Source organism: Acomys minous (genome assembly GCF_964271855.1).
Source record: "Acomys minous genome assembly, chromosome: 2".
In the NCBI taxonomy this organism is placed as follows: domain Eukaryota; kingdom Metazoa; phylum Chordata; class Mammalia; order Rodentia; family Muridae; genus Acomys; species Acomys minous.
This window is the reverse complement of record NC_140484.1, coordinates 20,724,880-20,869,058: the sequence shown is the minus strand read 5'-3', so window position 1 is coordinate 20,869,058 and position 144,179 is coordinate 20,724,880. Positions and strand designations below refer to the sequence as shown.

Below are 144,179 nucleotides of genomic sequence, written 5' to 3'. Positions count from 1 at the left end.
CAGGTCTTGTGGAGGGAACCACACTTTCTTTGAGTTCATGAGGGTAGTGGTTCTCTCATGTCTAGAACACACTAGAGTAGGAAATAGATTTCAGGTGTTATAACGACCATGTGATTCCTACCCTGAATTTATTTAAGTGATGAATTACATATGTTTCAGTTCCCTTGTATCTCTACAAAAAAACTGACTTAATCCTGGTAGATGATCACATCAAGGTGATCTTAATTCAGGTTGCAAATAGTCTATTCAATGTTTTTGTGACTTGTTAATCATGAATATTAGCCTGCAAACTTCTCTTTTTCCTTGGGTCTTTGTCTGGCTTCTGTTATCAGAGTACTACTCGATTATTAAAAACAACTTAAAAGTGTCCTTCCATCCTGTTTTATGAAGTAAGTTGAGAACTAATGATGCTACCACTTCTCTGCATTTCTGTTAGAATTCTACACAGAATCCATTTGGCACCAGGCTTTCTGTAGTTGGAGGAATTTTGATTCCTGATTCAGTCTCTTGGTTGTCATACATCTATTGATATTATATCTTTCATTTTGAAGTAGTATTCATGACCATTAAATAACTCATATCTCAGTTTAGTGGAATATAATTTTAACAGTATATCCTTATGATTCCATGTATTTCTATAGTTTCTTGTGATACATCCTTTTATTCTATGATTTTATTATTTAGAGCTCTAAATTTTACTTTTGGATATGATAGCTAAAATTTTGTCACTCTTGATTATTGTTTCTTTTATAGTTTAATTTATATTTTTTTGAATTATAATGTATTGCAACATCACTTTCCTCCCTTTCTTCCTAACAAACCTCTCATATACTCCTCCCACTCTTCTTTAGATTTGTAGTAATATTACTAAATAAGCAACTCTTCATATCATTGATTCTTTGTATTGTTTTTGTTTTTTGTACACTCTTATTTTGCTAGGTTGAGTGATGATATTAATTATCTATTCCAATCTACTTTTTGGAGGTGTGGTTTGTTCTTTTTTATTAAGCTCTCAAGTGCCTCATTGAGTTATTAATGGAAGTCATTCAAAACATTTTATGTAGGGACATGCAGCTGTAATCATTCCCTTCATGGCTGCTGTCATGCGTCCCAGAAATTTTGAAATTTTTTTACCTCATACAACTTAAAAATAATTTTCCATTATTTATTTATTTTATGTGAGTGAGTTGTTTGTATGCATGTACGGATGTGCATCACTTCCATGCCTGGTTCCAGGGAGATCAGAAGGGATCTTCAGACCCCCAGAAACTAGAGTTAAACTAATTGTGAACCATCATGCGGGTACTATGAACAAACACAGATTTTTATTAAGAGAAAAAAGGACTTTTAACTGCAAGGGGGACTCTCCTGATGCAGTTCTAAAAATTGATTAATTTCCTTCTTGATTGCTTCTGTGAATCAATTGTCACTCTGTGTGGTAGTACATTATTTAGGTTTTTTAAATGAATGTGTATACTTTCAGTTGCTCTTAATAATCACATTTATTCCATTCTTGCTCTGAGAGAATGCAAAGTTTTTTTTCTCTTCATCTAATTTTCTGAGACTTATACTGTGTCCTGATGTGAGGTTAAATACTGGATACTGAGAAGAATATTTCTTCTTCAGTGCTTGGTGGAATGTTTTTTAGATGTCTCCTAGGACCATTTGACTTACGATGGTTCTTAGCTATAATGTTTCTTTCTTTAGTTTTTGTCCAGTTGACTTTCAGTTGATGAGAATGTGATGTGGAGTTATTCACTATCATTGTGATGGGGCTAATTCATGGCTTTAGATATAATAACATTTTCTTTATGTAACTGAGTACATCTCTGTGTATGTATATTGGCTACCTAAAGGATACTGAAAATATATTTAATAATTCCTGTCATTTTGTCAGGATTTTGTAGTGTTTTCATAGATCTAGTTAGTTACAAGTTCTGGAATTGTTTATTTTTTCTCTGTAATGTTTTGCTTCATTTGATCCTTCTCTTCCAACAAAAGCATTAGTCCAGTATCTTCTGAAGAGCTTGATTGGTTGTTATTAAATCCATATTCTGGTTTTATCATGGGAACATCATATTTCTTCCATTTTAATGGATGATGTTAGTGTGCATACTATTCTGAGTTGAGAATTGTTCAGAAACTGGAACATGTAATTCTGGAACCCTCTAGATTTAAAGTCAAAGCTATGTGACCTGATGCTATTCTGATGGGTCTACCTTTAGGAGTGATTTGGTCTCTCCTATGGCACTTATTGTCATTTCTTTCATCTCTGGTTTTAATATTTTAACTTAACAGATTCTTTTCTGATAGTTCATATGTCAAAGACTGTGGATCTTTTCTACATATGTTGGTATCTCCATTTCTGAATTTCTTCTAAGATATTCTAAAGAACATTCTTTTTGTCTTTGCTAGGATGTCTTTTCCTTCTATGCTCCTATTTTGAAAGTAGAATCTTTAAATGTTGGCCAACTGCTCTTCTAATTTCTGTTTATATTCATTTTAAAATTCATTATTGGATTTTACAGAGTCATCCATCTACTCTACTACATTTTTTACTTGTTTTTGGTCAATTCTCTTGAAAAATATCAATATAAATTTTTTATATTTTATTTAAATGAAATATAATTAAATCACTTCGGGTAAGCCTCTCCTACCAATATTTGACATGGCAAATGTTTGATTTCTTGAAATTCATGATCTCTTATCATTTAATTGTTATGTCTGTGTGTGTGTGTGTGTGTTCGTGTGCACACACACACATGTGTGTGTGTTGTATACATAAATGCACCGAGATGGGTTTACTTAGTGCTTCTGGTATGTATATGTTGTAGGACTTGCCCTTTACGGTGGGATAGCACTTTAGGATGTTCAATTCTGAGAAAGTTATTTTTCCATTTTTTTCTCCTTTATTAATTTATTCTTGTTACATCTCAATGGTTATCCCATGCCTTGTATCCTTCCATTCTTCCCTTCCCTCCTTCCTCTTTTCCCCTTATTCCTCTACCCTATGACTGGGCCTGAGGGGGATTACCTCCCCCTGTATATGTACATAGGGTACCAAGTATTTTCTTGATAACCTGCTGTCCTTCTTCTGAGTGCCCCCAGGTCTCCCCGTCCAGGGGACATGGTCAAAGGTGAGGCACCAGAGTATGTGAGAAAGTAATATCCCACTCTCCACTGTACTGTGGAGAGTGTTCTGTCCATTGTCTAGATCTGGGTAGGGGTTTAATGTTTACCACCTATATTGTCATTGGCTGGTGCCTTAGTTTGTGGAGGACCCCTGGGCCCAAATCTGCCTATCATAATGTTCTACTTGGAGGCTTCTAGGACCCTCTGGATCCTTCTACTTTGCCTTTCTCCCATGATTCTCTCATCTAGAGTCCCACTAGAATGTCCTCCCCTCTGTCTCAGTTTCCTGGTAAGTGAAGGCTTTCGTGAGATATGCCTCTTGGGCTAATATGCAGATATAAGTGAGTATATACCATTTGAGTCTTTCTGCTTCTGGGTTAACTCATTCATTATGATCATTTCTAGCTCAATCCATTTATCCACAAATTTTGGGAATTCCTTGTTTTTAATAGCTGAATAGTATTCCATAGTGTATATGTACCACAGTTTCTTTATCCATTCTTCTATTGAGGAACACTTAGGCTGTTTCCATGTTCTGGCTATTATGAATAAGGCTGCTATGAACATGGTTGAGCAAATTTTCTTGTTGTGTGCTGGAGCATCTTCTGGGTATGTTCCAAGGAGTGGAATAGCTGGGTCTTGAGGAAGTCCTATTCCCATTTTTCTGAGATAGAAACAGATAGATTTCCAAAGTGGTTGTACTAGTTTACATTTCCACCAGCAATGAAGGAGTGTTCCTCTCTCTCCACATCCTCGCCAGCAAGTGGTGTTGCTTGAATTTTTGATCTTAGCCATTCTGATGGGTGTAAGATAGAATCTCAGAGTTGTTTTGATTTGCATTTCCCTGATGATTAAGGAGGTTGATCATTTCTTTAAGTGTTTCTCAGCCATTTGATATTCCTCTGTTGAGAATTCTCTGTTTAGTTCCAAGCCCCATTTCTCAATTGGGTTATTTGGTTTTGTGGTGTTTAGTTTCTGGAGTTCTTTATATATTTTGGATATTAGACCTTTGTCAGATGTAGGGTTGGTGAAGATCTTGTCCCAGTCTGTATGCTGTCGCATTGTTCTCTTGACAGTGTCACCTGCCTTACAGAAGCTTCTCAGCCTCATGAGGTCCCATTTATTAATTGTTGACATTAATGTCTGGGCTGTTGGTGTTCTGTTCAGGAAGTTGTCTCCTGTGCCAATATGTTCCAGGCTCTTCCCCACTTTTTCTTCTAAGTGACTTGGTGTCTCTGGTTTTATGTTGAGGTCTTTAATCCACTTGGATTTGAGTTTTGTACAAGGTGACAAATATGGGTCCAGTTGCATTTTTTTACACATACACTTCCAGTTAGACCAGCACCATTTGTTGAAGATGCTATCCCTTTTCCATAGAATGGATTTGGCTCTTTTGTCGAAAATCAAGTGACCATATGTGTGTGAATTCATATCTGGGTCTTCGATTCGACTCCACTGATCAACCAGCCTGTTGCTGTGCCAGTACCATGCTGTTTTGATTACTATTGCTTTATAGTACTGTTTGAGATCAGGTATGGAGACTCCTCCGGAGCCATTTTATTGTACAAGATTGTTTTAGCTCTTCTGGGATTTTTGTTTTTCCATATGAAGTTCAGAATTGAACTTTCAATGTCTTCAAAAATTGTGTAGGTATTTTGATAGGGATTGCATTGAATCTGTAGATTGCTTTGGTAGGAGGGTCATCTTTACTATGTTAATTCTCCCGATCCATGAGCAAGGAAGATCATTCCATCTTCTCATGTCATCTTCAATGTCTTTCTTTAGAGTTTTAAAATTTTTTTCAAACAAGTCCTTCACTTGCTTAGTTAGAGTAACTCCTAAGTACTTTATATTGCTTGTGGCTAATGTGAAGGGTGTAGTTTTCCTAATTTCTTCCTCTGCAAGCTGTCATTTGTGTATAGGAAGGCTACAGACATTTTTGAGTTAATTTTGTATCCAGCCAATTTGCTGAAGGTGTTTATCAGCTGTAGGAGTTCTCTGGTGGAATTTTGAGGGTCACTTATGTAGACTATCATATCATCTGCAAATAGGGATAATTTGACTTCCTCCTTTCCCATTTGAATACCCTTGATCTCCTTTTGTTGTCTTATTGCTCTGGCTAGAACTTCGAGTACTATATTGAAGAGATATGGAGAGAGTGGACAGCCTTGCCTTGTTCCTGATTTTAGAGGAATTTCCTTGAGTATGTCACCATTTACTTTGATTTTGGCTATTGGCTTCCTATGTGTAGCCTTTCTTATGTGGAGGAAAGTTCCTTGTATTCTCGATCTCTGAAACCATCTGGCCCTGGGCTTTTTTTTGGTTGGGAGACTATCAATGATTACTTCAATTTCTGTAGGGGAAATGGGACTATTTAGCTTGTTTATCTGTTCTTCACTCAACTTTGGCAAGTGAAATTGATCAAGAAAATCATCCATTTCCCTTAGATTTTCGAATTTTGTGGCATATATGCCTTCAAAGTAGGATCTTATGATTCTTTGTATTTCTTCAGTGTCTGTTGTTATGTCTCCCTTTTCATTTCTGATGTTTTTGATTTCAATACTGTCTCTCTGCCTTTTAGTTAGTTTGGCTAATGGTCTGTCTATCTTGTTGACTTTCTCAAAGAACCAACTCTTGGTTTTGTTGATTCTTTGGACTATTTTATTAGTTTCTAATTTGTTAATTTCACCCCTGAGTTTGATTATTTCCAGACGTCTACTCCTTTTGGGTGTTTCTGCTTCTTTTTTTTCTAGGGCTTCCAGTTGTGTCGTTAAGGTGTTTATGTGCGATGCTTCCAATTTCTTTTTCAAGGCACTTAGTGCTATGAATTTTCCTCTTAGCACTGCTTTCAATGTATCCCACAAATTTGGGTGTGTTGTTCCTTCATTTTCATTGAATTTCAGAAACTCCTTGATTTCTTTCTTTATTTCTTCCCTGACCCAGGTGTCATTTAGCAGAGAGTTGTTTAGTTTCCACATATGTGTAGGCTTTTTGTTATTTCTGTTGTTGTTGAATTGCCGCCTAAGCCCATGATGATCTGATAGGATACAAGGTATTATTTCAATCCTCTTGTATCTGTTGAGGCTTTCTTTGTGAACTACGATGTGATCAATTTTGGAGAAGGGTCCATGGGGTGCAGAGAAGAAGGTATATTCTTTCTTGTTTGGGTGAAAGGTTCTATAGATATCTGTTAGATCCATTTGACCCATGGCATTGGTTGATGATGTTATTTCTCGGCTTAGTTTCTGTTTTGATGACTTGTCCTTCAGTGAGAGTGGGGTGTTGAAGTCTCCCACTATTATTGTGTGGGGATTGATGTGTGGTTTAAGCCTTTTTAGCAGATCTTTTACAAATGTGGGTGCCCTTGTATTGGGAGCATAGATGTTCAGAATTGTGATGTCATCTTGGTTGACTTTACCTTTGATGAATATGAAGTGTCCATCCTCATCCCTTTTGAATAATCTTGGTTGAAAGTCTATTTTGTTCAATATTAAAATGGCTACGCCTGCTTGCTTCTTGTGACCATTTGCTTGGAATATTTTTTTCAACCTTTTATCCGAGGTAATGCCTATCCTTATGAGTGAGATGTGTTTCTTGAATGCAGAAGAATGTTGGATCCTGTTTATGCACCCATTCAGTTAGTCTGTGTCTTTTTATTGTAGAATTGAGACTGTTGATGTTGAGAGATATTAATGACCAGTTACTGTTAAGAATCTTAATTTTGATGTTGGTTCCAGTCGAGCGTTTGTGTAGTTGTGTTTTTGCCATGGTATAGTTATCTATTTCCTGAGTAGTTTTGGTTGTAGCTTGACCCTTTGGGATGGAGTTTTCCTTCTAGTATCTTCTGTAAAGCTGGATTTGTGGATAGGTACTATTTCAACTTGGTTTTGTCATGGAATACTTTGTTTTCTCCATCAATGGTTATTGATAGTTTTGCTGGTTAAAGTAGTCTGGCCTGACGTCTGTGGTCTCTAAGGCTTTGCAGGATCTCTGTCCAGGCCCTTCTGGCTTTGATAGTCTCTGCTGAGAAGATGGGTGTAATTCTGATAGGTTTGCCATTCAATGTTATTTGGCCCTTTTCCCTTGCAGCTTTTAATATTTTTTTCTTTGTTCTGTATGTTTTGTGTTTTGATTATTATGTGACGGGCAATTTTTCTTTTCTGGTCAATTCTATTTGTTGTTCTGTATGCCTCCTGTATGTTTATAGGCATCTCTTTCTTTAGATTGGGGAAATTTTCTTCTATAATTTTGTTGAGAATCATTTCTGGGCCTTGGAGTCTGATATCTTCTCTTTCTTCAATGCCTATTATCCTCAGATTTCTTCTTTTCATGGTGTCCTTAATTTCTTGGATGTTTTGTGTCAGGAGTTTTCCAGATTTGGCATTTTCTTTAATGGTTGCTTCAAGATCTGTGATTGTATCTTCTAGACCTGAGATTCGTTCTTCCATCTCTTGGATTCTGTTAGAAAAGCTCACCTCTGTGTCATTCGCCTTCTTCTCTGAGGTCTCACGTTCTCGTTTTTCTTCTGTCTGTGTGTTTATCATTGAATCCGTTTTCATCTTCATAACTTGAACAGATTTTTTTATTTCTTTCATCTGGTTGTTTACATTTTCCTGAAAATTTTGCAGTTCCACTCTATGTGCTTCTTTTATGTCTCACACCTGCTTGGCTGGGTCTTCCTGCATTTGATTTCGAATTTTATTTGTTTCCTCAGTTATCATCCTCATTACCAATGATTTGAGGTCATTTTCTTGTGTTTCCGTTGTATTTGAGTTCTCCTGGTTGTTTTCTTTGGGATAGCTGGGAACTGGAGACGCCATGTTGTTTTGGCGTTTTTGCGTATCCTTTTATGCTGTTCTTTAGACATCTTGCCGTCTGTTTTTGTTGGGTAACTTCCAGAGTTGGGTGGAGGGAGTCTGATGATAGATTCACTTGTTTTCTCATGATTTCCGTAGGCTGTAAGCCCTGATACTTCACTGGTGTGGATGGCAGGAGGTTAGCCCTGTCATTTTGGGCTCTCACCGCCAGTGATCCTCAGCTCCCCTTTGCTTTGGGTCCTGCAATCGTTCTGGGTCTCTCAATGAGCGTTGGATCAGGCCAAGGTATCCACAGCCTTTTGGGTTCCCTGCCAATTCCAGCCAGGGATACTGGGCCTGAACCACGTGTCAAGTTCACCTAGTTTCTCAGGGCCTGAACCGTCTGCCACAGCAGGAGAACTGCGACTGAACTGAGCAACCACCTAGGGTGGAAGTGAGTGCTCCACCCAGCCTGCGTCACAGCAGGGAAACTGTGTCTGCACTGAGCTCGCACCTAGGGTGGACCTGAGTGCTCTGCCCAGCTTGCATCAGAGCAGGAAAACTGTGGCTGCGCTGAGCTGGAGACTAGGGTGGAAGTGAGCACCCGGTCCAGCCTGTGTCACAGCAGGGGAGCTGTGCCTCAAGCAGAATTGCTTGCTGAGCTGAACCAGCCTCTCCATGGCACAGCTCACTGTGCAAACCCAGGACTCTCGGGCTGAACTGTCTGCTGAGTCCAGTTTGGGTCTCAAGGCACGACGCAACCCAAATCCTGTCCAGACTCCCCTCTCCCACAGCAAATCCCACTGTCCACCACACCAATTGCCTCCACTGGAAGGCTCTGAGCTGCAAACCTCAGCCACTGCCACTTATGCCGCTAGAGCTGCTGGTGCCGCTGGTGACACTGCTGTCTCTGCCGCTGCTGCTCTGATCCGAGAAAGTCCGAGCTCCTCCTGTGTGCAGAGGCAAGCAGGTCCTCTGCACGTTGGTCCCTCCGAACCGTGGAGCACTTCTGCAGCCGTGGTGTGGGGACCTTGGTGTTCCTGGCTCAGAAATCTGTGCAATTCCCTGAATTATTCACTGGAGCTTTCAAACACGGTCCACACTTCTCGCCGCCATCTTGGATCTCTCCTGAGAAAGTTTTTAATTGCCTGAATCTTTCCAGCTTGAAATCTTACTCATCAACCTCATCATTTCAACTGATGTTATTGTTGTTCAGGTCTGGTTTCACCAACCATGTTTCTGAGGTTTTGTGGAGGTAACTTTCCTGTCTTATCTACAAGATGCAATCTTGCAGAAGACATTCTCTTCCTATGGCTCTTAAATTATTCTTTCCCTATTTCCAAGATGTACTCTGAGTTTTAATTGTAAGAGTTGTATGTAGATTCTATAAATCAGGTCAAGAGCTCCCATACTCAGTTTACTCTGCAATTTTACTAGGTGATGATTTCTCCTATTGCTCTACAAGGAAGATTTACTGATGAGATAGATGTAAAAGCTACACTATCTCTTGGTATTAGGAAGTTTACTTATAATACAGTTAACAATTTTATGTTTATGAACTATTACCTCACTAGAATAGTTTACTAGGTTTACAGTTATAGCATGACTTCCCTATTGTTAAGCAATCTTTAAAGCCACATAGACACTGGTAGGGTACTGATCAGATATAACTACCATAATTGTGCGATTGTATGTCCATATGTTTCAACATGTGGAAATAAAATTATTAGGTTTTAGTGCAAATTTTAGAGTAATTTGAGGTTAAATTTTATACAAGCTATGCCATGTTTACAGTTAGAAAGTGGCATGAAGCAGTATTACAAAGGGAAATGAGTGTATTTGCCTGGCAGGTATCAGTACAGAGAAGGTTAATGGTTCTAATAGTGTTGGTTATACAATGTTAGGTGCTTTGGAGGCCATCTAGAGATTATGAAAACATAATGAAAGTGATTCCTAGAAATAATCTGATGTTTTATCTATTATCTCCTGTCTGAACATTTGAAGCTATAAGCTTGTTAATAATCCTGTAGAATATCATCTTCTAATCTTCATGCATTTCATTACTCCCTATCTCTCTGTTATCCCCTGATGGCCTTGAGAAGTTCTCACTCTTTGTGTATCACCTGTGTCTCCTCGTCTTATAAAGTTATTTTATCCTTCACTTTTGCACATACCATGTTGCTAGTTGATGTCCATATGGAAAGGGCCCAGGTCACCTTGACTGTGTAGATCTACTCTTAATAGCTATTATTGCTTATCTCTTTTACACACTTTGAACTTTATAGTGAGTCTACAGCACTATGAGTCCATGAATAACTTTAATAAAGTCTTAATACAAAATTTTTCATAAGGGCATGAAACAAATAACATTATTATAATTTTCCTCTTGATATTAATTAAATTATGTTTCATCAAAAATAAATTGAAATCTAGTTATTAATGTTTAAATAAATCAAGAATCACTGGACAGTGGTGGCACAGGCCTTTAATCCCAGTACTCGGGAGGCAGAGGCAAATGGATCACTGTGAGTTCGAGGTCAGCCTGGTCTACAATGTGAGTCAGGACAGCCAAAGCTACACAGAGAGACCCTGTCTCAAAAAACCAAAAGAAGAAGAAGAAGAAGAAGAAGAAGAAGAAGAAGAAGAAGAAGAAGAAGAAGAAGAAGAAAACAGGACTAAAGTGACACTATATACAGAAGAAATGTATACACAAGAATCTATAAAATAGCTGAGTGGTGGTGGTGCATGCCTTTAATCCCAGCCCCCAGGGAGGCAGAGGCACTCTGAGTTCGAGGTCAGCCTGGTCTAAGATGTGAGTCAGGACAGCCAAGGCTACACAGAGAAACCCTGTCTTGTAAAGCCAAAAAAGAATCAAGAATCTATAGAACTCAAGTGCAAAGAGACTTTTGCACCCCAGTGTTGGTATAGCAGAGTAGACTTAGAGCTTTAGATTCAAGTGACTGTCAGTGTTCTTATTCAAAGTAGAATTTCTTTTTATAAAAGAATCTCCATTTGCCCAGATAGGATATAAGATGCATACATCCTTCCTCACATATGTTTTACCAACTTAAAAGACACTGACAAATATTCTCTATGTACTTAAATATCAAGCATTGTACACAGACACACTCACACATGAATAGATAATATGAGGAGTACAATTTTAGATGAACAAGAAATATAGATATAGAAAATAAAATTTAGATCATTACACTACAGTCTTTGAGATATTATATTAGTTTCCACCACGGCTCTGCATTTACAGGTTCTGTGTTATCTATAAAATAAAATTGTCCAGTACTGTAAATTTCTTGTATTTCAGTGCTCCATTAATATACTTATATATTATTGTATCAAATATTCTTAGGAAAATCACAATCAACTGTTGAACAATACACATGAACACCTGGCAACAACAGTGAATGATTTGTTTGGTGCTGGGACAGAGACAACAAGCACAACAATAAGATATACTCTCCTGCTCCTGCTGAAGCACCCACATGTCACAGGTGAGGAGAATACAGGTGATGAACCACGGTGTTCCAATAAGATGCTGAGAAGAGCCCATAAGAGTCCTGTGTGTTGTTATTCAGCATCTCAGTATGCAGCCTTCTGTTCCTCTGGATGTAATGAGGTGGATGACTGAGAAAAATAAATAGACCATGCCTGTAAAAAAAGTCATCAAAGCTGGTCCAGTGTTTGGGTGCCCTGGTAGGGTGATTGATTGTAGGCACCACCAGCACATACTGGAAGGTGGTTGCATATTGTTTTGTTCCCTAGGTTGAGTATTTGGGAGCAAAAAAATAGTTGCTTGAAGCAGGTGATTTACATCGTGAAAGGATAGCTGGAGTAACATTTTATGCTACACATGCACATACATAACGTAAAAATATAGAATTTTGACAAATTTGACAATTTAAAGGTTGATGTCATAAACCTCTGTCATTACAGTTATGTATATCTAAATTCTCTCTTAATTATGGCATACATGCTCTGAGGCACAGTTCATGCCCTGGATAGACTTGCATTAGTACAACAAACATCTCACATTTCCCAGAACACTTTACATGGTGGCACACACTTCTTATCTCATCGCAGGAGAGCTGGAAACAGAACTGAGCTGTACACTTGGTAGAGAGTCTAACCTAATCACTTCATTCTCGTCTCTCTGACCCTGAGAAAATACAAGGGGAATGATTCCTGAATAACAACATCTGAGATTGTCACCCTGCACCTATATATACCTGATTAAATGTATGCAAATGCACATGTACAAATATATACATGCACCACACATAGGCACATTTTTACACACAAGTACAACTATTTAGTAAGAGAATGGTATGAATACAATCTGTGTGTGTGTGTGTGTGTGTGTGTGTGTGTGTGTGTGTGTAGATTCATTAGTGGTCTCTTAATTTTTTTCTATTAATAAATAACACTTTGGGACACCATCATTATGCCCTGGATAGACCTTCATTACTATCAATAACATGTCACTTGGCTCTTTTTACAACATTTCTTACTGTAACAAACTAGCTAAAGTCCAGGAAGAGATTGACCGTGTGATTGGCAGACACCGCAGCCCCTGCATGCAGGACAGGAGCCAAATGCCCTACACGGATGCCATGATTCATGAGGTTCAGAGATTCATTGACTTCATCCCCAACAGCCTGCCCCATGCAGTAACCTGTGATGTTAAATTCAGGAACTACCTCATCCCCAAGGTAAACTTGTCTCTTTGCTGTGTCTCTGTGTTCTTGATGGCCCCAGGATCACAGTGTAGTTCTAGTACGTGAATCACACTTCACTACAGGTGGCTTATAATGCCTCATGATTGGATGGTAGCTCTACAGCAGTCAGACACTTAGTAGTCGCACTTCTTCATTTGTTCTGCCTTTCAAATAGATGAGTAAAGAATATTTTACAACTTTCTGTCAGGTTCTCCAATGATTCCTTTAAAAATATAAGCATTGTTTGAAATTTACCCATTAAATGGAAAAAGCTTATATCCTGAATTCTTCAATTTATCAAACATGTATGCCATTCATTTACTTGGAATTTTTTTCTTTACAGTATTTTCTAATCAATGGTGTAGCTTGGAAATATATCCTTAGACTTTTCCTGGGCAATTAATGCTCTATAGTTATAATTTTCTAATACTTCTGCTTCTTCCTATATGGTTTTTCAAAAAATTGAATTGATCATTTTGTTGTTCTTGCTTTAATTACTGTTGAAATTTTTACTAATTGTTCTTAATGATTTATCTATGGATGCATGTGGCATTGCACGGTGTTTTCTGATTTAACATTTCTATGTGGGTCTTTATATTCTTGTCATCATATCTGCTTATGTTACTGTTGTACCAGTTGGTAAGTTATAGATAGTACTCAATAGATTTTTTTATTTCTACACTCACCAAAATCCAATGATGATAAGATTTAATTAAGCCAGTAGAAACATGGGTTCAAATAGAGAAGAGAATGTAGTACAAAAAGTAAAAGACATTCACTCAGGAAGCACTCCCAAAAAAGAGATGATTTTTAATATAAATGCTATAATATCAAAAAATTGAATGAATAGGATCAACTAATCTAATGGAATCCCATTTCTGATCACCAGGGAGTATAACTTGAATGTTCAAGTTTGAGGTCAATGTTGAAGCTTTAAGAGTAATTTATGTTGTTATCAGAATAAGAAAATGCATTGCAATCTTTTACTTTGACACAAATTTTTCTCTCTAAAGAGTTTACTAAAATTCTGTCCAAGTCTTGTCTCTAAACCTATGGTTATAATAAATATATTGGCTAATCTTTCATCACTGAAAAGGTATTTTAAGCACGTGAATCTATTTTAATTGCTCTGACTCACCTTGTGTTTGAACAATCGACTTTGTTTTGTGAGATTTGGGCCCATTATTGTTCTGCCTCAAACTTGGTAGGTGAGGATCTTGATACTGAAACCAACCTGATTTTAAGAAAGATGACATCCACTATATGGCTGGATCTATTTCCATTCTCTCCCTTTTTATGTATGCTGTGTGCAATATATAAGATTCAGAATAATTTCTGACTGAGTATCCAACAGTACACATAAAAATGCAGAATTTTATATGGTAACATCTAACCCATAAATGGCTCATTGCTTTCCCTTGGGTAGTCAGGAATTATAGCACTGTGGCCCTGAAATTGAATTGGATATATTAGGAAAACATAATATAATTTAAATAATATTTAAATAATAAATGTAAATAAAATATAAATATACACTTTAAATTGATTATTTGATAGTCCACTTAGTCTGGACTACTAATATTTTTTGAACTACTAATCTTATGATTGGAATCTGTCTCCTACTTTAATATCCATACCTCTTTAGCCAGATATTTTAGTTCATAATCTAAAGGCTTTCTAGTCTTGTGTAGCAAAATGTAATTACTATATTAAAAATGCACGGAAAGCTTCTATTTTGTATGGAAACCTTGATATCAATGAGGTTGCAGTTACTAATTTCATTCTGTGGATTCTGCGGCAAAAGTTGAATGAATTTTCAAGGTAGTAAAGGGACTTATCCAATGATCAGACTCATAAGGCACATTGTACTCTGGTCTGGCCAAAGAACACCTGAGATAAAAGTTTGAATTTTAGTCATGAGATCTATGTGTATTATAATGAAACTTGTTTATACCTTTATACCTAACTAAATTCTACATAAGCTAAAGAAGGAGGCAGGATGACCTATGTCCATGATCCCCTCGTTATATATGGTATTGCATCTGCTGAGTTCAAACACCTTCACCCCTTGGCTGGCAGCTCATCATACTGTTTGTTCTCTTGTATTTAGTGAATTAGAGTGTTTTCCTTCAACAATCCCTGGTATAGAAATGCCATCAGTGTGCAACTGCTCTATGCTATTACAAATAAGTGACTTGCTCTGCTGGACTGATGCCAATGACTTCAGCATAGCTAGATAGCTACTTCCAGTCCCAGACCAACAGCTGTGCTAACTAAGCCCAGGCTAACTGCCAAAGCATCCTCTAGTATAAAATATCTGTAAAGCATGGCATTCCAAGACAGCCTTCTATTGCCCCCAACACAGATTGTAAAGAAATATTTCTACAGGAAGCAGTATCTAGCCGGGTGCTGTTATGTCTAGGTGTTAAATTTCTTAAGTGCAGTTTCTGCTTGGGAGCTCACCGACAGAGCAAAAGAATTTCCATTTTCTCAAGCGTTTGGCCAGATACCCTCTTTCAAGACTCTCTGTGGCAAAAAGTTTTCTGTGTGTGAATTTCCTAAGTGCTGAGAAATGAAGAGCAAAACAGTTTTGGGAGAAATAGAAGATTTCTAAACAACATTACACCTGGACCACACATAATACTTTGGGGCAGTGGTGATCAAACAGAGATCTTTGGAAATATGACAAGCAAATCCTCAACAGCTGTTTCAGATGTCCAGATATCATGCTGGACAGTCAGAGGGAGGTCTCTGAAACTCTATGTCTTATCCTCTTGTCTGCAACAAGTATGTCTATTTTGAATAAAGCTGCTAGGAACATAGTTGAGCAAATGATTTTGTATGCTGGAATACCTTGTGAATATAGGTCTAGGAATGGTATGACTGGGTCTTGATGTAGAACTATTCCTAATTTTCTGAGAAAGTTCCAGATTGATTTCCAAAGTGGTTTTAAAAGTTTGAGCTACCACCACAATGAAGGTGTGCTCCACTTTCTCCACATCCTTGCCAGCATATGCTGTAACTTGAGGATTTTATCTTAGCCATTCTGATAGTTATAAGATGAAATCACATAGTCGTTTTGATTTGCATTTCCCTGATTTCTAGAGACAGTGCGCATTTAAGTATTTCTTGGCCATTCAATATTCCTCTTCTGAGAATTCTCTGTTAATTCTATTCCCCATTTCTAACTGGAGTGTTTGGTTTGGTGGTGTTTAGTTTCTTGAGTTCCTTGTATATTTTGGATATTAGTCCTAAGTCAGATGAAGTATTGGTAAAGTTCTTTTCCCCATCCGTAGGATGTTGTTTTGTTCTGTTGACAGTGTCCTTTGCATTGCAGAAGCTCTATAGTTTCAGGAGGTTCCATTTACTAATTTTTTATCTTTGAGACACCTATTGGTCTCTATTAAAGAAGTTGTCTCTTATGCCACTGAGCTTCAGGCTCTTCAACTTGTCTTCTGACAGATTTAATGTGTTTGGCTTTGTGTTCATATCTTTATTCCACTTGTACATTAGTTTTGTGCAGGGTAATATATAAGGGTCTACTTGCATTTTCTTTTTTTGAAATTTTTAAAATTTTTTATTAATTTATTCTTCTTACATCTCAATGGTTATCCCATCACTTGTATCCTCCCCTTCTTCCTTCCCTCCCATTTTCCCTTATTCCCCTCCCCTATGACCCTTCCTGAGGGGGATTACATCCCCCTGTATATGCTCATAGGGTATCAAGTCTCTTCTTGGTAACCTGCTGTCCTTCCTCTGAGTGCCACCAGGTCTTCCCCTCCAGAGGACATGGTCAAATGTGAGGCACCAGAGTATGTGAGAAAGTCATATCCCACTCTCCACTCAACTGTGGAGACTGTTCTGACCATTGTCTAGATCTAGGTAGGGGTTTAAGGTTTACCGCCTGTATTGTTCTTGGTTGGTGACTTAGTTTGAGCAGAACCCCTGAGCCCAAATTTGCCTACCATAATGTTCTACTTGTAGGGTTCTAGGGCCCTCTGGATCCTTCTACTTTTCTATTCTCTCATGTTTCTCTCATCCAGAGTCTCAATGGGATGTCCTCCCCTCTGTCCTAGTTTCCTGGTAAGTGAAGGCTTTCGTGGGATATGCCCCTTGGGCAAGTATGCAGATATAAGTGAGTATATACCATTTGAGTCTTTCTGCTTCTGGGTTAACTCACTCATTATGATCATTTCTAGCTCAATCCATTTATCCACAAATTTTAAGAATTCCTTGTTTTTAATAGCTGAGTAGTATTCCATAGTGTATATGTACCACAGTTTCTTTATCCATTCTTCTACTGAGGGTTCCATTTGGAACCATAACCTATGTACTTGTAGAGACCACGTGATGAACTAGATCAACATGTGGTGAGACATAGATGTTCAAACTTGAGGGTAAGGAAAACAGAATCAGCAACATTAGCAACAAAATTCCAAGTGCTTTCTTTAAATACCATTAAAGGCAAATTGGCCATATCACTGTGAATATTAGAGTTCTTCTTGCTCTTTACCTACTTGTTGTGTGGAAATGTCTTGGTTTGTTGTACTTAAGTTTTTCTATGGAGCTGAATGTGAACTGGGTTATTGTACTTTCATGTTTTAGGTCCCTGATTTGTGTAACTTGGACATCTTGTTTCAGGGAACAACAGTAATAACATCACTGTCATCAGTGCTACGTGACAACAAGGAATTCCCCAACCCAGAGATGTTTGACCCTGGCCACTTTCTAGATGGAAAAGGAAACTTTAAGAAAAGTGACTACTTCATGCCTTTCTCAACAGGTAATACAAACTCGTTTACATGTGTCTGTTTTATTCTTTCAGTTCTTGTGATAAAATACCATGACAAAAACCAATTTTGGGAGGAGGGAGTTTATATTGTCATACAACAAAAAAAGTCTTGGCAAGAATTCAAGTCAGAAACCTGGAGTGTCGAATTGATAAAGAGGAGTAATATTTATCAGCTTCCTCAGCTTGTTTTCTAGTTACACCCAGGACCACTATCCCAGAGGCATAACTGCCCCCAGTGAGCAGGGCTCTCTCACACCAATCATCAATCACAAACTGCACTCAAAATATAGCCTTTAGGGTAATCTGGCCAGGTGCTTTATAACTGGGGTTCTCTGTCCCCAAATGACAATATCTTTGGTGAAGTTGACAAATGACTGGCCAGAATGCATGGTGCAAGGGAAGGACTTGAAAGGACTCTGGGAATATGTTGGGACATACATGGTGGCTCCCATAAGGCTAGTAGACTTTCAACTTGTTCATAATCAGGGGCATTATTCTGAGTGCACATGAACTCTCCTTGTTGAAACATCTTCCTGACAAGATCAAAAAGTGAAACTTTAGTTGTGGCAAACTTTTATAATAAGGTAAGAACACTAGAGTGTGCCATTTACATTCTTCCTTTAGATAAAACACTGAGACACCAAAGAAGTCCTTTTTGCTTACTCTTGGAAAGTGAATTTCATTTAGCCTTTGCTTTCTCACCAATGTAAATTTGTCTCACCATAAATTTGTTTCTTCATTCTCTTTGCTGCTTCTTCATCTCCTGGCTCAGTTAAGATGATACAAATTTCTACAAACACAGAAAAGTTTTAGGCATCAAGCTCAGTCAGAAAAAACAGACCTGTAAACATGATGATACAGTGGGACAAGCACGGTGAGAAAGAGTCGCACACCACTAGCCAAAAGTGCTGGTAGGGACAATTGCTGCACTCATATTTTCAAACCTTCGTATATTAAATATAAAGAGGAATAACATTCTAATTGATGACTTTGTGGCTGCTGCAAAGGACATCAGTGGTAGAGAACAGAAACAAGAAAATGCGAATATTTTTAAAAATTATTTTTGTTTCTAAATTGTGTCCAATGCGTTTCAATCAAGTACACTCCTACCATATCCCTCCAATACTCACATGAGTCACAGCACCATTCTCTCTCCTGACTAAACACACCCACCAAGTCTTCTAAGTGCTGCAACTGTGCATAGAGGTATAGAGCCATCCACTGGTTATTGGGAAACTACCAGAGACCACATCCATGCCTAAACTGGCTCTCTTTCTCTCAGTAGACATCAGCTTCCAATAACTTATCAGTTAGAGTGAGACTTTGTGTGCATATTGCTAGAACTTGTTAGAATTTTGGCTGGGGTACAACAACATTTCTATAGTGGTAAGAATGGGTTTGGAGGTGTTTAATTTCTTGAGTTCTTTATATGTTTTGGATATTAGACATTTGTCAGATGTAGGGTTGGTGAAGATCTTGTCCCAGTCTGTATGCTGTCGCATTGTTCTCTTGACAGTGTCACCTGCCTTACAGAAGCTTCTCAGCCTCATGAGGTCCCATTTATTAATTGTTGACATTAATGCCTGGGCTGTTGGTGTTCTGTTCAGGAAGTTGTCTCCTGTGCCAATATGTTCCAGGCTCTTTCACATTTTTCTTCTACGTGACTTAGTGTCTCTGGTTTTATGTTGAGGTCTTTAATCCACTTGGATTTGGGTTTTGTACGAGGTGACAAATATGGGTCCAGTTGCATTTTTTTACACATAGACATCCAGTTAGACCAGCACCATTTGTTGAAGATGCTATCCCTTTTCCATCGAATGGATTTGGCTTCTTTGTCGAAAATCAAGTGACCATATGTGTGTGGATTCGTATCTGGGTCTTCGATTCGATTCCACTGATCAACCATCCTGTTGCTGTGCCAGTACCATGCTGTTTTTATTACTATTGCTTTATAGTACAGTTTGAGATCAGGTATGAAGACTCCTCCGGAGCACCTTTTATTGTACAAGATTGTTTTAGCTATTCTGGTTTTTTTGTTTTTCCATATGAAGTTCAGAATTGAACTTTCAATGTCTTTAAATATTGTGTAGGTATTTTGATAGGGATTGCATTGAATCTGTAGATTGCTTTCTGTAGGATGGCCATTTTTATTATGTTAATTCTTCTGATTCATGAGCAAGGAAGATCATTCCATCTTCTCAGATATAGCCAATGGACAGAACACTCTCCACAGTAGAGTGGAGAGTGGGATATTACTTTCTCACATACTCTGTTGCCTCACCTTTGACCATGTCCCCTGGAGGGGGAGACCTGGTGGAACTCAGAGGAAGAACAGCAGGTTATCAAGAAGAGACTTGATACCCTATGAACAAATACAGGGGGAGGTAATCCCCCTCAGGAAGAGTCAAAGGGGAGGGGAATAAGGGGAAAATGGGAGGGAGGGAAGAATGGGAGGATACAAGGGATGGGATAACCATTGAGATGTAACAAGAATAAATTAATAAAGGAGAAAAAAAAAGAAAAAAAAGAATGGGTTTGGAGATATGGCTCAGCAGTTAAGATAACTTGTTGCTCTTGCAGAGGACCTGTAAAATGCCCTGCACCTATCTTTCTTAGCTTTGGCTAATTCCATAAGATCTTACGCTTTCTGAGAATTAAATGGGACCAACTTTTGTCAGGTGAGGTCACCATGGATCCTCTCACCTATCCATCCATCTAACCACCCATTTGATTACTCAACAGTTACTCTTAATCTCCAATGATAGTTAACAAAACGTAGTGTCTGGTTTACACTACTACACAACGCATACTGATATTTTTGGTGTTTTTTTTCCACAGGGAAACGCATTTGTGCAGGAGAAGGCCTGGCACGAATGGAGCTGTTTCTATTCATAACCACCATTTTACAGAACTTCAAGCTGAAACCTCTGGTTCACCCAAAGGACATAGATACAACCCCAGTGCTCATTGGACTGGCCTCAGTGCCTCCTCCTTTCAAGCTCTGCTTCATTCATGTATGAAGATCAGATGTCTATCCGCATCTGGGACATCTTCTTTGGTTACTCTGAAACCTTCAATCACCTCTTTCCACACTGGGCCACACTATGCCTCTTCTCCACACCTTTTTTTCTCTCCCTGATTCTCTCAGGTCCTGGGAACACACATTTTCCAATTTCCAGTTTCTGCACAAGCTCTGATGACATGTAACTGAACTCAGGCTAAATTTCATTATATATGACAGATTATCACTGTATTCTAGTTCAGTACTTCTGGATTTCCTTAATAATAAGTTTCTTATATTTTAATTGTCTCTCTTGTCAGACATTTCTTCCCAATTAGGTAAGAAATGAAAGAAAAAGGAGTTTCAACACCTCCTTCTGGGACACACACAGAGAAGTATAGAGGATGTAATAAGAGAGAGAATGGAAGGGAAGGCACCTCAGAAGCCTGCTTGTCATATGAGCCTGAGACCTAAAGTCAATTTGCAGTACACATCTAAAAGGCACGGCATTCAAAGTGTAATTATTTTACCATTCCTGTGGAGACAGGGATGGGAGGATTCATCTTTCCTCCTAGGCTCATTTTTCATCTGGTATACCTCATTGTTCTATGTTGTAAGGCTGGGGTATATTCTGAAGTTATGTTCCTTGGCCTAAGGACCAATTCAGTCATAGCTTTATTTCACTGCCCCAAGTACATCCAAAGGTGGTAATGATGCAAGGTCTGTGTGTGTTCTGTGACTGTGCCAGTTTCCACCCAACACTGTGGCACTCAGAGGAAGAACAGCAGGTTACCAAGAAAAGACTTGATACCCTATGAACATATACAGAGGGAGGTAATCCCCCTCAGGAACAGTCATAGGGGAGGAGAATAAGGGAAAAAAAGAGGGAGGGAAGAATGGGAGGATACAAGGGATGGGATAACCATTGAGATGTAACAAGAATAAATTGATAAAGGAGAAAAAAAGATTTTAAAAACTCAAGGAAAAAAGACCTCAATGTAAAACTAGATACACTGAAACTGAGAGAAGAAAATCGGGAAATAGCCTTAAACACATTGGCAGATGTATAGACCTTATGGAAAGAACACCTATAATGCAGACACTAAGGTCAACATTTAATAATCAATAATAAGGACCTAATGAAACTGAAAAGCTTCTGTAAGGCATAGGAAAACATCTATCGAAAAAGCTGCTACCTACATAATGGAAAAAGATTCTTTTTGCCAACTTCACATCTAATAGAGGACCAATTCAAATGTATATATTTTTAAAACTCTGGAAACTAGATATCAAAAATGCAAAATGATTCAATTGAAAGGCAGTGTACACCTCAGGTGTGGTGGTGCACACTTTTAATCCCAGCATGCAGAGAGGAAGATATAGGCATATTGCTGTGAATTCTAGGCCAGTCTTCTTTCAAAGTAAGTCAAGAAGAGCCAAGGCTATACTCAAAAACCATGGTGTCAAAACAAAACAAAAAGGCGGTATAGATAGATAGATAGATAGATAGATAGATAGATAGATAGATGATAGATAGATAGACAATCCTCATTATACAGATTATAAACATCTGAGAAACACTTTTTAAAATGTTCCACGTCTTTAGGCAACAAGGAAATGAAAAAAATTACTTTGAGCTTCCCTCTTACACCTGTCAAGATAACTAAGAGCCTTAACACAGGTGACAGCTCAAAGAGATAAAGATATAGAGGAAGAAAAACATTCCTCTATGCTGGTGCAAATATACGTAGTCACTATTGGAATCTATATGGTAGCTTCTCAGAAAAAAAAAAGGGAATACATATCCTTCATGACCCAGCTATACTATTCTTCGACATATACCCAAAGGACTCTCCATCCTACAGTCATGACACTTGTTCAACCCTTTACACTGAAACTTTATTCATGATAACAAAAAACTGGAGAGAACCCAGATGGCTCTCAGCAGAAGAGTTCTAAAGAGAATTTAGTACATTTACATGGTGGAATATTACTCAGCTGTTTAAAAAAAGGCTTACTGATAATTTCAGGCAAATTAAAAATTTTTTAAAAGTCACCCTGAGTGAGGTCACCTAGCCCCATGGGACTGAAGTCATGTAAAGCCTATAAAGCTCCTTCAGAAATACAGACCACCAAATCTCAGAAAAGAATCGCTGGTTATTTACTACAGACTACTTCAAGGCCTAAGTGGCCATGGTCACTCCTGAGGAAATCCAGGTACAATGGCTCTTCTGAAATCCCACAACATCTGTTTCTTTGCTTGAGGACTTAACATGTCAATACATGGCTTAAATAATTTCACCTCCAACTCATAAAATGTCTGTGTATGACTCTAATCAGTGGTCACTTTTTCTATTATTGGTACCTATAAACCTATATATACAACCTGCAGAATTCATCTGCTGTTCCTCCTATGGACATTTTAAGTCTGATGACTTGGTCTAAAAGAACCAGCTAAGGGGCTCATCCCTGTGGGAGACTAGTTCTCTTGCCTTCAGCTACTATTAATTGCCTATATCTCTTCATCTAAGCAAACTCTAGATAGATTTACCCACCTACTTTGGTAGGTTGACTTATGTTGCCATTGTGGAAAGAATCTTTAAAGCAACCATACTGTTGAGCTCTCTCAGGCACAGCCTCCCTGCCATACATAGGAGTCACTATCTTATATTATGGTCCTCTGACTCCTACAGTATTTTCACCCATTTCCTCCTCCATGCAACTTAGGTTTCACATTTGTGTATCAGTTGTGGATAGGTACATGCTACTCCTAATCAGAGCATGTCTATTATCTCTTTCTAATAATATCTGCTCTGTATCATGACACTATGCTAAGATTATGTTTTGAAGAAGATTATTCTTTGATCATTTCTTCATGGTTTTCTATCCTAACACCTTGCTGTCTCCTCACTGATTTATATCAGAATTGGATCGTTTGTTGTTCTCTTATAACATTTAGTTACTTCCAAACTCTGAAATGCCCTGGCCTGCGGGGTTTGACTAAAACTTGGAAGGAAGGTCACCTGTTGAAAATGCAAGACACAAAGAGGGAGAACAAGTCTGATTGATCAAATTCTCAAACTTTATTAGTCAGGTAGCAGCTTTTATAAGTCAGAAGGCATGGGACATATTGCTATAGCTACCCAGTTGCAGGCTTTTCTCAAAACACAAGGAATTCCAGGCAGGGTCATAATGTCCTGAGAATCTTATCTCATCATTTTTATAAAATTTTATATTCCCTGAAATTGGGTATAAGCTGTGCAGACATTTCCCTCCTCATCTTTGACCAATCACTACCTTGTTGATGGTCTCTAGTCTAATGACACCTTATGGGTGTTTTTAAGCATCCCTCTATAAGATAGAACTCATATCTGAAACTATTATCAAGGCCAAGAACCTTTAGCTACATAGGTCATAGATACCAGGAGAGGGTGAACTATGATCACTTTAAAAAGACATAGTATTTCACTGACTTCCAAAGAATCCAGTTGTTTTGTGTTGTTTTGTTTTTAATCATTAAGTGACAATTAACACAGGGGCCCACAACTATTCAGGAGGGTAAAACAAAGAGATTGCAGAGTGTTCAGTCCTGAGTCAGAATTTTGTGACATCCTGACATTCCAAGACTCAGGAATCACTGCAGTAACTGGGAGCAAATATATTAAGAGCCAAATGTAGTGGAGCACATCAAGGATAAAGTGGTTTGTTTTTTTTTTTCAGAAAAAAATGTGAAACAGCATTTATGAACTCAAACAGTTGTGACAGCAAACACAAGGCATGTGCAAGTTAAAGCCAGATGAAATTCCAGCAGGTGTGTGTTGCATAGGGGCAATTGCCCTGTCTCACCAATCCCTAATGTGCTCCTTGTAACTGAAAACTGCCAATAATGAGAGACTTGGTTTTCTTTAGATGTATGTCCCATGTTATGTGACACATCACATACCCAAGACAGAACATATGTCCTTGTTGTATGGGAGATCAACTTTTGGGTATATGTCCATGTGTGATACAGCTGGGCCTTCTGACAGAATTGGACTTCCCAATTTCTGAAGATAGTGCGAGATTGATTTCCAATGTGGTTATACAAGGACAATTGCTCAACTATGTTCCTAACAGTTTTATTTGTAAAAGCCAAAATCTAGAAACAAACAAGATATCTCTCAACATAAGAATGGATTAAAAGAAACATGGTACATTTGCACAATGGAATACTCTTCAGCTATTAAAAATATGCATATAATGAAATCTGAGGACAAATGAATGGAACAAGGAAAGATCATCATTATTGAGGCAATCCATAACAAAAAGACACCCATGGCATGTACTCTGAAGTGGATCTTAGCAGTTTAGTCTGGGGTAAAAATACTACAATTCACCAATTTAAAAAATTGCAAAGACCCAAGTGAGCATGTATAAATCTTACTCAAAGGGGGATATATAACTGAGATTGGAAGAGGTTGAAGAGAGGGATCAAGGTAGGAGAAGAAGCACAGCAAAATGGAGGAAGAAGGAGTGAGAGTGGGACAGGGATGAGAGGACAGAGGGGGCTAATATCATGACATCAAGTGAATGAAAATAAATAAATAAATAAGAAAAACCTTAAAATGAATTATACCAGAAACTTTCATAATACTAAGAAGGTAGTCAACGAGTTAATGAACAACCTCAGTTTATGTGGCAGAGAGGGAATGTGGAAAAGAAACAGAAATTTTTGAAAAATAAACTGTATGGCTGGGAGAACTAAACTAGTACACAGCGTTGGTGGGTGTGGACTAAAAGGCCAATTTGTGAGAAGTTAGGGCAGAGGTAGGTGAAATAAAAATGTGATGTATGAAACCCACAGAATTAACCAAAATACATTTTCAAAGAACCTCACTCACTAGGGACTTTAGTTTTTGGACTCTAGAAAAGTAAAAGCCACCAAAAATGGATAAACAAAAGGAACTACTATTTATCCAGCTATAAAATTATGCTGCTGTTAAAAAACATATGAGACTGATTTATCCAAAATAAAGTGTATGAAAGGTGTAGAATGATACAGCATTGTGAGTCAGAAACAAGTTACTGCTTACTGTGCTGAGGTTAGTGGAGAGAGCCAAGAGTTTGGGTCACTAAAGTCCAATGAATTACAAAAGCAAACTTTTCTGAACTCTATGAAATCAAACCAGTGACAACATTGTTGTCTATGCCCTTGTTTGGTTGTTTGTTTTTAGGCATTAATTAAGGTAGATATTGAACCTGAGGGCTAAGTCTGTAATTTTGGTGAATGAATCATAGTGGAATGTTTCTGTGCAGAGAGAGGTGAGGCTCAAGTGGTGCAGGCTCCAGCCCCTCTGTACCAGCTTCATTCTTTGGCTTTGTTAAGGTAATGAATCTACAAAGCCCAGTTTCCAATCTGTAAATGGGAGTAAGTTTTCTGCAGGACAGAAATGAGCAAATGTAAAAAAGTTAAGCAATTAAAACTTGACAGAACTACTTCAGTAATAATGATTACAATGTGATGGATGCAAATATCAAGAACATAGTCCCCATGCTGAACAAGTTTATGAGAAACTGATTAGCCAATCAGAACAAACATAGTGACATTTTTTTTTCAGAGTAATCCTTTGATTGCGCAGTGGCATCACCCACAAATAACAAATGTCATTCTTCTCGTAATCATGTTCTTTTGGTAACTGTCTCAAGATATTCCATTTTTCATATCAGGGTCCTTTTATAGTAATAGTTTTTAATTTTTTATTTCCTTGAAAAATAGTGTTTTTCATACACTATACCCTGATTATTGTTTCCTCTCTCTCCTCCTCTCTCAGTTCTTTCCAGTGTCACCTCCTATCCAGATGAACCCCTTTCTGCCTATCATTGATAAACCACTGGCACATAAGGGAAAATCATTTTAAAAAAGAAAAAAATGGGAAAAAGATGAAACAAAAAAGCCAAATAAAATTCATAAGAAATGATATAGACACAGAGACATGCTGGTTTCCATACTAAGGAATACCATTAAAGTACAAAACCCACATACATAATATATATGCCAAAGACCAACAAATAAATTACCCTAGCAAGCCCACCTCAACATTATTAAGGACATTCTTCTATATTTGTAGTCAGGAGCCTAGCATAACTGTCCTCTGAGAGGTTTTGCTTACTAACTAATGAGAAGAGATACAGAACCCACAGACAAACATTCAGCAGAGTTTGGAAAAATCTCATAGAAGTTACGGAGGATGGATTGAAGGATACAGAGATGTCACCACAAGAAAATCTATGAAATCAGCTAACCTGGGCCCCAAGAAACTTAACCACCAACCAATGAGCATCCACTTGTAGGTACTATACATATATTAAAGAGATGTAGCTTGTTCTTAACATGGTACCCCTAACAGCAGGAGAAAGGGTGGTCTCTGGCTCTGTTACCTACCTTTCGATTTCTTTCCCCTAACTATGCTACCTATTCTACCCTCAATTAGAGAAGATGTGCCTAGTCCTACTCTAATGTGAACTGCAAGGCTGGTGAATAGATATGGGAGAACTCCTCATCTCAGAGAGGAAAAGGAGGGATACATGGAAGAACTGGATTGGAGATTGAGGGACTGGGAGGAAAGGATGGGGAGGAAGTTCTGATTGGGATTTAAAGTAAATTTTAAAAAATAATCAAGAATATGAAATGCCTAAGTGGGACCAAACCTGAAAGAAGTTTAGAGGTGGCCAACAAAGTTTACAACACCAAAGTGAAAATACGAGGCGAGAGAGGCTCCTCTGTATATTAAGATCACAAAGAGAAAATCTGTGAATAACTAACTCCTGAAGTGAAATACTCAAAAACAGATAAAGCACACAAATTTCATGACAAAACAGACCAGAAAGTCTTTACAAAAAAAGAAAGAAAGAAAAAGAAAAAGACTATGGTGCATACTGGTCGATGCCATCTTGAAATCCCCCCAACTCTCCAATAAAAGACACAGACTAATGGAGTGGATGCATAAACACGACCCAACATTCTTCTGCATTCAAGAAACACATCTCAATCACAAGGACAGATATTGCCTCAGAGTAAAAGGTTGGGGGGAAATATTCCAAGCAAATGGTCACAAGAAACAAGCTGGGGTAGCAATTCTAATATCTAATAAAATAGACTTTCAACCAAAATTAATCAAAAAAGATGAGGATGGACACTTCGTACTGATCAAAGATAAAGTCAACCAAAAAGACATCATGATATTGAACATCTATGCTCTGAATACAAGGGCTCCTACATTTGTAAAAGAGTTATTAACAAAGCTTGCCCCACTCATCAATACCCACACATTAATAGTGGGAGACTTCAACACCCCACTTTCACTCAAGGATAGGTCTTTGATTCAAAAACTAAGCCGGGAAATAACCTCATTAACCAATGTCATGAATCAAATGGATCTAACAGATATCTATAGAACTTTCCACCCAAACGTGAAGGAGTATACCTTTCTCCCAGCACCACATGGAACATTCTCTAAAATTGATCACATAGTTGGTCACGAAGCAAACCTCAACAGATACAAGAAGATTGAAATAATACCTTGTATCTTATCACATCACCATGGTCTAAGGCTGGACTTCAACAACAACAGAAATAACAAAAAGCATACTAACACGGGGAAACTAACAACTTTCCACTTAATGACACATGGGTCATGGAAGAAATAAGGGAAGAAATAAAAGACTTCCTGAAACTCAATGAAAATGAAGGAACAATATACCCAAATATGTGGGACACATTGAAAGCAGTGCTAAGAGGAAAATTCATAGAACTAAGTGCCTTTAAAAAGAAAATGGAATCATCCCACATAAACAACTTAAAAACACATCTGGAAGCTCTAGAAAAAAAGAAGCAGAAACACCCAAGAGGAGTAGACACCTGGAAATAATCAAACTCAGGGCTGAAATCAATAAATTAGAAACAAAGAGAACAATCCAAAGAATAAACAAAACCAAGAGCTGGTTCTTGGAGAAAATTAACAAGATAGACAAACCATTAGCCAATCTACCTAAAAGGCAAAGAAACACTATCCAAATAAACAAAATCAGAAACGAAAAGGGAGACATAACAACAGACACTGAAGAAATACAAAGAATCATAAGAACCTACTTTAAAGGCATTTATGCCACAAAATTTGAAAATTGGAGGGAAATGGACAATTTTCTCAACTGATTCCATTTGCCAAAATTGAAACAAGAACAGATAAACAAATTAAATAGCCCTATTTCGCCTATACAAATAAAAGCAACCATTGATAGTCTCCCAGCCAAAAAAAAAAAAAGCCCAGGGCAAGATGGTTTTAGCGCAGAATTCTACCAGGCCTTCAAAGAAGAACTAATACCGATACTATTCAAGCTATTCTGAAAGATAGAAATGGATGGAATATTACCAAATTCATTTTATGAGGCCACAGTCACATTGATACCTAAACCTCACAAAGACCCAACAAAAAAGAGAATTTCAGACCAATTTCTCTTATGAACATTGATGCAAAAATACTCAACAAAATACTCACAAAGCGAATACAACAGCATATCAAAGACATCATTCACCATGACCAGATAGGCTTCATTCCAGGTATACAGGGATGGTTTAACATATGGAAATCCATCAATGTAATCCACCATATAAACAACAAAAAAAAATACTCTGGTTTCTCTTCAGATCGTATAAATCTTTTGCCTTTTACTAATAGAGAAAAACCACATGATCATCTCTTTAGATGCAGAAAAAGCATTTGACAAAATCCAACACCAGTTTATGTTTAAAGTTCTGGAGAGATCGGGAATACAAGGCACTTTTCTAAACATAATAAAGGCTATATACAGCAAACCAATAGCCAACATTAAATTAAATGGAGAGATACTCAAGGAAATCTCTCTAAAATCAGGGACCAGACAAGGCTGCCCACTTTCCCCATATCTCTTCAATATAGTTCTTGAAGTTCTAGCCAGAGCAATAAGACATCAAAAGGAGATCAAGGGGATCCAATGGGAAAGGAAGAAGTCAAATTATCCCTATTTGCAGATGATATGATAGTGTATATAAGTGACCCCTAAAATTCCACCAAAGAACTCCTACAGCTCATAAAAACCTTCAGCAAATTGGCAGGATACAAAATAAACTCAAAAAAGTCAGTAGCTTTCCTATATAAAAATGACAAAGAGGGGGATCCAAGATGGCGGCGAGGAGTGTGGACCGTATTTGAAAGCTCCAGTGAACAATTCAGGGAATTGCACAGATTTCTGAGCCAGGAACACCAAGGTCCCCACACCACGGCAGCAGAAGTGCTCCACAGTTCGGAGGGACCAGGGTGTGGAGGACCTGCCTGCCCCTGCTCATGGGAGGAATGAGGACTTTCTCGGATCAGAGCGGCGGCGGCTGTGGGGACAGCAGTGCTACCAGCTGCTCCGGCAGCCCCAGCCGCTCCAGCAGCCCCAGCGGCTCCAGCAGCAACAGCGGCGACAGCGGCGACAGCGGCGGTGGCTGAGGTTTGCAGCTCAGAGCCTTCCAGTGGAGGCGATTAGTGTGGTGGTCAGTGGGAGTTTCTGCGGGTGAGGGGACTCTGGACAGAATTTGGGTCGCGTGGCCTTGAGACCCAGGCTGGACTCAGCGGACGGTTCGGCCCGGAGTCCTGGGTTTGCTCAGTGAGCTGTGCTGTGGAGAGGCTGGCTCGGCTTGGCGGGCAATTCTGCCCGAGGCGCAGCTCCTCTGCTGTGACGCAGGCTGGGTGGGGTGCCCGCTTCTACCCTGTGCTCCGGCTCAGCGCAGACGCAGTTTTCCTGCTGTGACACGAGCTGGGCGGAGCGCTCAGTTATACTCTGGATGCTTGCTCAGCGCTCCAGCAGTTTTCCTACTGTGACGCGGGCTGGGCGGAGCACTCAGATACACCCTGGGTGCGTGCTCAGTGCAGACTTGGTTTTCCTGCTGAGACGCAAACTGGGCGGGGCGCTCACTTCCACCCTGGGTGCTTGCTCAGTGCAGTTGCAGTTCTCCTGCTGTGGCAGATGGTTCAGGCACTGAGAAACTAGCTGAGCTCCACGTGTGGTTCGGGCCCAGTATCCCTGGCTGGACTTGGCAGGGGACCCAAAAGGATGTGGATACCTTGGCCTGACCCAACGATCATTCAAAGACCCAGAACGATTGCAGGACCCACAGCAAAGGGGAGCTGAGGATCACTGGTGGTGAGAGCCCAAAACGACAGGGCTAAGCTCCTGCCATTCACACAAGAGAAGTATCAGGGCTTCCAGCCTACGGAAATCGTGAGAAAACAAGTGAATCTATCACCAGACTCCCTCCACTCAACTCTGGAAGTTACCCAACAAAAACAGAGACGGCAAGATGTCTAAGGGACAGCGTAAAAGCATACACAAAAAAACCCCAAAACAACATGGCATCTCCAATTCCCAGCTATCCCAAAGAAAACAACCCGGAGAACTCACATACAATGGAAACACAAGAAAATGACCTCAAATCCTTGGTAATGAGGATGGTAATGGAGGAAACAATTAAAATTAGAAATCAGATGCAGGAAGAAGCAGCGAAGCAGGTGCGAGACATAAAAGAAGCACATAGAGTGGAACTGGAAATTTTTCAGGAAAATGTAAACAACCAGATAAAAGAAATAAAAAAACCTGTTCAAGATATGAAGATGAAAATGGATTCAATGATAAACACACAGACTTAAGAAAAATGAGAACGTAAGGAGAAGAAGGAGAATGACACAGTGCTGAGTTTTTCTAACAGAATCCAAGAGATGGAAGAATGAATCTCAAGTCTAGAAGATACAATCACAGATCTTGAAGCAAGCATTAAAGAAAATGCCAAATCTGGAAAACTCCTGACACAAAACATCCAAGAAATTAAGGACACCATGAAAAGAAGAAATCTGAGGATAATAGGCATTGAAGAAAGAGAAGATATCAGACTCCAAGGCCCAGAAACTATTCTCAACAAAATCATAGAAGAGAATTTCCCCAATCTAAAGAAAGAGATGCCTATAAATATACAAGAGGCATACAGAACATCAAATAGACTTCACCAGAAAAGAAAAATTGCCCGTCACATAATAATCAAAACACAAAACATACAGAACAATTTCACTTGCCAAAGTTGAGTGAAGAACAGATAAACAAGCTAAATAGCCCTATTTCCCCTACAGAAATTGAAGTAATCATTGATAGTCTCCCAACCAAAAAAAGCCCAGGGCCAGATGGCTTCAGTGCAGAATTCTACCAGACCTTCAAGGGCGAGCTAATACCGATACTCTTCAAGCTACTCCAAAAGATAGAAAGGGATGGAACATTACCAAACTCATTCTATGAGGCCATAGTCTCATTGATACCTAAACCTCACAAAGACTCAACAAAGAAAGAGAATTTCAGACCAATTTCTCTTATGAACATCGATGCAAAAATACTAAATAAAATACTTGCGAAACGAATACAAGAGCACATCAAAGATATCATTCATCATGACCAAGTAGGCTTCATTCCAGGCATGCAGGGATGGTTTAATATATGGAAATCCATCAATGTAATCCACCACATAAACAAACTGAAAATAAAAAACCACATGATCATCTCTTTGGATGCAGAGAGAGCATTCGAGAAAATCCAACACCCATTCATGTTTAAAGTTTTAGAGAGATCGGGAATACAAGGCACTTTCCTCAACATAAGAAAGGCTATATATAGGAAGCCAATAGCCAAAATCAAAGTAAATGGTGAGATACTCAAGGAAATTCCTCTAAAATCAGAAACAAGGCAAGGCTGCCCACTCTCTCCATATCTCTTCAATATAGTACTCGAAGTTCTAGCCAGAGCAATAAGACAACATAAGGAGTTCAAGGGTATTCAAGTGGGAAAGGAAGAAGTCAAATTATCCCTATTTGCAGATGATATGATAGTCTACATAAGTGACCCTCAAAATTCCACCAGGGAACTCCTACAGCTGATAAACACCTTCAGCAAATTGGCTGGATACAAAATTAACTCAAAAAAGTCTGTAGCCTTCCTATACACAAATGACAAGCTTGCAGAGGAAGAAATTAGGAAAACTACACCCTTCACATTAGCCACAAGCAATATAAAGTACTTAGGAGTTACTCTAACTAAGCAAGTGAAGGACCTGTTTGAAAAAAATTTCAAAACCCTAAAGAAAGAGATTGAAGATGACATGAGAAAATGTAAGGATCTACCTTGCTCATGGATAGGGAGAATTAACAAAATAAAAATGGCCATCCTACCAAAAACAATCTACAGATTCAATGCAATCCCTATCAAAATACCTACACAATTTTTTAAAGACATTGAAAGTTCAATTCTGAACTTCATATGGAAAAACAAAAAAACCAGAATAGCTAAAACAATCTTGTACAATAAAAGGTGCTCTGGAGGAGTCTCCATACCTGATCTCAAACTGTACTATAAAGCAATAGTAATAAAAACAGCATGGTACTGGCACAGCAACAGGATGGTTGATCAGTGGAATCGAATCGAAGACCCAGATATGAATCCACACACATATGGTCATTTGATTTTCAACAAAGAAGCCAAATCCATTCGATGGAAAAGGGATAGCATCTTCACCAAATGGTGCTGGTCTAACTGGATGTCTATGTGTAAAAAAATGCAATTGGACCCATATTTGTCACCTTGTACAAAACTCAAATCCAAGTGGATTAAAGACCTCAACATAAAACCAGAGACACTAAATCAGTTAGAAGAAAATGTGTGGAAGAACCTGGAAAACATTGGCACAGGGGACAACTTCCTGAACAGAACACCAACAGCCCAGAAATGCAATTAGACCCCTATTTGTCACCATGCACAAAACTCAAGACCAAGTGGATTAAAGACCTCAACCTAAAAACAGACACATTAACCCAGCAGGGACATATGCTCAACCATGTTCATAGCTGCCTTATTCATAATAGCCAGAACATGGAAACAACCTATGTGTCCCTCAGTAGAAGAATGAATAAAGAAACTGCGGTAGATCTACACTATGGAATACTACTCAGCTATTAAAAACAAGGAACTTCCAAAATTTGTGGACAAATGGATTCAACTAGAAATTATCATAATGAGTGAGTTCACACAGAAGCAAAAAGAGCTAAATGGTATACACTCACTTATATCGAGACACTAGTCCAAGGTGTACGTCCCCATAAAAAACTGTACCTACCAGGAAAGTGGGTCAGAGGGGAGGACACCCTATTGGGACTTTAGGTGTAAGAAGCCGGGGAGAATGAGGAAATAAAAGGACCCAGTGGGTCCTGGAAAACTACAGGCAGGTCTGGGCCCTGGGATCCTCTGCAAACTATGCAACAGCCAAGGAAAATATAGGCAGTAAACTTCGAATCCCTACCCAGACTAGCCTATGGACAGGACATTCTCAATCGTTAAGTGGAGAAGGAGATCTGACTTTCACACAAACTCTGGACAGGACATTCTCCATCGTTAAGTGGAGAAGGAGATCTGACTTTCACACAAATTCTGGTGCCCCATATTTGAACATGTCCCTTGGATGGAGACGCCTGGTGGCACTCAGAGGAAGGGTAATAGGTCACCAAGGGGAGACTTGATACCCAATGAACACATACAGGGAGAGGAGGTCCCCCTCAGACACAGAAATAGGGGAGGGGAGTAGGGGGGAAGCGGGAGGAAGGGAGGAATGGGAGGATACAAGGGATGGGCTAACAACTGAGATGTAATATGAATAAATTAATTAAAAAATCAAAGAAAAAGAGAAAGAGAAAAAGAAAAAAAAGACCTAAGTACCTGTTGGTCTTACCATTGGAACAAAGTCTACTTGGCCGAGAAATAAAGATTGTGAAGTTAATTGGTCAACAATGTCCTAAAGTACTCCATGCTGATTCTGCAGTTGCATTATAAAAGCTCTGTGATGCCTGTTCACAGCTGTATCAGGAAGAAGGGAGTCCACGGATCCACTCGTGGTCTTGGTCCTCACTCTATCCTGTCTGCTTCTCCTCTCACTCTGGAAACAGAGCTCTGAGAGAAGAAAGCTCCCTCCTGGCTCCACTCCTCTCCCAATTATTGGCAACATCCTCCAGATAGATGTGAAGGATATTTACCAATCCTTCACCAAGGTAAGTATACTTTAGATGTCTCTAGACTTTTGCAAATGGAGATATAAGTCACAGTGCTTTCAACAAAATTCTATCACTGGAGAAAATACTGTTTATAGAAGTTCATAAAGTAAAAAACTGTAACATTGTATGTCTTTTCTGCCTTTTGCATCTAGTCCTGGTCAGTAAATTAGTAATGATTTGGTTTCAGGATGAAGAGCATCTAGGTCACTGCATTTTATAAATATAACCAGAGAATTTTAAAGTTATGCTTCTTCAACTCCTTATTTCATAACAATTTTAACTTTTGGCTGAAGATTAAGAGTGAGAAATCTTCCATTCAAAATTTCAGAATTTTGGACATGCCTTATTATTTGATGTTCAACTCTGAAGAACTAACTTGTGCCTAGTGTGAAGTAAAACCTATGAGCATGAACTCACACTGGAAATGAAAGCAATAAACACTGTGTAAATCCATATGTAGTAGATTCCCAACCTTATTACTTACAAAACATGTCCCTTGATCCAAGATTGCTTCGTGGTGATATATTTTCCACAAATGATGCATTCTGCAGTGCAGCTTCTATGATGTGTGCTCTCTGTAGTTTTGTAACAATTGACAAAAACACGGATGCATTAATTTGTGATAAATGAAGATTTTATTTCTTTTCTTCGTCGTGATGTTCTGTAGTTTTCACAGGAGGAGTTTCATATCTTATTCTGCAACAGTCATATGACTGTTGATGTCTATTTCAGTATAAAATGTGCATGAAAGTAATGCTCAAGCATCCAATAGTACATAAACAGATGATAAATTTGGAGTCTTTACTTGTTTGAAATATGGCCCTAGAATGAACATAGGATCTTCTTCCTGCCATTTCTTTATTAGATTAGACCAGAGAGCTCCTAAATATCTTAGTGTGGTATTAAATTTCATTATGTTCTATGTGTCACTCCTCTTTGTGAATTCCTGCCATAATATAGGATATCCACAAGTAATTATTCTCAAATTGTAATGTATAAAACTTCAAATTGAGATATTCTTGATAAAATAGCCTAACACAAAAATATTATGAGTTTAAAAATGTTTGAAATCGTGAAGAATAAGGTCACCTTCCTTCTAAAATTTATATTTTCTTTCTGTTTCTAGTTATCAAAAGTCTATGACCCTGTGTTCACTCTGTATTTGGGAAGGCAGCCCACTGTGGTGTTGCATGGCTATGAGGCAGTCAAAGAAGCTCTGATTGATCATGGGGAGGAATTTGCTGGAAGAGGAAGATTTCCAGTGGTTGAAAAGGTTGCTAATGGCATGGGTAAGTGTGCATGTGCTCATGTGACTGGGCAGTGTGTGTAGTCAGTTGGAGGGTGGAAAGCAGAGACAGGGTTGCTCTGTAGGCACCCTTTGAGACTTTATGGGGGCCACTAGTTACCTCCTTATGCTATCTATGCTATATGTTCTCTCTTGTCTGTTCCCTTAATTCAGGCATTGTATTTAGCAACGGGAATATATGGAAAGACACGAGGCGCCTTTCACTCATGACCTTGCAGAATTTGGGCATGGGGAAAAGGAGCATTGAGGAGCGTGTTCAAGAGGAAGCACAGCGCCTAGTAGAGGAACTGAGGAAAACCAATGGTGAGTGCAGCTTGAGAATCTCACTTTTACTTCCTGAATCTAGGTATGGATTTATGCGTCATGTTGTTCTTATCCTCTTCAAAGCATTTTTCCTTATGAGATGTACAGGTCTCATGTTAAGGCTGCAATGCACTTCCAATCCATGCAGTTCACTTGGCACAAATGTAGGTTAAAACAGCTAAAGTAACTTACCATGTTAACAAGGGCAAAGTGTCTGCTTTGCATAATTTAATAGTATTTTACAATTGTTTCCAATTCCTCAGGCTCACCCTGTAATCCCACCTTCATCCTGGGTTGTGCTCCCTGCAATGTCATCTGCTCCATTATATTCCAGAATTGTTTTGACTATAAAGATAAGGATTTCCTTAACTTGATGAAAAGAATGAATGAGAACACCCATATTCTGAGCTCCCCCTGGTTGCAGGTGAAGTCACAATCCATTCTTTCTGAAAGCACACATGTGATCTTCCTCATAAATGCATTAGGGATCAAGTGAGGTGACCAGCCCTCACAGTCCAGTCTAACATGTGATGGAAAAAAAATATTTGGAGGGAGCACTAAACATTTTCATCTTCAAATCAAACAGTGAAGGGAAAATGCCAGGATGGCTTTAACCAGATAGCTTTCTTTCTGTTGCACTCACCATTAATGTCAATAGGGCTCTTTTGATAAAACAATGTATTTACTTCTAGAAATATGGGCAGAAACAAATAGAACAACCTTCTAGTATTCAAATTTATTGGCCTCGTTTTAACAATTACACACATTCTCAACATATTTTCAGGAAGAAATATCTGAGACTATTCTCTTAAAGGAGAAGGAATATATATGTTAATGAAAGCTCCCAGCAAATATTCAGTTGTTTCAGTGGTTTGGTGCATCAGATAGAATCCTAAGTGACAGGGTAACAGGAACAATGGACAAGGTGAATGATCTCATTTTGTGTGGATCAGAAACATCTCCCAGAGCTGTCTTAGGCTGAACTAGCCTTTCATACACAATGCATAAAGAATGAATGCATGAGAAACTCCCAAGGGATTGGTATGCAATTTATTTTAAGTCATATACTATTTTTATGTAGAAATCTGCTTAAGGGGAATAAATAATCAGGGACTAAATTTCTTCTGTAAATCATATCACCCTATCATCCTAACTTCTATCATCTTTTGAAAAGCATGTGTAAGTAATTTACATAACATGCTATTTCAGCCATGTAGAACAGAGTTTGTTTGAGCTATCAAAGAACTGGCACAAATTTACTTTATACTGAAAAGGAATGTGAGTGTGGAAATTTTGCTATTATCTTTGATCATTTGGGCAGAAATTTCTCCATGAAATATCTCTATTAGAATATACAGTTACCATCTCCTTAAGATAAATTTCATACATAGCTTGATCTAATAGTGAAAGCAATCAGGTGATATGTTATAAATATATTTTAAATAATTCATTACAACTTAGTGAATTCTTGCATTTCCTTGTAGGTTTGCAATACATTCCCCATTCTGCTTAATTTTTATCCAGGAAGTCATAACACATATTTTAAAAATTATAATTATATGAAAAGTTACCTTTTGAAGAAAATAAAATAACATGAAGAGTCACTGGATGTCACGAATCCTCGGGACTTTATTGACTATTTCCTAATTAAAGGAAGACAGGTAATGAGTTAATATAACTTTATATAATAACTGAATTGATCAAAGTCTTTATAGTTCACTGAACACTTACTAATTTGCCAATAATGTTTAAAATCATGCAAACATCATTTGAAAAACAATTTATTACTTATTATTTTGTTTGAATATGCCTAGAAGAATGAAACCAAAATTTTTAATGAGCACATTAGCCCTGGTGTTTAAATTACAAACAAAAGTAAGTGTGAAAACAACCTAGTGACTATAAAGGCAACACAAAACGTAGATAAGGTGAAACAAACTCCAATTAGTCATACATCGTAAATTGTCCTATTTTTTTTGTTGTTGACTTTATATTGCAATTACTGGTCCCACCTTGGGTCGATCATACTCCCTCACTCCATCTGCTAGTCCTCAGAAAGGCGAGCACTCCTCCCCTATTATCTGACCTCAGCCTTTCAAGTCTCACCTGGAATGCCTACATCTTCTTCCTTTGTGTTTCAAGGCAAGGCTTCCCTGCCATGGTGAAGTGACCAACATGTGGACACCAGAGTCTGTGTCAGAAATAGTCGCTAATTCCCTTATTATGGAACCCACACAGAGACTGTGCTACCATGTACTACATCTAAGGAGGGGATCTAGGTGTTCACTATACTTGGTCTTTGGTTGGTGCATCAGTCCCTGTAGCACCCTCCTCCTCCACCCAGATTAGTTGGCTCCATCGGTCTCCTTGTGATGTTGTCTCCTGTGCCTATGAGCTCACAGCTCTTCCCCATGTTTTCTTCTAACAGTTTAGTGTGTCTGTTTTTATGTTGACATCTTTAATGTATTTGGACTTTACTTTTGTGCAGCTTGATAAATAAAGATCTATTTGCATTGTTCTACAAGTAGACATCCATTTAGACCAGCAGCATTTGTTGAACATGATATCTTATTTCCCTTGTATGGTGTGAGTTTATTTCTGGGACCTCATTTTGATTCCATTGATCCACTTGTCTGTTTTTAAGCCAGTACTATGACATTTTTATTACTGTTTTCTCTATAGCACATCTTGAGATCACAGATGTAGATCCTTCCAGATCTATTATTGCATAGGATTCTCTTAGTTATTCAGGGTTTTTTGGGGGGAGGGTTTTGTTTTTACAAATGAAGTTGAGAATTGTTCTTTCAAAGTCTGTAAAAAGCTGTGTTGACATTTCATGGGAATTGCATTGAATCTGTAGATTGCTTTTGGGAAGATGACCATTTTTACTATGTTCATCCTACTGATCCATAAGCATGGGAGAACTTTCCATCTTCTGGAAAGAATTGTCCTGTCTGAACATGAACATAGGTGTCATTGTCACCCTGTTGTAGATCACTTGCATAGATTTTAATGTACACTAATATACATTTAATACAGAATAAATATAATTTTCACATACTTGTACTGATAACGTCTACAGGGGATTTCAAAGGAACTGAATCATTCATGGAGAGGTATACCATTGAAAGAGTGTGTAGAAGAACAAGTGAAACTCTGAGTATAGTTTTCATTGAATTATCCCCAGAGGGGTTGGAGATAGGTGTTATTTGGGTTTGCTGTCGGTGTTAAGTGTTGGCATTTATTTATTTACTTTATGTGTGTGAGTTTTTTGTATGCATGTATGCATGTGCATGACTTACGTGCCTGCTTCCCAGAGAGATGAAAATGAATATTCAGGTCCCCTGAAACTAGAGTTAAACTAATTGTGAACCATCATGAGGGTGTATGAACAAACACAGATCTTTATTAAGAGAAAAAAGTATTTTAACTGCATGGGTGACTCTCTAGATGCAGTTCCAAAAATTGATTAATTTCTTTCTTGATTGCTTCCGTGAATCAATTGTCACTCTGTGTGGTAGTACATTATTTAGGTTTTTTAAATGAATGTGTATACTTACAGTTGCTCTTAATAATCGCATTTATTCCATTCTTGCTCTGAGAGAATGCAAAGTTTTACTTTTCTTTATGTATACTTTTTGAGATTTATGTTATGTCCTGATGTGAGGTTAAGTACTGGATACTGAGAAGAATGTTTCTCCTTCAGTGCTTCTTGGAATGTTTTTTAGATGTCTCCTAGGACCATTTGACTTAAGATGGTTCTTAGCTATAATGTTTCTTTCTTTAGTTTTTGTCCAGTTGACTTTCAGTTGATAAGAATGTGGTGTGGAGTCATTCACTATCATTGTGATGGGGCTAATTCATGGCTTTAGATATAATAACATTTTCTTTATGCAACTGAGTACACCTGTGTGTGTATTGGCTACCTAAGGGATACTGAAAAATATTTAATAATTCCTGTCATTTTGTCAGGATTTTGTAGTGTTTTCATAGATCTAGTTAATTACCAGTTCCGGGATTGTTTATTTTTTCTCTAGAATGATTTGCTACTTTTGATCCTTCTCTTCCAACAAAAGCATTACGTCCAGTATCTTCTGAAGAGCTTGATTGGTTGTTATTAAATCCATATTCTGGTTTTATCATGGGAACATCATATTTCTTCCATTTTAATGGATGATGTTAGTGTGCATACTATTCTGAGTTGAGAATTGTTCAGAAACTGGAACATGTAATTCTGGAACCTTCTGGATTTAAAAGTCAAAATTATGTGACCAGATGCTATTCTGATGGCGCTACCTTTAGGAGTGACCTGGTCTCTCCTATGGCATTTATTGCCATTTCTTTAATCTCTGGTTTTAATATTCTAACATTAACAGACTCTCTTCTGATACTTTGTAATTCAAAGTCTGTGGATCTTTTCTACATATATTGGTATCTCCATTTCTGAATTTCTTCTAAGATATTCTAAAGAACATTCTTTTTGCCTTTGCTGGGATGTCTTTCCTTCTGTGCCCTTATTTTGGAAGTAGGGTCTTTACATATTGGCCAAATGCTCTTCTAATTTCTGTTTACATTTATTTTTAAATTCACCAATGGCTTTTACAGAGTCATCCACCTACTGTACTACATTTTTACTTGTTTTTGGTCAGTTTACTTGAAAATATCAGTATCAATTTTTTAATATTTTATTTAAATAAAATATGATTATATTACTTCTGCTCAGCCTCTCCTACCAATGTTTGACATGGCACTGTGTGTCCCTTGAAATTCATGATCTCTTATCATTTAATTATTATTGGTGTGTTTGTGTGTGTGTGCATGTGTGTGTACATAAATAAAACGAGCTTGGTTTACTTAGTGTTTGTTATATGTATGTTTTAGGACTTGGCATTTAAGATGGGATGGCACTTTAGGATGTTCAATTCTGAGAAAGTTTTTAGTTGCCTGAATCTTTCCAGCTTGTAACTTTACTCATCAACCACATCATTTCAACTGATGTTATTGTTGTTCAGGTCTTGTTTCACCAACTATATTTTTTAGATTTTGTGGAGGTAACTTCCCTATCTTATCTACTTGATACAATCTTGCAGAAGATATCCTCTTCCTATGGCTCTTAAATTATTCTTTCCCTATATCCAAGATGAACTCTGAGTTTTAAATGTAAGATTTGTAATGTATATGCTATGAATCAGATCAAGAGCTCCCATACTCAGTTTACTCTGCAATTTGACTAGGTGATTCTATCTCCTATTGTTCCACAAAGAGGATTTAAGGATGAAGTAGATGTAAAAGCTACGCTATCTCTTGGTATTAGGAAATTTATTTCAACAACAGTTAAGAATTTTCTGGTCATGAACTATTACTCACTAGAATAGTTCACTAGGTTTACAGTTATACCATGACTTCCCTATTGTTAAGAAATCCTTAAAGCCACATAGACACTGGTAGGGTACTGATAAAATATAACTGCTACAACAGCATCATTGTATATCCATGTATTTCAACATGGGGAAATAAAATTATTAGGTTTTAGTGCAAAATTTGGAGTAATTTGAGGTTAATTTTTGTACAAACAATGCCATGTTTATGGTTAGAAAATGACATGTAGCTGTATTACAAAGGGACATGAGTGTCTTTGTCTGGCAGGTAACAATACAAAAAGGTTAATGGTTCTAATAGTGTTGGTTATACAATGTTAGATGCATTGGAAGCTATCTAGAGACTATGAAAGCATAATGAAGTTGATCACTACAAATGACCATGATGTTTTATTATCTCCTACCTGAACATTTGAAGCTGTATCTTTGTTAATAATTGACTAGAATGTCATCTTCTAATATTCATACATTTCATTACTCCCCATCTCTCTATTATCCCCTGATGGCCATGAGAGGTTCTCACTCTTTGTGTATCGCCTGTGTCTCCTCATTTTATAAAGTTCATCTATCCTTCCCTATTCCACAGACCATGTTGCTAGTTGACATTCATATGGAAAGGACCCAGATCACCTTGACTGTGTAGATCTAATCTTGATAACTATCATTGCTTATCTCTTATACACATTTTGAACTTTATAGTGAGTCTACAGCAATATGACTCCATAAATAACTTTTTAAAATACTTAATAGAAAATTTTTCATAAAGGGCATGAGACAGATAACATTTTTATAATTTTCCTCTTGATATTAATTAAATTATGTTTCATCAAAAATAAAGGGAAGTCTAATTATTAAGTCTTAAATAAATCAAGAATCACCAGGCAGTGGTGATGCACACGTTTAATCCTAGCACTCAGGAGGCAGAGGCAGGTGGATCACTGTGAGTTTGAGTACAGCCTAGACTACAATGTGAGACCACGATGGCCAAGGCTACACAGAGAAACTCTGTTTAGAAAAACAAAAAAATCAAGAAAATATTGAACTCAAGTGCAAAGAGACATTTGCATGCCAGTGTTGGTATAGCAGAGTAAACATAGAGCATTAGAATCAAATGCCTGTCAATGTTCTTATTCAAAGTAGAATTTCTTTTTATAAATGTACCTGCTTTTTCCAAGATAAGGTATAACATGCATACATCCTTCATCACATAAGTTTTAGCAAGATAAAACAGACATAAATATTGTCTATGCACTTAAATATCAAGCATTGTATACAGACACATGCACACATGAATAGATATGGGTCGTACAATTTTATACAAACAAGAAATATAGATATAGAAAATAAAATTTAGACCATTAAACTACAGTCTTTGAGATGTTATATTAGTTTCCACCACTGCTGTGCATTTACAAGTTCTGTGTTATCTGTGTTATCTATAAAATAAAATTGTTTAGTACTGTAAATTTCTTGCATTTCAATGCTCCTATAATATACATATATTATTGTGTCAAACATTCTTAGGAAAATCACAATCAACTGTTTTACTCTTTTTATCAGACAACCAGGATTCCTATCTTCTTATTTTCCCTCTCTCTCAACATCTTCTGTTTCAGTTACTTTATGAAAAGTTTGATCCAATAGCGCCCTTCCTCATCCTTCCATTGTGCAGCCCAATCCTTGTGTGAAAGACTATGTAATTTAGAAAGTGAGTATTATATCAAACTTATTACTGCCATTTTATATCCATATGTGTGTTCTTAAAATGGACTATTTTAATTTGACATGCATTTTTAATAACTACATAAGAACTATCCAGATGACATTTGTTGGAAGAGTTAATGGATTGTTAAACACCTAAAAGCCAGCCAAATCAATCCAGTACAGCAACAAATTACAAGATAAAAATGATAACATTCTTATTTAATATGTTTGTTGTATAAACCATATTTTAATTATTACAAATGGATTGTACTCTATAGAAATGCATAAAAAATAGATTTAAAATCCAGTTCATAGTACCATCAAAAATAAAAATCATTTTTAAAAAATCCACAAAGACATTTACACTGAAAATACTGTCTGGTTTATAAGATGACTGAGCATATAATACAATCTTCAACTTTTCCAGTTAAAATATAGAATTTGGAATATACTATAAGACTACCCCTCTTCCAACAAACACCCTGAGCAGCAGACTCCAGCATGTGTCTATTTGCAGGCAGGGCACAGACAGCCAGGTACTTTATTAAGTGCCAGAAGACAGCCAGTGCAGCCTACACTGTCCCTTTAAGGTGTGCTCCACACTCAACCTGAAGAAGCCCAGCCCTCTGAGTATAATGGGTGGGTTCTGGTGGAAAGCCAATCTAGACTCACATTCTCACGTGTGTGCGCCTTCCTATTTCATACGGCACCCCCTGCACAGAGTGGAGAATTGTTCATGGAACCTACCACTATATGTGCCAGACATATGAAGAAAGGGGAAGCAAGATGCAGGTAAGCAGCTGGTATATAAGACCACCCTCAACTGTGGCATGGAATTTTCAGGAGAAGGATTTAAAAAGTCATCTTATACCCTGGAAAATATGGCAGTAATATTTTACCAATATTTTACTCATTCTTTGTGAATTTTATGGAACACATTTTGATCATATTCATCTCTCTTCCCCCAACTCCTTCCATGGCCACCCTACCATCCCTTCTGATCAAATTTTAAGATTTCATCTTCTTTTTTTTTTTCAGAGTCCTGTTTGTGTTGCTTGCCAGTATTGGGTCAGTTGATGTTTCCTTTCTCAGTGGCTATGTACTGACAGTAGTTCCTCAGGTAGGGTGGGATTTCATTCCAACTTTGCTGCTCTATGCTTGAATCTTTCTTACTGAGTCTTGTACATGTCTTGTAATTGCTGTGGGTTCATTTGTGCAACTTCCCTGTTTCATCTGTCAATCACTGTTCTTTTTATATTATTGGCCACTTCTAGCTCCTACAATCTTTGTGCCTCTCCTCCCAGGAAAATATCTTGAGTTTTGTGAGGGGGAAATACTGTATGCATCGTAGGCTTAGATTTTTCACAACCTGTTTTATTTAGGGTTCTTAAACACTTCAAGCTCACTTATAACTCACCCACCAGAGAAAAGGAAGAAAGAATGTTAATAGGAAAAGAGGGATGTGAACTGGCTTAGACTTAGTTCTTTGGGTCAATTCCACTCTGCTTTATCAGGATACCACCAGTCCAGGCCAATAGCCAACACCAAAGATCCACATGATTCCATACTGGTGGCAGGATCCAGCAGAACCAAGAAGCCTCTGCAAAATCTGCATGTGTCCATGGAAACATCCAGAATCATCCAGAGTACCACAAGAAGTTCTCTGGAATGTTTCTCTCTGGAAAGCAAAAATCAATGAAGTGTTGCACAGCATAGAAATGCCTTTATACTCCTTCCCAACATCACGTGACCTTTCATGTGTCTGCTCAACTGCAAAACTTCACATGCCCTCTCACAAGATATTTTTCAGAAATAGGATATCTTTTTTCACTACCAACACATCAATTCAATATTTTAAGAGCATGTTTTATGTGGTGCTATTCAGCCTTTCATTGATTTCTATATGATTTTATAAGTTTCTAGAAAAATAGCTTCCAAATAATTTGGAGATTAAGACTCATGTGATTTTATTTCTAATGTCCACTTTTTATGTTAATACATTTGTATGTATTTTGTGTTCTATGTTTGACTCTTTACCTTTTTCTTTTGTTCTGATGATGTGTAAAATAGTTCACTCTGGACATTGATATTAAATATATACTCTGTTTAAATTTTACACACATGTCCAATATCATCAACACCCTTCACATCAACATGGAGAACATTTTCCTCCACCCTGGTAGATCTCTCATGCTCTATTCCAGTCCATTCACCTTAGATTTACCCTTTATTCTGAACCTTGCCAGTAATATTTCTTTGACCTATTCTGTAAGTCAACAGAAACAGTCTTATAGAATCTATTTTTTATTTTCAACCCCTTTCAATCAATCTTAATCTAAACAGACCCTTTTACTCATGGTATATTTATTTATAAACTTAACATGTCATGTTCATTCTCCATATGGTATTTAGTCTCAGTTGATAGCTTGATAAGAGTTAGGGTCACAATATAAATAAATCTGTGTGAACATCTGTGAGTGGTTTCTAGATGAGGCACATCAAATTATACAATGTTAATTTGAGGCTTATGGTGACTATGCATTTCTCTAGCCATGACTAGGTAGCCATGTCAAAAATCAGAAAGTATGTAGGATTGTATCAAAGTAACCCTTCAATAAAAGTATTGAAATCGAGACTCTGATCTTGGAAAAACTCTTCAATAGAATATCTCATCTTAATCTTTATCTGTAACATTTCATGTCAACCCCAGGATTTATTGAAGTTAAGGTCTTTACTTTGTCTTTCTACAGATCCACACCAGACTCCATTTTGTTTTTGGTCAGCTCTAAGAATAGGACAAATATTCTTTCTGTCTTAATACTTCAGAATGTCATTTTACAGTCAGCTTCTTAGGTTCTCAGCTCCTGATCTCATTAGCACTCATTCCAAATCTAAACTTACAACAAATGTTGGGCTTCCCAACAAGAATTTCCCAATCTCTCTGTTCTTTTTGTCTTCTTAAGATTTAAAACAACTCTCACATTCTCCTCAGTTGTGAAGAGAGTGGGAACTGACTCTGACATGAACTCTGGTGCCCCATATTTGACCACTTCCCATTGGTGGAGAGGTGTGATGGCACTCAGAGGAAGAATAAACAGGCTACCAAGATGAGCTTTGATAGCTTATGACCATATAGTGAGGAAGGGTTTCAAACATCTCTCATTGACAAATGCATACAGCAATGGTGTGTGTGTGTGTGTGTGTGTGTGTGTGTGTGTGTGTGTGTGTGTGTGTCCAGACATATTTGTTCAAGAAGGCAGGATAGAGAATCAGAATAAATACAAGCATAAATATAAACACTTTATCTAGAAACTAAAATGAAATAATTTGCAAATTATATGATTTTGTACTGTCACTGAAAGGCAACCAACATTACTAAATCCAGCAAAGAATTAAATATTCCATATATACAAGCATTTGATTGAATAGTCACTAAGTAGATCTATAAATAAGTTAGATGAATAATTACATAGCATTTAATGTAAATAATGCTTAACATCTCTAAAAAATAACAGTTTATGTTTACAATTAAGTGGGCATTACACAGCAAGCAAGGACTCTTAAGAAACAGTATGATGGCAAGACTCCAAGATGGCGGCGAGCAGCATGGACTGTGTTTAGGAGCTCCAGTAAATGATTCAGGGGGTTGCATGGAATTCTTAAGTAAGAACACCAAGCTCCCCACTTCACAGTTCAAAAGTAACAAAATACAGAAAACCTGTGTACCCCTGAACACCAGAAGAGCACAGATGTTCTCAGACCATAGTGGCAGCAGTGGCAGCTGAGGTTGGCAGCTGGAAACCCTCCAGCAGAGGCAATCGGCTTGGTGACTGGAGGGAATTGCTGCAGGGGAGGGGACTCAGTGCAAGATTTAGGGCTGAAGACCCTAACTGAGCTCAGTGCATGGTTTGGGCCCCATGACCCAAGCTCAACTCAGTGCATGGCTCATGCCCTGAGATCCAAACTGGACTCAGGGCACAGTTTGGGCCCTGATACCCTGGCTGAGCATGTAATACAGTCTGAGCTCTGAGACTCCAGCTGTACTCAGTGAGCTCAGTGTGCAGTTTAGGCCCTGAGGCCCTAAGACCCTGACTAAGCTAAGTGTCCAGGTTGGGCCTGAGACCCTGGTTGGGCTCAGCGCTAACTGGACTAAGTGTGTGGGTTGGGCCCCAAGACCAGTTTAGCTCCAGAAAAATGAACTGGACTCAACACTCAGGTTGGGTTCATAGAGACACTAACTGGACTCAGTGAGTGTGTGGTTTGGGACCAGTGACACGAACCTGGACTTTGTGAGTGGCCTGGGTCCCAAAATGCTACCAGGAACCACAGACCAGCAGAGCATCAGAGCTCCAGGACTAAGAAAACCTACGGCAGACAGAGAGTAGAGTGCCCATCAGACCCCCTCTACCCGACCCTTGTCAGTCCCAGGAGAGCTCCAGTACCACAAAGGGACCTAGAAGGCTGTGGATATTTTGGCCTGACCCAGAATTCATTCTGAGTCCCAGGACCCACAGTACAAGGGAGCTGGGGATCACTGGCTGTGAGAGACCCAAACTACTGAAGCATCAGAACTTCTGGCCTAGGGAAATGGTGAGAAAACAGATGAATCTATCCTCAGACTCCCTCCACCCAACTCTAGAAGCTACCTCCCAAAAACAGAGATGGCAAGATAACTAAAGGACAGCATAAAATCAAATGCAAAACAAAACAAAACAAAACAAAACAAAACAATATGGAATCTCCATACCCCAGCTATCCCAAAGAAAACAACCCAGAGAACTCAAACACAATTTAAATAGAAGAAAATGACCTCAAATCTTTAGTAATGAGGATGATAATAGAGGAAACAAATAAAATTCACAACCAAATGCAAGAAGATGCAGCCAAACAGGTGGAAGGTATAAAAAGAGGTCTATAGAGAGGCACTGGAAATTTTTCAGGAAAATACAAACAACCAGATGAAGGAAATCAATAAAACTGTTCAAACTCTGAAGAACTATAAAAAAGCAATGAAAGAAACTCAGGAATGTACAAACAATCAGATGAAAGAAATCAATAAAATAGTTCAAGATCTGAAGATGAAATGGATTCAATTATGAACACACAGACAGAAGAAAAATGGGAATGTGAAAGCTCAGAGAGGAAGGTGAGCAACACAGAGGCAAGCATGTCTAACAGAATCCAAGAGATGGAGGAACGAATTCAAGTCTAGAAGATACAATCGTAGATCTTGAAGCAACTATTAAAGAAAATGCTAAATCTGGAAAAATCCTGACACAAAACATCCAAGAAATCAAGGACACCATGAAAAAAAGAAATCTGAGGATAATAGGCATTGAGGAAAGAGAAGATGCCAGATTCCAAGGCCCAGAAAATATTCTCAACAGAATCATAGAAGAAAACTTCCCCAATCTAGAGAAAGAGATGCCTATAAACACACAAAAGGCCCCCAGAACACAAAATAGAATAGACCAGAAAAGAAAAACTTCCCACCACATAATAATCAAAACACAAAATATACAGAACAAAGAAAAATATTAAAAGCTGTAAGAGAAAGGGGCAAAATAGCCTTTAATAGCAAACCTATCAGAATTACACCCGACTGCTCAGCAGAGACCACAAAAGCCAGAAGGGCCTGGACAAAGGTCATGCAAACCCTAAGAGATCACAGATGCCAGGCCAGAATACTTTATCCAGCAAAACTATCAATAACCATTGACAGAGAAAACAAAATATTCCATGACAAAAACAAACTCAAACAGTGCCTATCCACAAATTCAGCTTTACATATGGTACTAGAAGGAAAACTACACCCCAAAGAGACCAGCTACAACCAAATCTACACAGGAAATAGATAATGACACTATCGTGAAAATACAACCACACAAATGCTCTACTGGAACCAAGGTCAAAATTAAGACTCTTAAAAGTCACTGCTCATTAATATCTCTCAACAACAATGGTCCCAATTCTCCAATAAAAAGATACGGACTAACTGAATGGATTCATAAACAAGATCTAATATTCTTCTGTGTTCAAGAAACACATCTCATCCATAAAGATAGACATTACCTCATGGTAAAAGGCTGGAAAAATATACCAAGCAAATGATCACAAGAAGCAAGCAGGTGTAGTCATTTTAATATCTAACAAAATAGACTTTAAACCAAAATTTATCAAAAGGGATGAAGAAGGACACTTCATGCTCATCAAAGGTAAAGTCAACCAAGATGACATCACAATTCTGAGCATCTATGCTCCCAATAAAAGGGCACCCATGTTTGTAAAAGATCTATTAACAAAGCTTAAACCACACATCAATCCCCACACAATAATAGTGGGAGACTCCAACACCCCACTCTCACTGAAGGATAGGTCACTGAAACAGAAACTAAGCTGAGAAATAACATCATTAACCAATGCCATGAATCAAATGGATCTATCTATACAACCTTTCACCCAAACAAAAAGGAATATACCTTCTTCTCAGAACCCCATGGAATCTTCTCCAAAATTGATCACATAGTAGATCATAAACCAAGCCTCAACAGATATAAGAGGATTGAAATAATACCTGGTATCCTATCAGATCACCATGATCTTAGGCTGCACTTCAACAACAGCAGAAATGACAAAAAGCCTACACATACATGGAAACTAAACAACTCTCTGCTTAATGACACCTGGGTTAGGGAAGAAATAAAGAAAGAAATTAAGGACTTCCTGAAATTCAATGAAAATGAAGTCACAACATTTCTCCCAATGTGGGAGCCATTGAAAGTAGTGCTAAGAGGAAAATTCATAGCACTAAGTGCCTTTGAAAAGAAATTAGAAACATCCCAAATAAGCAACTTAACGACACAACTGGAATCCCTAGAAAAAAAGAAGCAGAAGTACCTAAGAGGAGTAGACATCTGGAAATAATCAAACTCAGGGCTGAAATTAATAAATTAGAAACTAAGAAAACAGTCCATAGAATCAACAAGAATCTTTGAGAAAATCAACAAGAGAGACAAACTGTTAGCCAAACTAACTAAAAGGCAGAGAAACCATATCCAAATCAACAAAATCAGAAATAAAAAGAGAGAGATAACAGCAGACACTGAAGAAATACAAAGAACCAGAAGATCCTACTTCAAAGGGATGTATTTCACAAAATTTGAAAATCTAAGGGAAATGAACATATTTCTTGATCAATTTCACTTGCCAAAATTGAGTGAAGAACAGATAAACAAGCTAAATAGTCCCATTTCCCCTATAGAAATAGAAGCAATCATTGATAGTCTCCCAACCAAAATAAGCCCAGGGCCAGAAGGTTTCACTGCAGAATTCTACCAGACCTTCAAGGATGTGCTAATATCAATCCTCTTCAAGCTACTGCAAAAGATAGAAATGAATGGAACATAACCAAATTCATTCTATGAGGCCATAGTCACATTGATATCTAAACCTCACAAAGAACCAACAAAGAAAGAGAATTTCAGACTAATATCTCTTAAGAACATTAATGTGAAAATATTCAATAAAATACTTGCAAAACAAATACAAGAACACATCAAAGATATCATTCACCATGACCAGGTAAGCTTCATTCTAGGCATGCAGGGATGCTTTAATATATGGAAATCCATCAATGTAATCCACCATATAAACAAACTGAAAGTTAAAAACCACATGATCATCTCCTTAGATGCAGAGAAAGCATTTGAGAAAATCCAACACCCATTCATGTTTAAAGTTTTGGAGAGATCAGAGATACAAGGCACATACCTAAACATAATAAAGACTTTATACAGCAAGCCAATAGCCAAAATCAAATTAAATGGTAAGATATTCAAGGAAATTCCTCTAAAATCGGGAACAAGGCAAGGCTGCCCACTCTCTCCATATCTCCTCAATATAGTGCTGGAAGTTCTACCCAGAGCAATAAGACAACAAAAGGAGATCAAGGGGATCCAAATGGGAAAGGAGGAAGTCAAATTATCCCTATTTGCAGATGATATAATAATGTACATAAGTGACCCCCAAAATTCCACCAGAGAACTACTACAGCTGATAAACACCTTCAGTAAATTGGCTGGATACCAAAAACTCAAAAAAGTCAGTAGCCTTAATATATACAAATGACAAGCATGAAGAGGAAGAAATTAGGAAAACCACACCCTTCACGTTAGCCACAAGCAAAATAAAATATTTAGGAGTTACTCTAACTAAGCAAGTGAAGGACTTGTTTGAAAATAATTTCAAAACTCTGAAGAAAAAGAGTGAAGATGACATCAGAAAATGGAATGATCTTCCTTGCTCATGGATCAGGAGAATTAACATAGTGAAAATGGCCATCTTACCAAAAACAATCTACAGATTCAATGCAATCACTATCAAAATACCTACACAATTTTTTAAAGGCATTGAAAGTTCAATTCTGAACTTCATATGGTAAAACAAAAAACCCAGAATAGCTAAAACAATCTTGTACAATAAAAGATCCTCCGGAGGAATCTCCATATCTGATCTCAAGTTGTACTATAAACCAACAGTAATTAAATAGCATGGTACTGGCACAGCAACAGGCTGGTTGAACAGTGGAATCGAATTGAAGACCCAGATATGAATCCACACACATACGGTCATTTGATTTTTGACAAAAAAATCCACATCTATTCAATGGAAAAAGGATAGCATCTTCAACAAATGGTGCTGGTCTAGCTGTATGTCTACGTGTAAAAAAAATGGCTCAGCAGTTAAGAGCACTGTCTGCTTTTCCAGAGGTCCTGAGTTCAATTCCCAGCAACCACATAGTGGCTCGCAACCATCTATATCTTCTAAAGATTTCTTCCGGTGGAAAAGTGTACATGCAGATAGAGCATTCATATACATAAAATAAATAAATAAAATCTTTTTTTTAAATGCAATTGGACTCATATTTGTCACCATGCACAAAATTCAAGTCCAAGTGGATTAAAGACCTCAACATAAAAATAGAGACATTAAATCGGTTATAGGAAAAAGTAGGGAAGAGCCTGGAACACATTGGCACAGAAAACAGCTTCCTGAACAGAACACCAACAGCCCAGGCCTTAATGTCAACAATTAATAAATGGGACTTCATGAGGCTAAGAAGCTTCTGTAAGGCAGGAGATACTGTCAAGAGAACAAAGCAACAGCCTATAGATAGGGAAAAGATCTTCACCAACTCTACATCTGACAAAAGTCTAATATCCAAAATATATAATGAACTCAAGAAATTAAACACCACCAAACCAAATAACCCAATTGAGAAATGTGGCTCAGAACTAAACAGAAAATTCTCAACAGAGGAATATCAAATGGCTGAGAAACACTTAAAGAAATGCCCAATGTCTTTAGTCATCAGGGAAATACAAATCAAAACAACTCTGAGATTCCATCTTACACCCATCAGAATGGCTAAGTTCAAAAATTCAAGTGACACCACATGCTGGCAGTGATGTGGAGAAAGGGGAACACACTCCTTAATTGCTGGTGGGAATGCTAATAAGTACAGCCACTTTGGAATTCTATCTGGCGCTATGTCAGACAACTGGGAATAAGGCTGCCTCAAGATCCAGCTATTCCACTCCTTGGAATATACCCAGAAGATGTTCCACCACACAACAAGGACGTATGCTCAACCATGTTCATAGTAGCCTTATTCATAATAGCCAGAACATGGAAACACCTAAGTGTCCCTCAGTAGAAGAATGGATAAAGAAACTAAGGTACATTTACACTATGGAATACTACTCAGCTATTAAAAACAAGGAATTCCCAAAATTTGTGGACAAATGCATTGAACTAGAAATGATCATATTGAGTGAGTTAGCCCAAAAGCAGAAAGAGTCAAATGGTATATACTCATTTATATCTAGACACTAGCCCAAGGGGCATGCCCCATGAAAGTCTTCACTTACTAGGAAAGTGGGAAAGAGAGGAAGGCTTGCTATTGGGACTCTAGGTGAGAGAAGCAAAGGAGAATGGGGAAAAAGAAGAATCCACAGGGTCCTAGAAACCTAGAAAAAGAACATTATGATGGGTGGATCTGGGCCCAGGGGTCTTGCTCAAATTATGGCACCAGCCAAGGACTATACATGCAGTAAACTTCAAAACCCTACCCAAATCTAGCCAATGGACAGGACATTCTCCACAGTTGAGTAGAGAGTGGGGACTGACTTTCACACGAACTCTGGTGCCCCATATTTGACCACGTCCCCTTGATGGGGAGGCCTCCTGGCACTCAGAGGTAAAATAGCAGGATACCAAGAAGAGACTTAATACCCTATGAGCATATAGAGAGGATGAGGTCCCCCTCAGTCACAGTCATAAGAGAGGGGAGTAAGGAGAAATGGGAGGGAGGGAGAAATTAGAGTATACAATGCATGGGATAACAACTGAGATGTAATATGAAAGAATTAATAAAAATATATATTTTTTAAAACCTACCAGCATAGTAATTTATATCTGGAAAGGGGATACTAATTGGATAAAAGTAGATCAGATGAAATTAAAGAGAAGGACTTAGTAAAGGATTTCTAAAATAAAAGAAATATGAAAAAAAAGAAACAGTATGACATCTTAAAAGGTGTGTGGTACATTTACACTATGGAATACTACTCAGCTATTAAAAGCAAGGAATTCCCGAGATTTGTAGACAAATGGATTGATCTAGAAATTATCATAATGAGTGAGTTCATCCAGAAGTAAAAAGAGACAAACGGTATATATTCACTTATATCAAAACATTAGTCCAAGGGATATGTACCATGAAAAACTTTACTTACCAAGAAAGTGGGTCAGAGGAGAGGACATCCTATTGAGACTTTAGGCGAGAGTAGCATGGAAGAATGGGGAAATAGTAGGACCCACAGGGTCCTGGAAACCTACAAGAAGAACTTTATGACAGGCAGATCTGGGTCCTGGGGTCCTCCTCAAACTAAGGCACCAGCCAAGGAGAATATAGGCAGTAAACTTCAAACTCCTACCAAGACCTAGCCGACGAACATGACATTCTCCACCGTTGAGTGGAGAGTGAGATCTGACTCTCACACGAACTCTGGTACCCCTTTTCTGACCACGTCCCTTGGATGGGAAGGTCTGGCGGCACTCAGAGGAAGGATAGCAAGTTACCAAGAAGAGACTCGATATTCTAAGAGCATATATAGGGGGAGGAGGTCTCCCTCAATCACAGACATAGGGGAGGGGAGAAGGGGGGAAGTGGGAGGGAGGGAAGAATGGGAGGAAACAGGGGAAGGGCTAACAATCGAGATGTAATATGAATAAATTAATTTTAAAAATAAAAAAAGAATGAGGCTCCAAACATAGGAAGCAGAAGCACCAATAGCCTAGGAACATAAAGAAATGGAAGACATCACATGGGGTCACTGGCAACGTAAAGTACAGGCCATGGTGGGGGTGGGGGGAGGTTTAAAGGACACTGTAGCCACAAGTCATAAAACATGTTAGTTAGTTGGAATAAAATCATATCATAAAGCCTCAAAAAAAAGGTATGGGATGCAGTAGCATATAAAAATTAACATTTAAAAGTAATCCAAATATAAGTAAAGATATGTACTTAAATAGAAAGTAATTTTTAATAATAGAATAGTCAGGTCTTAAGATACTATGAGTTACATTTTTGTTAATAAAACATTTATGATATATTATATAAATAGCACTTCCAAATCAGTTAACTTTAAACCCATATATTTTGTTTGTGTGTATAAAGTTGTATGAAATCAAACATGAAGTGTAAAGAGGTGTCTCTGGAGGATGATGAGGGAAGGATATCCTTGAAGAATTGGAAATTCAAGTTTTATCTCATGTTCCTTCCCTTGGAAGGCATGATCTTCCCTTCTTATCTCCCTATGTGCATACACGTGCAGAAGCCTGTATGTTTACATATATCACCATGCACAACTCTTATGGAGAAATGCACATACAACCATACTTTAATAAGTTACAGAGAGAAGAAAAAATTGTATATATGGGCACATTGTTGAGAGATTATTCTCCCAGATAATGAATGACACAGGACTGAGTGATTATTTTCTTCCACGTTTAATTAATTTTCTTGAAAATCACAGAATAAATTCTGATTGCTAACTTGTTTTTTACTAAAACAAGTCATGAGATTGATAATGCACTTTACATTTGGAATGCACTGAAATGAAAATGTAGCAAATCTGACACACACACTGCAACAAAAATTTTATGTGGAAAGAGTGAAGCTTTTCCATGTGTATTTGAAAACAGTAACTGGTTAATAAAGAACTGAGAAAAACTTAGGACAGTTCAGAGGTAGCATGCCTTCCATGAAAAATGTCTGCAAGATACATATGCATAGGACAGGAAAGACCTGTTTACTCACAAGTGGAACAAGAGACTCAGTCATCCATGTGAAAGACTACCCAGCTTCAGACTGGAATGAAACAGAGATCATAGGATGGAGGCAGAGACAACAGACCAGTTTGAACTGGTGTAGTATCAATATCCTCTGGATTGACCAGAGGTTTTAAAGTAAAATTCTGCAAAATGTTGGTCAGGATTAAAAACATCTCCATGCGGGCCAGACCTTCTCCAATACAAGCTCTTCTTCCTAAAAAGGAACAGCAATGAGAAAGTCATTTAATTCTGATTCTGTGTAAGCACACTTAGGATATATGTTAATGAATGACTAATTAGCCTAAACTACTTATCCAACAACTGACTTATTTTTGCACTGTCCTGATTTCTTTCCTTTGTTTCCAATCCTCAGGAGATTTTTGTTTCTTTTCATTTTTGAAAAATTGAAAAATCCTTCCTTTTAATTTTGACTTTCTTTTATTTCATAAATAAGTAATGTAGTTACATCATTATTATCTCTTTCTTTACTGAATATTAGACATGTTGTGTCTAATCCCATTCATTCTCAAAATTATGACTACTTTAGTTATTCTTTTAGTTTTTTTTTCCAAGACAGAGTTTCTTGGCTGTTCTGGAACTTGCTATGTAAATGATGCAGGCCTTAAACTCACAGAGACCTACCTGCCTCTGCTTCTGGAATGCTGGGAATAAAGTCATGTGCCACCATGTCTGGCTGATTATTCTTGTTAAATATATACATATATGTGTATTATGCATACAGAACAAGAACCCACTAAGTGCATTTAGTGTTGCTCATATGTATATTTGTTTAATCTCAGAGTATTTTATATATTGTTATAAATTTATTAATTGACAATTTTATACATATGTATAATAAATTTTGGTCACACTTATTCTTCCACAAACACTTCCCAAATTCCTCAGGGCAAGATCTCACCCTGATAAGCTTCCAACTGTTATAAATGTATTGAAGAATCTATTACAGCTAGGAATCGAGGGCCACGTATTTAATCCCAGAACTCAGGAGGAAGATTTTTTTATTTCAAGGCTATTCTAGATTACAGAGCTATTTACAGGATAGTCAAGCTTAAGCAGTGAATGAAACCACTGAAAGCAGGAATCTGTTGAAATTATATTTGGATAAGGGGGCCATGTTCCAACCATTGCATGCAGAAGAATTTTCCAACTTCAGCTATATGTTTCTGGAATTTGAATCAGAGAAAAAGAAATGGATGTAGAATCTCGTTCTGCAGCTAAGGAAAGGTGCTGAGGCCAGGTGTGTGTGTCAGGGAAGACTGCATAGAGGCCCAGAAAAGCCATTGTGTGAGTTTGTAAAGTAAATCCTAGAATTCACTGGAGATGTCAAAATGTGGGAGATGCCGGAGTCATAGAATACCTGCCAAGGAAACCAGCCCAAGAGAGAGAATAATGTTTTGGGCAAAAAAAAAAGCTGTAAGGAGCTGGAGATCTTAAGAACACTTTGACACCAGATATAGAGATAGAGAGTTTGGATTTTAAGGAGCTGCTTTTTAGTCTTTATTTGGACCAGTATTTCCTCACTATGATCCTATTTCTCCCATTTGGAATGGTAATAGATATCACATGTTATTGTATGTTGGAGGTATATGATCTGCTTTTGATTTTGATACTATGTGGGATTACAGATAAGAGATTACCATGAGTCTCCAATGAGACCTTGAACTTTGGACTTTCAGACAGTGTGGGGACCATTATAGGATATTTTTGAAGTTGGACTGAATGTATTTTTGGACTATGATATAAACACAAGCCTATGGGGGCCGGGAAGTAGAATGGAGTTGTTTGGATAAGAATGACCCTTATAGGCTTATATATTATGGCATGGCATTACTTGACAAGGATTAGAAGGTATGGCCTTGTTGGAGTTCTGTGGCGTTGTTGGAGAGAGTATGCAACTGGGGTGGGCTTTGAAGTCTCAAATGCTTAACCAATACCAGTGTCTTTCTTTCTCTTCCTGTTGCCTACCAGTCCACATGTAGAACTCCCAGCTCTCCATCACCTTATTTCCCTGCATGCTGCTATGCTTCTCCCCATGAGGTTAATGGACTAAAACCTCTGAAACTCTAAGCCAGTCCTAGTCAAATCCTTTTCTTTATAATATTTACCATTGTCGTGGTGTCTCTTCACACAACAGAGCAATGACTCTAATAGTACACATGAGATGTTCCTTGGGTTTACAGTGACCTGCCTCCTCTGGGTAGAAAGAAAGGCCTCAGTAGAATAAGATTGCTTCCAGAAGGAGCTCTTGAGATGCTCAGAACCATCAGTGGTGGGAGCCTCTAAATCTATAAGGAGTTTCAAGTTGGCAATCACGCCTCTGGCCTTTTGGAGATAGCTACTCATATTGCTCACAGGACCCTTCGTGCTTAGTTCTTCTCACCTCACGTGGGCCCTAACACACATGGATACAAAACTTGCTTGCCTGCTGAAAAAGCCATGAAGTAGTCACTCTTCTTAAAGTTGCCCTTTCCATCCAAAAAGTGACCAGGATCAAACTTCTCTGGGTGGGGAAACTCTTTGTCATCATTCAAAACAGAGGTCAGACTTGTCATTACACTTGTGCCCTAAAAGAAAGAAGACCAAAACTGTTTATGAAGAACATCCTGGAAGTGAAAAGTCATATGTTTCACATGAAAGAACACATCAATCATAGGCTTAACAGGTCTTTAATACTATAATTTGCATTTCATGTTTTTGGTCATTGACCTCACAGCCACTGTCACTAGTTTGTGGTCTTATGCCAATAGCTTGAAGAATTAAAGCAATATATTAGAGTGAGTCAGAAATTGAAATACATTCAGCAGTATCATCTTCCAGGGCAATGCCATTGAAAATTCACCACAACTTGGTGGAATGGAAGGTAGAAAGATTATAAAAGCCAGTGGAGACGGAATACACCAAGGAAACAAGGGCTTCTAAACAGAACAGGACTGGTATGCTTTATGAACTCACCCATACTATGGCTTCATGGAAAGTACCTTCAAAGGTCTAAGACAGACGGAGTCTCAACTCTGAGAAGTGGACATATTACCACCATCCTTAACAGGAAAGCTGTCTGAAATTAACAAGCACTCACATAGAAAGAAAATATTTTCTCCAACAATCTTATTGGGTCATAAACAAACAGATTTCATAGCAGGCAATAGGCCCAACCTTAGATGGCCAATAGAAAACAGACTCATTAGTACTTTTGGAGGATTTATGCTCATAATACATTGTCTGGGCATTTTTTTTTCAATTTAAAGACCTTTTGTTTTTAAATTATGTTTTCTGTTTTGGTGATTTTATGGGACTTCTGTACATGTGAGTATGTGTCTCTGCATCTCGATGATTTTCATGTGCTTTTTGTTTCCATTTTTTCTGTTTGTCTTTTTTATTTTTGTTTGTTTGTTTTGTTGGTGGTAGTTTCGTTTTGTCTTTGTTGTTGTTGTTGTTGTTGTTGTTGTTGTTGTTGTTGTTGTTCATTTAGTGGCCTGTTTTCTTTTCTTTCTCTTTGAGTAGTGTTCTTGTGGACTATTTACAGTTTGCCCTTGTTCATTCAAATAGTAATTACTTTACCCCATCCTCTGCTTTCAATCCAGGCATTGAATTACAATGTTTATTCTATATATCTCCTGTCTCAAGTTTGTGTAAACATGTCACCATTTGTTCCCTGTGTTGCCAATAAAAGCCAAGTAGCCAAAGCTTAGCAATAACACCAACAAATCAAATAACCCAAGTAAGAAATGAGGTTCAGATCTAAACAGAATTCTCAACAAAGGAATATCGAATAGGTGAGAAACACTTAAAGAAATGCTCAATGTCCTTATTTATCAGAAAAATGCAAACCAAAATAACTCTAAAATTCCATCTTACACCCATAATAATGGCTAAGATCAAAAATTCGAGTGACACCACATACTGAAAGGGATGTGGAGAAAGGGGAACACTCCTTCAATGTTGGTGGGAGTGCAAACTTGTACAACCACTTTGGAAATCAATCTGGAGCTTTCTCAAAATATTGGGAATAGGGCTACCTCAAGACACAGTTAATCCACTCCTGGGCATATAACTGAAAGTTGCTTCAACACACAATAAGGACATTGCTCAACTATGTTCATACCAGCCTTATTCATAATAGTCATAAGCTGGAAACAACCTAGATGTCTCTCAGTAAAAGAATGGATAAAGAAACTGTGGTATATTTTATACTATGGAATACTATTCAGCTATTAAAAACAAGGAAATCTTGAAATTTGCAGGTGAAAAGGTGGACCTAGAAATAATCATTCCAAGTGAGACCCAGGAAGACACACATGATAGATACTCACTTATAACTAGATATTAGCCCAACATGGATAGTCTTCATTCAGTGTGGGATTGGGACCAATGTTGGGACTCACAAAAAAGACTACGTGTGAGAGGAGTATGGAATAATGGGGAGATAGAAGGACCTTGAGAGTCCAGGAGCCCCACAAGGAGACCATCAAGGCTGGCAGATCAGGACCCAGAGAGGCCTGCAGAAAGTGCTGTATCAAGCAAGACAATGCATGCAGTAAATCTAAACCCCCATTTATATCTAGACAGTAGACATGTCATTCTCCACAGTTGTGGGGAGAGCAGGGACTACATCTGACATGAACTCTGGTTTCTCTATTTGACAACTTCCCCTTGATGGGGAGGCCAGGCAGCACTCAGAGAAAGTGGAAGCAGGCTATCCAGATGAGACCTGATAGGCTGTGGTCATATGTTGGAGGAAGAGATACCCTTCTGTCAGAGTACTAGGGGAGAGGATTGGGGGGGGGGGACACTGGAAGATACAATGGAGGGTGATAAGAATCAGGAAGTAATCTGAATAAATTATTTTTTAATTAAGTAGAAGAACAAAAAATTCTGATGGGAAGAGGAGAGCACTTCCAATTTTGAGATTATTACTTCATTAAGAGTAGGAGCATTATAAACTAATATAATGAATTGGAGTTTAGTTTTCAGAATCAGTGGAGTCCTGGCATATGTCTTAGCCTTAAGCTCTCTAATAATGCAGAGGCTAATATTTTAGTGGTTCATTTTAATCACAGAAAATCATCACTGTGCATCATATCACTGCAAATACAAAATAACAATATATGAAATGTGTTTTCGATTTGGTTTTAGAGGTTACATATAGGAACATGTACATTCTAAGAACATTATCACAGTTGTAGCATCACAACCATAGCCAGGCATGATAGAACCATGAAGGTAAAATGCATTCAGATCTGACATCCTTCCTATATCAGTTTAGAGACAGTGGGTGTTCTGACATAACACAAGGCTTTGGGCAAAAGGAATGTGTGCTTTGGAAGCACCAGATAAGAAATAAGACTACAGTTTAAGGCCCCATTAGTTGCACATCAGGACTTGTTTGCTTAATGATCCAAACAGGAGATATTACAAGGCCACCGCAGCCTTTGCTTACCAACTCTCTATCGCGATGCATACCTTGATTTCTTGGAGAGATCAAGATGTAGCTAGAGTGTCTCTAATATAAAGAGGATACAGAGATGAGAAAGGACTTAAAAGTACATAAGATCTCAAAAAGCATGCTAACATCTCTTCTGTAAGGCTCTCACTAGGTGATGGATGGCTTGCATGAAGGAGACAACCCCATGACATTATAACAGCATGAGAGCCAGGAGGGCAAGAGCTGAGATATCTATACTACTATGGAGTAATACCCCCAGAAAGGAGAAGATGATGTCCCTGTATGTCCAGGACATTGAGATCAGGGATAGAACACTGGAAATTATGTGATATCCCCCAAATTCCTCTGAAAAATAGTTGACAGAGGAGACCAACCTGAGATAATGCCCATGAAAGCACTAAACCACAATGGCAAGAATAGTACTACAATAACACAATAAAAACCATCTGCCACTGGTTTAACTCCCTGTGAAAATAACAACCAATACCCTTACAGGAAGATAGTATAGCAAACTCCCCCCAAAACACCATTCAAATGCTTAACAGACTATTAAAAAAAAATAGAAAGCACAGAAAAGAAGGAAATTCAAGTTGCCGCTTACCAAGACCAGCTCCAGGAACAGTGAAGAAAGAAGGAATGTAGATCTGCTGTAGGGAGAATTGAGCAGGCAGTGAATGGCTGGGTAAGGAACCCCAACAATTAGTTGAATAACTAACTAGAGGAACTAGTTTGTGAGGAGAAGTTGAAGAATGGAGGAAAAAGAAATGCCAGAAACTCAGGCATATGTGGTACAAGCTGAAGGTCTTAAAGCCCAGAAGAACGTTTCTTCTGGCTCTCTATCTGTCTCCATCTCTGTCTTGCTTGCTGTCTGGTTGACTCCTTTCTCATTGTTACCCATCTTTCTCTGCTTTTTATTTTTTTTATTAATTTATTCAGATTACATCTCAATTTTTATCCCATCACTTGTATATTCCCAGTCCTCCCTCCTTCCTTCTTTTAACCTATTCCCATCCCCTAGGCCTGTGACAGAAGGGAATCTCCTCCCCCACGATATGGTCACAGCCTATCAAGTCTCATCTTGATAGCTTTCCTATTCTTTCTGTGAGTGCTACCAGGCTTCCCCACCAAGGGGAAGTGGTCAAATATGGGGCACCAGAGTTCTTGTCAGAGTCAGTCCCTGCTCTCCATACAACTGTGGATAATATCATGTACCTTGGCTAGATCTGAGTAGGCATTCAATATTTACTGCATGTATAGTCTTTAGTTGGCTTGAGCAGTAGCTTTAGCAGACCCCCTGGGTCCAGATCTGCTTATCATGATGTTCTTCCTGTACATTTCTAGGATACTCTGGATCCTTCTATTTCCCTATTCTCCCATACTTCTCTCACCTAGAGTGCCAATAAGAGGTCCCCACATCTATCCCAATCTCCTAGTAAGTGAAGACTTTCAGGAGACATCCCTGTTGGGCTAGTGTCCAATTATAAGTGAGTATATGCCATGTGAGTCTTTCTGAGTCTGGGTTAACTCACTCAATATGATCATTTCTACTTGTGTTGTTATGTCTCACTTTTCATTACAGATTTTGTTGATTTGAATAGTGTCTCTCTGCCTTTTAGTTAGTTTGGCTAACGGTTTGTCTATCCTGTTGATTTTCTCAAAGAACCAGCTCCTGGTTTTGTTGATTCTTTGAATTGTTCATGTTGTCTCTAATTTATTGATATCAGCCCTGTGTTTGATTATTTCCAGATGTCTACTCCTCTTGGGTGTTTCTGCTTCTTTTTTTCTTCCTAGGGCTTCAGGTGTGTTGTTAACTTGCTTATATGGGATTTTTTCAATATCTTTTTAAAGACACTTAGTGCTATGAAATTTCCTCTTAGCACCACTTTCAATGTGTCCCACAAATTTGGGTATGTTCCTTCATTTTCACTGAATTTCAGGAAGTCCTTAATTTCTTTCTTTATTTCTTCCCTGACCCAGGTGTTATTAAGTAGAGAGTTGTTTAGTTTCCATGTGTGTGTAGGCTTTTGGTTATATCTGTTGTTGTTGAAGTCCAGCCTTACAGCACGGTGATCTGATAAGATACAAGGTATTATTTCAATTATTTTTTATCTGTTGAGGCTTACTTTGTGACCTACTATGTGCTCAATTTTGGAGAAGGTTCTGTGGGGTGCCAAGAAGAAAGTATAATCCTTTGTGTTTGAGTGAAAAGTTCTGTAGATATCTTTTAGATCCATTTGATTCATGGCATTGGTTAGCGTCCTTATTTCTCGGTTTAGTTTCTGTTTCAATGACCTATCTTTCAGTGAAAGTGGAGTCTTGAAATCTCCCACTATTAATGTGTGGGGATTGATGTGTGTTTTAAGCTTTGTTAATAGTTCTTTTATAAATGTGGGTGCCCTTGTATTGAGAGAATAGATGTTCAGAACTGTGGTGTCATCTTGGTTGATTTTGCCTTTGATGAGTATTAAGTGTCCTTCCTCATTCCTTTTGATTAATTTTGGTTGAAAGTCTATTTTATTAAATAATAAAATGGATACACCAGCTTATTTCTTATGTCTGTTTTCTTGAAATATCTTTTTCCAGCCTTTTATCATGAGGTAATGTTTATCTCTGTGGTTGAGATGTGTTTCTTGAATCCAGAAGAATGTTGGATCTTGCTTATGTATCCACTCAGCTAGTCTGTGTTTTTTTATTGAAGAATTGGGACCATTGATGTTGACAGATATTAATGACCAATAAGTATTAAGTCCCTTGATTTTGCTGTTGGTTGCAGTAGAGAGTTTGTGTGGTTGTGTTTTTGTGATGGTGTAGTTATCTATTTCCTGTGTAATTTTGGTTGTAACTTATCCTGTTAGGGTGGAGTTTTCCTTCTAGTAATTTCTGCAAAGCCATATTTGTAGATAGGTACTGTTTGAATTTGTTTTTGTCATGGATTATCTTGTTTTCTCCATCACTGGTTATTGGTAGTATTGCTGGATATAGTAGTATGTCCTGGCATCTGTGGTCTCTTAGGGTTTTCAGGATCTCTGTTCAGACCCTTCTGGCTTTTATAGTCTCTGCTGAGAAGTTGGGTATAATTCTGATAGGTTTGCAATTATATGTTACTTGGCCCTTTTCTCTTGCAGCTTTCAATATTTTTTCTTTGTTCTGTATATTTTGTGTTTTTATTATGACAAGATTTGGCAGGAAGTTTTTATTTTCTGGTCTATTCTGTTTGGTGTTCTGTAGGCATCGTGTGTGTTTATAAACATCTCCCTCTTTAAATTCAGGAAATTTTCTTCTATGATTTTTTACAAATATTTTCTAGGCCTTGGAGTTATGCATCTTCTCTTTCTTCAATGCCTATTATCCTCAGGTTTCATCTTTTCATGGTGTCCTTGATTCCTGGATGTTTTGTGTCAGGAATTTTTCAGATTTAGCATTTTATTTGGTGGTTGCTTCAAGATCTATGATTGTATCTTCTAATCCTGAGATTCATTCCTCCATCTTTTTTATTCTGTTAGAGAAGTTTGCCTCTGTGTTGTTTGCCTTTTTCTCTAAGCTTTCTCTTTCCTGTTTTTCTTCTGTGTCTTTATCATTTTTTTCCATTATCATCTTCAGATCTTTAACTATTTTATTGATTTCTTTCATCTGATTCTTTGTATATTTTGAGTTTCTTCCAGTGCCTCTTTATAGCCCTTCAGATTTTGAACTGTGTTATTGATTCTGATTGTTTGTATTTTCCTGAATTCCTTCCAGTGCCTCTCTATAAGCCTCTTTTATGTCTTCCACCTGTTTGGCTGAGTCTTCCTGCATTTGTTTATGGATTTTATTCATTTCCTCCATTATAATCTTCATTACTAAGGATTTGAGATCATTTTCTTGTATTTCAATTCTGTTTGAGTTCTATGGGTTCCTTTCTTTTGGGATAGCTGAGATCAGGAGATGCCATATTGTTTTGGTATTTGTTCTTTATGTTTTCACACAGACCTTTAATCAGCCTACTGTCTCTGATGTTAGCAGGTAGCTTCTGGTGTCCTTCACTGGTCATTGAGAGCAGTTTGTTGGTGAATGATTATAGGTTGAGGGCCTTTGCCTGTGGTGATCAGGGAACTCCTTCCCTGGGACAAGCAGATTACATAGTTTCAATTCCTAGAGACTTTGATCTATACTCTGGGCTTCCCACTGGGTCAGCCAAGGTAGGTGCTGGTGTTCTGCAGCTCCAGAATCAGTTTAAAGTAGTGTATATAGAGCTAGTTATCCCATCTTTGGCTAGGCTTTGAATACCCTGACCTTGGGCCCTGGGGCTTTGGGTCCTAGGCTCAGATCACCCTATAGTGCTTGAACCCCTGCTTGCTTCTAGAAGTTGTTTAGGTTTCTGCCTGCTCCAACCAAGTGGTGAGGCCTAGGTTCCACCTGCAAGAGAGAGAGCAATTACTGCCTTCTGATTGTCATTGGTTGCCTCTGCAACACAGAGGCAAGCTTCTCTGACAGAATAAAAAAGATGGAGGAATGAATCTCAGGATTAGAAGATACAATCATAGATCTTGAAGCAACCACCAAATAAAATGCTCTATCCCCTCCAGCCTGCCCAGCCTCTCCCAAGAGCATGTGAGTCCCTGCTAGGCTGTGGATTCAGGTTAGGCTGTGTCTATTGTACCAGGACAGTCTTCTGGGGCCAGAAGTTATGCTCCTACCCAGTCCTGCTTAGACAACTGTTGCAGTCCATGACTCCCAGTAGTGTCTCTGGCCTCAGGTCATGCCACTGTGACTGTGTGTCCCCAGTCTCAAACTGCACCACTGTGGCTGGGCAACATGCTCACAGCCATCTGCACCCCCAAGTCACACCTGGGCTTTCTGTGGACTGGCACAGAGCAGATGGGGACCGTCTGAGGACAGGTCCACCCATTTCGCCAAGATTTTCCTAGGCCAGGAACTCTGATGCTTCTCTGCCAGGATTTCAGTCCCAAATATGGAGTTCATGCTACCAAACAAGGCCACAGCTCACAGCTTGCAGGAAGAGTCCTTTCCAAGCTTTGGGGACTGGGCTGCTGTCCTCTGTGGGCCACTGGATGACCTCACCCATGGTCCACTCTGTGCAGATCTCTTTCACCCAGTGATTTCCAGCTCCCATTGTCCAGGAGACCCAGTAGCTTCTGTGGTCTCCTATCTGCAGGTCAGACACTGCACCATCTTTGTTGCCACCATATTGGCTCCCCCATCTTTCTCTCTTTCTGCCCACTGTTACCCATTTTCAATCTCTCTGCTTGCTGTTACCAATCTTTCTATCTCTCTTCCTGCTGTTCCCCATCTCACTCTACCTTACACTCTCATGTCTGTTACTTGCTTTTTTATTCTCCTTGGGTCAACCTCAGTACTCCATTGAAATGAAGTTCACCTTTTTTCATTACAGATTACATTGTGAATTTTTTTGTCTTTTACAATCACTAGGGCAATCAAAATCAACAGAGTAACATGGAAATACAAAACTTTCTGTAACTTACAAAAAAGCATACAACAAAGATCAATCAATTTTCAAGCTATGGTCAATATAACCTGATAGTTATTTTTAAACAATGCATGGGAAAGTTTAATCAAAAACAGTCAATGTGAATGAACTATATTATCTAGATTTAGGGTGATCATATAAAACTTCAAACAGCAGACATTTAAATATATCTGAGCACTTGGAGTAAAAATTGTGGTAGGATATAGAGGAGACAATGCGTTTTTAAATGAAGGGATTTGTCATTAATATAACCAAGTACTACAAAGTATAGGATATTAGTAAATGGAAGCTATAAGGACTTAATTTCTAGAATTGAGAAGAATAGATTAAAATTTTACTAGATAGCCAGGTGTAGGGGTGCACGCCAATAATCCCAGCACTCAGGGAGGTAGAGGAAGATGCCCTCTGTTTGAGGCCAGCCTGGTCTACAAGGTGAGTCGAGGGCAGCCAAAGCTATACAGAGAAACCCTGTCTTGAAAAAACAAAAAAAAATCATTTTTTTATTTCATGAAATTAGAAGCATTAGAAGTCCACACATAAAGACATTGGTGAAGTTAGAGACATATAAATAAATAGTCAGCTGAGACATTCCACATGATGATCTCTAGTCTAAACACACACACACACACACACACACACACACACACACACACACACATACACACACACACACACATACACACACACACATACACACACACATACATACACACACACACATACACACACACACATACACACACACACATACACACACACATACACACACACATACACACACACATACACACACACACACATACACACACACACATACACACACACATACACACACGCACATACACACGCACATACACACGCATACACACACACATACACACACATACACACACACATACACACACACATACACACACACATACACACACACACACACACACACACACACACACACACACACACCTGTGCTTAGAGTGGAACTCTACTACAGATATTCTGGAACATAGAGGATTCTTGAAAAATGAAAATATTACTAAGTGAGGATCCCATTACTACAGTACTATCCAAAGCAGAGTTTCCAGAGAAAAGGGATTGAATGACTATATCTTGGCTATATAGCTTTATTCTCCAACCTTAAAGAACTAATATCAAGCTGCCTTTGCAAGGCCCACACAGAAACCAAAAAGGCCTGGTAATAGAAAGGCCAGAGTAAGAGGACGTAAAACTTTCTGGGTGAGATCAACAACATTTTTTGAGACTTCATGAATCAGGCATGTTTAGGTCAAATATTAAAATATGTAATAAATTACTGAAAACAATACCTGTGACTCCTATATAACAAAAGCCATCTTCAGACAGAGAGAAGTTCTGCTTTACCTTCAGCAAACGTGGACTTCAACTAATATTAACCAATATTCAATAATATTAACAGTACAGGAGCCAGGGAGATGGCTGAGTGTGAAAGTGCTTGCCAAACAAGTGTGAAGACTGGGCAGATGTTTGAGTAGATTCCTTAAAATAGCTGTGTAAGGTTCAAATTTGTGCATTAATTGAAAAAGACGTTAGCTATTAAAAACAAAACAATGAACTAAGTGTTGGTTAAAACCAGTTAAGAAATCATGGCATGAGCCTATAAACTCCAGTGTTTAGGAGGCTAGAGCTGAAATATTATGTTTTATTCCAGAATATATATAAAATTCTGCCAAATCTGCAAGCAAACATAAAGTTCTCGTAAGAATAAAAACAGCTGGCTAAGAAGTATTTTTTAAGGATCCAACATTCTTGGCCATTGAGAAAATGTATGTATGTATGTATGTATAAATAATATCAAAGTGTGTGATATAATATCAATTTATGGAGCTGCATAGATGAGTTTCTTCAAAGCCAGAAAGAAGAAAGACACTGTTAGATTTAACTTCTTCTAAATAAGTGAAGTAGAAACAACTGGAGCCATATTTGTCACCTTGTACAAAACTCAAATTCAAGTGGATTAAAGACCTCAACATAAAACCAGAGACACTAAGTCACTTAGAAGAAAAAGTGGGGAAGAGCCTGGAACATATTGGCATAGGAGACAACTTCCTGAACAGAACACCAACAGCCCAGACATTAATGTCAATAATTAATAAATGGGACCTCATGAGGCTGAGAAGCTTCTGTAAGGCAGGAGACACTGTCAAGAGAACAAAGCAACAGCCTACAAACTGGGAAAAGATCTTCACCAACCCTACATCTGACAAAGGTCTAATATCCAAAATATATAAAAAGCTCAAGAAATTAAACACCACCAAACCAAATAACCCAATTGAGAAATGGGGCTTGGAACTAAACAGAGAATTCTCAACAGAGGAATATCAAATGGCTGAGAAACACTTAAAGAAATGCTCAACCTCCTTAATCATCAGGGAAATGCAAATCAAAACAACTCTGAGATTCCATCTTACACCCATCAGAATGGCTAAGATCAAAAATTCAAGCAACACCACATGCTGGCGAGGATGTGGGGAGAGAGGAACACTCCTTCATTGCTGGTGGGAATGCAAACTAGTACAACCACTTTGGAAATCTATCTGTTTCTATCTCAGAAAAATGGGAATAGGACTTCCTCAAGACCCAGCTATTCCACTCCTTGGAATATACCCAGAAGATGCTCCAGCACACAACAAGAAAATTTCCTCAACCATGTTCATAGCAGCCTTATTCATAATAGCCAGAACATGGAAACAGCCTAAGTGTCCATCAGTAGAAGAATGGATAAAGAAACTGTGGTACATATACACTATGGAATACTACTCAGCTATTAAAAACAAGGAATTCCCAAAATTTGTGGATAAATGGATTGAGCTAGAAATGATCATAATGAGTGAGTTAACCCAGAAGCAGAAAGACTCAAATGGTATATACTCACTTATATCTGCACATTAGCCCAAGGGGCATGTCCCACAAAAGCCTTCACTTACCAGGAAACTGAGACAGAGGGGAGGACATTCTAGTGGGACTCTAGATGAGAGAAGCATGGGAGAATGGCAAAGTAGAAGGATCCAGAGGAACCTAGAAGCCTACAAGTAGAACATTATGATAGGCAGATTTGGGCCCAGGGGTCCCGCTCAAACTAAGGCACCAGCCAAGGACAATACAGGCAGTAAACCTTAAACCCCTACCCAGATCTAGACAATGGACAGAACACTCTCCACAGTAGAGTGGAGAGTGGGATATTACTTTCTCATATACTCTGGTGCCTCACCTTTGACCATGTCCCCTGGAGGGGGAGACCTGGTGGCACTCAGAGGAAGGACAGCAGGTTACCAAGAAGAGACTTGATACCCTATGAACATATACAGGGGGAGGTAATCCCCCTCAGGAACGGTCATAGGGAAGGGGAATAAGGGGGAAATGGAAGGGAGGGAAGAATGGGAGGATACAAGGGATGGGAGATGTAACAAGAATAAATTAATAAAGTAAAAAAAAAGTATGGAGGGAAATGGAAATACGGAAGTGTGGTTAGCTGGCAAGAGTAGGAAAACCCACTAGAAAGTGAGGAATGTGGACAGCAGATTCCATTAACAGATAGAAACAGTATGGATATAACAATGAACTTTAAAGTTCTGAGGACCCAATCATGTGATAATTAGGAAAGTGTATCAACAAATGACAGACAAGGGAGCATAGAGCGAGGAGATAGGTTGTTTTTGCTATGACTCTTGCACCCTGGTGCAAGGACAGGCTGTCGGTAAGCACATTTCTTCATTGTCAACAGGGAAAGATGCCAAGTGAAGAAACAGATGAAACACATCTCACCTTGGGAATGTGGTATCCTCTGAACTGCACATCCTGCGTTGTTGTACGAGGCAAGGGAATGGGAATAAGATCAATGTATCTCTGGATCTCATGCAGCACAGCGTCTGTGTAGGGCATGTGGTTCCTATCCTGCATGCAGGGTCTCCGATGGCTGCCAATCACATGTGCAATTTCTTCCTGAATTTTAGCTTCAAGGTCAGAAGTCATAGTTTTTATAAAATGTAAAAGAACTATCTTTTTATAATTCTTGATAATTTTCAAGTTGTGGTAGAAAGTAGAGAGTTAAAAAAACTAAGTTCCTCCATTTTCATAAGAGGAGAAAACCTAATACACGATGATATGATTCTATATATGAGACTTAATTGAATCCAATATAAAACTCCTAGAGATTACCAACACTTTCAGCAAAGTAGTAGGATATAAACTTAACATATAAAACAAAACCTTTCCCATATAACAAAAGCAAACTCACAACAGAATCACACAAAAAAATAGAACATTCAATGGGGAAAAGTGAACCTATTCACTAAATGGTTTTAGCAAAACTAAATATCCATTTTTCAGAGGAATGAAACTATTTTCATGTCTTTCCCTATGTGCAATACTCAATTGGAAGTATATCAAAAACCATTAACTAAAGCCTAAAATGCTGATGTTACAGGGCACCAGTCCCAAGAATCAACATATATTACTAAATGAAATTAGAAACTAACAGCAGAGAGATAAGCCAATCCACAGATGAAATAAAATCTTTGCCTGATATCTTTAAGACAGGAGACTAATGATCAGAAATTACACAGAAATGCAAAAATTAAAGACACATGAAATTCTGCCAAATCTGCAAGTGGACATAAAGTTCTCATGAGAATAAACACAACTGGCTAAGAAGTACTTTTTAAGTATTCAACATTCCTGGCCATTGAGAAAATATAAATTAGAACTACTTGGAGATGCCATCTCTCCCCAGTCCGAAAGGTTACCATGAAGGAATCTAACAACAAACACTGCTGTGGATGTATGAAGAGGACACTTACTCAACGCCAATGGAAGTGTAAATTAGTACCGCCATTATGGAACTCATTAAGAGGGGTCTACATAAATTAAAAATAGATCTACCACACAATACTACAATACTACTGCTAGACATATACCCAAGAACTCCATATGCTACCACAGATATAGGTACACATGCTCATTTGATAGCAAAGAAGAATGGATAAAGAAACTATGGTACATATACACTATGGAATACTATTCAGCTATTAAAAACAAGGAATTCCTGAAATTTGTGGATAAATGGATTGAGCTAGAAATGATCATAATGAGTGAGTTAACCCAGAAGCAGAAAGACTCAAATGGTATATACTCACTTATATCTGCACATTAGCCCAAGGGGCATGTCCCACAAAAGCCTTCACTTACCAGGAAACTGAGACAGAGGGGAGGACATTCTAGTGGGACTCTAGATGAGAGAAGCATGGGAAAATGGCAAAGTAGAAGGATCCAGAGGGACCTAGAAACCTACAAGTAGAACATTATGATAGGCAGATTTGGGCCCAGGGGTCCCGCTCAAACTAAGGCACCAGTCAAGGACAATACAGGCAGTAAACCTTAAACCCCTACCCAGATCTAGACAATGGACAGAACACTCTCCTCCGTAAAGTGGAGAGTAGGGTATTACTTTCTCATATACTCTGGTGCCTCACCTTTGACCATGTCCCCTGGAGGGGGAGACCTGGTGACACTCAGAGGAAGGACAACAGGTTACCAAGAAGAGACTTGATACCCTATGAACATATACAGGGCGAGGAAATCCCCCTCACGAAAAGTCATAGGGGACGGGAATAAGGGGAAAATGGGAGGGAGGGAAGAATGGGAGGATACAAGGGATGGGATAACCATTGAGATGTAACAAGAATAAATTAATAAAGGAATAAAAAGAAAACAATAAAATTTAAATGCAAAAAAAAAAAAAAGAAATGGAGTTAGCCTAGATGTCCATCAAGAGATGAGTGGATGATAATAATGTAATTCAAAAACAAAGAGGAAGAGTTTTCAGCCGTTAAAAAGAACATAAAAATGTATATGTGTGTATGTATATATATATATATGTATATATATATAACTGTATATATTTATATATTATTATATATGTACATACAGTTGTAAGTGTGGTGACCAAGGGAGAGCAGTATCAGGTAATAAGGAAGGATAGAATACAAGTAAAAAAAAGAACACAAAGGTATGAAGGAAGAAAGAGGTTCTGGCTAATATTATAAGGTAAAGAAATAATTTAATAAATAGGACTCCAGACACAAGAAATAAAGTCAGTTATTGATAAGAACATCATGAAATTAAAAGACCTTATAGCAAAGTAAATGGTAAGTTGAGTGAAGAGGCAGCTGACAGAATAGGAGAAAATCTTTTTCAACTACATATCTGATACAAGATTGGTGTTTAAAATATACAATGAACACAAACAAATAATCCAATCAAAACATGAGCTATAATTATGAATGGAGTTCTTAAAAATGAATCACAAGTGACTAATATGTACAAGACTGGTCCTATCACCTTTTCCTCATTAAAGAGAGGAAGGATTCATGAAGCCCGAAACCTTCCTGAGGATCTGTAGGGAGCTACTATTTGCCGCGATGTAGAGAGAGATTTTGCTGCATAATAAAGCCACTGGTGAATTACTGATAATCCAGTAAATAAGCCCTCACCAGTGATCATAAAAATAAACCCAATTAAACTATTGTATTGAAAGAGAAAAACAGACATTAAAATAAAAGAGGGACCTGTAGAAGAAGATATTTATAGTAAGGGAGAGAAAAAAAGAGAAAGTACCAAATTTTTGGACCATAAGAAGCACTTTCCCCACCCCACCCCCAAAGGGGGAGATTAGGGTGTATCTTATGATCTGATTGCTGTTTTTACTGTTTTTCTTGTTTTACTGCTCTAAAAATTGGGTGCATCTTAGGGTCAGGTGCATTTTATAGTCCAAAAAATATGGTAATAGGCTGTAATCATATTATAATGAAACACACAGTTGTCTATAATTGATATATGCTAACAATAGTTTCTGGAAAAGAAATAAGTATTTATTAAGATGTATGGGGAAAATGTGAGAGGAAGGTTAGTCTATTCAGACCCTAACAAAACTGTTACGTGTTTGTCACAACCCAAATCAAGTATTCTGCATCATAGCAGCTTGAATAGTGGCCACTGCCCTCCTATTCCCTGCTGCAGCTTAAATAGTTCGTTCTTTGCTGTGATCTAGTTTGAATTGGGCTTATCTAGTTAGAGGTAAGTGCACTAGTCATGCAAATGCTGCTAGCACAGTGTCCATTCTAGGAAGAGTGGGGCAGTTTCTAGGGCAATCTGCCCATTTGTACCTGGACATTCATCTGCCCACCTATGACCGCACCTGTGACCTCTGGGTGCTTCAGCAGGAGAAAAAGACCATATTTCATTGTGGAGCTCATCGTCTCTGTTCCCGCATGAAAAAGATCAGATATGGTGGCAATCAGGTTGTCCATAGTAAATTCAGACTTTTCATTGTGTTTTTCCTAACAATTATAGGTGACAGGAATTAGTTGTCTTTGTTTGTTTGTTTTAAAGGCTTACAGGAAACAAAATAATTCTATATGACATCAACATTTTGTAGGTAAGCTAGACATTAGAAAGCGGTCTAGCTGAAGATAAAAGTGGACGTCCGGATCCCTTAGGATTCCTTCACACAGTTAAAACATAACAGAAGTTACAAATTTTCAAGTTTTTTTTTCTTGTTTCTAACTTGTAACCCACTGGAGAAAATAAATTCCTCTGTGATACTTTTTCAGACATAATGCATATTGAGGCACTTAGAAACACCATCAGCTCTGGCACTTGTTAAATCCTTATAATGTTTTAAAATAGAGGTCATACAGGATGCAATCTTGAAGGACTGAAACTCAGTAGATAAGATAGATTAACTAAAATAAACTTTTCCTACTTAGTAGCATAGATGATGAAACATATAGTAGAAGAAGTTAGGTATTAGTATTTGCTATTCATAAAAAAGACCAGTTCAGATATTTTCTGTTTCTCTGGATTGTTTTCAGACTACAAGCTACCAGCCTAAAGGCAGGCTGTCATATAATAATGTGTTTACTTTGGAGAAGACATTCTTTATATTCTTTAAACTGGAATTATATAGATATAATTAATAATAATAATAATAATAATAATAATAATAATAATAAATTATTATAATAATGTCTGTTCTCTTTGCATTTTCTAATTATAACTGAACTTGTAAACATGGACATGTAATGAAAAATCAAACACATAACCTATACCACTTGGATAATCATTAGTCTTCTTTGGTCCATGAAACCTGTATAAATAAATCAGTACCTGATTGTTTGGAGAGTCTCCTGACGATTGTGCCTGACTCACCCTTCCTTACCACATCAACAGGGTAAGGCCTGGGAAGTCCTCCCCTGCCCCCAGCAGTGACTTCCTCAAAGTAGGCTCACGTGAGGATTACAATTACTATCCTTTACCTTACCATCCTATTGATCTAAACTGGAGCTTCGTCGAAGCCTAGCTCAACTGTAAAGACTTCATACAATCTCTTTAAAAGAGAAGTCCTGTGTTCTCTATGTCATTACTCCTGCTGTTCATGGAGGTTCTTTTACATGTAAGGATATGTTCTCTCCTCTCTTTAATCTCAAAATAAAGAATTAACCTAGAACATGGAAATATAGATTTCTAACTCCAAATAAACAGAGTCTTACTAATCCCTAAGTATTTTCTATGATTTGCCTAGGAAATCAGTTCCACAAGCAATGAATATGTATAGATGAAACACACTGGTTTAAACATTGACTTTCACCAAGAAAAAGAAAGCTGAGTCAAAACATCCACAAATGTGAAGCTGCAAATCAGGGTCACCCTCACCTTTTTCATTTTAATCAGGAAATAGTCAATAAAGTCCTGAGGGCTACTGAGGTTCAGAGATTCTTGGTGTATTTTTATTTCCTTCAAAATGAACTCTTTTATTTCAGCCAAAATTTTGAAGTATTCATTATGGCTTCCTGGGAGACAGTGTAAAACAGGATAGGCATTGCATAGCTGAAACAGAAACAAAGTTGCATTAGGGTAACCGGCAAGCCTTCCAGGCCATAGCTAACTATCCAACATTTCATAAAGGTGAGTTTCATGTGCCTCCTGTCTCCTGTATGCCTGGCATTTGGAGAAGCAGGCTCAGTATGGATCAAATGATCAGATCAGCCACGTGAACAGTTTGTATGGAAATTCCAGATCACATTCAGTTCCTGACAACAGATCTCCAAAGGAATGTGAGTCTAACCCCACTGTCCCTTTGGCCCTACTGAAAACACTGAGATGCAGAATGGCTGCTGAAAAATTCTGAGACAAGAAACTAGTAATAGAAGCAGCCTTTATCTCTGGTTACTCTGCACATAATTTATCAGTCACCTAAAAATGACAACACCAATAGACATGCTAAGGCTGAAGGGGAAATCTCACTGGGTCTGACCCCTACTAAGGACTGCTGACAGACCAAGATAAATCTTCTCTAGGGATTTCTCCGAATATGTTGCAGAATACGAAGTGGTCAGCTCCAAAATCATATGCATGCAAGTAACACAAAACATATTCAGCATGTTGTGTATATGTGTGTGTGTGTGTGTCTAACAATTTTTTTAAAGAAGCCATGAATCTTTGAAAGAGTAAGTGGGATAGGACAGAAGACAATTTGGAGAGAGAGGACATGGGGAAGCTTAAATGGATAAATTGCAAGAAAATGATGTAATTATATTTAATTTAAATTAATAGTTAAATCATAAGGGACTCAACACTTGCTGCAAGAAACAGTGCATCAAAATCTCAGTCCAGCATCTGAGGTTCATTACCATCTGCTCCTGCAGGATCACATATTATTTCCCCACCACAAGCAGCCAAAATGGTAAAGCAAACTAAGAGCAAGGACAGTTTACACAAGGCCTTGTTATCTGCAAAGGTTAAGCTATAATGGTGGGTTTCTCAGTCACATGGTTTTTTAATTTTTTAATTTATTCAGATTATAACTCAATTGCTATCTCATCATTTGTATCTTCCTATTCCTCCCTCCCTCCCACTTTCACCCTATTTCCCTCCCCTAGGTATATGACCGAGGGGGACCTCCTCCTCCACTATATGGTTATAAGCTATCAAGTCTCATCTTGGTATCCTGCTTATCAGTCACATGATATTAACCCAACAGAAGATCACACCCTTCTTTCATTTCTTCTTGGAAATTACTCCAATGTGGTGTTCTTTGTAGTAGAAATAGATGACTTCCAGGTCAATGGTGCAAACTCATGCCAAATGTTCATGTTTTTAAAATAGGATATATGTGTGTGTGTGTATGTATTATGTATATATGTGTATATATGTATGTATATGTATATATATGTGTGTGTGTATATATGTGTGTATACTATATGTATATATGTGTGTGAGTGTGTTTGTAGGTATAGATATACATACACATATATATTATATGCATACATGTATATTTATATACATTTAATATGATAATTTATATTTTATATAATGTAATATGTATTTACTTGTATATATGTGCATGTATATAAACATACATATATACAATTATAGAAAAGGAATTTGAATGAGAGCAAGAAACAAGGAGTTACATGAGAGGAGTTGGAGGGAAGAAAGGAAAGGGATAATGACATGATTATAATATAAAAACCATTTTTAAGTATACTGAGTGGCTAGTTGCTTAAATCTGTCATTTTTAAAAATATGATAAACATGAGGATATTCAATGCTTCCATCTTATTGTAAATAACAATAAAATATTAATTATAGCCATATCTTAAGAAAGAAAGCTTCTTTGGGTAATTTGTTTCATATTACTGGGTTACAGCTTTTTGCTCCAGGACCAAAGGCATAAACTATTAGCTTTCCATAGGTCTTCTTTTGTGGAACCTAGAAATTTTGTAAATGAGAGGAACCTAAAACCATTTAAACCATCTTCACATACATTGGGTTAAATTTTTCTTCGTTGCTTTGTTGTTTGCTTGTTTAGAAATGTTTATGATAGGGTATCACTATGTAGCTCAGGTTATCCTTATTCTTACTATATATCCAAGGCTACACCCATTAATTTAGTTGCTTCTAAAATAATGTAAACTAATATTGGACCCAGAGAGATGGTTCAAGGGTTGAGAACATATGTTTTTCTTTCAGAGGCCACAAGTTCAGTTCACAGCACGTTAGGTCAGACAGTTCACAACCACTTATGGAATCCAGTTGCAGGAAATCCAATACCTTCTTGTGGAATCAAAGGGCATTCAAATATGCACATGCTCACAGACAGAAACAAACTTACACATAATTTTTAAAATTTAAAGAAAACTTTAATGTTAAGCATACCACATCTGTAATTTCAGACTTAGGCAGATAAAACACAGCTTGAATAGTTCCCATGACGTGGCAGGATCTCTTACCCTCTCAGAAGAGGCTGGACAGCCCTGAGGTATCTGTACTCTGGTGTGAAAGGCAGCCACAACTCAGTGGGTCAGATCCAGAAAGTGACTTGGCAGCAGGGCCATGGGGAAGTACAGGCATCTGGGAGCAACTTGCCCAGCCAGAGCATGCACCACAGGTGGTCTTGGCCCCTATACAGCTGGTCTGAATCACAGCAGTAGTGTAAAAAAGGGACCAGGCAGAAGCCTACCTCTGCTGATCCAGTCTGGAGCCCAAGGTGTAGAGCAAAGTCTCCAGGAGCTGAAACTAGGTCACCGGCCTGTTCCAGGGAAGAAATCCCTGATCGCCACAGGAAAGGGCACAAGACCTATAGTAACTCACCAACTATCCACTCTCAACGACCAGTGAAGGACACCAGAAGCTACCACCCAACATCAGAAATAGCAAGATGACTAAAGGAGAGCATAAGAACTCAAATAACAAAAATCAAAACAATTTGGCATCTCTAGATCCTAGCTATCCCAAAGAAAGCAACCCAGAGAACTGAAACACAATTGAAATACCAAAAAAGAAATGACCTCAAATCCTTAGTAATGAAGATGATAATGGAGGAAAAGAATAAAATCAATAATCAAATGCAGGAAAACTCAGACAAACAGGTGGAAGACATAAAAGAGGCCTATAGAGAGGCACTGGAAAATATTCAGGAAAATACAAACAACCAGGTGAAGGAAATGAATAAAACAGTTCAAGATCTGAAGATGAAAATGGAAACAGTGATAAAAGCACAGGCAGAAGAACAAGAGGAACAAGAGACCTTAGAGAAGAAAGTAAGCAACACAGAGGTGAGTTTCTCTAACAGAATCCAACAAATAGAGGAATGAATCTTGGGACTAGATGATACAATCATAGAACTCAAAGCAACCATCAAAGAAAATGCTAAATCTGAAGAATTCCTGACACAAAATATCCAAGAAATCAAAGGCACTATGAAAAGACAAAACCTGAGAATAATAGGCATTGAGGAAAGAGAAGACACAGGACTCCAAGGCACAGAAAATATCTTCAATAAAATCATAGAAGAAAATGTCTCCAATTTAAGGAAGGAGATGCATATAAACATACAAGAGGCCTATAGAACACCCAATAGAATAGACCAGAAAAGAAAATGTTCCCAACACATAATAATAAAAACACAAAATATACAGAACAAAAAAATTAAAAGTGACAAGAGAAAAAGGCAAGGTCACATAAAACGGCCAACCTATTAGAATTACACCTGACTTCTCAGCAGAGACCATAAAAGCCAGAAGGGCCTGGACAGAGGTCCTGCAAACCCTAAGAGACCACAGATGCCAAGCCACACTCCTATATCCAGGGAAACTATCAATAACCATTGACAGAGAAAACAAAATATACCATGACAAAAACAAATTCATACAGTTCCTTTCCACAAAACTGGCTCTACAGAAGTTACTAAAAGGAAAACAACACCCCAAAGAGACAAGCCACAACCAAAACTACACAGGAAATAGATAACTACACTATCACAAAAACACAACCACATGAACTCTCTATTGCAATCAACAGCAAAAATTAAGGGACTTAACAGTCACTTGTTATTAATATCTCTCAACATCAATGGGCTCAATTCTCCAACAAAGAGACACAGACTAACTGAATGGATGTGTAAACAAGATCCAACATTCTTCTGCATTCACCCACAAGAACAGACATTACCTCAGGGTAAAAGGCTGGAAAAAATATTCCAAGTGAATAGACACACAAGAAACAAGCTGGTATAGCTGTTTTAATATCCAATAAAATAGACTTTCAACCAAAATTATTCAAAAAGGATGAGGAAGGACACTTCATACTCATCATTAGTAAAACCAACGAGATGACATCACAATTCTGAACATCTATGCTCCAAATACAATGGCACCCACATTTGTAAAAGATCTATTAACAAAGCTTAAACCACACATCAATCCCCACACATTAATAGTGGGAGACTTCAACACCCCACTTTCACCAAAAGATAGGTCATTGAAACAGAAACTAAGCTGAGAAATAGCATCATTAACCAATGCCATGAATCAAATGGATCTAAAAGATATCTACAGAACTTTTCACCCAAACACAAAGGATTATACCTTCTTCTCAGCACCCCATGTAACCTTCTCCAAAATTGAGCACATAGTAGGTCACAGAGCAAGCCTCAACAGATACAAGATAATTGAAACAATGCCTTGTATCCTATCAGATCACTATGGTCTTAGGCTGCACTTCAACAACAACAGAAATAACAAAAAAGCCTACACATATATGGAAACTAAACAACTCTCTACTTAATGACACCTAGGTCAGGGAAGAAATAAAGAAAGAAATTAAGGACTTCCTGAAATTCAATGAAAATGAAGGAGCATACCCAAATTTGTGGGACACATTGAAAGTGGTGCTAAGAGGAAAATTCATACCTTTAAAAAGAAATGGGAAACATCCCACATAAGCAACTTAATGACACAGCTGAAAGCCCTAGAAAAAAGGAAGCAGAAACACCCAAGAGGAGTAGACAACTGGAAATAATCAAACTCAGGGCTGAAATTAATAAATTAGAAACTAAGAAAACAGTCCAGAGAATCAACAAAACCAAGAGCTGGTTCTTTGAGAAAACCAACAAGATAGATAAACCATTAGCCAAAATAACTAAAAGGCAGAGAGACAATATCCAAATCAACAAAATCAGAAATGAAAATGGAGACATAACAACAGACACTGAAGAAATGCAAAGAATCATAAGATCCTACTTCAAAGGCATATATGCCACAAAATTTGAAAATCTAAGAGAAATGGACAATTTTCATGATCAATTCCACTTGCTAAAATTGAATCAAGATCAGATAAACCAATTAAATAGTCCTATTTCTCCTGTAGAAATAGAAGAAATCTTTGATAGTCTCCCAACCAAAAAAAAAGCCCAGGGCCAGAAGATTTCAGTACAGAATTCTACCAGACCTTCAAAAGAGCTAATACTGATACTCTTCAAGCTACTCCAAAAAATAGAAATGGATGGAACATTCCCAAATTCATCCTATGAGGCCACAGTCACATTGATCCCTAAACCCCAAAAGACCCAACAAAAAAAGAAAATTTCAGACCAATTTCCCTTATGAACATTGACTCAAAAATACTCAATAAGTTTACGGCCTGTATTGTCCCAATAGGATATCCTCCACTCTGTCTCAGTTTCCTGGTAAGTGAAGGCATTCATGGGACATGCCCCTTGAGCTAATATGCAGATATAAGTGAGAATATACCATTTGAGTCTTTCTGCTTCTGGATTAACTCACACATTATGATCATTTCTAGCTCAATCCATTTATCCACAAATTTCGGGAATTCCTTGTTTTTAATAGCTGAATAGTATTCCATAGTGTATATGTACCACGGTTTCTTTATCCATTCTTCTATTGATGGACACTTAGGCTGTTTCCATGTTCTGGCTATTATGAATAAGGCTGCTATGACTTTCTCACGTACTCTGGTGCCTCACATTTGATGATGTCCCCTGGAGGGGGAGACCTGGTGGCACTCAGAGGACAGCAGGTTAGACTTGATACCCTATGAGCATATACAGGGGGAGGAAATCCCCCTCAGTAACAGTCATAGGTGAGGGGAATAAGGGGAAAATGGGAGGGAGGGAAGAATGGGAGGATACAAGGGATGGAATAACCATTGAGATGTAATAAGAATAAATTAATAAAAAATTTTTAAAAACTCAATAAAATACTCATAAAACGAATACAAGGACATAACAAAGATATTATTCACCATAACCAGATAGTCTTCATTTCAGGCATGCAGAGTTGGTTTAATATATGGAATCCATCAATGTAATCCACTATGTAAACAAAGTTTTTTTTTAAACCACATGATCATCTCCTTAGATGCAGAAAAAGCATTTGACAAAATCCAACACCCATTCATGTTTAAAGTTTTGGAGGGATTGGGAATACAAGGCACATACCTAAACATAATAAAGGCTATGTACAGCAAGCCAATAACCAACATCAAATTAAATGGAGAGATACTCAAGGAAATTCCTCTAAAATCAGGAACTATACACAAAACTCAAGTCCAAGTGGATTAAAGACCTCAACGAAAAATCAGAGACACTAAATCTGTTAGAAGAAAAAGTAGGGAAGAGTCTGAGACTCGTTGGCACAGGAGACAACTTCCTCAACAGAACACCAACAGCCCAGGCCTTAAGGTCAACAATTAATAAATGGGACCTCATGAGGTTGAGAAGCTTCTTTAAGGCAGAAGACTGTGTCAACAGAACAAAGTGAAAGCCTACAGACTGAGAAAAGATCTTCACCAATCCTACATCTGGCAAAGATCTAACATCCAAAATATATAAAGAACTCAAGAAATTAAACACCACCAAACCAAATAACCCAATCAAGAAATGGGGCTCACAACTAAACAGAGAATTTTCAACAGAGGAATACTGAATGGCTGAGAAATACTTAAAGAAATGCCAATGTCCTTAGTCATCAGAGAAATGCAAACCAAAACAACCCTGAGATTCCATCTTACACCCATCCGAATGGCCAAAATCAAAAACTCAACTGACAACACATGATGGAGAGGATGTGGAGAAAGGGGAACATTCCTTCATTGCTGATGGGAGTGCAAACTAGTACAACCACTTTGGAAATCTTTCTGGCCCTTTCTCAGAGTACTGAGAATAGGGTTACCTCAAGACCCAGATATACCACTCCTTGGAATATACCCAGAGGGTGCTCCACCATACAACAAGGACATATGCTCAACCATGTTCATAGCAGCCTTATTAATAATAGCCAGAACCTGGAAACAACTTAAATGTCTCTCTGTCAAAGAATAGATAAAGAAACTGTGGTACATTTACACTATGGAATACTACACAGCTATTAAAAAAAGAAAATACTGAAATTTGTGGCCAAATGGATGGAAGTAGAAATGATCATAATGAGTGAGTTAACCAAGACTCAGAAATACTCACATGGTATATATTCAGTTATACTTGGACACTAGCCCAACAGGGATATCCCCTGAAAGTCTTCACTTACCTGGAGATTGGAATAGATATGAGGACCTCTTATTGGCACTCTAGGTGAGAGAAGTATGAGAGAATAGGGAAATAGAAGGATCCAGAGGATCATAGAAACCTACAAGAAGAACATCCTGGTGGGCGGATCTGGATCCAGGGTGGAATGGTCAACCTACTGCACCAAAGACAATACACGCAGTAAATATTGAACACATACTGAGATCTACCCAAGGTACATGAGATTATCCACAGTTGTGTGGAGAGCAGGGACTGACTCTAACATGAACTCTGGTGTGCCATACTTGACCACTTTCCCTTGGTGGGGAGGCCTGGTAGCACTCACAGAAAGAATATGAAGACTACCAGGATGAGACTTGATAGGCTGTGACCATATGGTGGGGGAAGAGGTCCCCTTCTGTCACAGACCTAGGAAATGGGAATAGGTTAAAAGAAGGAGGGAGGGAGGGAGGAACAGGAATATATAAGTGATAGGACAACAATTGAGATGTAATCTGAATAAATTCATTAAATAATTTTTTAAAAGGAAAAGGCAAAATAGTACTGGACTTCACCTGGACCCAAGGAGATGTTAAAATTTCAATAATTCTTTGAAAATTCTTCATAAAGCCTAGAAATGTCTCATCCTTGTAGTGAAAACGATGCTGGAAAATGACAGCAGAGATCACATTGCAGGGAACACAGGCAAGAAGAAAACTAGGGTCACAAGGAGCACCTAGAACACAGGAAGTTAGATTTTAATATACAATCCTCATATGGACCTTAAAATTTCAAATTAAACCAGTTGGGAATGTGATGTGTGCTACTTAGAGGGAAATCATCACTATTATCTCCACAGGCCTGACAGACCCTTTATTCTGTGTCCCCCAGATAAACTAATATGCTCCATATCATTTGTAGTCTACAGATAATTCTTTTCTTTTAAACACATTCCTTAAGTTCTCATTCAGAAGAGGAAAAAAACATGAAGCAGATCATTTAAAAATATTTATGTTCAGTAGAAGAAAGGATAAAGAAACTGTGGTACATTTACACTATGGAATACTACTCAGCTATTAAAAACAAGGAATTCCCTAAATTTGTGGACAAATGGATTGAACTAGAAATTATCATAATGAGTGAGTTCACCCAGAAGCAAAAAGAGGCAAATGGTATATACTCACTTATATCCAGACACTAGCCCAAAGGGCATGTCCCATGAAAGACTTTACTTACCAGGAAAGTGGGTCAGAGGGGAGGACATCCTATTGGGACTTTAGGTGAGAGAAGTATGGGAGAATGGGGAAATAGAAGGATCCAGAGGGTCCTGGAAACCTACAAGAAGAACATTATCACTGGTGGCTCTGGGTCCTGGGGTCTTGCTCAAACTATGGCAGCAGCCAAAGAAAATATAGGCAGTAAACTTTGAACCCCTACCCAGACCTAGCCAATGGACAGGACATTCTCCACCGTTGAGTGGAGAGTGAGGTCTGACTTTCATACAAACTCTGGTGCCCCATTTTTTACCACCTCCCCTTGATGGGGAGGCCTGGTGACACTCAGAGGAAGGATAACAGGTCACCAAGAAGAGACTCGATACCCTATGAGCATATAGAGGGGGAGGAGGTCCCCCTCAGTCACAAACCTAGGGGAGGGAGAGAGGAACGGGAAGATACAAAGGATGGGCTAACAATAGAGATGTAATATGAATAAATTAATAAAATATTTTTTAAAAATATTTATGTGTGCAACTTAAATCTAAATATAGACCATTCCTCATAGACAGTGCCTTTGAAAATCTTAACAACTTAATTTTTTTTCTTTTTTCTTTTTTTTTTTTTTTTTTACATTTAGAAATTTTTTTCCTCCTTTATTAATTTATTCTTGTTACATCTCAATGGTTATCCCATCCCTTGTATCCTCCCATTCTTCCCTCCCTCCCAATTTCCCCTTATTCCCCTCCCCTATGACTGTTCCTGAGGGGGATTACCTCCCCCTGTATATGCTCATAGGGTATCAAGTCTCTTCTTGGTAACTTGCTGTCCTTCCTCTGATTGCCACCAGGTCTCCCCGTCCAGGGGACATGGTCAAAGGTGAGGCACCAGAGTATGTGAGAAAGTCATATCCCACTCTCCACTCTACTGTGGGGAGTGTTCTGTCCATTGTCTAGATCTGGGTAGGGGCTTAAGGTTTACCGCCTGTATTGTCCTTGGCTGGTGCCTTAGTTTGAGCGGGACCCCTGGGCCCAAATCTGCCTATCATAATGTTCTACTTGTAGGCTTCTAGGACCCTCTGGGTCCTTCTACTTTGCCTTTCTCCCATGATTCTCTCATCTAGAGTACAACTTAATTTTTAAAAATCAATTTATTTTCTTCTAAAATTTGTATATGTTTTATTATATCAAAACATTCAAATCAGCCAAGGTGTGTTAAATATTTTAAAGTTGTGAGACATTCACATTCTCAGTCATCCCATGGTGCACCTTCCATTTGCAGGTCATCCACTTTCACAGTGCCCTGATCAGGTCCATGAGAATTGGGAGTGTAAGAGCCGGAGGACCAGGACACCTTCTGCTAGAAAGTACCCCCTAGAAATTGTAGGGGAAATGTACCCATAAACCCTCAACACCATGGTTGCTTGAAGAAGAGCAGCATAATGGCACCAGATGGCATAGCAATCAGGACAGGGAAAATTCCACATGCTCCTATCTATCGATACATAAAAAGCTTTTGAGTGAGAAAAGAAAAGATTCTCCAGTAAAGGGGACAGTTATAAGACAGATTGTACAAGTCATTTCGCAGCTTCTTATTGCCCTCAACACCCTGTAAACGTCTTTCATAGTCCCATGCTTGAAGATTCCATACTGATTAAGATATGGAACTAGAAATGATCATCCTGAGTGAATTAACCCAGAACCAGACAGATACACATGGTATATACTCACTTATAATTGGACACTAGCCCAACAGGGATGTCCCCCGAAAGTCTTCACTTAGCAGGAGATTGTGATAGATACTGGGACTTTCTATTCGGACTCCAGGTGAGAGAGATAAGGGATAATGGGGAAATAGAAGGATCCAGAGGGTCCTAGAAACCTACAAGAAGACCATCAAGGCTGGCGGAACTGGACCCAGAGGGTCCTGCACTAACTCCTGTCCCAAGCAAGGACAAGGCATGCAATAAACCTAGAACCCCTATCCAGATCTAGCCAATGGACAGCACATTCTCCACAGTTGGGTAGAAAGCAGTGGGGACTGACTCTGATATGATCTCTGGTGCCCCCTATTTAACCACTTCCCCTTGGTGAGAAGCCCTGGCGGCACTCAGAGGAAGGGTAAGCAGGTTACCAAGGATGAGACTTGATAGGCTGTGATCATATGGTGGGGGAGGAGGTCCCCTTCTGTCACAGACATAGGGGGTGGAGGAATAATAGGGTGAAAGGGGAGGGAGGGGAATGGGAAGATATACATGAGGGATAACAATTTAGATGTAATCTGAATAAATTACTTAAATTTAAAAAATGGTGTGTCTATGAGGAGTCTCTGTGTCAGCCAAGGCTAGCATGAGTTGTATTTAAAGCCTGTGCGAAATGAAGGCACACTGGGTTATGAATTACCAGAAGCAATCAATGGCTCCTGAGAAAGGGAGAATAACTTTTCCAAGGATAAACTCCCACATTCTGTCCAGTTTCAAGTGCAGCTCTGGGCTGTGTACTTGTATGTACATATAAGCTGTGATAAATGGACTCAGTTTATATATATGCAATAATCACAATAAAGAAGAGATCATACATTTGGGAAGGTGATGGAAATGAAATAGATCAAGGCTCTTGTATCAAATTCTCGAAAAATAATATTATGTCTGATGTACTTCCAACTTCCAAAGCACATATTTTCATATGCTGATTTCCTGATAATCCAGAACAAAACAAAGATATCCATATTTGGGGCGATCAACAGACAGAATGAACATGCAACTGCATTTAACAAAGCAAATTTAAAATAGTTCAAATGGGCTTTTCTTGTGTAAGGATGGCAGAAAGTGCAACTATAGTCAGATGTTTGAAAGTATGCATGCTAGTTTAGGAAACATAGTAAAGAACATTATAATTGAATATAAAAATAAAGCAAAATTATGTTAATTATGTTATTAAAAATATTTAGATACTGATATTCTAGAATTTCATTTATTTTGTAACCCTGATCTTGCTCTTCCTACTCTCCTGCCCACTCTTTTTCTCTGCCATATCTCACACCTGCAAGTGCTCACACACTCAGGCACCTAGATTGCTATTGATGCAGGTCCATCATTTCCTATTCTCTCATGAGAACAATTCACCTGGCATATTAGATAACTTGGCCACCTTGTAACATTTCTCAAGATGTTGCTGGACAACTTTCTTACTTTTCAAAATTAATGCAACCAAGACACATGTTTTCCTTCCTTTGCACATAAGGAGTCACTTTTCCAACCTCCCCAGCAGTTAAGTCTAGGCCTGCTGCTAGACAGAGCTACCAATGAAAGGTTGAGTTTCTGTATTATTTTCATATCTAACTTAAATTTCCTCCTTTTGGTATCTTTATCTCGTTCCATAATCACATGAAAACAAGAAACATGATAATACTGAAAGTTAACTGGGCAAAAGCTGGTCAGCTTGGGTCTTGGAAAGGTGTATGAGCACAGTAACTTTCAACTATGCTTCTACTCCCCGACTGTTTGGGTTTTTTTTTTTAAGAAAAAGCTTATTTGTAATAAAAATTCATCGTCTCTTTCTCTTAATTATAGAAATAAATATACACCATTGGTTTTTCTCAATGCTTCCACCAGACAAACGGCTTCCTCCTGAATTCGGTCTTCAATAGTTTTCTTTCCCATCCCCATAGCCCTTAAGGCCATGACGGAGAAACGCCGTGTTTGCTTCCATATTTCTCCATTGCTGAAAATTATTCCTGTTGAGACAGGAAATATCTATTATCATGAGTTCTAGTTTAGAGTACTCATCTCAGGAAATGACATTGACTCCTGTGCAGGCATAAAACACATGGCTGTGTCAGTCACACCTTACCTGACAGCTCTCTTAGTGCAACCTAGTATTTCACCACAAAGACTCTAGATTTCACACACTGAAGAGCTTGTTTACCCCCCATTAACTTCCCAAAATCTCAGAATAATTCTGTGAATTTTTGGTCTCTTCCATGTAGCTGACAACAGTGTTGAAAACCACAAAACAAAATACTTCCTTTACAATCACAGAGCTTTTTTTTTTTTAATTGTGGTGAGACCAAGTCAGTTTTAGCTTTTCTGATTGTATGTTAATTTTGGAAATTTTTGAGGCAATTCTTCAAAAAAGTGAGTACTGAAATATGGTTGAGTGCTGATGTGATTGCCTAGCATGGAGTGGAGATGAGGTAGAGATGCAGAGACTTCCGCATTGAAAGGAATTTCACACTATGTTCCGCAGATAAAGGACCTAGTAATTGATGGGTCACTCTTTTCATTTTAACGTACACTTACTACTTGCTTAAACTTTTTTATGTGATCCTTATATCTAGAAATTTCAATGTAAATTCCCTAAAATTAAAAGGTAATCAAAGTAAAAGATAAGCTCATTAAAAATAAAAAAGCATGTAAAGGAAGAGTCTTTTAGAAAAATGCAAAGGAAAAAAATCAGTTATCACATTTACCAGCCCACAATGCTCCATCACAAGACAGAACAGCTTTATATCAGCCTCAAAACTTAATAATTAATATAGGGTAGGTTTCTAACTATAAGTGTTCAGCTTCTGACTTCTTTGCTATGAATTATTGTAAAATGATCAGTGTAAACCCTGTGAATATTGAATGTTTCTATTTTTTTAGGTTATTGACATATAATACCCCTCCTCCTAATAGTGGGCAGTAAGTTAAATCTCCCGATTAGGCAACCATTGAAGACAGTAACCCATCTCTACTATGTTCCATGTAAGGGCATAGTGTATGGCAGGTTAACTATGGTAAGTGCATTTTCATCTTAGACTGATTTTAGCTTTGATGGGTTTGCAAGGATGTAACCTAATCATGACTTGAGAGGTGTCTACATTTAATTTTTAAAAGCATGTCCAATTAGTGATAATAATTTCCCAGGAGAGGACTGATTTCTCCCACTCTCACCACTCCTCAGTTGCCTGCAGTTCTGTGTGTAAGGATGAGGCCTGATGGGCTTTTCCTCATCCACTTTGGCATGTATCTTGATGCCATTCATGTTCACCTTATGGTGGGAATTCAGCTGATGAGACTTTATAGGCATAGCATCTGACATTACTAGGAGACCCGATCTTCTGGGTTTTACAATCCTTTTGCCCTGTCTTCCTCCATGTCTCCTAAGTCTTAGGAACAGGAGTATGTTGTAGATTTATCTGTTAGCACTGGGCTCCACAACTCTGCCCTAATTGGTTTTCCAATACCAAACGGTCAGCCCTGAAAACATACATACAAGTAACACTATGCAGACTGAGCAGGCTATTTTAAAGAATAGACATATATACAAATATATGCATACAATAACCATTAATGAAGAAGAGGTCACAAATTTTTAAACAGAGCAAAGAGGTATATTAGAGGGTTTGGAGAGAGGAATAGGAAAGGAGAAATGTTAAGTATATCATTGTAATCACAGAAAGAATTTAAAAGAAATAAAAATGTTACAAATAGCACTACATAAACACTGAGTACTCCTGTGGCTCTCTCTTAGATGAACATTGCTTTGTTTTCACTCCATTTCCACTATATTCAAATTTTCCTTATGATTTTTAAAATTAAACAAATGGATACAGGACTGTATTCATTTCTATACTTGTTCCTACACTAAACACACTTTTTAAATCATCTGGCTAGACGGTTCTCAACCTTTCTAATTCTGACACCCTTTAATATAATTCTTCATATAGTGGTGACCCTCAGGCAAAATTATTTCATTGCCACTTCATAACTGCAATTTGTTACTGTCATGAATTATAATATAAATATCTGATATTTCAGATATCTAAAAATCGACCAACAATGGGTGAGAACCACTGATCTTGATCCATAACTCAGGCCATGAAATATTCACATCTATAATGGTTCCCATACCATGCATATTTTTAAAATAATCTAGATCCATACTTCAGACCATGTAGCATAATATTTGGTGACTTGGGTATTTTCTCATTCTTCTTTTCTTTTCTCTTTTATTCTTTTGTCTCAGTATCTTTCTCATTCATCATGTTTATTGGATGTAATATAAACTGAGTAGGCCTTAATCAAAAGTTCAAACTTAATGTTTGATGAGGACACGAATATGTAATGTTTTAATATTAATCACTTTAGAAGATGGATTAAAAATTCCCTATAAGCAATACTTTTGTTAGTAATCAGTAGAGGCAAGGAGAAAATGGCAAAAAGTAAGAAAAAGGGGCCTGCATTATTTAATGTACAGTGAACACTATGTCTGTGTACTTATATAGAAAATAAAATGTCATTAAAATCTAATTTATTTTAATCAAAATGTATCTACACATTTGACAAAATGGAATCACCTTTACAGGGAAATGGAAGGAACTGTAAATTATTATAATTATCAAGTAGAATAATCCACAATCTTAAATGCAAATACCACATTTTTTATATTATGGAGAACTTCAAGGGATGTGTGTGTGCGCATGTGCACATACATACATGTCTGTGAAATAATAAAGACCATGAAATATAAAGAAGAGATCAAAAAGTAGAGGTTAAAGACAAAGGATAACATATGAAAAAAGGATGGGTTTACTGGGAGGTGAAGGGAATTGGTAAAAGTGACAGGAAAGGGAAAGAGTAGTGGAGATATTAAATTCTGAGCAAATGTTGCACTAACATGACATTTAAAAATGTGTTTTGTATGTGATCATTAAATTATTTTCAATTATTACAAAAATTTTACAAACTTATTCATGGACTCATGAATGCTTTGAGTTTCTCAGTTTTCTTCCCTATTCAGCTTCATTTCTATATGTATTGTCCTCGAAGTGCACCAACACAGAGCCGTACCTAACCCTTGGCTTTCTTTAGTGAGTAACGACGATTGCATTTTGCCAGAAAACTCGTCTCCACGGTCAACCAGAGCTTCCTTCAGTGCTTCGTAGCCATGCAGCACCACAGTGGGCTTCATGCCCAGATACACAGTGAACACAGGGCCATACTCTTTTGCCAGCTGGGAACAGAGCAGAGGTGATTGGTGAGGAAGAGATTTTCATTCATTCTATACAGGCATCTTAATATTTACCAACTCATCAACCTTACAGCCAGTAGTTTAATAAGAAACAACATGTAAATGGCCAGCAGGTTTGAGATACGCACCTGTTACTGACAAAACACTGTCTCAAAATGGTAGAAAACAGAACAGATACCCAAGATTGTCCTCTGCCACATGCTCACTGTGGTACGTGTGTGCCCATACTCAAACATAGATATGAACATACATATGGATGCATGTACATCTCTCTAACTCTGTCTCTCTATGTCTCTGTCTCTCTCTGTCTCTCTCTCTGTCTCTCTCTCTCTGTCTCTCTCTCTCTGTCTCTCTCTCTGTCTCTCTCTGTCTCTCTGTCTCTCTCTCTCTCTCTCTCTCTCTCTCTCTCTCTCTCTCTCTCTCTCTCTCTCTCTCTCTCTCTCTCTCTTCTCCACTTGGACCTTCAGATGCCTGATGAGTAACCAAAAACAAGATAAAATTTAACACTTTGCCCTCAATATATGTGTTTCTCCTTTACCTTAAGCTATGACTCAACTCTTATTTGAATCTGAGTGTAGGTTAGGTAAGCATTCAAATGTATATCTAAACAGGGGAAGCCTATTGCTTCAAGTTTGAAGCCATCACCCTGACTGGGGCCTTTTAAGCTCACTGATTCTGTTAAAGCGCCTGTACAGTGGCCCTGGAAACGTTCAGTTATTATCCTATACCATTAGGAACAGCAGAAATCTGCAGACACCTTACTCTACTAAGGAGATATCCACTAAAAATGGGGGGCAGTCATCTCCTGGGCAACAAAATACCACATCAAGAATCAGGAGATTGCCACTAAGCAGTTTCACAACTTCCTGGACACAAAATGAAATCAGTTTCCTCAGCATCACATAAGAATTGTTTCCTACACTAAATAATCATTAGGTTCCTCCACACTGATATGGTTGCTGTACAAATATCTTGCCTTTGTTTTTTTCACCTGTATAAAACCTCAATACTGGAGACCCAAAAAAAGTGTCTAAGTCTCTCTCTATCAAATGTCCACAATAATATTAAAATGCCTTTTCTTGCTGTACTTTTAGCTTCTATTCATACACTTCTTTTAAGACAAGTGGCCAAAATTAGTCAGTTGGGACTCCTAGAGTTAGTATTTTCTTATTCTCCCCTGATAACATCTGCATAGAATTTAGTACTACATATTATTTAGTTATAGGTGTAATATCCAAAAAAAAAAAGTCCATTGCATGCGAGACATCTATCTTGGCACCCACTAGCCATTTGTGTCTCACTCAAGTCACTGAAACATAAGTTTTTAGTAACCATGAGTCAGTGACCCCCATCCAGAAATATGAAGCCATAGCCATCTGCTTGTTATGATATGATTAACTTCTTTTTGTAACATGCTTATTCAGACACCCATAGGTTGTTTTGAGTCACCTTAATCTCTTAACTTGGCAGAACAAACCAGTTTTTGCCATCTTGTATAGATATTGAAGGTCTCTGTGTAGGTCACCATAAAAAAAAAATCTTCCTCATTAGTTTCTTAACATTACTGAAATTCAGCTTTAAGGCTGTTTCCCTAATAGCAGCTAATCAATAAATCTTTGAATTATAAGTGGACTAAGCTGATGACCTTTTCCCAGGGGTCAAAAACTCCATAACATTTGGAGGCCCAAGCAAGATCCCTAGGAGGCCCTAGACTCATAGCCCTGGGTTTGGAATAGGCCTTGTTGGACTTGGACGTCCAGCGAGTACAGACTATAAGGCTGCCACAAATTAAATATCACTAGTAGGAGATAGGCACCTGAGGGAGCAAGTCCAAGGTGGGCTTGGTAGGTCTCCCCCAAATTTGCAGATTAAAAACAAAACAAAAGTAAGACTTGCCAGCCAAAGGCTTCTGATGCTATGAAAGGTAAGTGAGCTCTTCTGTTTTGGAGTCCAGACATTTGGAGAGACAAATGTGAGAAAGGACACAATCATAAATTAAGCCAATCTTCAGGACAGAGGAACGGCATCCTATCCTTCTTGTTTGGGTTTATGAAAGAAGTTGCCTATCACATGTTTGAGATCATTTGGTCTTCCCCTGTTTTATATTTCATTGTATTTTCATGTTGTAGGCTTTTTCTGTTGGACTTATGTTTTCAAATGTCTTGCAGAGATGAATGTCACACTGAATACACTCAAATCACTCCCCAAATGCATGTTACATTTTCAGGATTTCCACAAGGCAGGTTGTTCTTGGGTACCTTTCATGCTATCTCTCCCTGTGGTGTGCGCTCTCTCTCTCTCTCTCTCTCTCTCTCTCTCTCTCTCTCTCTCTCTCTCTCTGTGTGTGTGTGTGTGTGTGTGTGTGTGTGTGTGTGTGTGTGTGTGTCCCTCTCATTGGCTTACTGAAGCTCACTGCTTAAGTCCTGAATGTACATCTAGCAATTCCCTATGCCCACCTGTTTTCAATCCTTTGTCCTTAATCTGCTTCTGAAGAATGTCTTTTTTCATCTGCTTGCTCTATCTCCCACATGGCTCCTGTCTCTGACCATGGAGCTCTAGCTGCTGGCACCCCCCCATCCACCAGGCTGAGGCAATGAAGGTGCCCCCGGTGTGCAGCCCCAGAGGGCACCCTAAGTCCCCCGGTCCATTAGCCGCTGCTTTGTGTACTGCTGCAACTGGCTTGTCTCCAGATATTTTTTTTTTAATTTCTAAGCCTTCTTTGTTTTCTGCATGCTCTCGTCTTTCCCTATGATCACTGAATTCTGCTTTTGCAATTATTTGGATTTCTTTTTGATATGTACAGTATTAAAATATTGTTTGATACTGATCTATTTTATTTAAAAAGCTTGCTCTGGAGTTATTCAATGCCTCACCTCTCATAGTCCAAGAATGCTTGTTTTAATATCCTCCAAAATCTCTATCCTATGTCAGAAGACTAACACTAGGACAGAAAGAAAAACAAAATAGCTGAAGAGAAGACACTGTGTGCTTTGAAACAGCAAAGATATAAACTTTCTGTACCTTAAAATTTGTAAACTTATTGAATATAGTTAAAAATCTATATAAAACAAAACCAAAAACAACCAGATGTCAACATTTTATGAGTTCCTGTAGATGTCTGATGGTTATAGTTTTCTATCTAATGGACTCCAGATTACAGATAATTAGATTATTCTCCAACTTAATAAGCACAATAAAAATACATATTAAGTTTTTCAGGTTGTCTGCCTCCATCTGCAGACACACATCAAGTGGTTATAAAATAAAACAAACCCCTCTGAATAATATCTCAGTGATATATCCATATACACCTGTTCAAAAATAATCAGAGCTGAACTTTTTAAAAGTTAATATTGCATAAAACTAAAGGAGATAAATAAGGTCATGTATCCCACAACCTTAAGATAAATTTGTTACAATAAATTTATTTGTTACTTTTATGTCTCATGGTATTTAATTTTTTTAATCAAAAGGGGTTTTTATAAAATTTAGGATGGCTAAATATAATTACAGATGTCTATCTCTTTGGCTTCCTCCCTTTCTTGGTTCTAGTTTACAAAAAGGAAATACTCCCTCATTAAATGTCGTGAGTATTCATAACTCTTGGTGAAATGTAAACTTTCTTTCTCTCAGGGTCTGTAACACTATTTCAGGGCAGGGTATGGGGAGACATGAAATGTTAAAAGCAAAAAAGTTAGTTTAAAACACATGACAAAAAGACTAACAGTTAAAGTGTGTGTGTGTGTGTGTGTGTGTGTGTGTATGTGTGTGTGTGTGTGTGTGTGTGTGTGTGTGTGTGTATAGGCTATCTTAATTTGCTATTGCATGTTGTGAATGTAACTTGAATTCAAATATTGTTCTCTTCTTTTTCAACTAAGAAGGCAATAAGAGCTCTCTAAAATATTTTAGGTTAAGATAAATTTTATGTGGTAATTCCTGTCTTAAAATAATCAATTTTAAATAAAAAGCAACATATGCTTAATAAATGAAATATATTTGATAAATAAAGTTTATAAGTGCTAAGGTCTACTCAGGTTAACAATAACTGACTTTAAAATATGAGTATAGCTTCTTTGTCTTTGCTACTTTTCTTGAAAGTTAGCTGTTTGGATAAGCCAAGCCATATAAGAAGCTGTAGTATTCTGTAATTTTACATATAAAAAAAGAATAATAAGGTTCCCAGACTCTCTCTGGCCTATATTTGTGGTTCAAATATTTATTTTACTACAAAAGGACTTTCAATTAAAACTTCAATTCAATATTTTAAGACTAAATCAAACTTGACTGGGATAAAACTATAAACTCACAATCATATAAAAGCTACTAACTTATTATAAAGTGGTAAAAATAGATAAGACACACAAGTAAATATTCAGTCACCTTATAAATGATCAAAGTGTATGAATTGCTCAAAACTATGCTTGTGGTCATGCTAAGTACAAATGTAATTCATTTCCATTAACAAATTTTATTAACTGCCTATAGGCTTTCAAAAGTAAGCCTAAAACAAGCAATCAAAAATGAGCAGTTTATTTAAAATATGGTCTACTGAATAAATTAAAGAATGAATTTCAAACTCCTCAGGTATGTGATTGAATACTCCGTGTTAAATGTTTAATTAAAAAAAAGTTTCCCATCACAAGGTAATGCAGGCTTCAGGGACCAGAGGCCACAGTGGTACTAGGGACCCCAGAAGCAGCAACACTGGTAGACAAAACCCCAAAAGTCACACAGGCTACAAAAACTCCAATATAAACACCCTAATGAACCTTAAAACTTGCTTGTCAGCAGAACTCCAGGCCTCTCAGGCCAAAAGACTGAGAAGAAAAAAAATCAAGGGGGCAAACGTGCAAAAAAAACCAAACAGAAACGGCACCCATCTAACAAAGACAAACTTAAAATTTAGCACCTAAACCTACAATAACCCCAGAACCCAGATGACTACAGCCCAGTATAAGAATAAAATCAACACTAGCCAGGGAAATATGGCACTACCAGAAAATAGCTGTTCTACTACAACAATCTCTTGATATTCCAACAAAGTGTTTGCACTTGGTGGGAGAGCAACACCAACCTACCCATAAAACCTTTGACCCGCCATTTGCTTTGCCTTCAAGAAGTGTAGGGATAAAGATGGATCAGAGCTTGAGCAAATGGCAAACCAATGACAGGTCCAACTTGAGACCCACACCATGAGAGAGAGTCAACCGCTGACACTATTAATGATGTTCTTCTATGCTTTCAGACAGGAGCCTAGCATAACTTCCTTCTGAGAGGCTTCATCCAGCAGTTGATGGAAACAGATGCAGAAAACCACAGTCAAACAATAGGCAGAGCCCAGGGAGTTTGGTGGAGAGTGGGAGGAAGGATTGAAGGAACCAGAGGCATCAAGGTCACCACAAGAGGACCTACAGACCCATGGGGATTGAACCATCAACCAAAGAGCATGTATTGGCTGGACCTAGGCCCTCTACACATATGTAGTAGATGTGACACTTGATTATCATGTGTGTCCCCTAACAATGGGAGTAGAGTCTCTCTCTCTCTCTCTCTCTCTCTCTCTCTCTCTCTCTCTCTCTCTCTCTCTCTCTCCTGCCTTCTATCCCTTTCCCCTAAGTAAGTTGCCTTATCTGGCCTCAGTGGGAGCATATGTGCTTAGTCCTACTGCAACTTGAGATTCTAGGACAAATTGGTACCCCTTTGGGGGAGTCTCATTCTCAGTGAAGGGAAGTGAGGTGTGAGAGGAGAGCATGGGAGTGTGAGACTTGGAGAAGAGGAGGGAGGGGCTGAGATCTGACTGTGAAGTGATGAAATAAATAAATAAATAAATAAATAAATAAATAAATAAATAAAAATAAAATCTTATTTGTTGGATACTAGAATGGCTACACCAGCTTGCTTCTCAGGTCTATTTGCTTGGAAAGCCTTTTTCCAGCTGTTAGCCTTTGTCTTTTTACTGGGAAATTGAGTCCATTGATGCTGAGAGACATTAATGAGCAATGATTGTTAATCCCTGTTATTTTTATGTTGGTGTGTGTGTGTGTGTGTGTGTGTGTGTGTGTGTGTGTGTTTGATCATGCTTCCCTTCTCTTGGTTTTGCTGATGCTGAGTTATTTATTTCCTTTGTTTTCTTAGGTGTAGTTAACTTCCTTGGGTTGGAGTTTTCCTTCTAGTATCCTCTGTAAGACTGGCTTTATGTAGATATATTGTTTAAATCTGGTTTTATCATGAAATATATTTCTTTCTCCATCTATAGCGATTGAAATTTTTACTAGGTCTTGTAGTCTGGGCTGATATTTGTTGTATCTTAGAGTCTGCCGCACCACTGCTAAGATCCTTCTGGCTTCTAGAGTCTCTGTTGAGAAGTTGGATATAATTTTAATAGGTCTGCCTTTATATGTTACTTGGTCATTTTCCTTGCAGATTTTAATATTCTTTCTTTGTTCTGTACAATAAAAGAACATCTGGAGGTAATGCCACCTCTGATTTCATGCTGCACTACAGAGCAATATTAATAAAAAAAATTATGTGGTATTGGCATAAAAACAGACAGGTTGATCAATGGAATCATATCAAAGAAGTAAATTCACATGTTGGAAGTACCCTGTTGTTTCAGGTGGCAATCCTCCCAATCCAGATAGCCATTCTGAGCTGGGCATAAGGTGTAGGACTCCCTGTCCGCAGCAGGGCCTCCTGCTTTCTGCCTGATTTTCATCTGGAGAATGTCTTTAGACATAGATGCCCTTAACCATATTTGAAATATGGCCCTTGGCACAGCACTCTGCTACTTCTCCACTCCACGTGCCTATAGGTAACCAGGTACTGTGTTCCTTTTCATGTCATAGAAGCACGGTGCCGAATGCAAAATAAGCATTCTTAAAGTGTCTGGTTTCAACCAATTATGTACACCTATCCTGGAAGCGCCCCACCCACTCCACTGATTAAAGTTGAGCTAGCTCCCTGAAGTGGGAGTATTTTATCTCCATCATGCTCACAGTCTTCTACTCTTCCTGCCTTCATCAGCTGGTGGCAAACAGCCCTCCAAGACGGTGGAAAACCACATCCACACTCCTATGAATATTTGATTTTTAAAAAAGAAGCCGAAATTATACAATTGAAAAGAAAAGCATCTTCAACAAATGTTGCTGGTGTAACTGAATGTCTGAATGGAGAAAAAAATGCAAAAAGCTTCATGTCTATCACCCTGCACAAAGCTCAAGTCCAAATGGATAAAGGACCTCAACATAAAACCAGATCCACTGAACCTGATAGGAGAAAAAGTGGGGAATAGCCTCCAAATGCATTGGCATAGAAGACATCTTCCTAAACAAAACACCAGTAGCTCAGGTACTAAGATCAGCAATTAATCAATAAGACCTCATGAAACTTAGAGGCTTCTGTAACACAAAGGACACTCTCGAAAGGACAAGCAGAAGCTTACAGAATAAGAAAAGATATTCACCAACCCCATATCTGACAGAGAGCTGACATGCATAATATATAAGAGTATATTTTTAAAACTCAGGAAAATAGAAAACAACAAACCAAATACCCCAATTAAAAATAGGGTACATAGCAAAACATAGAATTCTAGACAGAGGAATCTCATATGGCCAAGAAGCACCTAAAGAATTGTTCAGCATCCTTAGCCATTGAAGAAATACAAATCATGATGACTCTGAGATTGATCTTATAAATGTCAGAATGGCTAAGTACAAAAAATCAAGGGACAGCTCATGCTGACAAATATGTGGAACAAGGGGAACACTGCTCCATTGCTGGTGGGATTGCAAACTCGTACAGCCAGTTTGGAAATCAATTTGATGGTTTCTCAGAAAATTGGGAATAGATCTACCTCAAGACCCAGCTATAAAACTCCTGGACATATACCCAAAGGATGTTCCACCATACTACAAGGACATGTTTAACTGTGTTCATAGCAGCTTTATTCATAATAGGAGAAACTGTAAACAACCAAGATGTTCTTGAACCAAAGAATGAATAAAGAAAATGTTGTACATTTACAGAATGAAGTACTACTCAGCTACTTAAAAATTATATCACATAATTTGGTAGCAAATGGGTGTAACTAGAAAAAAATTGCCAGTTGTGGTGGCACATGCTGGTAGGATCTGCTGAAGGAGACAGAGGTGGGAGGATTATAAGGAAAAAAACCATCTTGAGTGAGGTAATCCAGACACAGAAAGGTAAACATGGTATGTATTCATTTATTAGTAGATATTAGCCATAAAGTAAAGATAACCATGTTACAATCCAAAGACCATCCCTAAAAGCTAAGTAGCAAGGAGGGTTCAAGGTGTGGGAAAGCTGAATCTCACTGAGAAGGTAAAATAGAATATATAGTGGGTACATGGGGGGGGGAGGGATTGGGGTATATGAACAGGAAGGACCAAGTAGAGAGAGAACAGAGAAAGAGAGTGCTGAGAGAGCCAGCTAGCATGGAGGGGGCAAATCTGAGATGAGCTAGAAACCTAGGGCAATGAAAACTGCCAGGAAACTATGAAGGTGGCGTAGAGCTTGAACCAGGCATTTCTTATAACCAGGCAAGAATTCCAGTGGAGGTATTAGGACACAAACCCATTCACAAGACCTTTGACCTACAATTTCTTCTGCCTACAAGATATGCAAGGGGTAAAGGTGGAGCAGAAATTGAGGAATGGTCAACCACTCACTGGTCCAGCTTGAGACCTATGCCATTAGAGGGTGCCCACCCCTGACACATTAATGATATTCTGCTATATTTGCAGGCAGGAGCCTAGAATAGCCATCATCAGTGAGGCTTCACACGACAACTGATGAAAACAGATGCAGAGGTTGAAGGCAAACACTAGGCAGAATTTGGCAGTGGAGAAGGGGAAATGATTAAAGGAGCCAGAGATCAAAAAACACCATAAAACCCACAGAATAAACTAAGCCGGGCCCATAGGGACCCACAGAGTCTGAACCACCAACCAGAGAACATGCATCGGACTGACCTAGACCCTCTGCCTATATGTAACAGTTGTGCAGTTGATCTTAATTTGGGACTCCTAACAGAAGGAGCAGGGGCTGTCTCTAACTCTGTTCCCTCACTATAGGACCCTTTCCCCTAACTGGGCTGCCTAGTCTAGCCTCGATTGGTGAAGATGTGCCTAGCCTTATTACAACGTGACATGCCAAGGCTGGTTCATATTCATGGGAGGCCTCCCCTTTTCTTAAGAGAGACAGAGAGAGGAAAAGTGACTGGGGAGAAGGAGAGTGGAAAAGACTGGGAGAAAATAAGGAAGAGGATTGGCATGTAAAGGTAATAAATAATTTATTTTAAATCTTCCCATGATAGACAAAACACAGATCCTGATCTTGGCATAAGGTTCTTGTGGACTGTAGACAGTTTACCCTTGTTCATTCAAATCCTGATTTCTCTACCCCACTGTCTGGTTTCAATCCAGACACTGCATTGTGATGTTTATTCTAAGTATCTTCTGTCTCAAGTTTGTGTAAACATGTCCCTATTTGTTCTCTGTATTGCCAATAAAAAGCCAACTAGCCAATGCTGAGCAATAACATAGAATAGGGTGGGACAACCTGGTCCAGTGAGAGGAGGAGAAAGAAGAGGAAAGAAAGGAGGATGCATGTGGAGAGGACCAAGAAGCACTAGGAGGACTGAGAAGGACCTAAGATATGAGTAAAATGCAAATATAATGTGGAAAATCTGAGTGAGATGAAACTATACTAGCTTGGAGGCTTAAGATGAAGTAATTATTGCACACCAAAGTGCTCTAGACTAACTAAATATAACCTAGTTTTTCTGTGTGGTTATTTGGGCATAAAGCTGTTTAGGGAGTAATCACTGATTTTATTAAAATGATAAATCAATATTAAATATATAACTCAACATCCTAATGATAACACTAAGGCCTCCTCCAAATAATACAATGGGACACAAATTATTCCACCTAAATTGTGGCAACTCTAACCACTGGGCAAAGAACTGCCCCATGCCTCACCGTACCAGGACCTTACCCTAATTCCAAACAAGCAGCACACTAGAGAATTGACTGCCCTTCTTTGCTTTACCAAGGTAGGCAGGGCTCTAGAGTACCTCATCTACACAAAGTCTCTTAGATCCTCTGGATCTGGCAGCTGAAAGTTAATGCTGCCCTATGTAGTAATGAAAATTTTATCGATGTCCTCTGTGACCACCAAAGACTGATGATCTCTGTCCCCAAAACACCATGAAGGATCCTAGGGCAACCATCCAGGTAAGTCTCTGTCATTTTGATTGATACAGAGGCCATTTGTACTATACTTCCTGCTCAAATTTGTCCTTCCCAGATATGCTGATGGCTGAATGTAGCTTTGTCTGTTTAATAACAGCAAACACCCAGCTCCCTCATCTCCTATAGCTTCAACTGCCTGGTCAGGTCATTGAACACATAAAAATCAGGCCTTCCTTTTTTTAGAGCTACCAGGTCACTTGCTAAGAAAGACAGACTCATACAGTTTACCTTGCTGACAGGCTTCAAACTAGAAGAGACAAACCCACACAACAGGCTTCAATGTAACTTTTACTATTTTATTTAAAAACAAAATTTTACACATTTTTATTGAAAAATAAAATAATTCATATTACATCTCATTTGCTATCCCATCCCATGCATCCTCCCATTCCTCCCTCCCTCCCGCTTTCACCCCATTCCCCTTCCCTATGACTGTGACTGAGGGGGACCTCATCTCCCTGATTAAAAACAAAATTAAACTTGCTTTTCAATGACTGCTCATAATAATCAACCACCTATATCTCATGACAAATGAGTAAATAAAAAAATTAGAATCTGCAAAAATTGTGTCTAAGAAAATAAGTTAGGGTGCAAGTTGTAAATGTCTAAAAAATGAATGATGATTGATCTAAGTAATTTAAAGTAAATAAATACTTTTATTAAAAATTCTAAAGATATGGAAATTGAAATAAATTATAAGGGTTTAAAATAACATACATAAATTCAAGTTACAAATGTTTTTTTAATTTAAAAAGTTTCACATTTCTTTCCCTCTCACCATGCTATTTTTATGGTAAAACTTCAAAAATTGAGGATTTTTAACATTAATCAATGGAATTCTGATGTTATTAATCTAGTCTGGGTAAAGCACTGATTACTATTATCATGTGACAAGCTCAAAATGTAAATTTCCTTTGGTTGTTTACTAAATATACACTTAAAAATATTTCTCATGTTGAAAACATCTCTGTCCAATCTATATACAACCAACTCTCTGGACATGTGAAAAATGTTCATGATTTTAACCCCCAAGTTTTTGGGTCTCTAAGCTTTTAATATGACTAATAAACATAACTCTATTCCAGCTATTTAAGGATACTAGTTAACTGCTTTTCTTTTTTAACAAGCAGGATTTCAATACAGATTAAAAACAATGGTAATGTTGTTATATCTAAAATTTGATCTTCTTTTGTAAGCTTAAAAATTCATTTGCAATTCCAGGAATCACAACTTGGATCCATCTGTTTCAGGTCAAACAGATTCCAGATAAATTCTCCTGCAAGCAAGATGTACCCTTCCCTGGCCTGGCCTTTACCCAGCATTCCAGTCTTCCTGTACCCTGACAACAATACCCTACTTTCAGTCTAAGCATTGCCACCTATTGTCTATTCCTGAGGGTGAGCTACATCCTCACCCTAGTCCTGGGACTTCTTTCATGGCTCCAACTACCAGGACCACAGGCCTGGAACTTTTAAATGTGCACCCAAGATAAAGTCTATATCCCTAGCCTGTATCTGTCCCAGCACATTTTTAATCAACTACTCCTAACACCACAACATCCTTTGGTAGTCCTTTGGAATCAGTAAGATCCCTGGACTTGCTGAAAATCCTGGTGAAAGCTCCTACCAGTCTGAGCCCCAACTTTGGACCAGCATTCCAGACCTCTCCAAAGCTACCTGTACTTTTTTAGCTCCAGGTGATCAAACAAAACCCAGACAGAAAACAAGATGTACTCTGTCCTGTGGACTTTAACAAGCATTCCAGCTTTTCTATGCCCTGAAAGCAATAGTCTACTTTAGCTGAGAAGCAGTTGCTGGAAACATATGTTGTTCATCATCCTGCACAAAGGGTTGGAATATTAGGTCCAAAGGAAACTAGTTCTCCTCCACAAAAGAAGTCATTTCCCTAAACTGTCAAAAGAGGCAAATGACTCTTTATGGTATCTATTAGCATACCAAAGCACATGCTACCCTTCAGGATCTTCAGTATTACCAATACCCATTAAAATCAGAGAATTACAAAAACTTACAAAAGCAAGTTACTCAAGATGGGGATTTCAATCTGATTAAATGGTTTAATTCATGGTTATCAAATTTTACCTGGGTAAAATAAATGTTTGTTTTCTCTTTTCTCTTATCTTACTGCTTTTATTCATTATTTGTAAATGTCAATGTCAAATGCTATAGATACCACAGGCGCTTAAATTAAATTCTCCAATTCATTCTCTGAGAGCGGAAGGGGAATGTAATGGACTAAAATCCTCTCCTTCTGTTATTTCTGAAATTAATATAGCTCTTATGTAACAAACTGGCTGAACACATATATTTAAAAAGTAAGCACAATTAAAAGGTTAACCTTTAACCCTACATAAATGTGAATCAGTGATTTGATGCATATGATCTAGAGCCACTGGAGAATTTAATGGTTAAAGGAACTTCATTTTCAGGTAGATATGCATCTTGGTACTCACTAGCTATTTTCTCTGACTCCAGTACCTGAAAGACAAGTCACCAGTAACCCTTAAGTGAGTGACTCCCACCCAAAAACTGTAGGCATGACTATGTACTAGTTATGATATGATTAACTGCTTTTTTTACTTCAGTAAACTTCTTCTGCAGATACTCAAAGATTATTTTGAGTCTCCCCAACCCTTCAACTTGGCAAAACAGACCAATTTGCTTACTTGCATAGATACTGAAGGTCTTTTATGGGGTTTTTTTTTTCTTTAATAAACACTTCCACATGGCCCTACTTCATGGCATGCCAGGGATTCAGCCTTAAGGTTGTCATCCTGCTAGCAACTAATCAATAAGTCTTTCCATTATAATTATATTGAGTTTGTGGTCTTTGTCCAGGGCTCACAAACTCCATAACTCTCGGGATGTATCATTCACACATGGAAAACCACAAAAAAGAATGTTAATCACACTTACTAGGTTCAGAGATGTGATGATATTTTTAATATCCACTTGCAAAATATTTCCAACAATTGGTAAAGGAGGGGGTCCAGGTGGGAGCTTCCCTTTGATGTGGTGCTGATTCCATAGGAAAAGAAAAATCAGACAAGAAGTGCAAATCGCCAGGAAGATGAAGAGAGCCATTGGCACTGAACAAATGCACTGGAAAGCTTACAGTCCAAGCATCTGTAAATACAGCTCCAAAGGAATACAGAGTGTTTTGGACTTTGGGTGGGACTTCTTTATCTTCAGTACACTTTGATCTGTATAAACAAAGCTTCTTGTTTCCTAATATTACTTTTCTATGTATTTGCCATCTCAACATAACCCTGTCTACTTCATAGTAATATATGAATAGCTACATTTTAACAGTAACGTTAAATAATACCTATGATGGCTATTCTGGGCTGTCACCTTGACTAAATCAGGAATTAACTAAAATCTAAAAACTGAGGACACATAAGTGAGATAATTTTGCTAAATTTAAAGTAGGAAGATCTGCTTCTAATCTATATTCTGAGTCAAAAAGACACACATCTTTAATCTGCACCATACCTTCTGCTGGAAGACTGTATAAGAACATGGGAAAAGCAACCTGTGCTCTTTGCCTGTTTGCCCTCATCTTGCTCAAAAGTTCACTCACAACTTCCCTGGCATTAGAGCCTATTTCCTCAAAATTCAAGCGTATACTGAAGACCAGCTAAGACATCTAGCCTTGTAGATTGAGTAACTACTAAATTATTGGACTTTCCTTCCACAGCCAACCATTGTTCAATTAGGGGACTACAGCCTGTAAATCATTCTTTACAGGTAAAGAGATTCATTCTATAAGTTCTGTTACTCTAGAGAATACTGGCAGATATAGATTTTTAGGACCATAAGTAGTCCCAGAGCAACTAATTTATAAAAATGAGTCTTTTAAGTATTTGAAATAGGCTTCTAGATGAGAGAATCATGGGAGAATGGCAAAGTAGAAGGATCCAGAGGGTCCTAGAAGCCTACAAGTAGAACATTATGATAGGCAGATTTGGGCACAGGGGTCCCGCTCAAACTAAGGCACCAGCCAAGGACAATACAGGCGGTAAACCTTAAACCCCTACCCAGATCTAGACAATGGTCAGAACACTCTCCACAGTAGAGTGGAGAGTGGGATATTACTTTCTCACGTACTCTGGTGCCTCAACTTTGACCATGTCCCCTGGATGGGGAGACCTGGTGGCACTCAGAGGAAAGATAGCAGGTTACCAAGAAGAGACTTGATACCCTATGAACATATACAGGGGGAGGTAATCCCCCTCAGGAACAGTCATGGGGGAGGGGAATAAGGGGAAAATGGGAGGGAGGGAAGAATGGGAGGATACAAGGGATGGGATAACCATTGAGATGTAACAAGAATAAATTAATAAAGGAGAAAAGAAAAGAAATACGCTTTCCAATTTTCTAACTGCTAAAGCTACTGAAGCATTTCCAGTTACTGGTGCCCAACCTGGAAGCTTGGAGAGCGCTGAAGACCCATGTATGGATGATATTACAAACTTAAAGAGATACATGCATCTGATTACCCTGATTCACCAATAGTGAACATCAACGTATTTGGTCACCCTATAAAATAAACTTTTGACAGTTTGTGGAAAAATAACAAAAGATGGTGATGCTGTTTGGTTTCTCCTAGCATCTCTGGATAAATTAACAGTGGGTAGGGATGATCTCCATGATAAAACTAACCAACATCTAATATCTCAGAATATAGCGAAGGGACAACAAAGAACTTAGTAACAAAGATAAAAATTGACTGGCTCCAGAGGGGCATAAGCAGTCTAAAGGTTCCTGAATGTGCCCTGAAGAGAATGTTTTACCCCCAACGGCCACAGAATCAAGTTGCAGAAGACTAAATTAAAGCCTTCACTATAAGGTTGGCTGAACTGTAGCAAAAATTCAAGTCCCAGCCTCAGAAGGTCTTGGAAGCTAAAAAAAAAGTGAGGGTAGTTATTGGGGAAGAACGTTAGAGATCCTTGACAAGTATACTACCTGTAAGTGTGGGCATTGGGAGTTAAATGGGGCAGGGAGCATCAATTGGGAAAGAACTCTAGAGAAGCCCTGACTAGTATACCACCCAGAACTGTCCGAGCAAGAGTGAAGATATTCTAAAGACAGATGTATATGGCCTTCCCTTTGGCCATAAGATTATTAAAACAATGGTCTGGAAAAAATGAAATTTGCCAATGTCAGAGGGAAAAGAAATGAAGCTCTGGTGCCTCTTCACCTTCAAATAACTTGTCTAATGAGTGAGAACTTCTAGGGGGAAAGTTCTTGACTTTCTTACTTCAAAGAAGCAGCAGCCACCTGGCTCAGAATTTATTAATCTCCTGTGAGCCAGTGGGAAAGAGAAAGGAAAAAGAAAATTCTCATTGATTCACACATACCTATTCATTCGACAAATAAGACCATGCCAATCTTGGTGGAAAAATCCATCCTAGCCATACTGACTGGTGGACTGTCTCCAGAAAGCTGTGTTTGCTCTATGTAGTTCTCCTTGCATGGCTACTGACACATTTGTGCAAGGCTAGAATAGACAGTAAAACAAATTACAAGGAGTGGCCAGCCTACTTTAACTGGAATTTAAGAGGTTATAAAAGAAGAAATAAATGAATTTTGAATTAGTGTCAGAATTAACATAACATATTGAAGGATAAATTAGTATAAAAGTCTTAGTGATTATGTGAAAACTGAAGGTAGTTTACTGTTGCTCTGTGTCCAGTGGGTGGCTTGGCTTCTGTGTCTGGTAGGTCAGTTCAGGTACTGCTTGTTCCCAGATGAGACCAGACAGACCTCAATATCAAAGGTCCCATTTTTCTCAGGAGTGTCTCCAGTGCTTTGAGACAAGGCCCCTTACACTAGGTAAGGCTCCTGGTTTCACCAGAGGAGGTGAAAATGATCTTCCACTGGGTGTTACACCAGGTGTTCTTTTAAAATGAAATTGTTGGTATCAGACCGCAGTGGAGATTTAGGAACTCCACACGCCAGTGATGATACCAAGAGTGTTACAGCCCTTTGTCAAGCTGCTGGGCTAAGCACAACAGAAGAAGCGGGTAGATGTCTGAAACCAGCCTGGCAGGCAGGTTCTGTGAGATGCAGGCCCAGTAGTGCTTCACTACCAAGATAGCAGTGATGAAACAGATTTCAGCAACAGCCAAGGCAGCTCTGCCATTACTGCCCTGACTGCCTTGCCTGATAATCAAGCCCTGAGCATTCACAGGTGATTCTTCCCCAGAAAAAAAAAATGGAGTCTTAGATGATCATAGTAGAGGAACGGTGTAGGCATAACATAACAAGCCAGACAACCATTGTTTATAAACCTTGGGCAGTGAGGAGGGGTTTGTAGGAGGTGAATGTCTGATTAGCTGGGGCTAGGGGTGTCAGGATACTTAATCCTGTACATGTAGTGGTACAATACCTCATTTACATGCAGTATCACAGGGTCCTATCACAGTAAGGAAAACAGAGTAATTGTCCTGTGGGTGGGGGAAGAATGTCTAGGTACGATTAAAGGTCATTTGCTGAAGGCTAGTATCTCCTTAGCATAGGGTTGGGTACTTCTGAGAATCCCCAGGTGCTTGCTAAACAGGTTCAATCAGGAAATGGTCAGGCCTCTAATCTTCCCTGATGGTTATGTGATGCTCCTTAGAGTTTCTAGGTTTCAGAGAAAAGACCCTGTTGAGAAATGAAGCCCCATCACTATACACTGCGCTTGGTAGTGATCCAGAAGCATCAGACATCAGCCTTTCCAGAAGATAACCACAGAATTTAAGCTTTATCTACATGTGCCCACATCTATTCCTCTTTACTCCTGATTTTTCAGTCAGTAGAACTTCAGCTTCCCCCTCCACCTACCTTCTCAGCTCTTCTTTCTGACAATTCCCAAAGGAAGTAAAATTGTATATATATAAAGACTCTCACTATTCTTAAAAGGAGAGGGGCCTAGATTCTGTAAGGCAGCCTGAACAAAAACAATGAAATGAAATACTTGATTCTAGGATTCCATAACCCTACCCTTATAAGAAATCTCTAGCATTTACTAAAGAATTTCAGATTACCTTACTAACATATGAACATGGAGTTTCTAACTCACAACAATTAATTCAGTTGTTACATTCAGGAAACATGACAGATCAATGATTCAACCTGGTCTGAGTACAGGTATTGACAGCATGTGTACAAAGCATTAACCATGGCTTCCTCCTCCTCCCATATAAGCTGGAGGACTACAGGTTGGAGGAGGGATTGAATAGGAGGCTCAGGGAATAGAAAGTGAGGTTGAGGGAGGTTATGTGGTGATAGACAGCTAGAATTGAGAGGCATGGAAACAGAGTTGGAACCTTCTGAAAATATATGAATGCAATTCTAATGAAGTTTTCACATAGAGGGGAGACAGAGTCCCCACTGGCTGTCTCTTGTCACCAAATGAAGCTCAATAGCTGGACTTTATTACGTCCAATTGATTTATTGGCTAAAGGGGTCCCATGGAAATCCCCCCAAACAACCCACACTGTTGCTAAGACAATAAGTTACTCTTGCAAAGTTCACTGCTGAAGATAACACCCGTGCAACTCAATGAACACAGAGAGTTTGAGTTGGTTCCTACATAGAACCTTCACTTTCTACATTCTAGTTTTTTGGTTGTGGGGGGCAAGGGGGTGGTAGTTTGTGTTTGTTTTTGTTTTTTGGGTGTTTTGCCTTGTTTTTTTTTTACTTTATTAATTTATTCTTGTTACATCTCAATGGTTATCCCATCCCTTGTATCCTCCCATTCTTCCCTCCCTCCCATTTTCCCCTTATTCCCCTCCCCTATGACTGCTCCTGAGGGGAATTACCTCCCCCTGTATATGTTCATAGGGTATCAAGTCTCTTCTTGGTAACCTGCTGTCCTTCCTCTGAGTGCCACCAGGTCTCCCCCTCCAGGGGACATGGTCAAAGTTGAGGCACCAGGGTATGTGAGAAAGTAATATCCCACTCTCCACTAGCCTTGTTTGTTTTTTAGGGTTTTTGTTTTTGTTTGTTTGTTTGTTTGTTTTTTTGGTTACAGAAAGGTACTTTGCAGGCCACTAAAAGAGAAATGTAAACACCAACTCATCCCCAAACACTCTGATCTACAATACTGTCCTTGCAAAATATACTAGTGCAATAATAGCACAAAAGCATGTGGGAGTAACTAACCAATAATTGATTTGACTTAAGGCCCACTCTACAAGTTGGAACTCCTACCCTAAATTACCTGGGTAATGAAGAGCAATAGAATAGATATCCCAGGGATCTGGGGTACAACTAAGTACTACTGATCTTGAAAAAAAAAATAGTGATAAAATTACCTCTAATGGCATTCTGTTATAATCTCTTATTCAACCATCAACAGGAAGCTTTCTCCTGCAGTAGATGGAAATAAATACACAGGCAGATACTACCCAGAGAGAGGGGGTAACTACAGTGGATATAAACATGTTTTTGTTTTGTTCCCAAGTGTAGCATGGGGAACAGACTTGTGAGAGATCAGGTGATATTTATCCACTAGAAGATGAACCACCTCCTGTGGGGGCTTGGTTTTTGCCAGCTGAGACCATTCTTAGTACAGACTCTGAGAGGATATATACATATACATATACATATACATATACATATACATATACATATACATATACATACATATACCCAAAACAAGAGGAAGTTTTTTAGGGGGGTCTTGGTATTGTTTGGCTGTTCATCTGTTCATTGCTCCACTTCAAGATGCTCCTAAAGAGGACCAGTCCAGAGAATACTTCAGGGCTTTAGATTCTGGCTGCTGTTCCAGATTCCAGCAGCAACTTTGGTGGAATTGTTGGTCTGCTGAAATCCTGCCAGGTATGCCAGGGGAATCGCTCGAAGGAACTGAGTATAAAAAAAAGGTCTACTTCTTCTGTTCCCCTAAATCTCCTTTCTCTTCTATCTAGTGTCGGAGGGTTGGAAAGAAGTTGTAAGAATTAAAGAACCCCAAATAAAGTCGGTTGGGAAAAAGTCGAAGCCTACAGGTCACACAGACGTAAATGGGATGTCATCTCAAATCTCTCCCCACAGAGCTCAGTAAACCCCAAGGAAGAGAAAGAAAAGATAGTGTAAAAAACAAAGGGTATGGTGTATGCCAGGAGACAAGTCCTTCTAAATCAGCTGAGCAAAGCTCATCTGAACTCACAGAGACTGAAGCAGCAAGCACAGGGCCTGCACAAGTCTTCACCAGGCCCTCTGTGTATATATTGTAGCCTTCAGGTTAGTATTTTTATGGGTACCCTGAGTATGTGAGTGAGTGGGTATCTGATTTTTGCACCTTCTCTTGGGGGCTTTTTTTCTCCTGGTTTTCATTTTATGTTATTATATTTTTATCTTGTTATGTTTTGCAATCTCTTAGAAGCCTGTTTTTTTTTTCTAATCAATATTTAGTCCAGACCTTTGAGGTAAAAAATACATGCATTTTTACTTCGAATCTTGAGGCAGCAAGACACACCTTTCATCTGGGAAGCCTATAAAAGACATGAAATAATGAAGATTTTGCTCTTTGCCTGCTTGCTCTTGTGTTACTAGAAAGTATATTCATTCACTGGAATTAAATGCTACTTCTTTGGGATTCTAGTATCTATTAAATACTAGCTGAGACATTCAGCGTCATGGACTGAACAACTTTTATATTCTCGGACTTTCCATTCACAGCCAATCATTATTACATAGGTTGAAGTATCACCTGTAAGTCACTCTAATAAAATTGCTTTATACACAGAAATATAGATTCATTATATAAGTTGTGTTACTCTAAAGAACTCTGATTAATACAGATTTTAGCACCAGAAGAGGTTCTAGATCAAAAGAAATATAAGGAAGAATCTTTTAAGTATAGGCTTCCTAAGTTGCCAACACCTACAAGTACCAAAGCCTCTCTTGGGCACTCAGAGTGTATTAAAAAGCCCATAGTGTGAACTATATTACAAAATTAGATAAAGACATTTGGTTATTCTGATTCATCACTGTGGCCAGCAACAGATTTGGTGACTCTGTATGTAAAACTTTTGACAGTTTATGAAAAATGAAGAAAATGGTGATATTGGTTGGTTGCTCTTAGCATATCTGGATAAATTGATAAAGGATAGGAATGAGTTTTATGACAAAATTAACCAACTTCTAGTATCTCCGAATATGATGAAGAAGAGTAATTGAAAGCCTTCAAGTACCAGGAAACTGGGACAGTGGGGAGGACATCCTATTGGGACTCTAGATGAGATAAGCATGGGAGAATGGCAAAGTAGAAGGATCCAGAGGGTCCTAGAAGCCTACAAGTAGAACATTATGATAGGCAGATTTGGGCACAGGGGTCCCGCTCAAACTAAGGCACCAGCCAAGGACAATACAGGCGGTAAACCTTAAACCCCTACCCAGATCTAGACAATGGTCAGAACACTCTCCACAGTAGAGTGGAGAGTGGGATATTACTTTCTCACGTACTCTGGTGCCTCAACTTTGACCATGTCCCCTGGATGGGGAGACCTGGTGGCACTCAGAGGAAAGATAGCAGGTTACCAAGAAGAGACTTGATACCCTATGAACATATACAGGGGGAGGTAATCCCCCTCAGGAACAGTCATGGGGGAGGGGAATAAGGGGAAAATGGGAGGGAGGGAAGAATGGGAGGATACAAGGGATGGGATAACCATTGAGATGTAACAAGAATAAATTAATAAAGGAGGAAAAAAAATTCTCTAGCTCCAAATAGGCATTAACAGTCTAAAGGATTCCAAGTGTGATGTGAAAGAGAATCTTCTTTTCAGGAGCAACAGAGCTAAAGTTGTGAAAAATCAAACTGAAGTCCTCATTATAAATTTAGATTAAATAAAGCAAAATTCAAGCCCGAGCCTTAGCAGGTATCAGTTAAAGTAGAGGCATTGATTTCTCAAGAATGTGATACTGTAAGCTGAGTTGGGAATGTGTAGTAGGATCCTACTAAAGCTAATAACTTTGAATGTTCAGATTCTCAAGAAATTATCTCACCTGAGGAAGCAGTTCCTTCATTCTCAACGGGAATGTACTTATATGTCAAACTACTGAAGTGTTGCTCTTTTCATCTTTGAGGAAATTAGTCCATTATTATTTGCTAGACAAGAAATGACCTCTGAAGGAAGTTTCAGACAAGACAATACTGAATTCCCTCAGACCCACCAATAGTTGCCTTTATACCTATAACCAGACCTAAGGCAAAGCAGGTTCTTAGGGAGGTAGAAAGTGTAGTCCACAAGTAGGTGGCCTACACTACTGAAGAGCTAAATAAGTTTGTGAATTTACTCAAGCAAAAGACTAGTTAGTATGTTGGGAATGGATTTTAAGAGTGTGGGATGATGGTAGGAAAGAGCTTAAAACTGCCCCAGGTTGAGTTTTTTTGATATGGCCCCTCTAAAGGTAGATTTTAGACTTAAAATCTGGAAGTTTTCACTGTTAAAGAATGTGTAAAAAGTTTGTTTGAGTGGTTGGTTAAAAATGACCAATTAAAAAAGGAATTGTAGTTGTGTAATATTCCTTAGTTTTGTATTGAAGGAATTTTAAGGCTCACGGAAATTGCAATTCTAGAATGAGTACGTGGGTGGAACCTAATTCTTTACAATGTGAAGGCCCAGAAGTCATACCCTTCACTAATCCTATACAATGTAAAATCGTGAAAGGAGCACCAGCACCTTTGAAGAGTTTTGTTGTTTCTCTTTTTCCTTGGGACAGACCTTAGGACTGGAGACACTGTTGGTCATTCGGATGAATTAAACACTACACAGTTAACTGGACCCCAGGAGCAGTGGCAGCACTGAGTCACCATAATCAAGGTTATCATAGCTGTTACAATGAGAAGCTTAGACAAAGCAATGTTCATAATGGCCTAATCCATGATGTTCAGCACAACGAAAATGAAATTTATGGTGGTGTGACATTTACTATCAAATGCAAAAGGAGACATATAAATGTCTAATTCATATGCCAAAGGTATTCATCGCTAGTCATCAGAAAAAAATTTAGTTTTAAATTCCTAGAAAATATTTAGCCACTAGAAGAATTAACGTTACAAGAAATGACATCCAATATTGACAAGACATGAAGCAACTTGAACTTTGCTATATCCCTGGCTGTCAATAGAAGAGAGAGTGGCCCTTTGGTACTGCCGAATCGATCTTGTTGTTTCCACACATGGAATACTTAAGAAGCCTATTAGAGGTATTTTTGATCTGCATAAGTGGAAAAGTCTCAAAGAAATGAAAGAAAGGCTAAATTGGATTATGGTAAAAGGGCATCTTGGCCCCTGAATCAATTTCCAGCCTTGACACAGTTTACAGAGCCAAAAAACCCCTTGAATGAAGAAGCAGTGGCCAAGTGTCCCTAAAAATAGACCTTGACAAAATACCTGGAAGTTTTACTGGTAGCCTTTCTCTAGTCCTTCCAAAAAAGACCTATAGCCTTTTACAAGGGTAACTATATACTGAGAGAAAAGGAACAGTAAGATTTTCCACAGTCTATTGGATAATACTTCTGAATTGATGCTGATTCCAGGAGATCCTGTGAAACTTTCTGGCCCTCCAGCTAAAGTTGAGGACTATGGGGATTAGGAGAGAGTTTTGAGAGAACCTGACTCACAGTAGTCCCTTGGGTCCATGAACTCATCCTGTGGTTATTTCCCAAGTCCTAGAATGTATAATTGGGATAAATATAGTTAGACTGTATAATTGGGATAAGTATGCTTAGAATTGGATTGAAGTCTCACATTGATAGAGTGAATGCTATAGTGGTTAGAAAGCTAAATGGGAGCCTTTAGAGTTGCCTCTTCCAAGGAAAATAATGACTCAAAACAACACAACATCTCTGGAAAATTACAGAAATTAGTGCCATCATCAAGGACTTGAAAGATGCAGGCAGGAGTGATCGTTTCTACCATGTCTCCTATCTGGCTAGTACAGGAGACATATTGATCATGGAGAATGACAGTTAACTATCAAAACATCAATTAGGAGTGACTCCAATTTCAGCGGCTGTACCAGATGTGGTGTACTTACTTGAACAAATTAACACATTTCCTGGTACATGATATGCAGCCATTGATCTATCTACCAAATGTCATTTGATAGGATCCTGTCCAAAAGGATCATCAGAAGCAATTTGCTTTCAGTTGACTAGGCCAGTAGTATACTTTTACAGTTTTACCTCATGGATATATTATCTCTCCAGTCCTATATCATAACATACTTAAAATCTTGATTGCCTGTCTTTTTAACAAAAATATATTATTGTACTCTCTAAATGACATTGTGATGAGCAAGGGATAGTGATAGGCCAGCCTAACTCCATTTTAATATTAGAAGCCATCTTATTACAAAGTCAAAAGAAATTTATTCCTGTTTTCTGCAAAAAAAAAACAAAAACAAAAACATGGGTTTGACAAGTTCTTGGCACATTTTCTGGAATTCAGCGTGTTCCACACCATATACCCTGGCCTCCATCCTAACAAGATAAGATGTTCTTGCTGTTGAACAAGAATTGCCACACAAATCACTCAAGCACCAATCTCGGTGAGCTATTCATGGTTTATTTAAATGCCTTGCCAAGCTAATTGATCAGGGTCACAGCAAGGACTCAGGAGCCTAACTGTGACATCTATTTGTTTTCAGGACAGTCCTTTTATAGAGAAACCAAATGCAAAATACACAGGGATGGCAGTAACACATTTTGGTTAGCCATTCAAAGCCATATTGCAAATTTAGCTAACTACACAAAGTGTTATCAACTAACCCTTACGCTAACTGGCCCCCAGAGAGTACATTCAAAGTATAGCCAACTGTGTAGACAACAAGTGCAGAGTACAGCGTATGGTAGCATAGTGTGTAGATAAAATGTATAAACTATTACAACACTGAACTTTCTAGTGTAGGTTAACTTGACCCTCTGGCAGGGAATGTTAGTGTCAAGTACGATTAACTACTTCCTGGAAGCAGAGGTGCAAAGTTAAGTTCTTTTTCATTTAATTTCACCTTATAAACAAAATGGAAAATGAATGCAGAAATGGCTGCCGCTATGTCAAAAGAGCAGGCCCTATTTCAAAAGAGGAGGCCTCAACAGTTGTGCCAAATAATTTTGAAAGGTATAGCTAAGTTCCTACATAAGCAAAATTCCTCTGGAAATCCCCCAATGAAAGTCTCCTAATCTTGCAGGGTTTTTTGTTTGTTTGTTTGTTTGTTTGTTTGTTTTGTTTTGTTTTGTGTTTTATTTGGGGTTTGGGTTTGGTTTTCTTGGTCATCAAATCCCACTGTCCCTGCTTTAGGGAGATAATACTGACTGAAAGAAAATAAAGCTTACGTAATTTGACAAATCAATTTAGGTAATGGTCTTCACTCTCATTCGGTAAGATTCACAGTAGCAACCACTTGGAACTCATTGGGAACACATATGCATATCAGAGGATGGGAAATAAATCCAACCAAAAATCAAGAGCTTTATACATCAGTAAAATTCTTTTTTTTTTCCTGGTTCCCAGTATTTCTTTTTTTTTTTTTTGTCTTTTTTTTTTTTATTAATTTATTCTTGTTACATCTCAATGGTTATCTCATCCCTTGTATCCTCCTATTCTTCCCTCCCTCCCATTTTCCCCTTATTCCCTTCCCCTATGACTGTTCCTGAGGGGGATTGGATTACCTCCCCCTGTATATGCTCATAGAGTATCAAGTCTCTTCTCGGTAACCTGCTGTCCTTCCTCTGAGTGCCACCAGATCTCCCCCTCCAGTAAGAGTTCAGTGGAGTGGACACTCAGAGATGAAAAATAAAGTTACTGCACTTGGCCCATTCTACCACCAAGAAAGAAACACAAAGTTTAATGGGCCTATTTGGCCTCTAGGGGCAGCACATTCCTTAGTTGGGTGTGTTATTCAAGCCCAGATACCAGGTTGTAAGCTTTGTATGTGGTCTAGAAAGGGAGGAGCCTTTTCAACAGGTCCAGGATACTGTGGAGGCTGGTCTACCATTTGGACAAGATGATTCAGTAGATTTGATAGTTCTTGAGTCATCAATGGCAGATAAGGATGTGTTTGGGACCTTTAGCAAGAACCTGGAAGTGACTCACAAGGGAATTTTGGTGTAAGGCTCTAACATAATCTACAGACAACTGTTATCCCTTTGAAATACAAATCTTAAGCCTGTCATTGGGCCTTAGTGAAAACTGAATTTTTAACAGTGGGCCACCAAGTTGCCATGCAACATGAGCTGCGTAAAATGAGCTGGATGTTACATGACCCACTAAGTTATAAAGTAAGATGTGCACAGCAGCACTCTCTTACGGGATATTTGATCCTAATGTGATCCCTGAGATTGTAAAAATCCTATCTTTTGTTTGTCATGTTTAATCCCTAACACACACCTTTAATCCAAGAGCTATCTGTACACAGGATTTAATAAAGTGGAGCTAGAAACCAGCTGACAAGGATTAAAGAGTAGAAGGGACTTTGAGTTTGGGGGTATTTAAGACAGCCTGTAAAAGGAGAAGGGGCTTTAAGGCCTTTAGCACTTTTAGCTCTTGAGCTTTACTCTTGGGATTTTAGCTTTAGCTCTTCAGCTCTTTCGCTCTTAGCTCTCTAGCTCTTAAGCTCCTCAGTGCCTTGGTCTTTGGCTCTCTGAGATAGCAAGTCTTTGGCCCTGGGTTTTTTGCCCTTTTTCTCCTAGGCTGTCAGCTGAGTTGTTGAGCCTTTTGGGCCTTTTCCATTAGGGTGTGAGCTGAGTAGGCAAGTCAGCTTGGTTCTTTCTCTGCCTCTCTGAGCTAGCATATTCTTTACTCCAGGATCTGGATCCTGAGTTTTTATTGGTAAAATAGAAGGATCTGGGATTTTCGATTAAAACAATAGCAATCTATTATCAAATGGAAGTAGGATATTCATGATCAGACTCAAGCAGATCTTGGAGGTACAAGCAAGTTACATGAAGATGTTTCCCAGATGCCTATGGTTTCTACTCCCTTACAATAGTGTCTGCTGCCAGGTATGCACCTATAGCCTCATGGGACAAGCCTTACAGTCAGTTGACTGACTAGGGCCTGGTCTACTGATAATTCTGTATGTTATGAAAACATCTTCCAGAAGTAGACAGCTTTAGCATTGTAACACCTTTTTAGGACAAAACTGAAAGACACTGATGAAGAAAAATCTTCAGTGGCCACAACTTTGAGTAGTATACATAATCAGGCATTTTGCTTGAAAGAAAAAAAAATGGACAGCCATGATAATTCACTTATTCATGAGCTGTGGCAATTGATTACCTGGATGGTCAAGGAATGGGGAAGATCATGATTGTAGTGTTGGTGAGAAATAAATCTGAGGAAGAAGTATGTAGATAGATCATTCAAATGGGCAAAGGATGTAAAGACTTGTCTCCAGACTAGTGTCCTATGTAAATGTTTGTCAATGACTTCATCTGAGGAGGTATTCATTAATCAAGTACAAAGAATGACACATTCTGAGAACAGTAAGGTTGTTTCCCAAGCTACTTCCATCATTGCCCAATTGGTCTATGAACACACTGGCCATGTTGGCAGAGATGCGAGTCATGTGTGAGCTCAACAGCATAGACTTCCACTCACCAAGGTTGACCTGGCTGCAGCTGCTGCTGAGTTCCAGATCTACCAACAGTAGAGACAAACTTTGAGCTCTAGATATGGCACCATTCCCAGAGGTGACCAGCCAGTGACCTGGTGACAGGTTGACTACATATGACTACTTCCTCCATCAGAAGGGCAATGCTTTGTCCTTACTGGAATGGATACTTCTTCTAGTTATGGGCTTATATTTTTTGTCTTTTTAATATTTTTATTGTTATTTATTTACTTTACATCCTGATTGCAGTTACTTCTTCCTCATCTCCTCTCAGTCCTTCCCTTTCACCTCCTTCCCCTCCATCCACCCCTCCTCACCTTCTCCTCAGAAAAGTGGGGGCCTCCCATGGATATCAACCAGGCTTGATGTACCAAGTTGAAGCAAGATTAGGTCCATCTTCTATGAAACTAGACAGCCCAGTTAGGGAAAATGGTTGCAAAGGCAGGCAATGTAGTCAGAGAATGACCCTGCTACTACTTTAAGAGTCTCGTGTGAAGACACAGCTGAACAACAGTTCATATGTGTAAAGGACATAGATCTATAACCCAATAATATTCTCTGGTTGGCAGTTCAGTTTCTATGAGCTCCTATGATCCCAGGTTAACTGATTCTGTCAGTTTTCTAGTGGTGACCTTGGTTCCTTCAATCCTTCCTACTCTTCTTCCACACTATTCCCCAAGCTGCAATTAATGTTTGGCTGTGGGTCTCTGTGTCATTTCAGTCAATTGATGAGTGAAGCCTCTCTGATCACAGTTATGCTACACTTCTATCTGCAAGTATAGCAGAATATCATTAATACCATCAGGGGTGGGCTCCCTCTCATAGCATGGGTCTTAAGCTGGGCTGGGCTGGGCTGGGCATTTATTGGCCCTTTCCCTCAAATTCTAGTCCATCTTTTACCCTTGCACATCTTGTATGCAGGAAAAATTGTGAGTCTAAGGTTTTATTGATGGGTTGGTGTGCCAATCCATTCCTTTAGAAGTATTGCCTGGATACTGCTCAGGCTCTGTATCTCCTTTTTCTAGGAGTCTTAGCTAGTATCACACTCATAGATTCCTGTGAGTTTGCACCGTCCTAGGTTTGTGGTTCATCGCAGAGATGCTCCTCCAGTCAACTTGTCTCTCCCAGTACTCTCTCCTTCCATCTTCAAATGCTCATCAAGATTCATTCCTCTTGTTTCTTCCCAGGGTCTGAGAGTCTAAACCTCACTGATTAGGTAGACTCTCTGCCTAGTGTATCCCTTGACTCTGCCTCCATCTCATCATGGCTGAGATTACAAACATGTGCCATTTCAAGCATTTTTACATGGCTCTTGGAAAGAGTTCTATGTTTGTTATATTAATGAAGGGCAACACAGGGCATAAAAAATGCCTCAGAAGCATTATTAATAAATATTTCATACTCAAGAGTAAATTTACATATATGAAGTTTATTTAACATAGATTTATGCCATTATTCAATAAAATAGCTATTAGAATTCATTAGCACATATCTATTATTTAAGAGACATGATAACAAATAATATGAGAGCAAGGCATGGTGGTGCATTCCTGTAATCCCAGCACTTGGGAGACAGAGGGAGGCAACTCACTCTGAGTTTGAAGCCAGCCTGGTCTAGAAAGTGAGTCCAGGACATTCAAGACTACATAGACAAACCCTGTCTCAAAAACAAAACAAATGAGGACATTTTATTCAGTGGCTTCTTTGCCACATTTGAAGCCAACTCCATAAGGAGGTTCACTGATGCTCATCATCTTCTTTGAGGTCAGCTGGGTGTTGTCAGGAGTTAACTTGTCTTGTTTTCAAAGAATATTTAGAATAATAAAAATGTCTTTAATGCTATATTCTGTGAGTCTCTGAAGCTTTTGAAGACCTTATTTAACTATTTTACCTTACATATTTATATAATCATGTCTATCTGTTAGACTTAGGATATATATTCTTGTGATAAAATTAGACTAGTATTTGACATGATCATGATTTGCATCAATATACAAAATTCTATACCAATGACTTAAAAATAATCTTCTTTGTGAGTAACAATTAAGGCCTTGAGTTAAGGAGTAGGTTCAATTATCTACCTTTTGTTCTATCCTCCTTCTGTATTTATCTATCCTCCTTTTTAGCTCCTATTTCTGTACCTATAAAAGAAAGGTAAAGGAAAAGAGATACCTACCTGAGTTCAACCTAGTTTTTCTCTCTGTATAAGACCAGTAATAACTTATAACTACCTCCTGATGAAAATAAGCATTTGTAGATCAAGAGAGCAAACAGAAACCTACCTGTCCCCTTAGAGGAAGTGGGACATTATTCCCTTAAGGTTTCTTCAGGCTTATTTGGTGCAAATAATACCTTAGAATGGGCCAAAAATGGGAAAAATAGTTAAGCAAGCCAGGGGTTGCATTTGTGGTCCAGTTTCTAAATGTTGAGAGATTCCAGGATTAATAGGAGTCCTGTGTGGGGCAGATTGAAATGTTGTAGCACGTGGGATCAGAAGCTTTCTACAATGCTGCCCAGGAAGCTGTCCAATTCTGATGTGTAACAGCAACAGAGGCGTCTGGGGCTAGAGCAAGGACAATGCAGGATGTCAGCCCCCAGCATGCTGAAAGGAACAAATCCTGTCAGGTTTGATTCAGCATAAGTTTCCAGTTCTTTTGTTCTGAAAATGGTCAAGCTTAGATGCAGGCAGAGTCCATGGCTGAACTCTGGCGAGACAGGGCAAGCAAATCTTCGATAGCTCCTGCCTTGCAAATAAGTCTGGCAGAGATATTGGGCTAGAAGGCTGAAGATGATGCTCCAACGTTATAGAGAGTGTTGGGTCACTGTTCAGGCAATAAACTGTCTCAGTCATTTTTTCATTTTGGAAGCTGCTAACTACCAGTTCACTCAGGCATTTAAGTTTTATTCCTTCTCAAGTCTCTGATGGGGGTTGAAGACCAGATAGTTTAGTTTTACAATCAACTTTAGCTGGCTAGGGGATAAGATCTTTTTAGATCAAGATAAATAATTTAAGTTAATAGAGATGAGATATGATAGATATTGAATTTCTTTCATAAATTTAGAGCCAACAAGATAGGAAAGATGTTTACTTCAAGTTTGACAAATACAAATAGCCAAATCACTATGAATGTAACATTTATATAACTCATGGTTGTCTTATCATTCTTCCTGATGTATGTAGTTTGTTTTATTCATGTATAATAAAATAAATGTATATGTAAAAAGAAAAGGATGTATCTGCCATCCTCTGAAAAAGAGTGTTCTTATGATGGAGAAAGCAAGTTGAACAATGATAGAGTAGTAATTGTACTTTTTTAAAATTTTTTATTAATTTATTCTTGTTACATCTCAATAGTTATCCCATCCCTTGTACCCTCCCATTCTTCCCTCCCTCCCATTTTCCCCTATTCCCCTCCCCTATGACTGTTCCTGAAGGGGATTGCCTCCCCCTGTATATGCTCATAGGGTATCAAGTCTCTTCTTGGTAGCCTGCTGTCCTTCCTCTGAGTGCCACCAGGTCTCCCCCTCCAGGGGACGTGGTCAAATATGGGGCACCAGAGTATGTGGAAAGTCATACCCCACTCTCCACTCAACTGTGGAGAATGTTCTGCCCATTGGCTAGATCTGGGTAGGGGTTTAAAGTTTACTGCCTGTATTGTGCTTGGCTGGTGCCTTAGTTTGAGCGGGACCCCTGAGCCCAAATCTGCCTATCATAATGTTCTACTTGTAGGCTTCTAGAACGCTCTGTGTCCTTCTACCCACCACAAAAGAACCATGAATTATTGCAATCAAGATAAGACAGTGAAGAGTATTAGAAAAATGTTTTCAATAATCATAATTTTGGAAATTCTGAGATTTTCAGGGAACGGAAATACCAACTCACCCTGAATCTTAAAAGATAACATTCCAGGAATTTGGAAACACTGAAAAACTTCCTTCTATGCCTCACTGTGTGTTATAATTCTAAACTATATCATTGTTGTTGAATAAACATTCTTTGTTTTAATTTTTAAAAACAAAACAAACAGATAATATGAGAGGTAACTACCTATTTCAAACAATAAAACTGAATATAATTATCAAGTATTATAGTCATTGATGAAAACCGTCTGAGATCAAGTCTTTAGTGTTTGTTATAATTCAATATTTATTTTCAAATTATTTGTATTTGCACACAATTTGAAATGATACTAATTCCAACACTTCTGATACTCCAGCTAGCTTTCCACAATGGAACAGGGACAATATTCAAGTACCAACTAACTATAAAATATATGCATACTTTATATAACTGGTTCTTATATACAATATTTCAACTATTTATGTAAAAAATAACATTTGTTAAACCTACATCCTACATATAAATGTTTGACTGGAAATAAATTCCCCCCTCCCACCATGTTCCTTGTCACTTCCCTAACCTCAGATCTTGGATTATAATACTTAAGTAAGCCAATATTTATTGTGGGAATAATTGTAGATACATGACTGGCTATTATAAAAATTACAATCAGTTCTCATTATCTGTAATATTTTTTACTGACACCTTTGTATTTTACTTTCTAATTTTCCATTCATTGAGTTAGAATTCTTTCTAAGCATTCAAGTGAAAGCTTCAGCACCTATAGTAAAAGTTCAGTTTATGGGGGATTCACGCTACATATAATTTCTACTCTGCCCTTCACTCTCTGTTCACATCCACTGGATGGATAACTACAGAATTGCAGCTTTCTAGGCTTGGTGCCTAGAAACTTCTAAAGCTCCCTGCTGTAGTGTGCAACTTCCTGGAGCCTCTGTGAGTAAATGAAAAACATTTTCAAGCCTTTAATGAAAAAAAAGGAAAATAGCATTAAAATTTAGGCACACATAGTAGTCTATCCCCTGTATTTCTGTTTATCATCACTTAAGATATCACCAGCTGCTTTTGAGAATTCTGGTGAAGTCTCACTTTCAACAAATTATAAATGAATCAGAGATCTCCCTGGGAGTTTTGTGCTTCTATTTAGTCCTATTTAGTGTTTCTGAAACTCTGTGACTGTATTACAATGATGATTTTATTCCGTTCTATCTGATGGATATTTAGAAAGAACTGTCAATGAAGAAGAAAACATACAGTTGCTTTTTATCTATCCTTGTCCGGAGGATATATTCAGATTTTTATACTGATGAAATAGGATGAAGAAAGGCACCTTGAGACTCTTTCTATTCAGGGACTCAGCATTGCCATTTCTCTCTTTTATCCATCTTCATTATTCTTTCCCTGTCGAAGATGCAACGGTCCGGCACATATGACTTCTTCTACTGAGTTTATTTTGAGAACAACTATGTCTTTCCTGTTTTGAAAACTGTCACCTGCAGGATGGAAGAATGAAGGGAACAGTGACTAGACCAGCTTCTGATTCTCAATCTCATTCACATTTGCGCATTATAGCCAAACACATCCCCATATGGATATCGGAAGGATACAGTTTGTTTTTCTTATCTCATAAAAATTCTTTGAACATGCATGTTATACTATAATTTTCCACACTTCTTTCTCCTCATTTGTCATCACTATGTGTTTCAGTAATTTGGTGAAGGCTTCATAGTTGTTTACTGCTGTCTTCTTGTTATATACCAAGTTAACTAACTCTCTTTCATAAATATGCTATTGCCATTTCCTGAATATTAAACACTGGATGGAAGGTGTGTTTCACATATGCTGAACATCTGTTTCTATTTACAGTACACTTCTAAGATAATGTTATCTATAAAAAGAAAAACTTTGGGTATATTTCACAAAATGGTCAACAGAAATTGTATGAAAAATGACAAAATTCTATCAGGAAGGGACAAGATGGCGGCGCACAGTATGTACCATGTCTAGAGGGAAGAGGAACAGAGGCTGGGAAATGGACTGAAGGGAACAAACCAGGAGCACCAAGCCTCTCCCCCTTCCCCCCCCTGCTGTCCCCCCCCCCTGCTTATTACAGCTAGGAAACTTCTGGTTCAGAAGGCACGAACTTTGGGCACCCTGCACTTCTCCTAACATGGAAGAGCATGCAGACCCCCTGAGGAACTGAGGGGGGGCGCACAGCACAGAAAAACAGGTGAGTGAACAGTTTACTAGCCAAAACACAGTCTTGGAGAGTTCTCAGACTGAACAATTGGGAAGATTCAGAGGAAGCCTTTCCTCCCCCATGAAGGCTGCACTTTCCCTAGTTTGGGAGTCACAAACTCCAAGTACCCTGTACTCCTCTGAATACCAGAGAGATTGTACTTCCCTTGAGGAACAGAGGTTCAGAGGCTCAATAATACCCTAACTGAGCCACCTACAGACCCAAACCACAGTCTTGGAGACTTCTCAGACTAAACAAGTGGGAAGGATAAGAATAATCCCCCACCATACCCCATCCTCACCTAGGCTGGACTTCCCTCAGGGTAGGGAACCACAAGCTCCAAGCACACTGCACTCTTTTGAGTCCTAAAGCAGAGTAGGCCTCCTGCAGAACAAAGAATCAACACAGTGGAAACAACAACACAGCACTGAGGCACCTAAGCCACTGTTTTACTCTGTGGCTGATTCCTCTGAGGAGAACAAATAGCCAGAGGAACCCTACAAAATCATGAATCCTAAGTGTCAGAGCTCAGATGAATCTAGCTTCAGGAGGACAGTGTCTACCAATCCAGTATATGAAGCAGCTGCCTTCCGAAGGTACTGACCGCCATGACTGCCAGCTTAGAAATCCCAAGCCCAAGATCAATAACTCAACTGACACCTCATGCTGGCGAGGGTGTGGAGAAAGAGGAACACTCCTGCATTGCTGGTGGGAATGCAAACTAGTACAACCACTTTGGAAAGCTATCTGGTGCTTTCTCAGAAAAATGGGAACAGGGCTTCCTCAAGACCCAGCTATCCCACTCCTCGGAATATACCCAGAGGATGTACTACCACACAACAGGGACATATGCTCAACCATGTTCATAGCTGCCTTATTCATAATAGCCAGAACTTGGAAACAACCTACGTGTCCCTCAACAGAAGAATGGATAAAGAAACTGTGGTACATTTACACTATGGAATACTACTCAGCTATTAAAAACAAGGAATTTCCAAAATTTGTGGACAAATGGATTGAACTAGAAATTGTCATAATGAGTGAGTTCACACAGAAGCAAAAAGAGCTAAATGGTATATACTCACTTATATCGAGACACTAGCCCAAGGTGTACGTCCCCATGAAAAACTGTACCTACCAGAATAATGGGTAAGAGGGGAGGACATCCTATTGAAACTTTAGGTGTGAGAAGCCTGGGAGAAAGAGGAAATGGAAGGATCCAGTGGGTCCTGGAAAACTACAGGCGAGTCTGGGCCCTGGGGTCCTCCGCAAACTGTGGCAACAGCCAAGGAAAAAATAGGCAGTAAAAACCTTGAACCCCTACCCGGACTAGCCGATGGACATTCTCCACTGTTGAGTGGAGAAGAAGATCTAACTCTCACACAAACTCTGGTGCCCCATATTTGATCATGTCCCTTGGATGGAGATGCCTGGTGGCACTCAGAGGAAAGATAATAGGTCACCAAGGAGAGACTTGATACCGTATGAGCATATTCAGGGGGAGGAGATCCCCCTCAGACACAGACATAGGGGAGGGGAGTAGGGGGGGAAGTGGGAGGAAGGGAGGGATGGGAGGATACATGGGATGGGCTAACAACTGAGATGTAATATGTATAAATTAATAAAAATGTATTAAAAAAAAAAAAAGAAATCCCAAGCCCTCTTGGCAAATGCCTAAAGGAAAGGGTAAGAAGACAAACAACAAAAATCAGGAAAGCATGGCTCCACCAGAAAGCCCAGACATCAACATCTACTCTAATGCAGCTGAATCTCAGGAAAATTACCTTAAAGCTATGCTTATACAGTTATTTTAGAATTATAAAGAGGAAATGAATAGATCCTTCCAAGAATTTCAGGAAATACAAACAAACAAATAGAGGCCATCATGGAGAAACAAGAAACCACAATCAAATAGGCGAAGTAAATGAGTAAAGCTGTTCCAAGACATGAAAACAGAATTAGAAAACATTAAAAACACACACAAAAAAATTGAGGAAACCCTCTAAATGGAACAATTAAAGAAGAAAGCAGGAATCAAACAGACAAGTATAATCAACATAATCCAACATATGGAAGACAGACTCTCAGGGGCTGAAGATACAATAGAAGAAATGGATACATCTCTCAAAGAAAATATTAAGACAGAAAAATCTGTGACACAAAGCATCCAAGAAATCAAGGACATCATGAGAAAGCATAACCTCAGGATTATAGGAGTAGATGAAAAGGAAGATGCAAAGTCCTAAGGGCCAGAAAATGTTTTTAAGAAAATCATAGAAGAAAATGTCCTCAACCTAAAGAAAGAGATACCCTTGAACATATAAGAGGCCTATAGAACACCAACTAGGCTAGACCAGAAAAGAAATACCTCCTGCCACATAACAATCAAAACACTAAGTTTACAGAACAAAAAAAAAAGATATTAAAGACAGGAAACAAAAAGGGCCAAGTAACATACAAAGATAAACCCACCAAATTACACCTGACTTCTTAACCAAAAGCCAGAAAGGCCTGGGCTGAGGTCATCCAGAACTAAGAGACCACAGATGCCAACCCAGACTATTATATCCAGCAAAAATTTCAATCACTATATATGGAGAAAACAAGATATTCCATTACAAAACCAAGTGTAAAAGTATCTAAACACCAACCCAGCTCTAAAGAAGATAGTAGAAGGAAAACTCCATCACAAGGAGGTCAACCACACCCCAAAAAACCACAGTATATAGATAATCTCACAACAGCCAAACCAAAACAGGCACAGTCACACACAAACACCACCAACTCCTCCACAATAAAGGGATCCAACCATCATTGGTCACTAATATCTCTCAACATCCATGGCCTCAACTCCCCAGTAAAAAGGCACAGGCTAACGAAATGGAAGCAGAAACAAGATCTATCATTCTGCTGCATTCAAGAAACACATCTCAGCAACAAAGATAGACATTACCTGAGAGTAAAGGGCTGGAAAAAGATTTTCCAAGCAAATGTACCCAGGAAACAGGCTGGATTAGCCATTCTAACATCTGATAAAGCAGACTTTCAATTAAAATTGATCAAGAAAGATTAAGAAGGACACTTCATTCCCATCAAAGAAAAAGTCCATCAAGAGGACATTTCTATCCTGAATACCTATGCCCCAAAGACTAGGGCACCTGAATTCATAAAAGAAATACATTTAAAATTAAATCAAACATTGATCCCAACACAATTATAATGGGAGACCTCAACACCTCACTCTCACAAGGCAGAAACTAAACAGAAAAATAATCAAGCTAACAGAGGTATTGAATCAAATGGACCTAACAGACATCCACAGAACATTTTACACAAACAGAAAAGAATATACCTTTTTCTCCTCATCACATGGAATCTTCTCCAAAATTGACCATGTAATCAGTCACAAAACAAGCCTCAACACATACAAAAAACTGAAATAATCCCCTGCATTTTATCAGACCACCATGGTCTAATGCTGAACATCAACAACAATAGAATTAACAAAATGCCTATAAATGCATGGAAACTTAACAATGTTTTACTCAATGACAACAGAATCAAGGATGAAATAAAAAAACTAAAGACTATCTAGAATTAAATGAAAATGAAGGCACAACATATCAAAACCTTTGGGACAAAATAAAAGCAGTGCTAAGAAGAATGTTCATAACACTAAAAGTCTTCATAAAGAAATTTTGGAGATATCACATACTAGCAACTTAGTGTAACACTTGAAAATCCTTTAAGAAAGAGGAGGAAGAAGAGAAAAAGAAGGAGAAGGAGAAGGAGAATCAGACACACCCAAGAGGAGTAGACAGCTGGAAATAATCAAACTTGAGGCTGAAATCAATAAATTAGAAACAAAGAAAACAATTCAAAGGATCAATGAAACCAAGAGAGCTGGTTCTTTGAGAAAATCAACAAGATAAACAAACCCTTAGCCAACCTTACTAAAAGGCAAAGGGAGACTACCCAAAAGTTTTTTATATTAGAAATAAAGATGGAGACATAACAATGGATGCCGAGGAAATCCAAAGAATCATTTGGTCTTACTTCAAAAGCCTATATGCCACAACATTTTAAAATCTAAGTGATATGGACAATTTCCTTAATAAATTCCACTTACCATTGTTGAATCAAGATCAAGCTAAGAAATAGTCCTATGTCCCATGAGGAAATACAATCAGGCATCAAAAGTCTCCCAACCAAAAAAAGCCTAAAACCAGATAGATTCAGCACAGAATTCTACCAGACCTTCAAAGAAGAACTAATACCACTACTCCCCAAACTGTTCCACAAAATAGAAACAGAAGGATCACTACCAAACTCATTCTATGAAGCAACTGTCACCTTAATACCCAAGCCACACAAAGACCAAACAAAGAAAGAGAATTTCAGATCAATTTCACTTATGAACATAGATGCAAAAATAGTCAATAAAATTCTGGCAAACTGAATCCAAGTCACATCAGAAGTTTCATGCATCATGATCAAATACATTTCATCCCAGGCATGTAGGGGTGGTTTAATATATGGAAATCCATCAATATAATCAACCACATAAACAAACTGAAGGAAAACCCACATGATCATCTCTTTAGATGCTGAAAAAGCATTTGATGAAATCCAACACCCTTTCATGTTAAAAGCCTTAGAGAGATGGGGATATAAGGCACATTCCTAAACATAGTAAAAGCAATATACAGCAAGCCTATAGCCAACATCAAACCAAATGGAGAGAAACTTAAATCAATTCCATTGAAATCAGTGACACAACAAGGCTGTCCACTTTCTCCATTTCTTTTCAATATAGTACTTGAAGTCCCAGCTAGAGCAATAAGAGAGCTAGTGGAGATGAAGGGGATACAAATAGGAAAGAAAGACGTTAAAGTTTCACTATTCACAGATGATATAATAGCATACATCAATGACCCCCAAAATTCTACCAAAGAAATCCTCCCTCTGATAAACAACTTCAGCAAAGTGGCAAGATACAAAAATCAGCTCAAAAAAGTCAGTAACCCTCCTGTATACTAATGACAAATGGGCTAAGAAAGAAATTATGGAAACCACATCCTTCACAACAGCCTCAAATAATATAAATTATCTTTGTGTAACTCTAACCACACAAGTAAAAGATCTTTATGAAAAAAAAACTTCAATTCTCTGCAGAAAGAAATTGAAGAAGATAACAGAAAATGGAAAAATCTCCCATGCTGGTGGATAAGGAGAATCAACATGGTAAAAATGGCCATCCTACCAAAAGCAATTTAAAGAGTCAATGCAATTCTTATCAAATGTAAACAATATTCTACAGAACTAGAAAGATAAATTCTCAATGTCATATGGAAAAACTAAAAAAACAAAATAGCTAAAACAATCCTGTACAATAAAATACCTGCCAGAGGAATTTTCATCCCTGATCTCATTGTACTTAGAGCAACAGTAATTAAAAACAGCATGGTACTGGCATAGAAATAGGCCAGTTGACCAATGGAATCAAATTGAAGACCAAGAAATAAATCCACACACCTATCATCATTTGATTTTTTACAAAGAAGCCAAAACCATACAATGGAAAAAAGATGCATCTTCAACAAATGGTGCTACTCTAACTGGATGTCTACTTTTTAAAACACTGCAAATAGATTCACTTTTATCACCCTGTACAAAATTCAAGTCTAAGTGGATTAAAGACCTCAACATAAAGACGGACACACTAAGTCTGTTAGAAGAAAAAGTGGGAAAGCACCTAGAACTTATTGGCACAGGAGACAATTTCCTGAACAGAACACAAACAGATCAGGCTCTAAGATCAACAATTAATAAATGGGGACTCATGAAACTGAAACGCTTCTGTAAGGCAAAGTACACTGTGAACAGAGCAAAGCAACACCCTACAGATTGAGAAAATATCTTTACCAACCCTACATCCAACAAAGGGTTAGTATAAAGAACTCAAGAAATTAAATACCACCAAACCAAATAACTCAATATAAAAATGGGGTACAGACAGAGATAAACAGAATTCTCAACAGATGCACTTCCACCAGCAATGAAGGAGTGTTTTCCTTTCTCCACATCCTTGCCAGCATGTGCTGTCACTTGAGTTTTTTATCTTAGCCATTCTGATGGGTGTAATATGGAATCCCAGAGTCATTTTGATTTGCATTTCTCTGATAACTAAGGACGCTGAGCATTTCTTTAAGTGTTTCTCAGCCATTTGATTTTCCTCTGTTGAGAAGTCTTCAGCAGTTGACCTCATTTCTTAATTGGGTTATTTGATTTGATGGTGTTTAATTTCTTGAGTTCTTTATATATTTTGGATATTAGACCATTGTCAGATGTAGAGTTGGTGAAGATCTTTTCCCAGTCTGTAGGCTATCAATTTGTTCTGTTGACAGTGTCTTCTGCCTTACTGAGCTTCTGAGCTTCATTAGGTTCCATTTATTAATTGTTGACCTTAGAGCCTGGGCTGTTGGTGTTCTGTTCAGGAAGTTATCTCTTGTGCCAATGAGTTCCAGGCTCTTCTCCACTTTTTGTTCTAACAGATTTAGTGTGTCTGGTTTTATGTTGAGGTCTTTAATCCACCTGGACTTGAGTTTTGTGCATGGTGATAAATATGGATCTACTTGCATTTTTTACATGTAGACATCTAGTTAGACCAGCACATTTGTTGAAGATGCTATCTTTTTTCCATTGAAATGATTTGGCTTCTATGTAAAAAATCAAATGTCTGTATGTGTGTGGATTTATTTCTGGGTATTTGAATCAATTCCATTGATCAACCAGTGTATTGCTATGCCAGTACCATGCTGTTTACTTACTGTTGCTCTTTAGTACAGCTTGAGATAAGGAATGTAGATTTCTCCAGAGGGTCTTTTATTATACAGGATTGTTTTAGCTATTCTGGGTTTTTTGTTTTTCCATATGAAGTTGAGAGGGATCTTACAATGTCTTTTTAAAAATGGTTTAGGTATTTCAATAGGGATTGCATTGAATTTGTAAATTGCTTCTGGTAAGATGGCCATTTTTACTGTTAATTCTCCCAATCCATGAACAAGGGAGATTTTTCCATCTCTTCTGATGTTATCTTCAATCTTCTTCTTTAGAGATCTGAAGCTTTTTCATACAAGTTTTTTACTTGCTTGGTTAGAGTTACACCTAGAAACTTTATATTACTTGTGGCTATCATGTAGTTTCCCTAATTTCTTTCTCAGCACAATTGTCACTTATATACAGGAGGGCTACTGACTTGTTAAAGTTAATTGTGAATCCAGCCACTTTCCTGAAGATGTTTATCAGCTGTAGGAGCTCTCTGGTGGAATTTAGGGGATCACTTATGTACACTATCATATCATCTGCAGAGATAATTTGACTTCCTCCTTTTCCATTTGAATCCCCTTGATCTCATTTTGTTGTCTTATTGCTCTAGCTAGAATGTCAAGAATGATATTGAAGAGATACGAAGAGAGTGTGCAGCCTTGTCCTGTCCCTGATTTTAGTGGAATTTCTTTGAGTTTCTCCATGGAATTTGATGTTGAATATTGGCTTGCTGTATAATAGCCTTCATTGTGTTTAGGTATGTGCCTTGTATCCCTGATCTCTCCAAATTTTTAAACAGGAATGGGTGTTGGATTTTGTCAAATGTTTTTTCAGCATCTAAGAAGATGATCATGTGTTTTTTTTTTCTTTCAGTTTGTTTATATGGTGGACTACATTGATGCATTTCCATATATTGAACCATCCTTGCATGACTGAAATGAAGCCTATTTGGTCATGGTGAATGATATTTTCGATGTGCTCTTGGATTTGATTTGTGAGTATTTGGTTGAGTATTTTTGCATCAATGTTCATAAGCTAAATTGGTCTGAAATACTCTTTCTTTGTTGGGTCTTTGTGAGGTTTAGGTGTCAAAGTGACTGTGGCCTCATAGAATTAATTTGGTAATGTTCCATCTATTTCTATCTTGTGGAGTAACTTGAAGAGTATCGGTATTCACTCTTCTTTGAAGGTCTGGTAGAATTCTGTACTGAATCTATCTGGGCCTGGAGGGTTTTTTTGTTTGGTTGGTTGGTTGGTTGGGCTTTTGTTGTTGTTATTGTTGTTGTTTATTTGTTTGTTTGATTGGTTTTTTGTTTGGAGACTTTTAATGACTTCTTCTATTTCTGAAAAAAATAGGACTATTTAATTTGTTTATCTAATCTTGATTCAAATTTTGCAAGTGGAATCGATCAAGAAAATTTTCCATTCCTTCAGATTTTCAAATTTTCTTGATTATAAGCCTTTGAAGTAGGACCTAATGATTCTTTGTATTTCTTCAGTGTCTGTTGTTATGTCTCCCTTTTCATTTCTGATTTTATTGATTTGGATAGTGTCTCTCAGCCTTTTAGTAAGTTTGGCTAACAGTTTATCTATCTAGTTGATTTTCTCAAAGAACCAGCTCTTGGTTTTGTTGGTTCTTTGAATTGTTCTCTTTGTTTCTAATTTATTGATTTCAGCCTTCAGTTTGATTATTTCCAGCCATCTATTCCTCTTGGATGTTTCTGCTTCTTTATTTTTCTAGGGCTTCTATATGTGTTATTAAGTTGCTTATATGAGATGTTTCCAATATCTTTATGACGGCACTTAGTGCTATGAATTTTCCTCTTAGCACTGCTTCCAATGTGTTTCATAAATTTGGGTATGTTGTTCCTTCGTGTTCATTGAATTTTAGGAAGTTATTTTTTCTTTCTTTATTTCTTCCCTGACCTGGTTGTCATTGAGTACAGAGTTTTTTAGTTTCCGTGTGTTTGTAGGCTTTTTGTTATTTCTGTTGTTGTTGAGTCCTGCTTTAATCCATGGTGATCTGATAGAATACAAGGTATTATTTCAATATTCTTGTATCTGTTGAGACTTTCTTTGTGACCTACTATATGATCAATTTTGGAGAAGATTTAATGAGGTTCTGAGAAGAAGGGATAATCTTTTGTGTTTGGGTGAAAAGTTCTGTAGATATCTGTTAGATCCATTTGATTCATGACATCGGTTAGTGTCATTATTTCTTTATTTAGTTTCTGTTTGTTGACCTATCCTTTGGTGAAAGTAAGGTATTGAAGTCTCCTATTATTAATGTGTGGGGATTGATATGTGGTTTAAACTTTGTAAATATTTCTTTTACAAATTTGGGTGCCTTTGTATTGGGGGCATAGATTTTCAGAATTGTGCTATAATCTTGGTTGAATTTACCTTTGATGAGTATGAAGTCATCTCTTTTGATTAACTTTGATTGAAAAGCTATTATATTCTTTTTTGTTTGCTTTTTCTTTTTTTAATTTATTAATTTATTCATATTACATCTCGGTTGTTAGCCCTTCCCTTGTTTCCTCCTATTCCTCCCTCCCTCCCACTTACCCCCTTCTCCCCTCCCCTATGTCTTTGATTGAGGGAGACCTCCTCCCCCTATATATGCTCTTAGAGTATTGAGTCTCTTCTTGGTAACTTGCTATACTTCCTCTGAGTGCCGCCAGGCCTCCCCATCCAGGGGACATGGTCAGAAAAGGGGCACTAGAGTTTGTGTGAGAGTCAGATCTCACTCTCCACTCACCGGTGGAGAATATCCTGTTCATCGGCTAGCAAAGCAATAGGCTGGTGGATCAATGGAATCGAATTGAAGACCCAGAGATGAATCAACACACAAAGCTATTATATTCTATATTAAAATGGCTATACCAGCTTGCTTCTTGTGTTCGTTTGCTTGGAATACCTTTTGCCAGCCTTTTACCCTGAGATAATGTCTATCATTGTGGCTGAGATGTGTTTCTTGAATGCACAGGAATGTTGGGTCTTGTTTATGCATCCATTCAGTTAGTATGTGACTTTTTATTGGAGAAATGAGACCATTGATGTGGAGAGATATTAAATACCAGTGACTGTTAAGTCCCTTGATTTTGGTGTTGGTTGCAGTAGAGTGTTTGTGTGGTTATGTTTGCAACAGTGAAGTTATCTATTTCATATGTTATCTTGGTTGTAACTTGTCACTTTGGGTTGGAGTTTTCTCCAGGCCAGCAGATCCAGACTCTGGTGCTTTACTGCCCACAGTTCAATCCCAGATACTGAGTCCATGATATGGAGCATGGCTGCAGCTGGCAGGTGGGTGTGGACCCTGACTCTGGAGACTGAGCACCAGTCCTCCATGGACCAGTTGGATGGCCTGAGGCCAGACCCACCTGTGTTCTGCACTATGCATTCCCTTCTCACCTAGGGCTCTCCAGGTCTTGCGTCTGTAGCTCCCAGACAGGTCCCTAGTCTTCATCCTGCAGATCAGATACCGTGAGTGTTCAGTGCTACCATCTTGGATTCATTGGACTTTTAAATTTGTTGAGACTGTGATAGACTATGGGAACTTTTGAAGTTGGACTGAATTCTCTTTGGAATTATGATATGGTTACAAGCCTATGGCTACCATAGATGGACTCTGACAGTTTGAATAAGAATGGCCTCCAATAGAAGGTGTTAGAAGGAAAACTCCAACCTCAGAGGTTAACTACTCCCATGAAAGCACAGGAAATAAATAATCTCATAACATCAAGACTAAAAGAAGGAAAGCCCACAACACATACAAGCAATTTCTCACCCTCTTCCTCTCTCTCCCTCTTCCTCTCTATCAAAAACATCAACAAAGTAACAAGAACCAAAAATCATTGATCGTGGATATCTCTCAAAATCAATGGTCTCATTTCTCCAATGGAAAAAAACACAGACTAAGAATATGAATTATAAAACAGGATCAATTTTTTTTGCATGCAAGAAACAAAACTCTACATCAAAAATTGACATTACCTCAGAGTAAAGAATTGGAAAAGCATCCAAGAAAATGGGCCTAAGAAACATGGGAAGCCAAGTATGGTGGTGCACACCTTTAAACCCAGCACTTGGGAGGCAGAGGCAGATCGCTGTGAGTTTGAGGCCAGCCTGGTCTACAAAGCCAGGATAGCCAAGGCTACACAGAGAAACCTTTTCTCAAAATAACAGAAGAAGAAAGAAAGAAACATGGGAGATCTTTCAATGTTCTACTAAACACATAAGGTTTTCACACTTTACAACTTATACTCCATTTATCAAACTGGTATGTACCAAAGTATATGAATAGACAGTTTATTGAATATTTTGCACTAGGACATCACAACTGTCTAGCAAACATAAATATACCATTGTGCCAAGTTCCTAATGCACTGTATAACTACAACCATAGAAAGAGGCGGATAACAAGTTGAAGATGGAAAATTTTTAATGATTGTTCCTATTTCCTTAATGCCTGTAAGTCTATTTAAGTTGTTTATCTGGTCTTGCTTTAACTTTGGTATGTGGTATCAATCAAGAAAATTATCCATTTCTTTTAGAGTTTACAATTTTCTGGATTACAGGCTTTTTAAAGTATGACCTAATGGTTCTTTGGATATCCTTAGTGTCTACTGTTTTACACCCCTTTTCATTTCTGATTTTGTTATTTTCGGATATGCTCTCTCCTTCTTTGAGTTAGTTTGGAGGAGGGTATGTCTATAATCTTGATTTTCTCAAAGAACAATGTTTCATAAATTTTCTGTAACATTAAATTTTTATTTCTGTTGTATTGATTTAAGACTTCAGTTTGATTATTCTCAGCCATCTACAACTCTTTGGAGAGCTTCTTTCCTTTTGTTTTAGAGCTTTCAGGTGTGCTGTTAAATTGCTAGTATGAGATCTCTCCAACTTCTTCTTGTAGGCACTTAGTGTTATAGACTTTCTTCTTAGAACCATTTTCTTTGTGTCACATAAGTTTGAGTATTTTGTGCTATCATTTTCATTGTATTCCAGGAAGACTACTTTCTTTCTTCTTATTTCCTTGACCCAGTAGTCATCATTAGAGAGTTGTTCAGTTTTCATTAATTCATAAGCTTTCTGTTGTTGGTGAAATCCAGCCATTATCATGGTGGTCTGATAGAATAAGGAGAATTATTTCAATTTTCTTCTAACTGTTGAGACATACCTGGTGTCTGAATATTTGGTCAGTTTTGGAGAATGTACCAAGAGGTGCTGAGAAGAATACTTTTGTGTTGGGATAAAATGATCTATTGATATCTGTTAGGTCCATTTTAATCACAATGCCTGTTAGCTCCAGTATTCCTCCCTTCAGCTTTTGTCTGGATAACCCATTGCTTGGTGAAAGTGAGTTATTGAAGTCTCCCACTATCGATGTGTATGGGTTGATGTGTGATTTAGGATTAAGTATTATTTACTTTATGAATATGGGTATCCTTATGTTAGGGTATAGATGGTAAGAATTCAAATATTGTCTTTGTCAATTGTTCCCTTACTGTTGATAAAATGTCCTTCCCTGTTTCTTTTATTAATTTTGGTTTGAACCCTATTTTGTTAGATATTAAAATGGCTATACCAGCTTGTTTTTAGAACCATTCTAATAAGCCTGCCATTATATGTTACTTGCTCTTTTTCCATTACATTTTTATTAGTCTGTCACAGACATGAGGACAAGTTGGAGAAGCTTTGCTTGACAATGTTCCAGAGACTTCTGACTGTCCAGCATGATCTCTAGACATCCAGAACAGCTTTTGAGGCTTGTTTGAAAAAAGTTCCAGAGATCTCCAACTGATCACCACTAATCTTAAATATTATGTATGGTCCAGGTATAATTTTGTCTAAAAATCTGCTTTTCCTCCTAAAACTGTCTTTTTCTCTTTATTTCCCAGCCCTTAGGAAATTCATACAGGGAAAATTTTTTCCTACAGAGAATGTTAAAGAAGGCATCTGGCCAAAGGCTTGAGACACAGATAGAGTAGAGGTTTTTGTTTTGTTTTGTTTTGTCTTGTCTTGTCTTGTCTTGTCTTGTCTTCTTTTGGGGGATCTGACTATGAGCACCCAAGCAGAAACTGCATGAAAAAAAAAGTTAGGACCTTGACATAACAATACTTGTCTAGATACTGTGGGCTGTAGAAAAGTTTCTTTAGAATCTGCCTTGAGAACAATAAAAGGTGGTCTTGGAAGATTATGATTTACAGATATTTTACAATTGATGACCCCTTGGCAGTTAGCACAGGCTTGGATAGCACACCTTTTGACTCGGGGCTGGGAGTAAGTGAAATTTTTTTCTTTACTAGAGAACATTTAACTCAAGGATGTTGCTATGACAATCTTATGAACACAATGGCTTTAGCCTGGGGAAATTTATGATCAAACTTTCTGAGTATTGTTTAAGAAGTAATAATCAGGTGATGCTGACCATTGCTTGGAAACTGAATGCTTTTTGCTATATGCTTTATTGTAGGTTATACAGAACTTTATGTGTTTCCTTGTTAGACTGTTCTCTTGCTTTGTTGATTTTTTAATGCCCTATTGATAGTAAAAGATGAGAAAAATCATGGTGTATTCTGTAATGAAAAATAATTGAATTTCACTTTAAATAAAATACTGGGTTGGCCCAAGGATAGCAGCAAGGAGAGTCAGACAGACAGCAAACAAGACAGAGACAGAGACAAATGGACAGTAAGTATGTGAGAGAGACAAAAAAATAAAGTTCTCTGGGGCTTTAAACCCTTCACTTTTGTACCACATATGCCTCCAGTAGAGTCTCCAGTAGATCTTTTTCCTTCGTTCCTCAACCTTTCATCAACAACTAGTTACTATAACTAGTTGTTCCCCAATATTTGGTTTCCTTTAACCAGCTGTTCGCTTCCTGCTCAATTCTACTATGGATTCACCAAGACTTTCTCTTCTCTCCTCTTCACCATTTTTGGAGCTGGTCTGTGATAGCAGCAGTAGTCTTTCTTTGTTCTGAACATTTAACATCTTGATTGTTATGTGTCAAGAAGGCTTTCTTTTGGAGTCCAATGGATTAGGTGTTCTTGATGCTTCTTTTACCTTTATTGGCATTTCCTTCTTTAGGTTAAGAAATTTTTTTTCAATGATTCTGTTAAAAATATTTTCTGGGTCTTTGAGTTGGGATTCTTCTTCTTCTTCTATTCCTATTATTCCTTTCTATTATTAATTTATTTATGTATTCACTCCCCAGTCATAGGCCTACCAGTCTTGTCCACCAGTCCCATCCTCCTTCCACCATCCCTCCTCCCCTGTTCCTGAGAAAAGAGGAGCCACCCAACCCACCAAACCCAGCTCATTAAGTCACATCAGGACCGAGCTCTTCTTTGTCTCCTAAGACCTGTTGAGGAAGTCGTGCCAGGGGGATGTGATCAAAAAGCAAGCAACAGAGTCCATGTCAGAGACAGGCCCTGCTTTGATAATAAGGGAACCACATGAAGCTTGAGTCACCCATCAGTTACATCTATGTAGAGGACCTAGGTCAAGTTCATGCAAGATATTTGGTTAGTGCTTCAGACTCCACAATCCCCTTTAGGTTATAGTTTGCTGGCTCTGTTGGTCTTATTACAGAATATCCTCCAGGCCCTCCTACCCTTACCCTAACTTTTCCACTAGACTCCCTAATGCTTCACCCAATGTTTGACTGTGAGTCTCAGTATCTGTTGTGAACCACTTCTAGGTAGAGCCTCTCAGAGGACAAGTCTGATAGGCTTCTGTCTGCAAGCATAACAGATTATCATTAAGAGTGTCAGAGGTTGGCTCTCTAACAGGGGAGTGAGTCTTGGGTTGGGCCAGGCATTGGATGGACATTCCCTCAATCTCTCCTTTATCTGCTCTATCTCTGCACCTGCACGTCTTGTAGGCAGGGTGAGTTTTGGATCAAAGTTTTTGTGAGTGGGTTGGTGTTCTCCTTCCATTAGGAGTCTTGTTTAGTTGGAGCATATTCTCTTCAAGCTTCATGACCCCTGATACTAGAAATCACAGTTAGAGTCCCTCTCATGTTCTCCCAGAGGCCTATCCTTGCTTATGTCTCTACTTGTCACAGAGATGCCCCTGCCCACAGTTTCTCTTTTCTCTGCATGCCTTCTGTCCTCCTACCCCCACTCACCACATGTCAGATCTGCATCCTTATTTCTTTCTGTGTTCCCTTTCCTTGCTTATTCCCTTTCTTTAGCCACTACTTCTGTCTGTTACCCATCTGAACAAGATTTAGGCCTCCTCCCTTTGGTCCTCCTTGCTATATATCTAGTTTGAGTCTGTGCATTAGTAAGTTTATCCTGTGCTATATGGCTAAATCTGTTTTTAGATGAGTTCATATCACAGATGTCTTTCTTGGCCTGGGTTACCTAATTCGGGATGAACTTTTCCAGTTCCATCCATTTGCCTTAAAATTTTTCATGATTTCCTTGTTCTCAGTAGCTGAGTAGTATTTCATTGCATAGGTGCACCACGCTTTCTTTATCCATTGTCGGTTGAGAACCTCTGACTTGTTTCAAGATGCTAGTCTAACTGCATGTGTGCATGTAGAAGACTGCAAATAGATTCATATGTATTACTTTGCACAAAACTCAAGTCCAAGTGGATTAAGAACCCTAACATAAAACATTATATCTCTTAGAAAAGAAAGTGGGGGAAAGCCTTGACTTCATTGGCACAGGCGACAGCTTCCTGAACAGAACACCAACAGCTCAGGCTCTAGGATCAACAATTAATAAATGGGACTTCATGAAACTGAAAATCTTCTATAAAGCAAAGAACACTGTCCTTAAAACAAAACAACAGCCTACAAACTGGGAAATTGTCTTCATCAAACCTACATCTGACAGAGGACTACTATCCAATATGTATATATATATAAAGAACTCAAGAAATAAAACACTAACAAACCACATAATCTAGTTAAAAATAGGTTACAGATCTAGGCAGAGAATTCTCAACAGAACAATATCAAATGGCCAAGAAGCACTTAAAAAAATGTTCGTCATCCTTAGCCATCAGGGGAATGTAAATCAAAATGACTTTGAGATTCCATCTTACACCTATCAGAATGGCTAAGATCAAAAACAAGTGACAGCACATGCTGACAAGGATGTAGAGAAAGGCAAACACTCCTCCATTGCTGATGGTAGTGCAAACTTGTACAACCACATTAGAAATCAATCTGGCACTTTCTCAGAAAATTGGGACCCAGGTATACCACTCTTGGTCATATGCCCAAAAGATGTTCCACCATACAACAAGGACATCTGCTCATCTATGTCCATAGCAATGATATTCATAATAGCCAGAAACTGGAGACAACCCAGTTGTCCCTCAACCGAAGAATGGATAATGAAACTACAGTACATCTACACAATGAAATACTATTCAACTATAAAAAATAAGAGCATCATTAAATTTGCAGGCAAATGGGTGGAACTAGAAAAGAGCATCCTGAATGGGTAACCCAAGCCCCCAAAAAAATGTAGATATTTTCCATATAATACAGGATAGCCACATTACAATCCACAGACCTAAAGAAGGTAAGTAACAAGGAGGACTCTAGGGAGGATGCTTAATTCTCATTCATAAGTGCAAATAAAATAGACATTGGAAGCTGTTGAAGAGAGGTAACTGGACAGGAGCCTGCCAAAGATGTCCTCTGAAGGACTCAATCCAGCAGGGATTTTAGGAGCTGAGCCTCACAGCCAAACTTTGGGTGGAGAGCAGTAAGTGGAAAGGAGTGAGTCTTATGGAAGACTGTAGGGATAAAAGGACCCAGAAGGAACAGGGGCTCCACAAGAAGACAAGATGAGCCAACAAATTTGGACCCTGAGGGGATGAGATGCAGCAGAGATTGATGCACCAAACAAGGACCGTGCACCAAGAAGACCTAGGCCCCCTGATCAGATGCTAATAGGCAGCTCAGTCTCAATAGGAGTCCCCTAGTAAGGAGATCAGGCAGGAGCTGTACCTGCCATGGATTTTGTTGCCTGCTCTTTGATGTCTTCTTCCTGGAAGGGTACCTTATCAGGCCACAGAATGCAGGCAGTCCTGATGAGACTTGGTAGGCTGGGGTCAGTTGATATAGGATAAGGTCTCCCCCTCTCTCAGGACCCTGGAATTGGCATAGGGGGAAGAAGAAGGGATGGTGGAAACAGGAGGAGATGAGGGAGGGTGCTATGAATGGGATGTAAAATGAATAATTTTTAATAAGTTTAAATTTTAAAAAGAGGATGAGGAAGAAGAGGAAGAAAAAGATGAAGACATTCTGTTGTTAAAAAACAAAGGTCCTCATCAATAGAGCTGCTTTTGCCACAGAGAAGCTCAAGCCATAAGGCCTCAAACCCTGATATCTAACGATCTGGGGCCCAAGTCCCTGCTATTTCACTTTTCCTTAAGAGTTAAAGTACAGCCACACATGGTAGTGCACACCTTTAATCCCAGCACTCAGGAGGCAGAGGCAAGCAGATCTCTGTGAGTTCCAGGCCAGTCTGGTCTACAAAGCAAGTCCAGAACAGCCAGAACTACACAGAGAAACCCTGTCTCAAAAAACAAACAAACAAAATGAATTAAAGTGTAAAACACAAGGCCACCAGCCTGGAACTTTAAGAGTTAAAGTGTAAATAGGATGGCTACCAGCCTAAAGGTTTAAGAGTTAAAGTATAGAGAGAAACGAACAGCCATCAGCTGGTATTCTGAGATGCCTTGGATTACCCTGTGTGCTGGAGCTGGTCTTTAGTACTGAGATGTGTTTCTTGTATGCAGCAGAATGTTGGATCCTATTTACACATCCATTTTGTTAGCCTGTGTCTTTGTATTGGAGAGTTAAGTCTATTAATGTTGATATATATTATTGACCAATGATTGTTTGTTACTTCCTTTGATTGTGGTATTAGTGGTGATAATGTGTTTATGTGATTGTCTTTTTTTCTGTTGTTATCTATATCCTGTGTTTTCTTAGGTATAGTTGACCTTGTTGGGGTTTCCTTTCTACTATCTTCTGTGGGGCTGGGGCATAGATATTGTTTAAATTTGGTTTTGTCCTGGAATATCTTTGTTTCTCCCTCTATGGTGATTGAAAGCTTTGCTGGACATACTAGTCCTGGCTGGCATCTGTGGTCTCTTAGTGTCTCCATGGCACCTGCCTAGACCCATCTGACTTTTATGGTCTATGTTGAGATGTTAATGTGATTCTGAAAGGCCTACCTTCATATGTTACTAGCCCTTTATAGCTTGTGGTTCTTAATATTTTTCTGTGTTCTGGAGATTTAGTGTTTTGATTATCTTGTGAGAGTAATATCTCTTTTCTTCTAGTCTATTTGGTGTTCTATAAGTCTCTTATATGTTTAAAGGCATCTCTTTCTTTAGGTTGGGTAAATTATCTTCTATGATTTGTTCTTGTCCTTGGAGCTTGGAATCTTCTCTTTCTTCTATCCCTACTTTTCTTAATGTTTCATCTTTTCATGGTGTCCTTGATTTTATGGATGTTTTATGTCAGGAACTTTTTATTTAATATTTTCTTTGATGGATGTATCCATTTCTTCATTTGTATCTTATACACCTAAGAGTCTTTCCTCCATCTCTTGTATTGTACTGATGATGCTTACCTCTGTGGTTCCTGTTCTTTTCTCTAAATTTTCCATCTCCAGGATTTTCTCAATTTGTATTTTCTTCATTGATTCTATTTCCATTTTCATGTCTTGAACCATTTTATTCATTTCCTTCACCTGTTTGATTGTATTGGATGTAAACATGTTTTGTTTAGATCCCAAATGTGGGATGGGAAGCAGACTTGTGAGAGAACAGGTATCTTTTTATCCACTAGGAGAGGAACCTCCCCTTGGGGGGAGGGGACGACTTGGTCTTTGCCAGCTGAAAAACTGAAAAACATCCTAGTATGGACTCTAAGAATATATATACCCAAAGCAAGAAGCTGGGCATTTTGGTCTGGGTATTGTTTCCTATTATATAGCTGTTCATCACTCCACTTCAAGATGATCCTAGAGAGAAACACTCCAGAGAACACTTTACGTTTTCAGGTTCAGCCTACTGTGGTTACAATCACCTTTGCTGAATTTCTGTTTTGCCATTTAACAGGTCTGCTGGAGTCCTGCTGACTACTCCAATAGAATTGCTCCCAGGAACTGATTCTAAGATGGTCTAGTTCTCCTGTTCCCATTAACCTCTTTCCTCTCCTATATAAAATAGGTGAGTTTTAAGTGAGGTATAAGCATTAAAGAACCCCAAATAAAGTAGGTTTGAAAAAGTTTGAAGCCTACAAAGGCCTCTGTTTGTTTTATTGTATTTTTCTGTATTTCTTGGAGGGATTTATTAATTTCCTCTTTAAATGTCTCTAAACAGCTTCATAAGCACAAACTTAAGGTCATTTCCCTATGTTTCAGCTTCATTAGAATATCCAGTGTTTACTGGGGGTTCTAGTGAAGCCATACTTCCCTGAATTTTGTTGATTGTGTTCTTACACTGCCTTTAGCCATTTGGTTATATATGGCATTGTCTGTTTGTTCTTGGAACCTATTGGGTTTCTTGGACCTTTATGATCCAATGAGGTTCTGCCAGTCTCCTCAATTGAACTGAAGGCTAGATCTGCCTGTCTCTGGAGTCCAGAGTCATCTTCAGATTGGCAGGAATAGTGGAGAAGTCCAAGGTGGCAGCATGCATGTCTGGCAGGTAGGATCCTCTCCTCTATCTGTAGGAACTCAAACAGGTACTGGCATTTCAGAATTAGCCTTGTAGCAACTTTCCTACCAAGCAGACACCCAACCAAAAATCCCAGGGAAAGGTGATTTTAGCACAGAATTCTCCCAGACTTTCAAAGAAGAGCTAATGCCAATAGTGCTAAAGCTATTCTACAAAATAGAAACAGAAGAAACATAGCCAAATTCAGTTTATTGAGGCCACAGTCACCCAGATGCCTAAAACACAAAGACTCGATAAAGAAAGAGATTTTCAGACCAATTTCCCTCATGAATATTGATGGAAAATTACTCTTCAAAATATTCACAAACCCAATCCAAAATCATATCAAAAACATCATCCACCATGATCAAGTAGGAT

General features: G+C 38.3%; 2 protein-coding genes and 1 pseudogene across 3 annotated transcripts in view; 2 read left to right on the top strand and 1 right to left on the bottom strand.

Moving 5' to 3' along the window:
- Positions 1-20,758, top strand: part of LOC311582209 (cytochrome P450 2C37-like) — a 28,551-nt gene extending 7,793 nt beyond the window's left edge. Inside the window, exons 6-9 of the mRNA XM_084755107.1 lie at positions 11,296-11,437; positions 12,468-12,655; positions 17,303-17,444; positions 20,292-20,758. Coding sequence (XP_084611233.1) covers positions 11,296-11,437; positions 12,468-12,655; positions 17,303-17,444; positions 20,292-20,473 — 654 coding nt within the window. The 3' untranslated portion in view covers positions 20,474-20,758. The remainder of the gene's footprint in view (positions 1-11,295; positions 11,438-12,467; positions 12,656-17,302; positions 17,445-20,291) is intronic.
- Positions 20,759-34,382: 13,624 nt separating this feature from the next.
- On the top strand, positions 34,383-46,404 carry LOC311592348 (cytochrome P450 2C37-like; annotated as a pseudogene). The gene is made up of 7 exons (XR_014783594.1): positions 34,383-34,586; positions 35,716-35,878; positions 36,049-36,198; positions 36,462-36,622; positions 37,683-37,859; positions 43,193-43,284; positions 44,002-46,404. The product of XR_014783594.1 is annotated as a cytochrome P450 2C37-like (transcript).
- A 9,009-nt stretch (positions 46,405-55,413) lies between these two features.
- On the bottom strand, positions 55,414-105,445 carry LOC311582265 (cytochrome P450 2C70-like). The gene is made up of 9 exons (XM_084755224.1): positions 104,471-105,445; positions 91,077-91,239; positions 87,827-87,976; positions 83,603-83,763; positions 75,374-75,547; positions 73,857-73,998; positions 70,427-70,614; positions 58,120-58,261; positions 55,414-55,890 (listed from the first exon to the last, which is right to left on the bottom strand). The coding sequence occupies exons 1-9, from the start codon at positions 104,636-104,638 to the stop codon at positions 55,709-55,711; spliced, it is 1,470 nt and encodes a 489-aa protein (XP_084611350.1). The 5' UTR covers positions 104,639-105,445; the 3' UTR covers positions 55,414-55,708.
- Between the last annotated feature and the right edge of the window lie 38,734 nt (positions 105,446-144,179).

Excerpts from the sequence above, each read along its gene's own strand:
- LOC311582265 (XM_084755224.1), bottom strand. The coding sequence starts at position 104,638 with ATGGCTCTCTTCATCTTCCTGGCGATTTGCACTTCTTGTCTGATTTTT. Across the intron at positions 75,548-83,602 it reads TAACATCTCCTTGGGTCCAG|CTATGCAATGCCTATCCTGT; the intron begins GTGAAGTCCAGT and ends TTTCTGTTTCAG. Across the intron at positions 70,615-73,856 it reads GAAGCACCCAGAGGTCACAG|CTAAAATTCAGGAAGAAATT; the intron begins GTGCGGTCATAG and ends CTGACCTTGAAG.